The sequence below is a fragment of the Quercus suber genome, unplaced genomic scaffold (assembly GCF_002906115.3).
Source record: "Quercus suber isolate HL8 unplaced genomic scaffold, Cork oak 2.0 scaffold_340, whole genome shotgun sequence".
In the NCBI taxonomy this organism is placed as follows: Eukaryota; Viridiplantae; Streptophyta; class Magnoliopsida; order Fagales; family Fagaceae; genus Quercus; species Quercus suber.
This window is the reverse complement of record NW_027069792.1, coordinates 299,260-414,067: the sequence shown is the minus strand read 5'-3', so window position 1 is coordinate 414,067 and position 114,808 is coordinate 299,260. Positions and strand designations below refer to the sequence as shown.

Here is a 114,808-nt window from a genome sequence, read left to right as displayed (position 1 = left end):
AAAAGAAAGATGAAACATTGTTGAAGATGACTTAAACGACAGCAGCAACAGAGACAATAAGGAAGAGCAAAACGATAGTAAGAACAAAGGATGTAAATACAAAACGGCAAGGAAGAAAGAAAAGGAAAAACGCACCGTTTCATTTAAGAATTAGTTAGCAAAGTTTGTTACAGTCTTGCCACATGTCATTAGTTGATTTGTTGATTCCTTAAATAGTTAGTTAGCATTTTGGGCGCCAAGTTTAGCCCCTTCCTTTGTGTATAAATACAGAGCAAATGGTTAAAGTATAATTATGAGCTTATAAACATTTTGATAAAGAAAATTCAGAGTAATTGTTTTCTCTCAAATCAGTTCTTGTTTTCTGTTTTGCACTTTACAATTTTACATGGTATCAGAGCGATTTTCTTTCACTTTCTCACCAACCAAACAAAACTTTTCTTTCTAAATTTGATCTTTTAGTCTCTAATGGCTTCAGATTCTTCAAGCGCACCTTCTTCTTCATCTATGCCAAATGGTAGTACTGCCATGGGAGATGAATCAGCTAATAATCCATATTTCTTACCAGCGAATGAAAATCCTGGTTTGATTCTCACATCTCAGCCTCTTACTGGTCTTGAGAATTATATGACCTGGGCGAGATCTGTGTTTCTGGCTTTGAGTTCCAGAAATAAGTTTGGATTTGTCAATGGTTCGATCTCAGAACCAAATCCAACTTCACATCTATTCAATTCTTGGAATAGGTGCAACACTACGATTGTTCTTTTGTTGTGCATCTAATTGAGATGATTTGGAACCACAAACACAAGCACAGGTACAAACAGTAAAAGGTTGATTATTCACAAACTCATCCTATAAGGTTTTGAATCTAGTAAAATAAAAACTCACCGAGAGTGATCCTTGGACCAGATGAGAAATTTCCTTCTGCAACTCAAACAATCTTGGCGTATTATCTTGAGAAAACCTATTCTTGAGATCAATCCACAGATCTCTTGCAGAATTGATGTACATAACACTAGCCTTGAGGTCAGGACTGAGAGAGTTGGTCAGCCATGAAAGGATCGTAGTGTTGCACCTATTCCAAGAATTGAATAGATGTGAAGTTGGATTTGGTTCTGAGATCGAACCATTGACAAATCCAAACTTATTTCTGGAACTCAAAGCCAGAAACACAGATCTCGCCCAGGTCATATAATTCTCAAGACCAGTAAGAGGCTGAGATGTGAGAATCAAACCAGGATTTTCATTCGCTGGTAAGAAATATGGATTATTAGCTGATTCATCTCCCATGGCAGCACTACCATTTGGCATAGACGAAGAAGAAGGTGCGCTTGAAGAATCTGAAGCCATTAGAGACTAAAAGATCAAATTTAGAAAGAAAAGTTTTGTTTGGTTGGTGAGAAAGTAAAAAAAAAACGCTCTGATACCATGTAAAATTGTAAAATGCGAAACAGAAAGCAAGAACTGATTTGAGAGAAAACAATTACACTGAGTTTTCTTATCAAAATGTTTATAAGCTCTTAATTATACATTAACCGTTTGTTCTGTATTTATACACAAAAGCAGGGGCTAAGCTTGCCGCCCAAAATCCTAACTAACTATTTAAAGAATCAACGAATCAGCTAATGACATGTGGCAAGTCTGTAACAAACTTTTGCTAACTAATTCTTAAATGAAACGGTGCGTTTCTCCTTTCCTTTCTTCCTTGCCGTTTTGTATTTACATCCTTTGCTCTTGCTGTCGTTTTGCTCTTCCTTATTGTCTCTGTTGCTGCTGTCGTTTAAGTCATCTTCAACACTCCCCCTCAAGTCCAATGTCTCAGACTTTGTGGCTTGAACTGAGCTGTTTTCTTTTAGAGACTTAGGCTGGAATATATCTTTCAAACCAAGTTTACTTGAAAGTCTTGTAAATGCTGTCATTCCCAGAGCCTTAGTGAAAATGTCAGCTACTTGGGAATTGGTTGTCACATGAAATGTTTTAATCTTACCTTCCAAGATCTTGTCCCTAACCAGGTGGCAATCAACCTCTATGTGTTTGGTTCTCTCATGAAAAACCGGATTAGCAGCTATGTATAGAGCTGCCTGGTTATCACAGAATAACATAGCAGGTTTGTGGTGATCAACTTTCAAGTCTTTGAGCAGCTGCATTACCCAAGTAATCTCACAGGCTACACTAGCCATTGCTCTGTACTCGGCTTCTGCAGAAGATCTGGATACAACTCCTTGCTTCTTGGACCTCCAGGATATTAGAGAATCCCCCAAATACACTGCATATCCAGTGAGAGACCTACGAGTATCAGGGCATCCAGCCCAATCAGCATCACAAAAGGCCTTGATATGTAACTCTGTGTTGCTAGGAAAGAAGATTCCTTTTCCTGGTGCAGCCTTGATAAACTGAAGTACTCTGTGTGCTGCTAACAGATGTGGCTCTCTAGGCTGTGATACAAACTGACTCAGTCTGTGTATAGCATATGTTATGTCAGGTCTTGTTAAGGTTAAGTACAATAACCTTCCTATAAGTCTCCTATACATCCCTGGTTCATCAAGTAAAGCTCCCTCATACTTAGACAACTTAAGGTTTTGTTCCATGGGAAACTGAACTGGCTTACTCCCTATGAAACCTGTGTCTTGCAATATTTCTAAGGCATATTTTCTCTGTGTTAAACTGATACCTGCATCAGTTCTAGCTACTTCCAAGCCCAAGAAATACCTTAGTGAACCAAGATCCTTTAATCCAAATTGATCATCAAGAAATTTCTTTAAGGCAGTAACACAGGTAGGATCATTTCCAGTCAATAAAATGTCATCAACATAAACCAAAAGAACAGTAAAAGAAGTTCCTTGTGAATGTATGAACATGGAGTAATCTGATTTTGACTGCACAAATCCCATCTGTAACATGGTGTTTGAGAACTTTGCAAACCATTGTCTCGAGGCTTGTTTGAGACCATAGAGGCTTTTGTTCAACTTGCATACTAAACCCTCCCCCTTGCTGTGAAAACCAGGTGGGAGAGACATGTAAACATCTTCCACTAAGTCTCCATGCAAGAATGCATTGTTTACATCCATTTGATGCAAAGCCCACCCTTTCACAGCAGCCAATGAAAGCACAATCCTAACTGAAACAGATTTGGCAACTGGGGAAAAGGTTTCAGAGTAGTCTAAGCCAAGTTTCTGAGTGAAGCCCTTAGCAACCAGCCTAGCTTTGTACCTCTCAATAGAACCATCAGGTAAGTGTTTGATCCTATACACCCACTTGCAGCCTATGGCAGTCTTGCCAGGAGGCAAAGGAACTAAGGACCAAGTGTTGTTTACTTCCAAAGCCTCAATCTCTTTGTCCATATCAGCCCTCCACTCAGAAAATTGAACAGCCTGATGAAAGGAGACAGGCTCTGAGGGAGTAGCACTTACTGCTAGGACAAAGGATTTAAAAGTGGAACCCAAGTGAGAATAGCTCAATGAATCAGAAAGAGCATAAGGCAGACCAGACTGAGGTTTGGCACTAACAACATGAGGTCTAGTAGACCTTCTTAAAGGAATTGGAACAGGTTGAGAAATGGATGTGGTAGCTAAATCAGGATTGGAATCAAGGACAGGATTAGGAATGCAGGTATGGATGGTAGGGTCTGAAGAATTGAAATCAGAAGGAGGATTTATAGTGACAGAATCAGATTGGGAAGCAACTAGGTCAGGTTCTAAGATGGAATGGGCAGGAGTAGTGGAAGAGGAACAATCATAAGCATAAGAGGAATTTGAATTGACATGAGGAAAAACAAAGTCATTCAAGTAAGAAGTGGAAGGAGATGAATTAGAGATGTAAGGAAAAATAGACTCATAAAAAACAATATCTCTAGAAATGTGGATAGAATTAGTAGCAAGATCTAACACTTTACTTCAGTTTATCAAGGCTGCACCAGGAAAAGGAATCTTCTTTCCTAGCAACACAGAGTTACATATCAAGGCCTTTTGTGATGCTGATTGGGCTGGATGCCCTGATACTCGTAGGTCTCTCACTGGATATGCAGTGTATTTGGGGGATTCTCTAATATCCTGGAGGTCCAAGAAGCAAGGAGTTGTATCCAGATCTTCTGCAGAAGCCGAGTACAGAGCAATGGCTAGTGTAGCCTGTGAGATTACTTGGGTAATGCAGCTGCTCAAAGACTTGAAAGTTGATCACCACAAACCTGCTATGTTATTCTATGATAACCAGGCAGCTCTATACATAGCTGCTAATCCGGTTTTCCATGAAAGAACCAAACACATAGAGGTTGATTGCCACCTGGTTAGGGACAAGATCTTGGAGGGTAAGATTAAAACATTTCATGTGACAACCAATTCCCAAGTAGCTGACATTTTCACTAAGGCTCTGGGAATGACAGCATTTACAAGACTTTCAAGTAAACTTGGTTTGAAAGATATATTCCAGCCTAAGTCTCTAAAGGAAAACAGCTCAGTTCAAGCCACAAAGTCTGAGACATTGGACTTGAGGGGGAGTGTTGAAGATGACTTAAACGACAGCAGCAACAGAGACAATAAGGAAGAGCAAAATGACAGTAAGAACAAAGGATGTAAATACAAAACGGCAAGGAAGAAAGAAAAGGAGAAACGCACCGTTTCATTTAAGAATTAGTTAGCAAAGTTTGTTACAGTCTTGCCACATGTCATTAGTTGATTCGTTGATTCCTTAAATAGTTAGTTAGCATTTTGGGCGCCAAGTTTAGCCCCTTCCTTTGTGTATAAATACAGAGTAAATGGTTAAAGTATAATTATGAGCTTATAAACATTTTGATAAAGAAAATTCAGAGTAATTGTTTTCTCTCAAATCAGTTCTTGTTTCTGTTTTGCACTTTACAATTTTACAAACATCCTTTGAAATTAACAAAAGCTGTACAGTACATTTTTATCCTTGATGAAGAAGTTGATCACAAGATTGACTCGATTAATATGCAAGAGGAAGAGAGGAGCACCTAGAGATTTGTTGGAGACTTGGAGGTATGTTGGCGGGAACTCTTCGATACTTAAGTTAGCAATGGCATCTGGGATGATGCTTACTGTTAGGGAATTTAGGCCCCAATTGTGACAAATTACAAATGTAAAGTCAGGTTATTAATTAATCATTTAATCCAATTATGCTAGGGTGTTAATTGGTATGGACTTGTACCTTATCACATAGATAAAGAGAACAAAAGACACGAAGTTAAAATATATAAATCCAATATGTAGAATTGAAGTTTTACAATGAGAATAACCCTATTATAATTTGCTAATTCATGTAGTACTAGGTTATGTGACTGCACACAATCCCAAATGCACAAACTCTTTTACTAGTGACCTTTGTCACACTTACAACTTCAAGTGCCCAATTGAAGATTCACTCCAAAAACTTTGATGTATACCTGATCCAACAACTTTGTCTTGATCACTAGATCTTCAAAAAACTTGAACTTGGATCTCTAGATGATACTTCAAGAGAGCTAGGAAGAACTCGTATGCTTGTGTACACCACACGGCTCTCTAAAAGTCTCTAAAGATGTTCACTAGGGTTGCTTTTGTTAGGATTTATGCCCTAAAATCCAATTTATTGGTATTTCATAAATAATTAAATTGTTTAACTATATGAGACTATTTGTAAATGAATTAATGAGATATTATCATAGTCCTTGAGATGCATTGTATGTGATTAATGTGATTTAATTACAGAAGATATAAATCATAAGTTCTTTGTAAACTTAAAATATAGTTCATAGTCGGTGATGAAATTGAGCATTTTATCTGCAAAGATTATAACACATCAACTAAGATGGTTTATCTTGATCATAGAAGTGGAGATTTCTAGTTGATATGTTGATATGTTTTAACTATGTAAGACATATTGAATTAGACTGCTGTGATATTAATTATTCAATTAACAATTGCCACATGAATAATTAATCTCACAACTTTTAATTTCATAAACTCTCAATCTTAAGAGAATAGTGAACCCGATCATGAAATGTAGGTTACTTTGATATATTAAGAGTGAGATCTAATTTAACTGTCAAAACCTCAATATGTTGGGTAACCACATGTAGTGTTGAGGGAACATATATTCTCAAGATGAAATCCACAATCCATAATCTCTTTCTATAGAGACACAAAATATCCCATTGAGATAAGTTTAATGGGAAATGGTTATTCAGGGCCGGCCACTTTAGTAAAGAGTTACTAAAGTTTATATTTATTGAAATTAGATCTCATAAATATGAATAACTAAAAGATTAAACCAGGGACTCAAGGAATAAAATAGTTGTCTACAAAGTGATAGTTTATTTTGACTTTGTTCACGTACTATGGATATTTTATGGAAGGGTCAAATGATATTATATTAGAGTTTTGGGATATAATTTATTAATAAAGCCTAGAGTGTAATTATATTTCTATAGTGGTATTGGTTATATAATTAATGGTAACTTTGGGCTTGTCAAGAGTTGATAGATAAGTCTGAAGCCCATTGAAGCTAGAGCCTTATTAGTCCCTTTGGTCCCATCCCAAACCACACACTTGACCCCAATTGGGCTGGCCCAAAAGGCTAACCTAATTAGATAATCAGTTATTTATTTAATAAGAGTTATTAATAAAGTAACTACTAAGGGGAGTTAATATGTACGTATAATTAAAAGAAGAGAAAACAGTTTTTCTCTATAGTATCTTTAGAATACACTTCTACAAAGGAAAATCAACGTACGTAAGAACTGATTGAGAGACCACTCATCTTGGTCACCATGTGAAATTGGGATGAAGATTGAAGGTATTCTCAAGTCTTGTTTTTGAATTTTACTGCATTAAGATACGCTTTCTCTTCTTTGCTTTAGAATTCAAGGTTATATGTTATCTCTCACGAATGAAGTAAATCCTTGTGTTGCTTCCGCTGTGGGTTTTGTATGAGATGCAAAACCAGTTTTTCCAACAGTTTTTATACCTTGGCTTGAGAACCACAAAACCCTAGCTTTGCGACGACTGTTGAAACAAACCAGAAAATTAAATCAAAACAAGATTCTAACTCAATGGGTCCAAATAAATGATTCACGGCCGATCAAGATGGAGTTGAGATTCTAGAAAGTTTGGTTTTATTGATCTTGAACCTTTGATTTGAGCTTGACTTCAAAACCCACTCAAGACACATAAAGACTTACAAATTGAGTACAAATGATCACTGTTTGCCAATTTAGTCCTATGAACTCAACATTCTCCCCTTTGAGAAAATGATCGGTTACAAAATCCAATTTACAAGAAGATCCCAATACAAAGTCAGCCAAATTACATTTACATAATTTTAATACGTTACAGATTTACACTTTGTATAATTTTAATACGTTACAGATTTACACTCAAAACCGAGAAGCTACAAGACCAAGGTTGAATGCCTTGATAAGAAATTATTTATCTTTCCTGAATACTAAAGAGCACATAACACATACATGTGGAAAACAAGATAGATATATAATGTTAAAGTAATAAACGACATACAGCAAGTACCAGCAATATGAGCATATACTTTATATATACCAATTGATAAAAACTATAAAGCACACTATCGAACATAAAATAGGGTTAGTACTTAGCATAGCAAAATACAAGCAATACATAAAGAAACTTCCCGGAACAACAACAACAAAAAAAAAAAAATATATATATATATATATATAAAGTCAATAGTGATCTCTTTGACTTTTTCAAATCACACGCAGCCAAAGCTTTTAAATAAATATATATATATATATATAAAGTCAATAGTGATCTCTTTGACTTTTTCAAATCACACGCAGCCAAAGCTTTTAAATAAGTGTTTAGCTTTAGCAAATCCACTCCATTGCTTGAGCGTCAAGTTGACCTAGAGAGTTTGTCAAACTCTATCGTTCCTACGATGAGAGTCTGTCAACTCTGTCAAACTCTATCATTCCTAGACATTTGGAATAAACATTGGGATAGTTTGCTAGGTGAATTTGTTCACCTTGTGATGTCGCGAAAGTTTGAAAAAAGTACACATGACGCTCTCTTTGATAGATAGAAACTAAATTGTTAGTTTCCGATAGTAAACCTTGAATTCATAAGGGGTCTCTTGAATCCATAATGTGATAAACTAGAATCCACCAAAGAAAGAATTTGACAAAATGTCTGTATTTTTACTGATAATCATCTCATCTACTTTTGATAGCTAAAAAACATATAAATACTGAAAAAGTAAAACCCCAGAAAATTAGGAAATGTTTGAAACCCTAGAAGATTAGTGCGAATTAGGGTTTCAAACATTTCCTAATTTGCACTAATTATGAGATTAGGTGGCAAAATAACAAATTTTACCAAAAATAGTAAAATTAAGTTAAATGCAAAATCATAAACTACTAATCTTAAGGGTCGTCTCCAGTGGCGGAGCTAAAAATTATTTTCCGCCGGGGGGGTGAGAGGGGGGAGCCTCAAACTAAAATATAATCTCAAGTTTCAAACTCTTTGTGGTTTCAAACCTCACTTCTTCCACATCTATTAACAAAAAAGTTATATTTAACAATAACTTTATATAATTACTCAAACCCTTATTATCAGGTATAGATATCAAATAAACAATACATATTATAAAATAAAACCCTTGTGATGAAGATTCGAAACAAAATATAAAACAAAAGTGCAAGCTCTATAAAAAATAAATAAATAAAAAAAACAAAAAAAAAAACACATACCCAGTTACAGAACATATACACGACTTTAGTCTACAAAACAGATAGCACTGTTTAATGTTTATTTAATTAATTTTTCTGAACCAAAACAGTAGCAATAATATCAAAACGAGAAACAAAATAATATAATATAATATAATATTAGCAATGCAAACTGTAAACCACAGCATAGTCAAAAGTCAAAATATTAGCAATGCAAGCTAGAAAACACTAATTTTTTGCCTAAACCTATCCTGTTTTAGTGTTTTATGCAGTTCAGACGAACATGTTAAACTCAAACATAAAAACAGAGAGAGAGAGAGAGATGAAAAACTGATGACTGATATGGAGGGAGCAGCCAGCACCAGTCGTCTAGTGGAGGCTTGGAGTTGGAAGCGCAAGGGATTTTTTTTTTCCTAATCAGATCTGAATTATTTGTATCATTTTTTTTTAAAAAAATTCTAATATTTTAGGAGGCTGGAGGGCCAAATGAATTTTAAGAGAAGAGTTGTTAGACCAGGGGGGCCAAGAAGTGTATTTACAGGTAATTCATGATAATCTTTAGTTTTAGTAGTACAATTAGATAGAATTTTGAAAAGCTAGGGGGCCATGCACCCCCCCCCCCTCTCTCTCTCTCCCTTAGCTCTGCCATTGGTTGTCCCAAAACAAGCAGAACCTTATTCTAACTTTTGAGCAAAAAGTTATTAAGAAAACAAAAATTACTATAAATGGCAAAATCGTAGTTTTCGGGGGCTAAACGGATGAATTTGCCAAAATCAAAGGGTACCTCATGGCAAAGCAACGACTATTGCTCAAAAGACCATTTCCCTTCATCCTTCCAAATTTCTTGGGATTTCGACTCTGTTTCCCAAATAATTTCTACTAGTGTCTTTTTGCCTTGTGCGATTTCAAAAACGCTTGAGAATCTAGGAAGATCGTGGCGGTTTGTTCTACATCACCTAATATCTCGCTTGTTTGTGAGTTTTACTCCAACGTCTCCCAAGTAAGTTGATGGAGAGTTAGTTGAGGTCTTAGTTCAGGGTTTATTTTTCACCATGTCACCCAACTTCTTGTCTAAAAAGCTTGATATTCCTAGGTCTCCTAATAAAGCCAAGCCTACACCATATCCATGGACTCTGTCCTCACTTTTCTCAATGGATTGCAATCACATTGGAGTGGTTCAATTTCCAAGACTAATAAATTTTCTCTTGAGCATAAATTTTTAGTTGTATATTGATTTCCAATGTTTATCCTATCATTTTAAGTGCTCATTTGGTTCAACATTTTTGGACCAAATGCAAGATTGCGATTTTAAAAAAGATTTTTTTTTTTCATTTTTTTGCATTTGGTAAGATTTCCAAATCATGCATTTTGAAATTGCAATCAATCCAAAAGCGCATTTTGGTAATGGACCCTCTGAGATGGAATACAAAAACGCACTCTTGCTTGCATTGTTACCATTGCTAGTTATGCATATCATCCCTAAATTACCCTTAGCTTTATTTTGAATTCCCAAATTTTCCTAGTCAACAAAAAATACAATAAGGAAAGCATCTCATTGTGTGAAGTGGGGGAGTTGGAAGTGGTAGTATATTGGAGAAGATCGTTGGAGATGGAAGGTGTGATTGGAGCGGCGGTATATTACAGGAAGTTATGATTTGTGGGTTTGGTTGTGGATGGAATAGTTGAGTTTATGAGTGTGAGAGTGAAAGCTTGGTGGTGATGTTTCTTCATTTTTGAGAGAGAGAGAGAGAGAGAGAGAGAGAGAGAGAGAGAGAGAGTGAGAGAGGAACTCTGTGTGTGGAGGAAAATATCAAAAGGGAAAAGAAGAAGAGGTAGACGTTTGGATAAGAAGAAAAAAAAAAAAAAGAAAGAAGAAAGAAAAGAAAAATAGGTTTTGGGTTGGGTTACATGACAAGTGGAGTACATGCACTAAGCATGCACTAAGCAACTCTTTTCAAAGATAAATACAAAATTAATGAGTATAAATTAGTATAATAAATGAGCTGCTCTTTGGAAAATTGTGGCAGTCTTATCATTAATGAGTGCTGTGGGGCCTAATAATCTGGCAACCCCGGCCCATCTCATATTCAGCCCAAGGCCCATGCCAACGAGGAACGAGCGTCCGAGGAGGAAGTGTGAAAGTCAAGATTGCCAGGAGCCCTGCCGAGGACGACCTTGTCCTCGGCCAACCAAGACCAACACGTCAGCCATAGCAGTATGGCAGAGGAACAAGTCCAGGATAAGCTGTCACCTCCGCCCTAAATGCACTCACTTAACCCCCTGGCCGCATTAATGGAGACGTGACCTCTGGACAGGGCTGCCTTGGTAGCGGTAACTCATAGGAGTCTGATAAGGTGGTTGATGGGACGGGAGGTCAGAAGGGGGGAGGCGTGGATGATCAACAGGTGGAAGAAAGAGATTGTGAAGAAAAGGACTATAAATAAGAGGGGGAAAGAGATCAGAGGGGGACTTTTTTTGGGCCCCGGAGAGAAGTCCCTGGGAACAACACCGCCATCAAGCTCCACGAACCGGTGCCGAGGACAGACTTCGAAAGATTACCTTGGTCGGCCAGCCTTCGATCTAAGGCGAATGGAACACTGGAAGTTGCCCGCTTGTTAGGGCCTAGTTCTTGAACCCATTCTTTACAAATTTATTGTACTGGGCTAACTGGGTTTGAGTCCACTCTCTCAACAGTAGAAATGCTCAAACCAGGTCTCTACAAGTGCAATATATTCAAAATTTAAAAGATAAGTTTGTACAAAATTTATCATTAATGAGTGTAAATAATATAATAAATGAGCTGCTCTTTAGAAAATGGTGGCAGTCTTATCATTAATGAGTGTAATAAATAGAAAATTTGAAAGATAAGTTTGTACAACATTTATCATTAATGCGTGTAAATTAGTATAATAAATAAGCTGCTCTTTGGAAAATGGTGGCAAACTTATCATTAATGAGTGTAATAAATACAAAATTTAAAAGATAAGTTTGTACAAATTTTATAATTTTTTGTGTATTTACAATGTAAATTTATATTGCAAGTACATTATAAACATAGAATTTTCCATAAAAATTTATTTTGTAGAGATATACCTTACTAAATTATTGGGTTTTAAGATAATAATTGTGTATTCTATTATAAGGAAAATTGAAAGAGCCATTATAGACATGAAATCATAATCATAAAAATTATTGTTATTAAGAATGTAAAACTACAAGTAAGAATTCTCTTTAAAAAAAAGAGTAATGCTACAGACACAAATTATTTTACAACATTTTTACAAATTGTTGATATAGCAAATTCTTACTTGTTCTAATATGGGCTTGTCACTAACATTACATTTTTGCTTACAATAACTATTTAGAAAATGCTAAAGCTACATTAGCAATTTGTAAAAATGTTGTAAAATAATTTGTGTCTGTAACATTACTCTTAAAAAAAACCATGCACACAAAAGTATAAAGAATTCTCTTATATTTATTGTCCATTTTGGTAATTTATATCTCAAAATACAATTTTGATAATTGTTTACCAAACATTCAGCTTTTTCAAAAAGCATTTTTTCATAACTTTTACCAAACACTCAGCTTTTTCAAAAAGCTCACTTTCATACCTCACTTTTTAAAACCATCACTTTTCCAAAAAGCAAAATATGAAAAAGTTGAACCAAACTTTTTGTATTCTTCTTTATGGTCTACTAATCACAACTTGTCATGTTTTTTTTTTTTTTTTTGTCATTTTAAACTTTAGATTTTTGGTAAAAAAAATCAAATGAATACATGACAAGTTATAGTTAGTGGAGAATAAAGTAAAGCACAAAAAGTAGGATAGAGGATTTGTATTTCTCATGCAACAAATACAAATCATTTATTCTATTTTTTGTGTTTTATTTATTCTATCTCTACTAACTACAACTTGTCATTTGTTTGATTTTTTTTTTTTTTCCATTTTAAACTTTAATTATTTGATAAAATCAAATTAATACATAATAAGTTGTAGTTGATGGAATATAAAATGAAATAGAAATAGTGTGATAGAAGAATTGTATTCTTCGTATACCTATATAAATAGTGGTCATTGAAAGGAACATACTATCTCAAATATTTGTGGTGAGATTTGTGAGAAGCATCTAACCCCAAAAGAAAATGAATTCCAAAAGTTTTATATTCCTCTTTGCAGCTTTCCTTCTCATTTGCTCAGCTGTGATGGCAAAGATACCCAACGATGAAAGCAGATGTTAGTATATTGTCATCTTTTCTTTCCTTTATAAACATACTTCCCTTCATCTTTTTCACAATGTTAGAGAGGCTTCTTTTTCCCTCCTCTGTTGATTAGTTAAAATTCAATTTAGTACAATGAATCTTTAAAATTTAGTTTTTGTCAATTCAATCTCTTTCACTTTGCCAAAATAACTGAATTTTGGTCTTCCGTGCAAATCTGTTAGCATATGAGGCTATTCATACATTTTTTTGGGGGGTAAATTACAAAACCCTCCTTTGAATGTTATCAAAATGATACTCCCCTCAATAGTTTCATGTTAAGGATCCTTTAAAGTTTGAATAAACACGACAATTAAGTTTTAACTAATGAAATATTCATATTAAAAAAATATATATCATACAAATTCATACATACTTAACAGTTTCATTCATCTATAAACCTCAAATGATAAGAGTGTCACTTCAACCATTGTTTGGTAATAAATTAATTTTTTTTAAGTGGAGTATTTCGTTAGTAAATTCATACTTTAAGAGGTTATATGGACTTAATTTTTGCATTTTTACAAACCTCAAAAAGAATATGCCATTTATAGAATCCTTTAGGACAAGTGCTTTTTTGATAATTTCAAAAGGGGATCGAATAATTTACCATATTTCATTTAATTGTATTCTTCAAACAGTATGATATATTTTGATATATTTCAAAGAAGTTTTATGTAATATACTGTATTTCTTTTAATCGTATTAATCAAACAGCATAATCTATTTAATAATTAATGGCGGATCTCATGAAGGTTTTTCATTATTATTATTATTATTTTATTTTATTTTTTTATGTATAAACTGCGCATTCTTCATTAACAAATTTACTCAAAAGGACCAAATGGTCTCAGTTTTACAACATGAGGGACTCAATTAACCAAAATTAAAGTGTAGAGATTAATTTAACAATTAAAGTGAATTTAACTTTTCATTAATAATTTTGTTTCTTGAAAATATTAAGCATGCTTCTATAATTACTTGCATCAAATAGTATAAAAAAAAAATGGGCTCATTTCTCTGCAATGAGAATTGCAATAAACCAAGTATATGTATGATGCATTTATCATGATGATAAGTATATTACAAGGGTTATAGGTTATAATACTTGCTGTTTTTTACAGTGGAGGTGGCGACGGGAACAAACCAAGTAAATGATGCAAATTACCTTTTGCCCTGCGTTCATTGTTGCGGACATTTTCGCGATGGATCTTGCTCTCTATGCTGCAATGACGAGTCTCATAGCTTAAAAACTGAAGCCATGGCCAAAGAAGGTTAGTTATGGCATCCATTCATATAAATCCACCTTCTCTCTTTTGATTCTCAATTTCTCACTCTTTGAATTAATTTTAGGTAACTAATATCTGTGGGAAAATGCTGAAGGTACTACAATTTTTATTAAATTAAGCTTACAAACTAATTTGATAATGAATTTCAGTGGTGGGCTTTAACCACCTCGTAAATGAATATTTGAATTGCCTCTTTATGATTGGTGACATATCAGTTTGTAAGCTCAATGTAATAAAATTTGCAGTACCTGTAGCACTAATCATATATGCTATACTTTTTTAGCAAATGTTTGAGAGGAACATTTGTAGAGCTCTTATTTTGATTTGGGGGTGAAAATAGAAGGATGGAAAACCTTTGACAAAAATCTAGGTTAAAAATATCAATTTTTGTCTTGTTTGGTTAACAATGCAAAACATTGAGCAAAAAGGTGGGGCCAGGTACTTTCCGACCTAGCTCACCAAATCATTTTCTTCCCAAAGAAAACTAAGGTGAAAATGGATAGTTAAGTCAAAATAGCTTAATTGTCCTTACACACCACAAGACTTTTTTTTTTCTCTTCTATTACCTCTCCCCCGCGCCGCCCCCTACAAGTAGCCACCAATTATCATTTTTGTCTGATTCCAAAAACTTTTCAAAAAAAATCATATAAATTACATTTTTCATCCCCTTGTTTTACTTTTTAACAAAGATGAAATTTTTATATTTATATTTCATCATTTTAATTTTCCATCATCCAACCAAACACACATGATGATAAACTAAAGTATTTTCTATTTTTCTACTTTTCCATCTTTTCAATCAAAGAGAGCCTTAATAGTTTTGTATTTTAGTGATATGGTTGGATTCATTCTTTATAGAGAACATGGATTCTAATTCCATTTCCGACTTTTTAAAGTGAAAAAATGATTAAAAATTGAAAATATTCATAATACTATGTACGTAAGATCGATTTTGGATATAGAAAAGAAAAGATTGGTAGTACATGCTCACATATATCTATGCCAGATTTTGTATCACATACTTTACCTATATATTTTTTTATTTTAAAAATACTTATAACACATTTTGTTAGTATTTAACATTTACAAATAGAAAATTTACAATGAGCTCATTTTACTTGTGCAAATGAACACTTCACACAAAAGGATCAAACCAGGTAGATGACACAAAGGATGTTGGACATGGAGGAGGCCATTACGGAGGAGGGAGCAGTGGCAAGGGTGGAGGTGACAAAGGTCATGGTGGAAACTAAAGCCCAACCCTAGAACTCGAGCTCAAATATATGTTTGGCTTTTGTAATGTAATAGAATTAATAAATATTTATGCATGCAAAATTTTGGCAATCAGATTTCGATGTCGAGTGTGTGATCCTTTTGAAATGCTTGAGATTTTGTGAACTGTCTATGTGAGTGCATCCTTTATTATTTTATCGTTTTTAGGAAGTCTCTACATACCATTGGTTTTCTAAGGAGTGATTAGTCACGTATATTTAAAAATCCTTAAGATTATTGAGATAAACTAAGGACAATTTGAGGTTTACGAATTTAACTTGACTCTCCATTATCATATTCGATATGTTTGAGACTAAATGTTGTTTTGTTACACCAACAGGTGGTTGTGTTGTATTGGTAGCCATTGGCTCTGATACCATGTTTGGCTTTACGAACAAAGACTGAAATATATATATATATATATATATTATATAGAAAGGTCTAGAGGTTGAAGAAAACAGATAGAGCAGACTCGAATGAACTATTTCTATTATTATTGACTTAATGAATTCTGTACAATATTAGAGGGCTTTTATACAATTAACGTCGAGGTAGTAGATTTCAAAACAAAATTAATGTTGCAGCTTTGTTGATCTTGATCACACCTTGATCATCACCTAAATGACCAATAGAATCCTAAGAGTGTGGGCTCTCTTCCTTAATAATCAAATCCACTAGTCGTGTTTGTTAGAGAGGGTGAGAGTACTTTTTATTTTTATACAAGATAGAAAATTCTACTCTAATTTAATCTAAATGTATATGTGTATAAAGTTCCCTCCTTGAGACTTGAACCCCAATTCTTACTCCCCACACCCAACAAACACTTAAATTTGTGGAATGACAATCGCGCTAAGGGTGCGCAGTGGTCTTTCTTTTTCTTTAAACGTGCTACAGAGTAAAGACTAGGGTTTTCTCAACTAAACTAATAACTTTTATACTTGGATTAGCTAGTGGGCCATCTTACATCGGCTTTTAGAACATGACTTGAGGTGGGACCAGAGAAAAAATAAAAACACTATCTCAAATCGGCCTTGAATTTCCTTGTAACTAATGACTAGCCCAAATTTACCATTAATCATAATTTATTTTACTAAGAAATTATGGTTGCAATCTAGGTTGTTATTAAATCAAAGACTTATCCCAAGACTATTATATTAGCATTTGGCCCCTCCATAAAATCATTTATTGTGAAACAAAAAAGGTCTACAATTTAATCTTTTGATTGTTCTTATATTTATGAAATTTATATTTAGAAACTCTTAACTAAAATGGTCGGACCCAACACACTGAATAGCCAATTCTCATTAAACCTATCTCAATGGAATGTTTTGTGTCTCTAAAAACAAATTATGGGTTTCCTCTTGAGAATACGTGTTCCTAGAACACTATGAGTAATTGCCTAACAACTAATGTTTTGACCATGCAAGATCTCACTCCAGTATACATCAAAGCAAGCAAAATTCATGTTTGAATTCATCATCCACTCAGAATTGAGAGTCTATGCAAATAGTAGTCATGATATGTATATATTTGTTCATGTGACTTTAGTTAATAGAATAATAAATCTTACAGTGGTATAGTTTAATGTATCCCACACAATTTATATACACCAACATATCATTTAATCAGAATTCTCCACTTCCACGATTAAGATAAATCCTCATAATTTATATGTTGTAGTCTTTGCAGATGAAATGCCTAATTTCATCACCAACTTCAAATTATGGTTTATAAGTTTATGAGGAACTTATGATTTAGAACTTTTGTATGCTGATTTCATTCTCATACCTAAATCACATGCAATGCATGTCATAGATTAGAATATATAACTTTCAAATATTCATGCAAAAAACAATCTCAAAAGATAAAACAACTTTTATTATTAAAAAATAATGCTATTCAATTGAGTTTTAAGGCACTACTCCTAACAGTGATTATCTCAATATGATGATGTTTCTGTGTTTGGTTAACAAATTTATCAATTAAGGAAGTAATCGAGAATATGCTTTCAAATATAATAAAATGGAGAAAAAGAATACATGTGACTAGCCTTGTTCATAACTATATGTTGAGGATCCATAGCTAACCCCAAAAATTTGGGATTAAGGCTTGTTGTTGTATGATAGAGGCTTGATGAATGTGTCGATCGGGTCAAAATCATGTACAAGTTGAAAATAGTTCTTAGTAAAATAAGTTGCTATTTGAGGCCTTCTCGTAGGTATGTATTTATAGAACAACTATACCCTTTCAGTAACAAGTGTGTCTGAACATGTGACCCCCCATATCTAATTTGGATACTATCTAAGTGCGTGTTGTGTGGGTGTGTGATGAGTTCCATATCGAGCATTTACTTGGTAGATCTAAACTTTATTAACAACTACAAAAATCCGCAATTTTGACTAATCCCTTTGAGGTATAACACATATAGGTGGTAAGCAAGGACCCACCCAACCTAAAGGGTTAGTTGGATGTTTGGGCCGGGTTTGGTTCAAATGAGTGGGTCTCATTTAGGTTTCAGGTCAATATCGCGTTAAACCCAACCCACCCAATCTAATTTGCTTTTTCTTTTTTAAATTCTAAGTTAACAAAAAAAAAAAAAAAAGAGGAAGGGACCCACAAGTTAACCCGAGACCCGACTGACCTGCCCATTAAACTGAACTTTTGGGCCAATTAAAAAGTACATGTTTGAGTTTTATTGGGTTGAGGTGCATGCCTAAAATCAACCAGTTCTCAGCCCTAAACACAAATATGGCTAGCACTTTTCTTTGAATCATTGCATAATATTTTGATACTTATAAACCATTCAAAATCCATTTTGTTTGTTGGATTGTTATGCTTGTGTTTTATATACCATCTTTGTATTCTGACGTTATAAAATCAGTATCTTTCTCTAATTCTGGTTCATCCTGATTGTTAGGAATCCAAATGTGACGTACTGAAGGTTAACATGTATTGCAATATATGTTAGTACTTTTGATGTGTTGGATTAGTTAGATAAGTTGAAGCTAATGTCAGTTAGTTATGCTGATGTCAAAGTTTCAATTAGTTAGTTAGTACTCTTTAGGCAGGAAATGTTAAGAATTGGGGAGGGAGAATTGTATATAAGAGGACTAAGAATGAAGGATATCCAGAAAATTAACCGAGCTGGTTCTTTCTATTCTTCTCAAGTTCTCCCTATTGCTCAAGAGGTGGTTACCCTCGAAGTAACTCTCATTTTCATTCTTCTTTTCATCCATTTCTGAATTGCTAAGAACTTAACGCTGATCTTCATCTTCTAGATCATGGATTAGTTATTGAATCACTATTGAAGAGATTATGACTGCTCTACTGTAAATTGATGACAACAAATGTTCTAAATTTACAATTGGGTCTCCAGAAACAACAAGATTGCCAAACCAGCAGCCCAAACATCTTCGTCCAATACATGCTCTGCAGGGGAATGACTTACGCCTCCACGACACCAGACAAACAACATTCCAACCTATTCAAGTTTTTGCAAATTATTATCATTTAACATGAAATATGACCTCCTAAAAGTCGAGGATGAAGCAAAACAGGACAAACCTTTGTTAAATGAGACACGGCCATTGCATCATGTCCTGCACCACTCATTAAGGCAGGTGTTTTGTGTTGAATGTCACCGGCCATTTTCCTGAGTGCAGAGTAAAGCGCAAACTTCAGCTGAGAACTCAATTCAGAATCACAAACCACTGCGTTCGCATCATGCTGAAATGTTCGCAGCAAACCAGGTTATTGATTATGAGGGTTACAAAAGAAATGCATAATGAGATGAAGTCCCAGACCTTACGATCGATGATACATGAAACAAAACGCCTCTCACATATTTTATACATCTGATTAGATAATTCATAGATAACAGCTTCACGTCCCATGTCATCGATTGCTCGTAAATCCACAGTGAATGTCACCTTATTCCAACAAGTCCATTGTGAATTCAGACATTATCAATAAGCAACAAGATATCCCAATTTGGACTTTGTTATCAATATCAGCATAGTCATAGATAAAAGTTCTTACCTGGCTTGGAATGACATTACTTGCACTTGGCCATGTTGATATCTCTCCAACAGTACAGACTAGAGAATTGGAAAGTGATTCCAGTGATATTTCATTGGAATGACCATCATAAGATAGAAAATCTTTAGGGTTTTTACAGACACTTTCCAACAGTACTATTAATTCAGCAGCAGCAGCCATAGGATCCTGACGCATAGACATAGGAACAGTTCCGGCATTCCCCTGTGAACCTCTCACTGTAACCTGCAATTATATGTGTAACAAAAACATCAACAACCAAAGATCATATCAATTTTGATATAAGATCAGCATTTGCATATTATCATTGATTTACATTTATCTTTACATGCTCCAGGCAGAAATGTGTCGAGTTGAAAATTCCATACAAAAATTAATTTTAGCCTATCCTAGGTGTTTTGTTAAAATTCCAAAAACGAGACACTATGCTTCCTCTTCATTGTTTTCATTATATCTCAATTTGTTTGACAAACTACAGTTTGTAGTTTCGTGTATGTTCGATATAGACCTTACAAGACCAAGTTCTAGTATAAAATCCAGAGCTGGTAAAGAAAGTTTCCATCTGGCACTCCAATTCTTACATGAGCTTGGCGAAACTCATACTCAAAATAATAAAGGCACAGTAAACGTCTCACTAAAATCAAATCTGTCTGTTGTAAAGAATTGGAACAATGGTGCTGTACAACTGCAGGAAAGTTCTGAATAACAAGATTATAATGAGCCTGCAAGTGATGAATAACTATTGGTATACTCCTTCACGATTGTTATATGGGCTGTACTCAAGAAAATTCACTAAATATTGCCAAAAGGATGGAGAAACAGAAGCAAATATCACAGGAAGGTGATGGGGCAGAAAGAGGATCACTACAAGTTAATATATTAACCCAAAAAAATGGTTTTGATTTGGCATGGAATAGGACTGACATGGGAGCTAGAATAATTATAGAATAAAATTCACTTAGCTCAGACTCATGCAAGTCATCGACATGCACACTTAAATTTGTACAATCATACAACATTTTCTCCGTTTTAGATTATTGATCTTATCTAAAAAATACAACTTTTTTTTATGGGAATATCATTTAATGTATTGTTTTCTAATAAAAAGGTATAAATATCCAAAACTATGTTAAATAATTTAAACTAAAATAAAGCTAATGGGAAAAAGGGTATTGACTTTTGAATAAATGCAAGGGCAAGTTATGACTATTGACATATCAATGCAAACAATATTTTGAGACATCCCAAAATGGACTTGAAACCAATAAAATGGGATGACGGTAGTATATATGACAATCTTTCAGCAAGATTTAAAACTTTACAAACACTGAAAAGAAAATAAGCATAACAAAGCTAAGGAACTTATAAAATAATGTAATACAAAGGAGAATACAGGCAAAAAAAACCAGATAGGAGAATTGCAAACATTTTAGATGGCAATATCATGCAAAATACAAGTAAACCTCTTTTACTGTAAAAAATAAAAAATAAAAATAAACACTGGAAGAAATTTATATACTTTTAGTCTTGTCTGGCCAGCTATGCCTTTAACCACACCAAGAGGAAAACCAAGCCATTCTAGTACAGGACCCTGTTCAATGTGAACCTGCAGCATCAAGCCAATACAAGAACTGAATATGCACACCCAGAATACTAGAAGCTAAAATAACTTAATTTATTGCTGAATACAAAGAGGATATTCAGTACATCGTTGTTTACAAGATAACTGGTGTAGAATGTTATACCTCAACGTAACCCCAGACAGACCCTGGCTCATACTTGAGCTGTAACAAGTTTTCCTCTGTAATTTCTAGGGAGTTTTCCTTCAGAGCATCTTGCACTGTCACGCCACTAAAATAGGATTATGCCTGAATAAATTGATAATAAACAGAATCATGACTAGATATAAGCTCAAAGTTATTCAAGGAAACCTCTTGTCAGATATCTGTAAGGCTGTAACTGGTAAAACACCAGCTAAAGCAGCACTGCCCAAGAAAGTAGAGTGAAACCTCACTCCCTCCTCATCACTAAATGCAATCACCTGCAATAGCAGGAAATTCATTGTCATCTATAATCAGAATTGCTGCATAGCCACCACCTCCAACATATTACAAATCTAAATTTACAGCTGAATCAGATTGCAGTGCTGTAGAAACAATTCAGGACAAGACTGAGTCTACATCAATTAAAGCTATAGATGGAGAATAGAGTAAAAAATAAGAACAGATGTATTCAAGAGATCAGGTCTCACACATGTTTCAGAGTCTCAAAATATATTTCCTTTTTATTTCATCCATGTAATCTATTTGTTTCACCAATAGCAAGATTTTAAATCTCTGCACACGTTGTAACATGCTTCTCTTGCACATGAACGAGACTATACCATAATTTAAGCCAATGGAACCCAGAAGATGGAAGGCATATCCTAAATATTTTCCCTACAAGTTAAAAGGCAGATATAAAAAGGTTTTCCCAGATGTTACTGAAGAGACAAAGATTAATCTTCTTCCACTGAATATCAATCAAGACAATCAAAGTAAATATATTTCTTTTTCCCTCCATGACAGTGGACTTTTTATCATTCTATCTTTTTCTTACTTTGTTCTGGTTCTCAGGGTTGGAAAATGTTAGAATAATGGTTAAGTAATAAAATTCATCATTTCCTATTATCGGGGTTTACTGTAATTTATCATGGTACTAGAGTAGATAGTCCCGAGTTCAAATCCTACTTCCACTTTAGCTCCCATTAGGACTAGTGGTAGTTTATGACAGTGTAACATCAAAGGAAACAAGACTAATAAGTCATTATAGAATCACAAATCAAAAAATATTTCAGAAAATGATGCAATATAATGTTCCAAAGTTGTTATCTTACTGGCTTCAATCGGCCACCTTAATTTTCCCAACATCCCATTGACATTCAAAACCTTCAGAGCAGATAATGCAGAGACTATGCCTAGTGAACCATCATATATACCATCATCAACAACAGTATCCTATCATAAAGAAGGAATATCCCATATCAATATTGATGAAATATGTATTCATGGCATGTTCTGTGTGTGTGTGAAACGTGTATTTATGTATTTGTATGCAAACTAAATATTAAATTAGAAAATAGGAAAAAAGAAGCATCACCAGATGAGAACCAATCAACAGAGCCTCAGCACTTGCATTCATTCCCTCAACTCGACCATGTAAATTGCCCAACTGGTCTACCCAACTGGAAATCAACATAAACATCAGTTGAACTTCCAACACTGTTTACAACATAAAAAGGTAGAGAGCTAACGTTCTCAAACCAGCATCCTCCATCCATCCATGAATAAGGTTACCAGCCCTCAAAGAAGCTGGACTCATGAATGTTCTCTCAAGATAGCCATCTGTGTCACTTTCCTGCTTATGCAGGCAACACCATTAACGTTCACAAATAACCACACAGCCACAAGATACATATTGAGTAAAGAAAAGCCAAGGAAAATTCAATGCAACTTTTTCTTTAACTTATTGCTGTGGCCAGACTCTAGGGGTGATTACCATTTGAATGGTGATTATAGAAACATTGAAAGTTGAGCATTTTAATCTTGGTGGCAGGAGATATATGCGATGGTGTGATACAGTCTAAGTTTGATTGCAGACATATAACATATTTGTTCTGATTTATGCAAAATCATAGTTGTTTGAGGGCAAGGCAGCAAAATTTTAATAGGATTAAAAAAAAAAATTCAACATTCAACATTCAACATTCAACATTGCCCCAATTAGCTAAGAAAAATGGCATTGAAAGCCTTGAATGTTGTTGCAAAAATTGGATTCCTGTATTCCTTTCAGCATGTAATAGAAATTCAACTCGTATATCATTGAAGAAGTACATCATCAATAAATAATAATAACATACATCTTATTTAATAGAACATTAACAAGGTGGTCAAAATCCTTTTCTTTTTTTTCTTTTTTTCAAATCATGCATTTACTGACAGAAAAACCTATAGATGACAGCTAAATTAGTACTCCAAATGACACCCAAAGTTGAGGTCATAAACACTAGACTTGTGTTCTTGGAAATGGAGATTACAAGGGACCTGACATGAATTATTGAGTTGTGCTTTGTAAATTGACTTAGACCTCCACGACACCGGACAAACAGCATTCCAACCTGTTCAAGTTTTTGCAGATTATTATCATATGACATGAAATATCACCTCCTAAAAGTCGATGATGAAGCAAAACAGGACAAATCGTTGTCAAATGAGACATGGCCATTGCATCATGTCCTGCACCACTCATTAAGGTAGGTGTTTCATCTTGAATGTCACCGGCCATTTTCCTGAGTGCAGAGTAAGCTGCAGACTTCAGCTGAGAACTCAATTCAGAATCACAAACCACTGCATTCGCATCATACTGAAATGTCCACAGCAAACCAAGTTATTGATTATGAGGGTTACAAAAGAAATGCATAATGAGATGAAGTCCCAGACCCTACGATCGATGATACATGAAACAGAACGCCTCTCACATATTTTATACATCTGATTAGATAATTCATAGATAACAGCTTCACGTCCCACGTCATCAATTGCTCGTAAATCCATAGTGAATGTCACCTTCTTCCAACAAGTCCATTGTGACTTCAAACATAATCAATAAACAACAAGGTATCCTAATTTGGGCTTTGTTATTGAGATCAGCATAGTCATAGATAAAAGTTCTTACCTGGCCTGGAATGACATTACTTGCACTTGGCCATGTTGATATCTCTCCAGCAGTTCAGACTAGAGAACTGGAAAGTGATTCCAGTGATATATCATTGCAATGACCATCATAAGATAGAAAATCTTTAGGGTTTTTACAGACACTTTCCAACAATACTATTAATTCAGCAGCAGCAGCCATAGGATCCTGACGCATAGACATAGGAACAGTTCCGGCATGCTCCTGTGAACCTCTCACTGTAACCTGCAATTATATATGTGGAACAAAAACATCAACAACCAAAGATCATATCAATTTTGATATAAGATCAGCATCTGCATATTATCATTGATTTACATTTGTCTTTACATGCTCCAAGCAGAAATGTGTAGAGTTGAAAATTCCATACAAAAATTAACTTTAGCCTATCCTAGGTGTTTTGTTAAAATTCCAAAAACGAGACACTATGCTTCCTCTTCATTGCTTTCTTTACATCTCAATTTGTATAACAAACTACAGTTTGTAGTTTCGTGTATTTTGAATATAGACCTTACAAGACCAAGTTCTGGTATAAAATCCTGAGCTGGTAAAGAAAGTTTCCATCTGGCACTCCAATTCTTACATGTGCTTGGCGAAACTCATACTCAAAATAATTAAGGCACAGTAAACGTCTCACCAAAATCAAATCTGTCTGTTGTAAATAATTGGAACAATGGTGCTGTACAACTGCAGGAAAGTTCTGAATAACAAGATTATAATGAGCCTACAAGTGATGAATAACTATTGGTATACTCCTTCACGATTGTTATATGGGCTGTACTCAAGAAAATTCACTAAATATTGCCAAAAGGATGGAGAAACAGAAGCAAATATCACAAGAAGGTGATAGGGCAGAAAGAGGATCACTACAAGTTTATATATTAACCCAAAAAAAAGGTTTTGATTTGGCATGGAATAGGACTGATATGGGAGCTAGAATAATTATAGAATAAAATTCACTTGGCTCAGACTCATGCTAGTCATCGACATGATCACTTAAATTTGACCAATCATACAACATTTTCTCCTTTCCATATTATTGATCTTATCTAGAAAATACAACTTTTTTATGGGAATATCATTTAATGTATTGTCTTCTAATAAAAAGGTATAAATTTCCAAAACTATGCTACATAATTTAAACTCAAATAAAGTTAATGGAAAAAAGGGTATTGACTTTTGAATAAATGAAAGGGCAAGTTGTGTCTATTGACATATCAAAGCAAACAATATTTTGAGACATCCCAAAATGGACTTGAAACCAATAAAATGGGATGACGGTAGTATATATGACAATCTTTCAGCAAGATTTAAAACTTTACAAACACTGAAAAGAAAATAAAAATAACAAAGCTAAGGAACTTATAAAATAATGTAATACAAAGGAGAACACAGGCAAAAAAACCAGATAGGAGAATTGCAAACATTTTTGATGGCAATATCATGCAAAATACAAGTAAACCTCTTTTACTGTAAAAAATAAACACTGGAAGAATTTTATATACCTTTAGTCTTGTCTGGCCAGCTATGCCTTTAACCACACCAAGAGGAAAACCAAGCCATTCTAGTACAGGACCCTGTTCAATGTGAACCTGCAGCATCAAGCCAATACAAGAACTGAATATGCACACCCAGAATACTAGAAGCTAAAATAACTTAATTTATTGCTGAATACGAAGAGGATATTCAGTACATCCTTGTTCACAAGATAATTGGTGTAGACTGTTATACCTCGATGTAACCCCAGACAGACCCTGGGTCATACTTAAGCTGTAACAAGTTTTCCTCTGTAATTTCTAGTGAGTTTCCTTCAGAGCATCTTGCACTGTCACACCACTAAAAAAGGATTATGCATGAATAAACTGATAATAAACAGAATCATGAGTAGATATAAGCTCAAAGTTATTCAGGGAAACCTCTTGTCAGATATCTGCAAGGCTGTAACTGGTAAAACACCAGCTAAAGCAGCACTGCCCAAGAAAGTAGAGTGAAACCTCACTCCCTCCTCATCACTAAATGCAATCACCTGAAATAGTAGGAAATTCATTGACATCTATAATCAGAATTGCTGCATAGCCACCACCTCCAACATATTACAAATCTAAATTTACAGCTGAATCGGATTACAGTGCTCTAAAAACAATTCAGGACAAGATTGAGTCTGCATCAATTAAAAAATAAGAACTGATGTATTCATGAGATCAGGTCTCACATATATGTTTCAGAGTCTCAAAATATATTTCCTTTGTATTTCATCAATGTAATCTATTTGTTTCACCAATAGCAGGATTTTAAATCTCTTCCCACGTTGTAACATGCTTCTCTTGCACATGAACGAGACTATACCATAATTTAAGCCAATGGAACCCAAAAGATGGAAAGCATATCCTAAATATTTTCCCTACAAGTTAAATGGCAGATATAAAAAGGTTTTCCCAGATGTTACTGAAGAGACAAAGATTAATCTTCTTCTACTAAATATCAATCAAGACAAACAAAGTAAATATAATGTTCCAAAGTTGTTATCTTACTGACCTCAATCGGCTGCCTTAATTTTCCCATCGTCCCATTGACAAAACCTTCAGAGCAGATAATGCAGAGATTATGCCTAGCGAACCATTAAATATACCAGCATCAACAACAGTATCCTATCATAAAGAAGGAATATCCCATATCAATATTGATGAAATATGTCTTCGCGGCATGTTCTCTGTGTGTGGGTGTGTATTTATGTATTTGTATGCAAACTAAATATTAAATTAAAAAATAGGGAAAAAAAGAGAGCATCACCAGATGAGAACCAATCAACAGAGCCTCAGCACTTGCATTCATTCCCTCAACTCGACCGTGTAAATTGCCCAAGTGGTCTACCCAACTGGAAATCAACATAAACATCAGTCGAACTTCCAACACTGTTTCCAACATAAAAAGGTAGAGAGCTAACGTTCTCAAACCAGCATCCTCCATCCATCCACGAATAAGGTTACCAGCGCTCAAAGAAGCTGGACTCATGAATATTCTCTCAAGATAGCCATCTGCGTCACTTACCTGCTTATGCAGGCAACAACATTAACGTTCACAAATAACCACACAGCACAAGTTACATATTGAGTAAAGTAAAGCAGAGGAAAATTCGATGCAGCTTTTTTCTTTAGCTTATTGCAGTGGCCAGACTCAAGGGGTGATTACCATTTGAATGGTGATTATAGAAACATTGAAAGTTGAGCATTTTAATCTTAGGGGCAGGAGATATATGCGATGGTGTGATACAGACTATGTTTGATTGCAGACATATAACTTATTTGTTCTGATTTATGCAAAATCATAGCTGTTTGAGGGTAAGGCAGCAAAATTTTAAGAGGATTTATAAATTTAAAAAAAATAAAAAATCAACATTCAACATTGCCCAATTGGCTGAGAAAATAGGCATTGAAAACCTTGAATGTTGTTGCAAAAATTATAAAATAAGTTTTTAAAAAAAGTCAGAGAAGAGTGAAGAACATACCAGGGAAGCGTATGCAGTAGTTCATCTTATGTAAAGATATGGGATGTGAGAAATCTTATCCCAATCCTCTCCATTTTCCTTCTCACATCTTTGCTTAAATTCGCAAAACTGCTGATACGCAGGGTCTGTAAGGAGGAAAGGTGAAGTGACTCATCACTTCGGGAGGTATTCCCAGGTTCTGTAAATAGATGAGGGGACTCATCCCTTCGGGAAGTATTCCCAGGTTCTGTAAATAGATGTGGGGCCTCATCCCTTTGGGAAGTGACGTCAGATTGGGACAATCACCAATTCTCAGGTTCAGTAAAGAGGTGAGGTGACTCATCCCTTCCGGAAGTGACGTCAGATTGGGACACTTCCAAATATTCAGGGTCTGTAAAGAGGTGAGGTGACTCATCCCTTCGGGAAGTGACGTCAGATTGGGACACTCCCAAATCTGTAATGTCTCAAGAGAAGTTAGGTTTTTAAACCACTCCTCTGGCAGAGACTCCAACTCCTGTATGTAGCTCAAATGCAAAAACTTTAATTTGGAGAGAGGAGGGGAGAAGGAGGAGGAAGAGGAAGAGGAAGAGGAAGAGGACGGAAATGAAGAAGCCCTTCCTCCCCTATTATTCATCTCTATTGTCTCTTCCAATGCCTTCCAACTGCTATTCCCCAACCAAAGCCTTTCTTCAAGATTTGGAAATAGCGGCATGCAAGTCATCTTAGGGCAATTATTCAACCATAAATAAGAAAGACGCGGAAAGTACGGCATGTGTTGGTGATAGTGATTAGTTGATGATGATGATGATATTGTTGATGTCGTTGTTGCCTCATTCCCCTTATCCACACTCCTCCACCATCCCTTTAGATTGAGGCATCTAATGAGTTCGAGTCTCTCAAGGGATGGGAAAAATGTTGATGGTGATGCCAGTGAAGCAGATATCTCATCATTCATATCCCCCTCTGTCATGTACTCCAGACCATCCATATCCCTAATTCTTAGTTCTCGGAGAGTTGGGAGTTGATACAACGGTGGCAAATATTGGCACTTCTTACAATTGTGTATTCTTAATTCAACGAGATTTGTTAAGAATGAAAGCCAACTTGAAACTCTCACACCCATATACCCGCCCACTTCCAAAGATTTTAAACTTTCGTGTGGTTGGAGGCTATCCATGGAATTTTCATGATTATGGGAATCTATGTCATCATCACCCTCCTGATTCCATCTTAATTCCAACTCATTGAGACGTTGCTTCTCTTTCAGATTTGCAGCCTTGAATTCTGGGGTGGCATCTTTCAATCGTGCCAAATTTTTAATCTCTAATTTTCCTCTCAAGTCATTTAGCTTGTTTAATTCCGCTAGCCCACCACAATGCTTGGAAGAACCTCCAGGACCCTCACTCAAAACAAATAAGGTTAATGTTTGAAGAGAAGTCAATTGCCCTAATCCACATGGCATATGAGTCAAATTCTCACAACCTTGTAGGTCAAGGTGCTTGAGGCTAACCATTTTTTGAATATCTACCGGTAACTCTCCAAGCTTTTTACACTGATAGAGCTTTAATGTTTGCAAATTCACCAATTTTGTAATAGAACTAGGGAGAACCTCAATATCAGTAGAGGAAACATTAAGGTGCTCGAGGCTGACCATTTTTTGAATATCTACCGGTAACTCCCTAAGCTTTTTACACTCACAGAGCTTTAATGTTTGCAAATTCACCAATTTTGTAATAGAACTAGGGAGAACCTCAATATCATTAGAGGAAAGATCAAGGTACTTTAGACACATCAAAGTACCTATGGTATCTGGCAACATCTTCATATTTAAACCATGTAGGTCTAATGCACGCAAGTATCTAAAACTAGAAATAAGTTTTTTGAGAGTTGATTCTTCAATTGTTCCCTGATCATATTTCCACTCATTGTATGCCAACATAAATGTTCGTACCTTGTTTGCTTTAACCAACATGCTTAAATTCTCCTTAAAGAATGAAACATTGTAAAATGGAAACGATAGATGGCGTCCTTTTTCTTTCACATTTGTTGCACTAGCATCAACTAATATACAATCATTCTCTGATACATATTGCGCAAGATCATGAATTAAATCATGCATTTTAAACTTCATATTCATGCCTCGATCTCCTTTTGCTTCCTGGAAGAAGGATCTCCAAAGTAGATCCATGAAGTACTCATCAGCAACATCTTCTAATTTTAGGTTCTCCTCTGATGATTGGATAAAACCTTGTGATGTCCATAATTGTATCAATGTCAACTTATCAATCAAATAATCTTTGGGAAACAATGAACAATATGCAAAACAACATTTTAAATGTGATGGGAGATAATCGTAACTCAATTTTAAAATCGGCATAATACCATCTTTTAATTCAGTTACATCTGTGAGTTTAGTATTCTTGATGTATGACCATCCAGCTTCAGTTTTTTTGAAGAATAAGACTTTTCCTATCGTCCTTATAGCAAGAGGCACTCCTTGACATTTTTCTACTATGTCCATCCCAATTGCTTCGAGGTTAGAATTGATGGTCTCCTGGCCTTTTTTAAATGCCATTTTCTTTAATAATGACCAGGATTGATCCCTTGACAAGCCTTGTAGAAAATAGGATGAGGTACTAGTAATCTCCACAACCTTGTTGGATCGTGTAGTTATCACCACCTTACTTCCCTTTGCACCACCCATTAAAAAAATTTTCAAATTATACCAATTTTCACTATCCTCATTCCAGACATCATCCAATATAAGTAAGTACTTCTTTTGGCGGAGAGTTTCACGAAGTTCATTTTGCAATGGATCCATGTCTAGGTTTTTGGGCTTTCTACCAGTTGTAGATCCAATTATCATTTCAACAATTTTTTTAATGTCAAAGACATCAGAGACACACACCCATATCTTCAACTCAAAATTAGTTTGGACCTTCTCATCATTGAATACATATTGGGCCAGTGTGGTTTTCCCTAGCCCACCAATTCCCACTATTGATATGAATGAAACATTATCTTCCACATCAAAATCCAACAACAGATCTATGATGGCTTGCTTATCCTTTTCTCTCCCGATAACTTCTTCATCAGGTACAAAAGAGTGAGTTTGATCCCTCCCCCTAGTCACAACTCGTGTCTCTAAAGGACAACCTACCAACTTCAACTGAAATTGGTGTCTATCATTTGATATATCATTAAGCCTCTCCCTCATAGCTTTTATTTTGCAAGCCATGTTAAGACTAAAAATGAGTTGGTTTGAACTTGAAAAGAAAATACGTACCTTCTTTGCCATTTTATCACCACCCATCACATTTTGCCGCAACACATGAGTGGAGAACTCGCTCAACAAGTCATCAGCATCAAAAACTACATCTCTAAGCTTCATGAGCCAATCCTTGACTTGGTGGTTCTTATCCTGTTGCTCCTCTGCATCCTGAAGTATAGCTTGAATAGTGGAAACAGTGTTCTTCATTTTTCTGAGATCATCTTTGACACCCCAAAAAGATCCAATCTGTTTGAGAGTGGAGGAGCCCAACGTTTCAATGATCTTCCGTGCGATGCCATACAGGATTGCATCGGCCATTTTTTCTTGTTGGATGATAGAAAACGTAGCAAGCTGATAGAGTAGTTTGAAATATTGGAGGAGGAAGATTAAAGTGGCTGCGAAGGAAGACTTGGCTAGCTATGTAAAGGTAGGAGACTAGGAGTCCACTTAGAAATAAACAGATAAATGTGAACAACGCCTCCACCGCTCAATAATTACTACTTTAACAACAACCCCACTCCTCAATAATGGTTTCTGTGAAGACAAAAGAAAAAGGCAAGAAGGCCCCAGTACTGCTCAATAATTGAGTGGAAAGACACTATCTTTCATCCACCGACGGAAAATAAGGATTATATATTGGGACATAAAAATAAAAAAAATAAAAAAAATAAAAAAAGAAAAAAAAAGTAGAGTTTCACAAATTTTGACACCATCCTTGTATTTTTGGGTCATGATGGGTCCAGTCGAGCACTATCTTTGGTGCTAATGCTATGTCAGTGAGACCAAAAAATTTCAATGCATTTGTAAAGCCAAATACTTTTAATATGTTTGAGATGAACATTTGTAGAGGCTCTTATTTTGGTTGGGGTGAAAATAGAAGGATGGAAAACCTTTGACAGAATTATAGGTTAAAAACATCAATTTTTGTCTTGCTTGGTTAACAATGCAAAACATGGAGCATAAAGGTGGGGGCCAGGTAATTTCGGACCTAGCTCACCAAATCATTTTCTTCTCAAAGTTGGAAGAACACTAAGGTGAAAATAGATAGTTAAGTCAAAATGACTTATTTGTCATTACATACCAAGACTTTTTTTCGTCTTTTATTATCTTTTTTTTCTCTTTTATTACCTCTCTTTCCCCCCTCCCCTACAAGTAGCCACTATCATTTTTGTCCGTCTTTTCAAAAAATTCATACAAATTACATTTTTCTTCCTCTAGTTTTACTTTTTAACAAAAAGGAGGAAATTTTTATATTTATTTTTCATCATTTTAATTTTCCATCATCCAACCAAACACACATGATGATAAACTAGAGCATTTTCTATTTTTCCACTTTTCCATCTTTTCAATCAATAGAGCCTTAATAGTTTTGTATTTTATTGATATGGTTGGATTCATTTTTTATAGAGAACATGGATTTTAATTCCATTTCCCACTTTTTAAAGTGAAAAAGTGATTGAATATTGAAATTATTCATAATACTCACATGTACGTAAGATCGATTTTGGATATAGAAAATAAAACATTGGTAGTACATGCTCACATATATCTATGCTAGATTTTGTATCACATACTTTACCTAGTTATTTTTTTATTTTAAAAATACTTATAACACATTTTCCATTGTATATATTCTATTTTTACATTAATAATTATGCTGTTGTGAAAGGCTTTTGTAAATTTTTAACATTTATAAATAGAAAATTTACAATGAGCCCATTTTACTTGTGCAAATGAATGCTTCACACAAAAGGATCAAACCAGGTAGATGACACAAAGGATGTTGGACATGGAGGAGGAGGGAGCAGTGGCAAGGGTGGACGTGACAAAGGTCTTGGTGGAAACTAAAGCCCAACCCTAGAACTCGAACTCAAATATATGTTTGGCTTATGTGATGTAATAGAATTAATAAATATGCATGCAAAATTTCGGCAACCAGATTTCGATGCCTAGTGTGTGATGCTTTTGAAATGCTTGAGATTTTGTGAATTGTGTATGTGAGTGCATCTTTTATCATTTTATTGTTTTTAGGAAGTCTTCACGTACCACATTGGTTTTTTAAGGAGTGATTAGTCATGCGTATCTAAAAATCCTTAGGGTTATTAAGCTAAACTAAGGACAATTTGAGGTTTATGCATTTAACTTGACTCTCCATTATCATATTCGACATGTTTTAGACTAAAGGTTGTTTTATTACACCAACAGTTGGTTGTGTTGTATTGGTAGCCATTGGCTCTGATACTATGTATGGCTTTGCAAACAAAGACTGAAAGAAATTTTTGAAATATTATAGAAAGGTCTAGATCGAGGTTGAAGAAAACAGATAGAGAAGACTCGGATGAACTATTTCTATTATTATTGACTTAATGAATTCTATACAATAGTAGAGGGCTTTTATACAATATATTAACGTTGAGGTAGTAGATTTCAAAAAATAATTAATGTTGCAGCTTTGTTGATCTTGGTAACACCTTGATTGTCACCTAAATGACCAATAGAATCCTAAAAGTGTGGGCTCTCTTCCTTAATAATCAAACCCACTAGCCTTGTTTGTTAGAGTGTGAGAGAACTTTATTATTGTAAGGACCAACAATTCGTTTGTACAACAGCCCTCTTTAAATGATAAACTGGGTTGATGAAACTTGGCCCAAACCAATAGAATTTATAAGAGATGGGATAGCATAGCAAGTATGGAACTTCCTTAAGAACTATCTATCTCCAAGGGAGCCCTTTTTTCTATCTAGTATTGGATACTTCTCTAATTTTTTCTGTCCCCTCCCTAGTGGCCAGCTTCCTCCTTTTATAGCCTTCCCCATTGCATTTACTTCGTCCATCTCTATTGGGCACTCATCCTCCTTTCCAACACCTGTCTTCTGACGTCTCTGAATTAGGGGGCGGCGGTAGTTGAGAAAGCTGTGGTGAACACTGTTCAGGTCACCTCCTCATTTAATGTGTCTGGTAAAGCTGGAGTACTCCATTTAATGCGAATGGGACAGGCAGGCCCAATCCAAACCTACTAGCACACAAACATATTACATACATCTAAATGCATGAAAATCCCATTAGAATGCAAATGTGATACAATGAATGAGATTTTTAACACCTTTAAAAGAGAACCCATTCCAAAATTTCAAGAAAAACTCATCAATTTTGAAAAACCCCAAAATTTTTCAAAAAACCCCAAAACCTAAGATTCAAAAACATGAAATGCATGAAGAATGAAGGGAAAAGAGATCATACCAAGTGATTTGAAACAAGAAAAGGCCGAAATCAACTGGCCTCCATTGCTTTTATTCGACAGCTTGGCCCATAGCTCTCCTGCTGATGTTTAAGCTGACCTGTCTCATTCCTCGGGCGCCAAAACTCCTCGGGCTATTGCTCAACCTCGATTTGGTGTTGTGCCCCAGTTATCTCCATTACCTTTCCTACTCTTCTTCAGGCTTTAGTTCAGTGTTTCGACCCTTCCACTTCCTCCTCGGGCATCGGGTACTCACAATAGCCCCCTAAAACTTTCACTACCTGTCTAGGAGACAGGGGTGAAGTTTTAGTTTCATAAGTGAAATACACACGTGCCATATGCATTCACAGGTATCTGCGTCTTTTCATCTATCATTCGCACGCTGCTGGCACTTCGGAATTCACAAGCCCTCATTTATGGCGTTAGAAGGCTGTTTGTCTGCCCACATTCTACAGTCAGATGGGGATCGTACGACTCCTTTTTCTTCTCATTTATGGGCGGGAATTTTACCGCTCATTTTCTACTACTATAAAAGGAGGATCCTGATTTGGCTAAGGCTTATTTTTAACATTCTGGCGATTTGAGCTTTTGAAGAAGAAAAAATTCTCCCGAGGAGCGCTCTTTGCTTTCTGCAGCATAGTTCTCAGAACCGGACCGAACCGGGAGGTCGGACCGTGAAAACCGTGAACTGTGACGAAAACCGGTTTTTTAAGCATAAAGAACCGTGCATATGTGGCAATTCCGTGAACCCCTAAAACCGGGGTTGGACTGTACGAACCGGTCAAGAACCGTGCGGACCAACCCCTTAGCAATTTTTTTTTTTTTTTTTTTTTTATAAAAACAACTTAACACAATTTTATTCTACTTAATTAAATTATCCATCTCTTACAAGGAATAAAAAAAATTATAATTAAAATCCTTCAAAGATATTCAACTTTACTTCAAAAATTAATCATAAATTTTAATGTTTTCATGGTTATTATTTTATTTTATTAACTTTCTTATTTAATTATTAAATATATGCTTGAAAATCATTAAATTTCCATCACATATATAAATATATTAGTCAATTTTACTAGTTTTATAAATTTAATATTATATTTAGGCTTTAATTAATTATTAAATTAATTATGACGTCATCAGGTTCGACCCGGTTCAACCTCGGTTCGACCTCAAAAACCTTGAACCTCTCCCTTTTACGGTTCAATGAACGGTCCGAGTCTGAAAACCTTGTATGTAGGTACCACTCCCAATTCTGTAACTGGCAGATTGCATGCAAACCCTGCAATATTTGCTTGCCATAGATTATATGCGTGAATCCAAGGGCGGTTAATCATCTTGATGTTTTTCAGAAATTGTCAGAACTAGGAATACTGAGAGTTGACCTCGATCAAAACAAATCACTTTGGATGATTGATTGTTAAAGCACTACTAACAAATTTTAAAATTTTACTGTGCTGAGTTGCCAAGAGAGTATAAGACTATATTTAAAATACACAAAAATATAGAGGTAGTAACTACAAAAATAAGCAAATACCTTGGACCCAAAATACTAACATATATATACATGAGAATAACTTTATTGCAAAGAGACTACTTCATGAAAAAAAAAAAAAAAAAAAAACATGAAGTAGCCTAAAGAATTACAACTGAAAAATATTTACATATAAATTGACTCTATGAAATTTTGAATAGAAGTACTATCTATGAGACCCAAAGCAAATGACCACTCATAAAGAGAACAAATGAAAGATGTTAGCAATAGATTTGATGTGCACTCCGTATCTTCAAAACACTAATATATACTTGAAATTGCCACTATATATCTGTACACATTACAGCTTAGACCTATCACACTTGATTGAAGAAAGGTGAACATGTAGCAAGAATTTCAATAGAAAAAAAGCTCTCACTACGTAGCCTAAGGTATTTTTCAAAAATGTAGGTATACTCATGTACAATGGTCACTTCAGGCCTTGAAGCATTTGCATATGTTGAACTCATCCTAAAGAAGCACAGTGACCACAAAGGATGCTAATTTCCAACATAATAGAAACTCTCAATGCCTAGAACCACTGACCAAGGTTTTGGAATCTCAAGGCTTTTTTCTTTTCTTTTTTTCCTCTTTTGGGGTAAGTAAATCTAAGACTACAGATTTCAAAGGGCATTATTTATATTCTCTCTTATTATCACTTCATCTTCTTCCAAATGACATTTAGCACCCATCTTCCAAGACATAGATCTCATGTAAAAGGAAAGAGTGGAATTGAATTGCTCATCGGATGTAACAAATCCCAAAAATGAAAGCTAAAGGAAAATAAGGGGAATGTAGCAAGAACAATTCTAATAGCAATAGCATACCCAATGAGAAAGGGAATCAAGCCTCATAAAATTAAAAATAATTTACACTTGACAAAAAAAAAAAAAAAAAAAAAAAAAAAACCATGTAAGACTGTCAATGCAAGTCCAAGATTCCTATTCAAGATATTCCTTATGAAAGCCATAAGAGAGATCTCTAACCATGCAAACTCCAAGTTAACTCTTAATGACCAACACTAACAGGGCCCCTTTGGCATGTGTTCACCAGTATAGTGTTATCAGGACAGCTGAGCACCAGTATCTGTCAACACGTTTTGATTCTCAATGTAGCCAATGTAGTTGCAACTACCAAGCAAAGGCCAAGCTCTACTTAGACAGAATTGCTAGAATAACAACACCAAATCTAAAATACAAGAAATAACCCTCAATTGATGCCACATGACTTTTCATGTATGCTCTAGGTTTAAGGAAGCATGCGCCTCTACTGAAACCATACTAATTAGTAAGTTAATCCAGATGTAATGAGAAAACATAATAATATAAGTTGTCTACCCCCTAGGAGACATTTTAGTTTTTGGTAACCACAATTGGCCAACAAATCACTTATGCTATATTTGGAAGTTTGGAGGGAGAGGAGAGTAGAGGAGAGGAGAGTAGAGGAGAGTAGAGAGGAGGAAAGTAGTGGGGAGGAGAGTAGGGGAATGGTTATCCTCCACCTTATTTGGATTTTTTTTAAATTAAGTAAGGGGGAGAGAAATAATTAGTATTTTCATAGTTTGTAATTTTGTTAATATGGTAAGGGTAAATTTGGTAATTCATTTTGTCAAGCATTTCTATGCTCTACTCTACCTCCAAATCTCTCCAATTTGGGAGAATTAGAAATGAGGGGTTAGAGTAGTTAGAATCCCTCCAAATCTCTCTCCCTCCTCCTTTAAAAAACATTCAAACAAGGTAATTTAGTATACTCTCCCTCCCTCTACTCTACTCCCTTCTACTCTCCCTCCATCCAAACAAGCTATTAAGTTCTAACCATCTTGGCCTCTCCAACTCTCTTTTCTTTGTGACACCACACCACCAAATTTTCATCAAATCTCATAGGCAACATTTGAGCAACATGAATCAACTAAGATAATCAAATTCTTTATTGGTCTATTTGGGTCACATGGATTTAGATTTGGATTTGGATTTGAGGGGGCCCAAATCCAAATCCTTTGTTTGGGTAAGTTAAAATAAATAGATTTGGATTTGGTCCCAAATCCAACCAGAATTTGATAGGCCTAAATCCATGAATTTGAAATACCTTCCTACATGGTGGAATTTGGAAATCTCTCACTCTCACTCTCATGCACTATTTCTCGTTGGGCTCTCCGTGTCTCTCTTCCTAGCCACAACTCACAGGCTATTCTTCCCTCTCTCTCTCTCGGCAACATCCCTCTCTCTCTCTCTCAGCAACTTCAAGTTTGTTTCTCTCAACTCATATCTTCCTCTTTAACCTCTCTAATTCTCTCTTTCTACTAAATCTAAATCCACAAAGGTTGTGGGTTTTATTTGATTCTTTTGTGGGTTTGTTTGGGTTCAATTTGATTATTTGTGGATTTTTTTTTAATTTGTTTGTGCATCTTGTTTCATGGTATTTTCAATAATTTGTTTCGGGTTCTTTTTTATTTTAATTTGTGGGTTTGAAATGCAAATTATGTGTTTGATGAAATGCTTCTATGAACTGTTTATGAGTTGTGAAGTAATAAGCAAAGGTATATATATAGTTTTGGTGAATTTGGCAAGCAATAAACCTAGTCGACAAACTGAATTTGGATTAGTTAATGCTCAAAAACATGACCATGCTACTGATATTTGATGGGTGTTTTGATATAGATGAAGAGAATTAGCGTGTTGTCCATTGGGGCACAGTGAAAAATTGGTTATGGCACCACCACTACGGTGAGGGGTCCAATGAGAAAGGCCATTCTCATATGATTTGATTAAGGTCAACAAGTTTGAATTTTTGAGGGCATGAAGTTTGTTCTCAGGAAATCCAGTAACTAATGCTACTAGGACTCCAAAAGAATTGGGATTAAGTTATGGCTAAACTTGCATGAGGAAGCACCAATGGTCCCCTGTCCTCTATTGTCCTCTATTTAGACTCTTCAGGTATTGGTTTATCAGTGGGTAAGTGGTCCAGTGGTAAAGGTTTATTCGCATATGATTTGGTTTTCTTTCTTTCATACCTTTCACTAATAGTTTAATGGAAGACTTTGAGGCGTTTGCTCAGAGGGTGTCCTAAGAGTGCCTGGGTATGAATTTCTTTCATTGTATGCCAATGGACAACATTAAGTTTATTGCTGTCAAGGTAATGGATGATGAAGACGATGGTACTTTAGGCAGGCCAGTGTGGACTGTGGAGTGAATTGACTTTAAAAAAAAAAAAAAAAATTGATCTGTGAGGAATGGAGGTCGTGTTTGAGCTCCCCTTTTGTAGTTAAACAATTTGGCTTCACTGAGTGCCTTCTTTTGACAATGTGTGCCTACTCTATGTTTGTCTTGAGTTAATTTAGTTCACATTCTTTGCTGCATTTGGTGATGTATCTTTGCTTGGTCGGATTTTAGTCTAGCTTTCATAGTTAGCTTCAATCTTGTAGCCTAGATCAGTTCTGTGGCATTAGGCAGCTTTTTAGGCTAGTTTCATGATTTCGACCAATCTTATGGCAACAGAATATATTCCTCATTCTTAAGAGGTGAGGTCAATCTCATAACCTCGACTAGTACGCTTTCCTCATTCTCTCAAGTGAGATTTGTTCATGGCCTCGGTCAGTCTCACGGCTTTAAAATGTTTCTATCATTCTTTGAGGTAAGGTCAATTTCAAGTGAGAGTTTAGCTGCTTAAATGATGTCTATCTGTTTTTTTTTTTTTTTTTTTTTTTTTTTTTTTTTTTTTTGTGTGGATAAAATGCAATATATATTAATTATTTATTATTCATATTTGTAGTTGCAATTACATTGATTTGTTTGGTGTGATTTCATGGATTTTCTTTGATAACCTTTTTATTAGTTATAGATTCTTATTGTTTGTATTTTGAAAAATAAACAGAGACAAAAATGACCAACGATGGAAGAGATATATCCATTCAACGAAAACATAAAAGAGAGGAGATGGAAGTATACAGGGAAGAGGCAATGAGATTTTTGGTTTTGCTAGTGGCGTTTTTTGTTATGCTTGTTGGAATATGCTCGCATAGGAAGGACTTTGTGAGAGAACCATTAAGAAGTGAAATTGAAGAGGGGATTTATCAGAGAAGACTTTGGATGGGATCTCTAGCTCAGGAATCTAAATGCATATCAGAATTACGTGTAAACACACGTGGGTTTAACAAGTTATGTAACATTTTGTGTGATGAGGGTGGATTGGTTGTCACAAGAAATGTTATAGTTAGGGAAGTTGTAGCATTGTTTTTACATATTCTTGCCCACGACCTCAAGAATAGAACAATTAAAAATGTTTTTGCTCGTTCTGGGGAAACTATAAGTAGACAATTTCATTCTGTGTTGAAAGCTATTCTTAAGATAGGCAAAAAGTATATCAAACAAGATCATGCAGTTCGTCACAAAGGAGATAGATGGAAGTGGTTCAAGGGAGCACTTGGAGCTCTTGATGGTACTCATGTCCTATTAACTATTCCCATAGAAGATCAAGGTAGATATCGAAATAGGAAAGGTGGACTCAATACAAATGTTTTAGGAGCTTGTGATGCTAATCTGAAGTTCATATATGTATTACCTAGTTGGAAGGGATCTGTATCGGATTCTCGAATGTTGCGTGATGCTTTGAGTCGACGCTATTGCCTCGAAATACCATCAAATACGTATTATCTTGTGGATTCTGGGTACACAAATTTTCTTGGGTGTTTAGCTCCTTATAGAGGAACTCGATATCACCTAAATTTGTGAAGAGGAAATACACCAACAGATTATAAGGAGCTATTTAATCTTCGACACTCATTTGCAAGAAATACAATTGAATGGGCTTTTGGGTTATTGAAAAAAAGGTGGGCAATATTACACACAACTAGTTTTTATGAAATGAAGACTCAAATTAGGATTATTAATGCAAGTTGCATTTTTCATAATTTTATACGGGATGAAATGAATGAGGATAAGCTATTGAGAGTTGTGAATCTTGAATTAGAAGATGTTTCACTAAATGAAAATGAGATATCAGAAGAAAACATCACATTTGTTAGAGTTACTGATGAGTGGACAGCCTTTCGAGATGCTTTGGCAAAAGAAATGTTTGAGGAATATCAATCTCGGCATCGTCGTGTTATTTGAGACTTTATATTTATATTTATATATTGTATTTTTCTTATTTTGAATTTTGTATTATTTTAAAAACATAATAGAATGGGAAGAAAATACACATATTTTGGATATTTAATCTGTCTCTCCTGATATATAACTGTTTAGTTGTTATGAACCTTAGTTTGAGATTTTGAATTTTATGAAAAAAATCCATGCATTTGGGTTTTCTCTCTAGTTGATGTAAAAATTTTAGTTGTCAATAATTGGCAAGATATTTTTTTTAGTTGTTTATGACTAAAGATATTTAGTTATTATCTTGTCAATTGAATTATTAATATTACCTCATGTATTTATTAAAATGTAGAAGGATTAAGAAAAATAATAATTAAAATATATATTTTATTGATATTAAATCCAAATCCAAATCTAAATCTAAATTTAGGTATCCAAACAATGGAATTTGAAATGATGAATTTCAAATCCTTCTTTGTTTAAAAAGACCCAAACAAGGAATTTTAAAATCAAAGGATTTCAAATCAAGGCATTTTAAATCAATGGATTTCAAATCCAAATCCAAATCCAAATGTTGCCATCCAAACACAACCTATGTTCCTGGTAATTTCTCAGTGATTTAAGTACACGGTCTCCACAATTTGTCAACTAAATCACAGTAGGTTCATTTGGACTGCAGCTCTGAGAACTATTTTGACTATTGAGAATTTATGTATGAGGAAGATGTTGACATAAATAATATAATGTTTACAGTTGATAATAAATAATTGAATACCATTCCTATGAATTTTCCTTCGTAACTTTTTCCAAACCTAAACAACGAGGAAAAAAAAGGAGATTTGACCCCTAATTTATCAAATTCCTCATGGAACTCATTTTCTGTAATAATGGAAACATTAAACATTTAGAATCATGACCATTATAGAGCAAGACATATGTTAAATAATAATGATCTTATTTTCGAAATATAGAAATCTGTGTAATCAAAACTATATCCTGGCTGTGACTTGTCACTAAAATAAAATGATCCCATCCAATCAGGCGCAAAGTAGGGGAACCCAAAATCTGACATCTAGAGAAGATGAGAGCAAAATTAAAATGATGGTTTGAAACTTTCGATTTCAACTTGCCTAAATCCCAAACTAAAAGAATAAAGCCCAAATATTTTGCTTCAGTAATAAAACTGAAGGATCTAAAATCAATGATATTCAAACTCCAAAACCGATATCCTTAGGGAGTTTAGAGTTCTAAAGTCATTCAAATCCAAGGAAAAAAAAAAAACCACATATGAAAAGAAAGAAAGAAGAAAAACGTGATTCTGATCGTTGAAAATGAAAAAAAAAATAAAAAGAACCTAGAGACCTAAACACTTTTCAACCACTCTATTCTCACAACCAAATATGGAGACCTGAATCGCAAACAAACAACTAATTGTCTCAATGAAATTAAAGAAATTATTTGTAAGTATTAACATAAAAAGAACATGATTAAAGAAAGAGAAATTGGCTAAAAATACATCCATTTATCAAAATTTAATAGTTTTTATTTGGATTTCCGTACCCTTTAAAAAAATTGAAAATAATTTGAAACCATCATCAATTTTTATTTTTATCACTATGGCTCATATTGCATAAAATAGCAGTAAAACTTTTATCTGAAAAAAATTTTTTTTTTTCTTTTTTTATGAGTTCTAACACAAAACTTTTATCTGAAAAAAAAAAAAAAAAAAAAAAAAAAAAAATAGCTAACTTCATAAATAATCAATTAGAATGTTTCTTTTTCTTTAATTCCAAAACAAAATACATTTATGACTTTCCCAAACCAAAATCCCATACACCCAAAGACTCAAAACAAATTACAACTTTTACAAAATCCAAAATGTCTAACTTCAACAACAATCGTAAGTTACCGTCACTGAATAAAAAACGCAAGCTCCCTTTCTTTGTCATAGCCTACTCATACGGGTTAGAATTAAATGGTACCACAATGTTGGAGTTACATAGATGTCATTGAAAAGTTGAAAGTAAATAATATCGTTTTTTATTTTAGTGTATTTGAAATGAGATAGCATAAAGGGTTATAGACATGTGTATATAAAGGAGTAAAAGTGAAAATGGTGAATGGAAATGTAAAAAGTTTCGTGTGTGTGAGAGAGAAGAAAAGTATTAAAACATTGAATCAAATGAAACAAATAGTAGTCTTAAAATATTAAATAAAAAATATAACAAAAAGTAGTCTTCAAACATTAAACCAAAGGAAATAAAAAATTTCCATTTTTAAATTTATTCTTATCTTTAATATAATTTAAAAGTACTTCAATTCTTTTTATAAAATATGTCATATAACAAAATCTCATACTTTCCTGTATGAGAACTCTGCTTTTATATATATATTAATTAGGTAAGATGTTATTATTTTATAGGATTTAGATGATTTAGTTAAAGTCAACTTAACGCATGCACGCAAAACCATGCATTTCAAAATGCTTTTTTTAATATTATATATTATAGGAAAGTCCAAACCCGAAAACCTATCAAGTGTACAACTGTGCATGTCTCGCCGACTTTAATTTGGTATTCTTTTTATTATTATTATTATTGACATAGGCCCTCTATAATTGCTCTGGTTAATTTCTTTCTTGGATGAATACTGTACAGCTCTGCTTTCATGGCCTTAAAAATGTGTTCCGCATCATTCTCATCCATCCCATGTCCAGCAAAGAGTTACGAAGTATTTGTGAGTTACAAAAACAGAGATACTAGCGCATGCTTTGTCTGCCACTTATTTGCTGCTCTAAAGAAGAGAGGGATTTACACCTTTAGAGATGACACAAAAATGGAGAGAGGGAAAGATATATGGATAGAGCTAGAGAAGGCAATCGAGATGTCAATGATTGCAGTTATCGTATTCTCGAAAGACTATGCTGCTTCGGAGTGGTGTCTGAATGAGCTGGCGAAGATTATGGAATGCAACCGGAGCTCGCAGCGAATTGTACTGCCCATTTTCTATGATGTGGATCCATCCGAAGTGCGGAACCTGGATGAGGGGACACAGGACCTGAATGGGAGTTTTGGCGAAGTTTTTGCCCGGGGTAAGGAGCGTTTCGGGGAAGATAAGGTGCAGCACTGGAAGGCTGCTTTGAATGAGGCTGCAAACTTGGCCGGCTGGTACTTGCAAGATGTCGCAAATTGGTACGTAATATGTTCTCTTGCTTAATATTTAGATATCCATCTATATTGATCTACACCGTATATGATCATAGAAGCCTGGCAATAAATTTTGCAAAGTTCCCATTATGCCGCATCATCAATATCTTTTTCCTATTATTTTTTCATTATATAATATATATATATATATATATGTTATGTTCAAGTTACACCTGGTGTAACTCTGATATCTCGTTTAGGAGGAGAGAATGAAATGAAATGGAAATGAATAAAAAGAATAATTTTAAAATATTCTTCCCTTCCCTTATTTGTAAGTTTTAATGGAAGAAATAAAAAGACTATTTCATTGTTTAAGAGTTTAAGTATGAGAGAATGGAATGAGTAGGAGAGAATACTCATTCCTCTTTATTCCCTTAAAATCTCAAATTTTCATTCCCTCCGAAATTGAGATGAATGGGAGGGAATAGAATTAAATTTAATGAATTTTTTTACTAAAACTCCCAAAATACATCTATATATTCAACCATTTATTTTAAAATAGGGGTCTAATAGTAATATTATCATAAAATGATTCAATTCCATTCCCTCCATGTTACTCCCAAACAAAATTACTTACATTCCATTCATTTTCATTCATTTATTTTAAAACATCCAATCAAGGTTATTTAATTCCATTCATTTCCCCTTACTTAAATACATTCCATTCCATTCCATTTTATTCCATTTCCTTGTGATAATTTCATTCTATTTCATTCCCATGTGATAATTTCATTTTATTTCATTCCATTCCCCTATGAACTCCCAAACGAAACCTAAGCAATATTACACTACTCAATATTTCTTAATTGGATGTGAATTTTGACAAATCTACTGTCAGATTACATTTTTTTCATATATATATGCTTGATAACAAGATTTCTTATTTGGGTTTCATCATTTTGCGTACTAAAATATCCTCATACAAATTCTTAAATTCTCTAAAATACCATTATCTTTTAGTTATATATTTTTAAATTTAAAAACACATATTGGTTAAAAAAGTAATTTACTATTTTCAAAAAAGTTCCTAAATTTTAGGCTTTCAAACTTTTATCAATTCTCATGTAGAAAAAGATTTTAAAAATTAGGACATTATTTTTATCTCATTTTTAAACATAATTTCACTAAATCCAAAATAAATAAAAAAATTTAAAAAAAAAATCCTAATTGCACACGCAAAGTATATATATATATATATATATATTAGGGCCTGATTGGTGGGAGGATTTTTGTTTTTGTTTTCAAAATAGTATAAAAACAATTTTCAAAAAATTGAACTTAAAACTAGCTTTTAGATAATAATTTTTATATTATACATGTTTGGATCCCACTTTTATGAACAATTTTCAAAATACTAAAAACAAAAAAATAATTGTTTGGGAGATCATTTATATTTTTGAGATTTACAGAAAGTAACATGTAGAATCTGTATATTTTTGTGTAGATAATGATGATGGAATAGAGTTCATCATGTACTTTTTTTTAATGATATTTTTCAAATTTGAATAAATATGTAGAGTCCACTGTTTTTAATTTATTTGCAACTATGTCATTAAAAATATTTTCTGTATTCTGAAAACACTCCCTTAGGAGCTGTTTAGTAAGAGTATTTAAATATAGTTTTTTGTTTTGCAATCCATAAAATAGTAGGTCCCATACTTGAATTTATTGTTTGACTAATATTTTCTAAATACAATTTTCAAAAAACTGTATCCTATTTTCCTGATTTGAAACACGATTTTGAAAACATCTTAGTGTGTGTTTTCAAGATATAGAAATTTTTTTTTAATGACATAGTTGTAAATAAATTGAAAATAATGGACCTCACATATTTGTCCAAACTTTTTTATCTCTTAAATTTAGGAGTTTATCTTTATCACAAAAAAAAAAAAAAAATTCTCACACTTCAAATTTGAAACTTATCATTAACAAAAATTATATAAGATGAGCTCTATTCCCTTATCATTGTCCACACACAAAAAAAGTAATTTAAAAAGTAATCTATAGATTTTGCACATTATTTTTTGCAAATATTTTTTTTGAAATCTCAAAAATATAAATGGCCTCCCAAACAATTTTTTTTTTTTTTAGTGTTATGACAATTATTCTTAAAAGTGGGAGCCAAACATGTAAAATATAAAAATTATTATCTGAAAACTAGTTTCAAGTTCAATTTTTGGAAAATTGTTTTTATAATGTTTTGAAAACAAAAATAAAAATCCTCCTACCAATCAGGCTCTTAACTGATTTCAAAATCATGTTCTAAACTAGGAAAATAGTACACAGTTTTTTGAAAATTGTATTTAGAAAATATTAGTTAGATAAAAATTCAAGTGTGGGACCCACCATTTTATAGATTGCAAAACAAAAAACTATATTTAAATACTCTAACCAAACAGGCTAGATTTCCTAAGCAAAAGTCATACCTATTACAAAATTTACTAAAAGGGTAAGGCTTGACTCTAGTGTGTGTGTATATATATATTGCAATTTTTTACTTTTTTGTTTAACTTTTCGTCTCTTTCAATTGTTGCCATCTTAGTTCAACCTTTCAACTCTTTTAAGTTTTAACAGTTGTCATTTTTAATTTTCCATTTCATTCCCTTTAAGCATTCTTAAATTTTCTTCTTTATATCTTTTTAAACTTTGTCATTTACCTTGTTCAACATTTCATCTCCTTCAAGCCTTTATTTTTTATCTTATTTTTTATATAAATTTTATATAACTTCCTTTCCACCTCTCTCATATATTTTTTTTTCCAAGTTCTATCCACAAAAAAGTCAATACTATCTCAATTTCTTCAATTTTGTTTCTCTTTTGATAAATATATAAAAATATATATATTTATATTGTTTCTACCACTTTTTTTTTTTTAGTAATGGTTCTTTTTGTTATTGTTGATTTAATTTTCAAATCACATTTATTTTTATTTCTAACAAATTTGTTTTGGCTTATGCATTTAGGTGCTGTGGTGTTTCAATTCGCAATTACAGGTTCTTTCTCTATATGACTTTGATTTGATTTGAGTTTGGGTTGACAATTAGTTGTTTTAGATGTTTAAGTTTGAGGCTTTGTTAAGTTTTTTTTTTAATTATTTTGGATGGAAAATTTTGTAATTTTTGTGGAAAAAGTTCTCCCGATAGTTATTTTTTAAATACTCTATAATAGCATTTATTCAGAAAAAAAAAATCAATTAGTGAAATGAAATAATCTAATAAGTGATATAATTTGACTTTTGCAATTGATTTTTCATTATTGTTTTATTTTTTAAAAATTTCATAATTATGCATGAAAAAACTTAATTATGAGATTTTGCTTATAGTTGTTTAGTTGATAATATTTTTGGGTGGAAGAAAGTATTCTTAATAGGTTATCAAAAGCAAACAGTTTTTCTAATTTCTCCAATTAATCATTGTTGAGCAAAAATTCTTGATACGACATTTTTTCTTTTGTTTGTAAAGTATTTTCATATAGATAGTATATTTTGATTTAGTAGATATTTACGAATCTATAGAGATAACCAATGTATTAGTAAGAAAGATTGTGATCATGCTTTTGTATACTTTGTGTGTGTTTACGACTAGTTTATAAGTTTGATTTTTTTGTTTTTTTAGCTTTTATGGACAACTTAAAAAAAAAAAAAAAAATCACTTTTTCTCACATTTTCAAAGTACATATATAATTTAGCACATTTTCTATAAAAAGCTTTAAATAAGTTTTTCCCAAACAAATAACAATTCATACGAGATTGAATTATAATATTAGATGATAATGCATCAGTTTAAGATTAAAGAAAACTTTAAAAAAGAGGGCTACACGTTGAATTTTTTAATAGTGGGAAAAATCTAATTTATTCTTCCATTTCTACTATCATGAATAAAAAATCATAATCGGAGTAGATGAAAATCTTAAACAAAAAAGAGAGTTATATATATATATATATATATAGAGAGAGAGAGAGAGAGAGAGAGAGAGAGAGAGAGAGAGAGGACAAAAACTTTTCATTAGTTGACAAAAAAAGCAACGTAACATCATATATTTTAGTAAAACAAAAAGAGATCCTTGCCCTTGGTTTATCTCGTAAAGAGAAAGATAAAAAGGATTTTTTTTTAAATTAATAATTTAATACACCCATAATAATATATTCATATGGGAAAAATACTTTATTATAAATGGCTAATTCTAATATATGATATTGCAAATATTTCAATAAACAAATTATGCATTATATCTCATTATAACATATTTATATATTCTTGTACATTGTTGCAAACTANCAGGCTTCTCTTTATCTGCAGGTTTCTCTTCAACTACTTTGTTTATGTCATGAACTTGTTACTTGACAATTTTTATAATATTCAGAAAGGACATGATCAACCCTAAAATCTTTTCTATCGTAATATCAATTCATGTAATAGATATGTTGCATTCATTTATAAACAACATTATTAATTAGATTCATTAATGAGAAGTTTATTAATGTGTCATTACTCTATACTAACACATGGATTCATTTATCGTTCATATCCAGAGTCACTATAATGACAACACTTCTTATAGGACGCCAAGTTCCTGGCAATGACACGTTAGACTAATTTATTAAGTCAATACTCAAAGTACATGAATCTCATTATGGAAAAACTACTGAGATTACTGTGCACTAATTACCATCAAAATATTAGCCTTTTTTGTTTTTCTTAGTATGAGCAATTTTAACTTATACCTCCTTTCCATCATAGTCCAACATGTACCTATAAGAATATGCCATTATGATGGATATGGTCAAGTCAAGAACTATGATGAATACATTTATAATCTTAGTCTATTAAATCAAGTAGACACATTTCAATATACCAATATTTTACATCATAAAAATATTGCATAATTTTACAAGATATTTTGAATAATTATTTATTGATATTAGAGACATCATAAAATATCATGTTGAGCCACATTATTCTGAAAGGGTGTTCACATTCGAATTGCAGGTTCGATGATTGCCCACCGCCGTATGGCTTTAGCAAATTTCGGGTTTGTACGTTGTTTCTGTCCTGGCTATCGACGGTCTCAGCATCATTTCACATGAGCGAAACTTTGACATTCTATAATTGATAGGAATAAATTGCAATATAACAACTTTTGTGTTGTTGCACTAGGATCTTGAATTTCTTTTTTCACCAATTTGATACAGCAACTTTGAGCTGGTACCAAATAAGATAATCAATATCCTGTCCATTATTAAAGGAGACAATGTGTGGATCTCACCCGACCATAATTTTGTATTATATATGGTTCAACCAGATTAAGACTTTCAAAACTTGTCCAGATTGGTTCTAGTGTTTTGTTGTTTGTTGCGTAGCTTTAGGAGTTTCTTTACATTGTGAATATTGAGAATTAAAATCTTTTGTCTCATTTGGAGTGTTTCACTTAATCCAATAATCCACAATACCTTTCTCTGGAAGTCAGCATATTTATTTAAAGAACTCTTTATTTTCATGGAGGAAATCTTTGTGAGAAGAAAATACTTTTCTCAATAAGAAATTATTTTACTCTAGAAATGCTATCTCTGATTTTGGAGAAACATGTGTTTGTGGAAGGATACTGATGGCGGCAAAAATCTTACAAGGATGCAAACCTACATCTCACCAATGCCTCATACTTGTTTGTTTCAAGCTTTACAGTACACAACTCAAACTTAATTGACAATCACAGTAAAGCATTTGTAATTATGTTCTATGTTTTAGGATGTTGATATTGTGTGAGAATGAAACTTGTGTATTTATTTAATTAGATTTTCAAAAGATATAGTAAATTCCTTTGTATTCATGTTGTTTTGTTTTGGTTAGCACGGAGCCTGAGAGGGTAGAAGCTTGTAAATTCTTTGAAAAGTCAAAATTGTTGGGGTCACCCTTATACAAATACCTCTACTAATTTTTTTTTCAGAACTCATGCCCCCTAATGTGGCTTCATCACTGCTTCTGGTCAACTCCATTCCTGAAAAAGCAGCAGCATATTCTGTTAATACAGCTTTTAATATAATATACTCATTATATTTCTGGATTTAGGGAAAATAGTATTTTTAATTTTTCTTTGATATACTTCTATATTTTTCTATCTTCATGCTCATTGAAAGTTACTAATATCATGAGGCATGCTATTTCCAACAAAATATTGGGATTTCTGCTTATATTACCTTTGAAGATCTTTTATAAAAAGTGCATGTTGCGCCCTGGGAAGATGGGAAACAATAGATCTTATGACATGATGACATCTAATGCAAGTTGGACGAAACAAAGAAGCTCCTTTTTGTACATCTATGGTTTGTCCGAATGAAACTGCACCAACAGTGAAACTAAGAAAAACCAAAGAAAACATGGACTCTAAGCTAATCAAACCAATCTGACATAATAAATGAAATTTTCTGAAGAGTTTCAATTAATCTTTTTGTATCTAAACAACCCCAATAGGGTTAAAACAATCGGCTGAGAACCACGCTACCTGAAGCGTAAGTCATTAGTTTGAATCTACTATTCCCATCCCCTTGGAACCAAAAACACACTTAAAAATAAATAAATAAATAATCCATGAAGAGCCATCGATCTGTTGTATGTACTATGTAGTAGCCAATATTGTTGGGATAAAATTAAAGATATAGCAAAAGAGTTGTGAAAATTATAACATGATGTTCCACAGCTGCTAGGAAAGTTGAGTAATTAAAGAACCTTCTAAATGATTAAGTTGGAGAACATGCAATAATGTTTAAATCAGTATCTATGAAAATAGCTTTCCTAGAAATGTGTATAACAATATGGTGGGTGAAATGGAAATGCATAGATTATCCCTCCTTGTCACATGATTCATTGGGATGATCTATGCATTTAGGAACTGGTTCATGTTTCCCTTCAAATTAATCACAACAAACAAACCTTTTTTTTTTTTTTTACAAATTTTTAATTTGAAAAACAAACAAACCTTTTTTATTTACAAATTTTTAATTTGAAAACCATATTCTGAGAGAGAGAGAGAGAGAGAGAGAGAGAGAGAGAGAGAGAGAGAGAGAGAGAGAGAGAGAGAGAGAGAGAGAGAGAGAGAGAGAGAGAGAGAGAGAGAGTTAACAGTTGATTTGGTTGTTATAATTATTGTATCATGCACTTTGCGTGTGCAATAATACTTTTTTTTTTTTAGTGTTATAATGTTTAAAAGTTATATATAAAAAACTATTTGATATTTTTTTTTTAAGAAAGAGGTAAGATAACATGGAATAATATTTTAAAAAAATATAGAGATAGTGTCTTAAGTTTTAGGCTGAATGGAGAAAATAAAGGAAAAAGTCTAAAACTAAACAACAGTAAATTACTTTTTACCAATTTGTGTTTTTAATTTAAAATTATTTAACTAAAAGATAATTATTTTAGAGATTTAAAATTGTGTGAGGGTATTTTAGTAAACAAATATTGAAATCCAAACCGGGAATTCTGTTATTAGAAGTATAAATAGATAGATAGATGATTTACTATATCCAATTGTCCATTAAATTATAATTCTTGAAAATAAAATTTTAAATATGCAATATGGAAAATACTTTTTGTGTTATCTAGAAATGTGATTTAGATTTGAAAGAACCAAAATAAATGGTAAGATAGTGTGCATTATACCAACCAAGGCATGGGAGAATGTCTATGTGGTTGGATCTGGACCCTACACATGGAGTGGTTGTGAGCAAAGGAAGGAAAAACGTTGGCTACGAAGTTCTACCCTTAGCCCGTGCCAAAGACGTGACTGTCTTGAGAAGGAAGTAAGATATGCATCTGATATGGTACTCAAGTACTCACAAAAGGGAAATTGTGACCTTCTAAGGTCAACAACTATAGAAACACTCCTTATTGACTGAGTGCATGTTGGACCACTTCAGGGACACGTGTATCACCTACAATACTTCTAATGTCCTTTTCATTGCCCAAGAGTTGTTCCCCAAGCAGTAGCAAGGTCACCTACCCGCATGCCATAATGCTGATGTTGGCACACTCTCTCTCCTCCAGTCACCAAATAGTACCCCAACTGTGGTAAGGTCCAAAATAGGAAAATGATGAATTGACACTTGTCTTTGTACTCAGCCATATTCTTTAGATTATAAGAGGAGCATGCAGCTTTTTGGGTGAGAACTCAAGTAAATCTTTTGAGAAGAGAGTAGAAAGTTGATAAGATAGTAAGGTAGAAAACAATGTCTCTCTTTTTAAGGAAGAACACCCTCAATGCACAAGAGTGGCCTCTTATTTCCATACAATACAAAACTAAACAGAACAAGAATGTTCATTTCTTGCTCAAATCATGGTTTTTCATCCATTTTTTAGGGTTTTCTATGTACATCTTGTGTCAACTTTACATTCTTGCAATCACTTTCTTCTTCTCTAGATTTTGTGATGTCAAAGCTTGCATTTTTGTTACTTATAAGCTTTCTCATTGAGATGTCCTGTTAGATAGTTTATATAATTTTTTTTAATACTTATATATAAATATATATATATATATATATATATTAGTGCACACCAATAGATAATTAATATGTGTATTTACTCCGTTGACATATTCAATGAACTAAAAATTTGACATAAATGCAAACTTTGATGAGGTGGAAGCCTAAATAAGATAGTCTCAAGGAATTGCGCACTTTTATATACAACTAACTTGTAACCCTGTGCATATTCATGAATATATTTAGAAGATATACATTAAGATGCATAGTATAATTCCTACATTATAATTTATATATTATTAATAGTCATCCTTATATTTTTTTTAACTCTTTAAAAAGTCTTGTAAGAATATTATTAGATAGAAAATGTAAATTGTCAATTTTTTTTTTAATATTCATTAATTCTAGACTCTTTAGTTTTTGTATGCAATAACTCACTTAGATGAATATTTATGATGTGGTCCCATATTTGACTCCAAAATTAAGAAATAAAACTCTCTCTAAAAATAAATAATTTAGAACACATGGCGCAAAATTGGACCTCAATTGTAGAATCTAATTGGATTTTCTCTAAGTTTTAACTATATATATATATATATATATAGACTAGTGTGTAACCTTGTATATATGCATGAGTATAATTAAAAACAAACACAATTACACAATTCAAATTATACATTTTTTTATAGAAGAAATTCAAATTATATATAGTATTAGCTTATACCTTTTTTAAACCATAAATTTCTAAAATATATAATGGTTTCTCATTACACACACACACGATTTAAAAGTTAATTGGATTTAGTCTCTTCGGTTTTTGCATCAAATAATTCACTTGACACAAAAATTAAAAAATTAGGCGGACACATAGCGTAAAATTGGACTCTAATTGAAATTCAATTTACACTCTGTTTGTTTCGATGGAAAACTTTGTGTAAAGATAGTTTTTCAATGTTTGGTAGCATAAAAAAGATGAGTAAAAGGAAAACTATTTTTTATCAACATAAAAAGTATGGCTTATTTGTAGTTGTTTTCCATTAAATTTTTTTGGAAAACAATTCTATCTCACAATAAGCTAAATAAGGGAAGTTAGAAAATTATTTTTCAACTCATTTAAAGTTGCTACCAAACATTAAAAAATGAGATAGTTTTATAGAAAATATTTTTTGAAAAATGACTCATTTTCTTGAAAATATCGTTGTTGAAACAAGTAGAGCGTTACAATCTAACTTGACCCTCTCTCAAAAAAATTAGAATTTAATTGAATTTGAACTCTTTTATTTTTACACTCAATAATTCACTTGACACAAAAATTAAAAATTAAATAGAATACATCAAATCTAATTTGATTTTAATATATATATATATATTTATATATAATTATATATATAAGATTTTACTAACGTGTGTACTAAAGGTACACAATAGTATACCATTTTTTGAAAAAATTTTATTGGGGAATTAAAAAAAATTTGACAATTTTTTTAATTTCTAATAAAAAAATTTTAAAAATGAATTTTTTAATATATGGCCTAAGGCATACATTATCCACCAGTTATTTATATATATATATATATATATATATATGATTTGGCCCAAAGTCTGAAGTGCGAATTTATTCATTCTTGCAATCAGTCCAATACTCAACAGTGTGGCAGCCAATTTTTTTCTTCTTAGGTTGTCGGGAAGAAAGGCAAGAGTCTTTTGTCTGTGTTGTACTGAAAGGCAGAAGGGTCTTTTCCCACCCAAAAACAACACAACACAAGTCCACAAACCCATCTTTTATTTTACCTTTGAAATTTGAATGAATCCCATGAACACAACTTCAAATGGTTTCCTTTTTATTTCTTCTCCAATCCCATAGCTTTCAACACAAAACACCAATCCCCATTTCACTCTTCTTCACTCTCAGAACACTTTGTACCAATCAACAACATGACTTTTGCACCATTCCAACACAACCCAATTCACCATCACCATCTCATTCACTTGTTAGAAATCCACCAGTTATTTATATATATATATATATATATATATGATTTGGCCCAAAGTCTGAAGTGCGAATTTATTCATTCTTGCAATCAGTCCAATACTCAACAGTGTGGCAGCCAATTTTTTTCTTCTTAGGTTGTCGGGAAGAAAGGCAAGAGTCTTTTGTCTGTGTTGTACTGAAAGGCAGAAGGGTCTTTTCCCACCCAAAAACAACACAACACAAGTCCACAAACCCATCTTTTATTTTACCTTTGAAATTTGAATGAATCCCATGAACACAACTTCAAATGGTTTCCTTTTTATTTCTTCTCCAATCCCATAGCTTTCAACACAAAACACCAATCCCCATTTCACTCTTCTTCACTCTCAGAACACTTTGTACCAATCAACAACATGACTTTTGCACCATTCCAACACAACCCAATTCACCATCACCATCTCATTCACTTGTTAGAACTGTTTGTTCATTGGTCTGTGACTCGTACTACCAACAACCCCACTTCACAACCTCACCTCCAAACATTACTCTTCACCTAAATGCTGAGTCTTTAACTCATGAACATGCCATTACAGTCGTTGCTTCGCTTGCTAGCGAGGCGGGCTCGATGATAGCCTTAAGTTTCTTCTATTGGGCAATTGGGGTTCCCAAGTTTCGGCATTTTATGCGGCTTTACATAGTGTGTGCAGTGGCATTGATTGATAATGGAAATATGGTGAGAGCCCATGAAGTGATGCAGTGTATGGTGAGAAATTTTTGTGAGATTGGGAGGTTTAAGGAGGCTGTGGATATGGTTATCGAGATGCGGAATCAGGGGTTGGCGCGGAGCACTCATACTTTGAATTGTGTTATTGGAATTGGGTGTGAAATGGGTCTCGTTGAATATGTAGAGAACGTGTTCGATGAAATGTGTGTGAGAGGGGTGTCTCCTGATTGTTGTAGTTATAAGTTGATGGTTGTTGGTTATTGTAGGATTGGTAGAATTTTGGAGGCAGATAGGTGGTTGAGTAAAATGGTTGAGAGAGACTTTGTTGTGGACAACGCGACGTTGACGTTAGTTATCACTGCGTTTTGTGAGAAGGGTTTTGCGAATAGGGCGTGTTGGTATTTTGATAAGATGATTGAGATGGGCTTGACACCGAATGTGATTAATTTCACTTCTTTGATTCACGGGTTGTGCAAGAAGGGAAGCATTAAGCAAGCGTTTGAAATGTTGGAGGAAATGGTGAGGAAAGGTTGGAAACCTAATGTCTACACCCATTCAGCGTTGATTCATGGGCTTTGCAAGAAGGGATGGACTGAGAAGGCTTTTAGACTATTTCTTAAGCTTGTCCGGAGTGATACTTACAAGCCTAATGTTCACACATATACAACTATGATCGGTGGGTACTGCAAAGAGGAGAAGTTGAACCGTGCTGAGATGTTATTGAGTAGAATGAGAGAACAGGGATTGGTTCCCAATACCAACACATATACCACTCTCATTGATGGGCAATGTAAAGTGGGGAATTTTGAAAGAGCATATGAGTTGATGAACATAATGAATAATGAAGGTTTTGCTCCTAATATCTTTACATATAATGCAATTATTGATGGCCTCTGCAAAAGGGGAAGGGCTCATGAGGCTTATAAATTGCTGAAGAAGGGTTTTCGACACGGATTGCAAGCTGATAGAGTTACATATACTATCCTCATATCAGAGCATTGCAAGCAGGCAGATACAAAGCAGGCCTTGGTGTTTTTCAATAAGATGGTCAAAGCTGGCCTTCAACCCGATATACATACATATACGACATTGATTGCTGCCTTTTGTAGGCAACGAAGATTAAAAGAAAGTGAGAAGTTTTTTGAAGAAGCTATCATGCTTGGCCTGGTCCCAACAAAGGAGACTTATACATCCATGATATGTGGGTACTGTAGGGATGGGAACATTAACTTGGCTGTAAAATATTTTCATAGGATGAATGATCATGGCTGCACACCGGACAGTATTACTTATGGTGCTCTCATAAGTGGGCTTTGCAAAGGGTCTAAGTTGGATGAGGCTCACCGGATATATGACATCATGATAGACAAGGGCCTATCCCCTTGTGAAGTTACTCGGCTGACATTGGCTTATGAGTATTGCAAAATAGATAATTCTGCTGCTGCCATGATAATATTAGAAAGACTAGACAAAAAGCTGTGGAGCCGAACAGTTAATACATTGGTCAGGAAGCTTTGTAGTGAGGGGAAAGTGGGCATAGCAGCTTTGTTCTTTCATAGAATATTAGATAAGGACCGTAATGTGGATCGTGTGACTTTGGCAGCATTTATGACCGCATGTTATGAAAGCAACAACTATGCTCTTGTTTCTAGCTTGTCCGATAGGATCTCTAAAGGAATTGGTTAGCAGCCATTGTTTAATCTAGATGGGTGAATTCGTTTGTGTTGAAAAGCTGAAATGCTAAAGCAAGTTTTAATATTTTGATCCTTTTCCTACTGCTGATGGCTTAAAAGCTCTGGAGCCTTCCAGCATGATAAGCCGGTGTTTCATATTATATATTTTGTGAGCTCCGTTGCCATGTACTGTTTTAAGCCATTTCAGGATAGCAATGAAAATGTGTTCCAACTGCATGGAATAATTGGAGGGATTGGCCAGAGGTGTCTTCTTCTTAAGTGCATCCCTTTTTGAGTTCAGGTTTGAACACCAACGGATCTTCTATGCCCACAATAACTTCAGTGTGTATGACTAGGAGATCTTCATTAAGGTAAGAACCAGAAACCTTTGCAGGGCTCTTAACTGGGGCAGGAATTTTAGATTTAAAGTGCCCCATTTTTCTCCATTTTGCAATTTTGTTACCAGCTGTAAATGTTCCCCAATTCTTTGAAACCTCCATATCTTTCCAAAAATAATATAAAGTTCCCATTCAGTTTGGATCACAAAAATTTGCTATTGTTACGACCTAACAAAATGACCTTTTGCTCATTGCTTCACTTCAAAAGCTGCTTTTACACTGTTTTAGCCACACAAAAAATATATTTTTTCTAAAAATGGACTGAAATATTTTTCTAAATCATGTTTTTAACCTTTAATTTTAAATCAGATCTGAATTGTAGAAATTATAAAGTTCTAACCATCCGAAGTTGACAATAAGTGGTAAACAAATTGAATTTTCTCTCTATATAATTTAAATTTTTCTCTGTATAATTTATTTGACCAGCATTTTCTTACCTTTGACCAATGCGCGATCTCATACTTAATTAAGCTAAAACTTCACAAATGAACCATCTACGTCTATAAAATGATAAATTACCTTATATATTTCATTTGTTTACAGACATGATTGCTATAATCATGATCAATTCATATTTATTTAATATTAATGATGGAACAACCTCTAAAGTCTAAACCACTCACTATAATTTTAGAAACTCTATAATAAAAGAATATTTCCATTCAAAAGTTTTTTGATACCTTTGCTGATAAGTAAACAAAGACTCAACAATAAAATAAGCCCACTTGGCCGCTTTCTTTTATTTGATCCTATGATATCCCTTTTCCACAAACCCATCTTAGTATTTGGCACCAACAAGCAGTAGCTCATCCAGCAAGTCCCTTCCAAGGTAGAAAGCTTGCAAACTCCCGTTTATTTCATTATTTTATTTTCCCTGTCATGTTAGCTTATACTAACTTCTTGTTACTTCTGGGTGTTGTTCAACTACTCTAAATGACCAGCTGCTCTAAAAAAAAAGTGAGAAAGGAACTGTTTTCATGAAATTTTCTTAGTTGGGTTTCCTAGTACTAGAATTATAATACTTGACTCTGAGTTATTTGATTGGGTACTAATTTATGATCTGGATTCAAAATCTTGTAGCTGTAAAGGAAGTTTTTTGGTTCTGATCCATATGTTTTAATGGGAAAATATTTGGTTGAGAACTTTGACATGAATATGATTTCAGACCCATATATTTTAATGGATTTTTACAGCTGATGATGGGTAAATTTTTTTATAATGTTTGGTTTTCTGCATGAATAACATCTCACAACCATAAATGTTTCCCTTTTAGCTGTAAAAATGTAATATTTGGAATGTTTTCCAGCAAAATAAAATTTGGTTGCTGACTTAAATTCCCACATAAGAACATGGTCTGGCTCTGTTATTGCAAATAGAGAAGGATGCTGGGAGTTGTGTGGTCTGTGGTGTATATAGTCCAACTGGGAATGCTTGTTGCAAAGAAAACTACAGATAACCCGTGGGTTCTTCTTGATGCATTTGTAGTTTCATGGATTCTTATATTCACTGATTCATTGAGAATTTTAATACCTTTGTTGGCAAAACATGTAACCATTGTTTGAACATGCATGTAACAGCACATACCCTGTTGGGTTATACTTGTATAGTTTTTGTAACCGTCCAAAATTTGAAAAATGTGACTTGTCCCCCAGGATCTCAAGCAAGCAGAAAGCAAGTGATCTTATTATGTATAGTAATCCATGGTAAACAATGTTTTGGAGTAAATTTTACTTTAGATGTCAGTAATTTTATTCATATGAAAGAAATTATTTTTTTACTTGTATGGGGTTCAATAACTGTGAAGCAAACAAGTGTTGCAAACAAAGCAGAAAAATTGCTATGAGATGGCAAAATCTATCAAGCCTCTTCCTTAGGAATTAATTGTTCTGTGCAAGATTCTAACTTTGTATTTCTAGTTTTTTTTTTTTCCTATAATATAACTTTTCAGCCATCCCTATATACATAGTAATTGGTTATGATACTCTAACCATAGTTATAAGTTTCTACAATTTTGACCATATTTACTTCTGGAAGTAATGATAAACTTCTTTTTTTATGGATTCTTCAGCACTTCATTCAAATGGCTCGATCTTCACTGGATGAGATGTCAGATTCTGGTGCTTTCATGAGAACTGCATCAACATTCCGTAACATTATTTCACGAGATCCAAGCTCCCTATTTCCAGCAGAAGTTGGAAGGTATCATCTGTATATATCATATGCTTGCCCTTGGGCTTCAAGGTGTCTTTCATACTTGAAGATTAAAGGACTTGACAAAGCCATCAGTTTCACGGTCAGTAAATCTTTTAGTACTTTTCTTAGAGATGGAATCAATCTTATGACCAAATCAATATTGTCTGTTTGTTGCTCAGTCAGTTAAACCCAAGTGGGAAAGAACAAAGGAAACTGATGAGCATATGGGGTGGATTTTTCCTGCTTCGAATACAGAGGAACCAGGAGCTGAAAGTGACCCTTTGAATGGAGCAAAAAGTATTAGAGAACTTTATGAGCTTGCCAGTACAAACTACTCTGGAAAGTACACAGTTCCTGTATGTTACCACATGTCCTCCTTTCCAATTTTTCCATTTTTTAACATGAATTATCTAAGTTTGAATCTTTTATGCTATTTGATAGATTTTTTGCTCTATATTAGGTTCTATGGGATAAGAAACTCAAAACAATTGTTAATAATGAGAGTTCAGAGATTATCCGCATGTTCAACACTGAATTCAATGACATAGCAGAGAATACAGATTTAGACCTCTATCCTCCTCACTTGCAAGCCCAAATTGATGAGACTAATGAATGGATATACAATGGGATAAATAACGGTGTCTATAAATGTGGGTTTGCAAAGAAGCAAGGACCTTATGAAGAGGTATGCAATTTTTCATACCACTGTCTTAAGGCTAAATGGGGCTGGCTTGTTATGAAAGTATTCTCCCAATGACTGCTGCTTTTAAGCATCTTAATGATCCTTTCATCTGCAGGCTGTGAAACAGTTGTATGAAGCATTGGACAAATGTGAGGAGATACTTGGCAGGCAACGGTACATATGTGGGAACGTGCTGTCTGAAGCAGATATTCGGTTGTTTGTCACTCTCATAAGATTTGATGAGGTATTGATATTTATTTTATAAGCATGGACTTTTGACTGTTGGAATAAGCATGGACTATTGACTTTTCCCTGTTGCCTCTAGCACACAGCCTGTGTGCTTTTTTTTTCTTCCTTTTTTTCTCTGTATTTTCTTACATCTTTTTTCAATGAAGTTTATTACTTATGAGAAAAATATATATATTAAGAAATGTCACAGTTTTCTGGATAATTTTATAAAGTTTCAAGAGATATTATTCATCAAAATTAGTTGAATTTCAAATAATATTAGTCTTTCCGAATTCACATAGGACTAGTGGCTTTCCTAATTCTGTCTTTCAAGAAGCAAAATGGAATGTTAGTTTTTAGACTTTCTTCTTGTTGATCACTTTTAGAATGATTCATGAGAGAATTGCTTTTTAGTTTTTAAGTGAAGTACCCTTACACACAATACCTTCAAATTGTTGTCAACTTGCAGTCTTTCTGAACCCTTACACACATCTTTTCTTTTTCCTGCCTAACTATAGGCGGTTGTTACATGCAAATATTGCTTTTTCATGTAGTAAAAGACCATAAAAATATAACAATTGTTATATATTTATGGCCTTCTTTCACCAACCTTTGAATGTAAAATACCACTGGACTTATCATTTGACTATTTTGATTGGGGGGGGGGGGGGGTCCCTTTCCATGGTGTTGTCTTATTAGAAGGTGCATATGTAAAATTACCATAGCTGCCCCATATATAGCTGTTTGTGATTACCAAATTGTCTTCTTTAATTACTTACCCAAAAGGAAAAGTTATATTTAATTCCACATAGCCTTTTGCATTTTATTTAAATGGTTTGTCCAAAATACCTTAGCAACTGTCATGTTTGAAATTTTGTTTATGCCTTGATGGGAAAAGTCATGATATGAGGAAATTGGGGTAATTTTGAGAACAAGAGTAAAAGCTATTTAACTCTAAAATAAGGAACCATTGGTGATTTTCCTTTGTTATTATGCTGGGCCTAGAGAAAACTATGGCCATAGGTACAGGATCTCTTTGGCCAACCTCAGATATGTCTGGTATTGGCTTTGTTTTTTCTTTCTTGGTCTTGCATGAAATTTTGGCATTTGTCTCTCTCAGATTCTTCAAGTATCTTAAAAATTTGAGTTCGTATAATGACAGGTTTATGTTGTCCACTTCAAGTGTAACAAGAAACAGTTACGTGAGTACCCGAATCTGTTTAATTACACCAAAGAAATTTTTCAGATCCCTGGCATGAGCAGTTCAGTCAACATGGAGCACATCAAGCGACATTACTATGGAAGCCATCCTTCTATCAATCCATTTGGGATCATTCCGCTTGGCCCAGATATTGACTACTCATCTCCTCATGACAGAGAGCGGTTTTCTACATAGATTGTATATAATTTCAGATCATAAAATAAATTTTTAGTATCTTGAATTCTTATGATTTTGCTGTTATGTATGGTCTAGCCATTTCAATAAATGCCATGGTCTGTAGAGTAGTAGTTATTCAGCATAATGGATGGTGTTGGCCACCAGCAAACTTCAGTGACTAAGTTTGATCTGGCTGGAAAGGTTGTACCTGCTATTGACATGTACTTTCTTGCTACCTTACAAAGATTCTGGTAAAAAATACTTTGTACAACATCTGGGAAAGTATAGAATGCAAACTTTCTTCAGTTTTTTGGTCTCACCTAATTTGGTCTTCAAGGGCTATTCCTAGACATGGCTCCATTATAGGTTTGTCAATCCCTTTGGCATCAATTAATTTAACTTTTTGCTAACTATTTGTTTTTTGAAATGTGGGTTAAAAGTATACTTTTACTTTTAAAAATGGAAGTTTTAAAAAGATGTACATGAGCAAAATAGATTGAAAACTAAACGAAAAAAATACATGACATACGGACATAAGCAACTATTTTAATACTAGGGGCTGTACAGGAAACTTCTACATGTTTCCTCTATAGCTTGTTTGTTTACGACATGAATAAGGAACATTAGTTGCATCAAGTAGGATTAATATAATGTAAGAGGTTGGGGATAATGATTTTCTATTAATATTGGCCTTCACCTGGTAATTACTTTTTCTAGCTACAGTCAGAAGAGGTAAGTAAATGAGCTGCTGGTAGTTTGTGAATACAATACCAAGTTCAAATTAATTATTACTTCTGCAACAGCATTTTGATTCCGTAACAATCATAAGAATTTATATTAATATAGTCTTAACAGCTATTCTAATTTCTTATAATAAAAAAAAATAAAAAATAAAACAGCTGTTCTTTTTGCCCCACTTTAAGGTCGGATATAGAACATTGGTTTTATTTGAATGAGCTTATTTTTAAGTAGCGTTTTAAAGGATCACTTTTACACAATAAACAAAATAAATCAATGAAAATAAGCTCATTCAAATGCACACAAGTGGAGATGGTGCTCAACTGTTTGATGTAAATATTAATTTTAATTGTATGACAAGAAAAGATGCAATTTTTGAGAGAATTTATTTTGGTTTTTTCTATCTAAAGTCACCAACCAATGCCTAAAACATGTTAGAGACTAGATTATTCATTTTGAGGAAGGCCTTGAGACTGCGTTTGAACAACGTTCAATATTCCTATAGATTAAATGTGATATAAATGTGACACGTATCTTAAAATGATCACTTGTCAGTCTTATATCTCGTCCAATGTATAAGAGCACTAGATATAAGTTTTACCTCTTGATTCTAAACATCAATGGAAACACAGCCATAAAGTACTTTTTGTGTGGTAAAAAGCATTTTAAACCAAAAAAATAGGGTATTGAAAACCCACTAAAATAGTGGATTAAAGCTGAAATTTGGAGCTTTTAGAGAAAAGTTCTGCAATTACTATTCATGCTTAATAAATTCAAAATGTAAAACAGTATTCACTATATCTTACTTATAACTCAAATCGTTAATGAGTTCTAAATAAAATTTTATATCACAAAAGCTATACAAATAAAATTTTAAAACTCTAATTCCTATAATAATGCCAAATAGGGCACTATATGTGTTTTAGTCATTCATTTTCTTCACTTAGCACAAAATCTCATTTTAACCGTCAATTTAACATTATTCAATTGGTAAATGGATTAATAACGTGGACAAATCTAACTTGTTATAATAAAACAGTTTTCCACAAAAAATTTGAAACAAATAAAAAAAAAAATGCCAAAATAGTGAATTGATTTCATTAACTTCGATTATTTTTTCCCTTCCACGACACTAATGAATTATTATATCTTTCCATTAGTGGTAGACGCTTTCAAAAGCCCTTCAAAATGATAGTAACTGTTTGTGGTCTCTATTGCAACATGATCTTCATGAAAGAAAATGACATATTGGCTGGTTCTAATGTAGTACGTGTCAAAATAATTTGAGGTGGAGGGATTAAAAAATCTTATAGATTTCTTAGAAAAATTCTATCATCGAGTTCCTAAAATTTTATTTGTATAAACTTGGAAATTAGATAATATAGATTTTACCTGATCATTAAATTTATATAGAAAATGGCGGGTCTCATTAACAGTAGAACTTTTACAATCACACATCCTTTATCCACTTACAACCTTTTTTAAAAACAAATTGAAGAAGAGAAGATCATTTGGTAAGAGGGGAGCTCACAACTGTAACTCTCTTTGTCTCACTTTCACTCTCACTCTCTCTCTGAGTCTTTCTCCATTCCTAAAGAATGGAACTAACTTGAACTTCAAAATGCTCACTTCCACCCTGAGCGATTGTTTCTACTGGGCAAGACCCAGCTAGCTAGGTTGAACTTCAATGAAGCTTCTTCCTTCATAAATAAAATATTATTCTAGAATAATCAACCTAATAAGATCTAGACTCATTACAGATAACAAAATAATAAGGCTAAAATGCAAATTACACTCTCTAAATTTGATTGAAATTCATTTCAGTTTTTTAATTTTACTTTAATTAAATTGAGTTCTCTAAATTTCAAATTTATTCAATTTCAGTCTTCCATCCAATTTTATTAAAAATAATAATAATCAATAATTTTTTTTAATTGTTGATGATATGGTAAAATCTAATTCACTCATTATAATTGGGATTGATTGGATTTTAAAAAAACTTCACGATGGAATTATCTTAAGAAATGTCGACGGTCTTAATCTGAGGTGGGTGCATTATCATCACAAGTATCATCTTCAAAGCCGATTTGCTCATATTTTGCACTCATACTTTTGCAGGAACAATGCAATCATGGAGGCTTAATGTCTAGCCAAGTATGCCTTCAACCTCATTATCTGAACTCTAAAGCGAAGTGAATTGAACCTTATAATATACGCCCAGCTTGAGAATTGGAACTTCCACTAAACTAAAGAAAGTCAACCAATATAAACAGAGGCCCTACTGTATCATGGTTTACACTAAGGCACTAATACACCTTTCGGTTCTGTCTTGTACAGAGGAAACTATCATGCTTATCATTATTATTTTTTCCCCTTTCTCTTACTATTGAAAGAAAATCTCTTTGATTTCTACAGATTTTGCACTCACAAGGGAGTTAAAGGTTATGTTTAGTTGGAATGATGAAAAAATGAAGGTAAAAATTTTAGTAAGATAAAGACTTAAAAGAAAAGAAAATATTGTTATTCTAGTTCGCATGTGTTTGATAGAAGAGATAGAAATTTTACATAATTATTTTTGTTTGGTTGAAAAGGGGAAAAAAAAATGAAACAAATAATAATTTTGTGTTGATTACTATTATATAAAAATTCGTTTGACTATATAGTAAATTAATTTTATTAACTTTTCAACGTTGTTTTTTTTTTCTTTTTTCTTTTTTAACAATAATAGATTGTGTAGAGACACAATTTGTACCTAAGCTCAAAATAGAAAGGGAATAGGCCCAAAGAGCCCAATACAATGAATTTGTAGAGTGGATTTGAAATCTAGGTTCTAGTGAGTTTGTACATCAATTGTAGTGGGCCAAGATGACCATAGAATAAAGATGAAGCGGTTTTATATAAGGAAATTCGTCATCGGACTCAATCCGAGGAGGCTAGTTCTTCTATATATCTCACTTGATGACAGATTACAAATATTGTTCTTCAGTCTACAATCTTTTTCTCTCCTTCTTCTCCAATCCCCTTGTCCTGAGGGTCTCCTCTCCCTGTTATACCATCCTTCCTCCTCTCTCTACCCTTCACGTATGGATCAGATTGTTGGTATAGATACTTGTCTCATCAACACCTTCCTGAAGCCTTTGGAAGTAGCTATAAGGCTAAACACTACTGCTTAGGCATCACTTCCTTATTAATGTGGCCAGAGAATTAGTTACAGAGCATTCAATGCGGTGGTAGCAGCTTTCTTTTAGATATTTCATAGTCATTCTTTGTCCTGTGCTCTCACGATGTATATCCTTACCTACAGGATCTACTAGAACATTGCTTCTGGGTGGCAGACCGCACCTTCCAACCTCAGCTTTACTCAGCCGAGGAAGTATTCCTCCTCGGACCACCTTCTTGGACGATCATGATCAGACTTTACCTCTTTACTTACTAACACGGATTCTTACGAAGATATTTACCTGTTCTCGGACTACTTAATGTCCTCAGATTGGGCTCCCGGCCCAATATACACAAGGATATATATATATTGTTGGGCCTAACATCCCTACAAATTGTACTAACAAATGAGCTGCACTTGATAGAAAAAGTAAAATTGTAGGTTTATCTTCAAATTTGGTCTCTATTTTTTGTGGTTGATTCACATGTGATAAGTGAGATCCTCGCATGATGCATATAATTGCTGAATTTTACATTCCGCACGTTTAATTAGATTTAAGATTAAGGAATTGCACTCTATTTTCTTAAGATAGAATTGTACAATGTTCTTGATTTTTTTTTCCAAATTTAAGATATGCATTTAATTGTTTTTATCAAATTAAGGCCGTATGCATGGGAAATTAACAAAGAAAATGCCGTATCTGGGCCACAGGCCCACAACCTAGTTTTCTGTGAATTAATAAAATATAATAAATAGTTAAATAGATCAATCATGCACAATAACACCAAAATTTTTAATATTTCAAATTTATAACTCCTCGTAATTGCACACTCAATATCTTTTCTAAAAATTTATATAAAAAAAAATTTAAAAAAAAAAAAAAACCCAAAAGTTGTTTCTCTCTAGTCTATGTTTCTTATCTAAAAAACAACTCCTCTTGTGTAATTTTGTTTTTGCCTCTCACACACCTTGTGCACTCATATTATTTTCTCATCAAAATCACTAGTTTGAGCCTCAATTTCTCCTTGATTTGTGGTATCTCTTTCCATGCGCTACTTTCCAAGCTCTCTCTCTCTCTCTCTCTCTCTCTCTCTCTCTCTCTCTCTCTCTCTCTTCTCTCTCTCTCTCTCTCTCAATTCTATTATTAAGGAAAAACATGCTACTCGCTTGTGTTGATGCGCAAGTATGTAATAAACACTACTCTTTATAGCATGAGTTGGTACATAAGTGTGTAATAAACTCCTATTTAAAGAAACCTTACTTTCATGTACTTTTAAAGAGTTCTCTTATTTTCCTATGTGGGGAATCCTTGGACCAAACTATTCAACTTTTCAAATTAGTGATTTTTTTCTTTTAAAAAAAAAAAAATTGGAAAGCATATTAATAATTTTATATAAGGCTTCTATCTCTATTTTTGGGGACAAGAAATGCTACATTTTAATTTCTCTTGTAATAATGTACTTTTCTTCCCTCCAAAAAAATATAAATAGAACTCTGATGCAATTTTTCATATAAATTCAAGACCATGACATAGACTCTTTTTTTTTTTTTTTTTTTTTTTGCCAGTTTCAACATCACTTTCAGATTTCTAGAATATGTAAGTTTAATAACCTTCCAACTCGACTAAAAAAAGACAAAAGTCTCAACTAACACAACCAAAACTTGACAAGATTCCACAATGTATTTTGCTAGTTCCCAAAAGAGTTTGGTGCGATACTTTGTGTAATAGTATTTAAAATCCTAGTAGGTAGGCAAAATCTTTTCTTTCTTCTATTTTAATGTTAACAAGGATGGACCATATCGATTTTTATCATTCTTTTTTATAAATTCTTACTTTTACATGGTGTTAATTTGATGCATTTTTTCCCCTTAGTGTTTAATTTGATACTTATCTATTCTAAGACCTCTTGATATAATGGCAGATGGTAACTTTTTCATTAATTATACACATTGTCACATTCCAACCAGCACAAAATGTAAAATGGTATATTTGTATACCAAGTTACCAACACAAAAAAGCTATGTGAGCCAGACATGGCCCAAAAAAATGGGCTAATAAATTTTTAAAATTTCTGTCGTACTTGCTCAAACACATACTTTCATTCTAATAAAGTTTGTATCATTCTACTACTACAAAAGTCAGTTTTTTTGTAGTAGTACTTTGGTTATGTAATATATTATAAATCTATTTAAAAAACTTTATATACTATTTTTGTGTTCGTGTGTTTTAATAAGTATTATTGTTTTCTAAAATAAAAATCATAAACATTTTTATTCTAAATTATGTGTCATAAATTTTAATCTTTTGCTTACATGAAGTTAAGCAGCCCCATAGTTGGGTTAGCATATAGTTTGTCAACTAATCACCGAATATATAATTTATTAGTTCTTATCATTGTCTAGTAGGTTCCAAATAATAAAAAAATGGTGTTAGCATATAAAGAAAAGATTGATACATATAATATATATATTTATATATTTGGCCGGTGGAGAAATAGGTTTGTTTGATTTCATCATTAGCCTTGTATAGAAAGGAATAGAGAGAATTAAAAATAAATAAATAAATAAATAAATAACATAAATAGGATAAATTTTATGCTTTACAAATCGATTTCAATATGTACCGCCAAATTCGAAGAAACTACTTTGATTTGTAATATTTTATAACATTTAGTTTGAGAATACACCAAATACTAGATGTGGGGTACAGGAATTCCAATAAAGTAATTGCGCCACATGTCATACCCATTACCGAGAAGGGCCATTATCAGGCCGAGGAGGCCATGCCCTTGGACAATAAGGTCACGTCAATAGCACGTTATCAAAGGAAGTCGTACTTTAAAGAAAGAGCTTCGGGTAGGGGTCAACACTGACATGACTAAAAGGATGGTGGCTGCCACCACATTTAATGCATCCTACTAAATCTCTTGACTGCATTTATGTGGAGAAGACTCCTAAACAGTGTTTGTTTTGGTTGTCGCGACTCACAAGGGGTTGGGAAGGTGTTTGATAGTACAAACACTCAAGTAGTAACTTGGGTGATCAACAAATGGAATGTCAAGATCATCTAAGGGGAGATATATAATGTAAGGAACCCTTCGAGGGTAGTGAGAGGAAGAAAATCGGAGAAGAAAACACTGTAATAGCAAGAACTATAATAAGATCTAAGTCTAAAAGAAAGATAGGTTAGGATCATTCTCCTCAAATGTCGTCGAGGAGGGTTTTTTTTTTTTGTTTAAGAGCTTGTTCTCCTTACTTTCCTGCTATCTTTTATTCACTGCTTGTATTCTTGGATCCATTGAAGCCTAGCTTAAAAGCCCATTATTTACAAATTCATTGTATTGGACTCTTTGGGCCTTAATCCATTCATCTCTTGGGCTTGAGAACCAAAGACTGGCCCTTACACTAGAAAAACCAATAAATTAACATCCACAATTTGATAAATTGTATTAAATCAAAATTAAGTTATAGTATTCAACTGAATGTGTGAGGTTTTATTTGGATTTTCCTAAAACAAAATAAATAAATAAATAATTTTTTATGAAAATAAATAAATAACACAATAGTATATGATCACCCTTTTTTTTTAATAGTATATGATCACAGGTGCACAGGTGCACTGCGTGTGATCACTTTATTTATATAGCAAGCAAGGCTCAGTTGCACACATGACAGGGGCTGCAGAGTGGGTATACATCATTTGCAGGTATCTTATGTATCGTAGCTAGTGAAGATCAAATAAATATAAATCTCATATAAGACATTGATTTTACATAAACGATATACAAGATACTAGGTTCAAGTATCCCCAATATAATTGGGCCTATCTGTAAAATATATTGGACCTATTTGTATGAAAGCAAAATGTCAACTCAACAAAAATAAAATCATTTTATTAATGGTTTTTTTTTTTTTTTGGTAAACCCCGACTTTCATTAACTAAGCAGAAGATTGCAAATAAAGTTTCTCATAACACAAACCCAAATTGTCATAGAAAAGAAGCATACAAAGGTCCACAGCAGACTATCAAAAACAACAAAATCTTGCAATCCATGATAAGAAAAGCACAATATAAATTACTATTGTAAGCTTCAGAAACCTAGCCAAGCACTACTTCAGCATCAATATCTATTTCTAACTTCCAAGAGACAGATTTATACATGATGTCAACCCATCCCTTGTAACCCAAAGCTCTGCATCAACATTGGTGGTCACCCCAATGTTTTGGGTAAATACTTTAATCCAAATTAAGACCACTATGGTCACGGATAAGGCCCCCTCCTGGCCCATTTGGAACCTTTGACAGGATAGAAATAATATTGTGCTTAAGAACAATCCTTCAAACAGTGACTTGAGCAGAGATGTTAATTGTGTTGCCGGTGAATATTTGTTTTGTGATTCTCGATCTGTAATGATCATAGTGAATGCAGCGGGTTAATGTTAGGTAGAATAAACTTGAGATTGTCTAGTTTAAACTTAACACGGGTGGCTCATTTTTGGGCAATCCGGAGATGACTAATGGAGGGCTGTACAGGATACGAGTGAATGTTCATACTTCCCCAGGGGAAGCAACCATATTTCACAAATTTCTAGTTCAAGGAATGAAATAAATGACATTAATTTACACGATCAAGGCTACCACAAAAAGTAAAGTAATTTCAGGTATACATTATGTCAAAATTTTTATGAACTATCTCAATAACTATATATACATATAACTATCCTTGGGAAAATCAATATATATATATATATCATATACTATATAATAAAAGTTGGGCTTAGAAGCCATAGTTGCGCCAAGTAGCTGCACCAAATTGCAGAAATTTTTTTAGATTTTAAAAAAAATATATATATAATTTTTTGTTCTTATCTCTTCTTCTCCTATAATTTCTAAATTGATAAAAATCTTAATTTGATTACAATCCAAAGATTTCATCTAATCCTTTTATTATTATAATTTATAAGTTGATAAAAAATCTTAATTTGATTACAATTCAAAATCTTCATCTAATTCTTTTTTTTTTTTTAAATTACATTACTCATGTAAAAATAGTACACGTAGTAAACAAAAACAACAACAATCTTCATCGATTCTTCTTTTTTTTTTTTCTTTTAATTATATTACTTTGTGTAAAAAAAAAAAAACCAAAATCTTCCTCTTTACATACTGACTTTTTTTGGGGGGGGGGGGGGGGAAGATAATTATTGTAACATCTTATTAATTCTTATTAACTTTTCTTCCATTGGTTTATCACTTATTTGGATAAAGTTATGTTGATAACAACTTATTCTTCTTGTGTGTTTTTTTTTTAATTTTATTTTAGGTTTAATTTCTACATTAATTGATAATTAGGTTTAAGAAAAAAAAATTCTATCCTATTTCCTCACAACTATCCATCACGTTTTCTTTTATTTTTTGTTAAATTTTTTATTAATTTTTTTGTTATATTCACATAAGATTTTTTTTTTTTTTTTATAATTCAAATTGCATCAAATATTTTTAACTCAAAAATAAATAAATAAAAGTAAATAAATCCCCTTCTTTGTTCTTATTAACTTTTCTTCTATGACTATATCACTTTTTTGGATAAAGTTATGTTTCTAAAAAAAACTTCTTCTTTTTTGAATAACTTTAAACTTCTAAGCTGATTTTTTTTTTTTTTTTTTAAATCTATCCTATTTCCTTATTGCCATCATTCAGGTTTACTTACTTCTTCTTTTTTTATGTCAACATTTTTTTTTTCATTCAATTTATATGACATATTTTTTGGATAACTTCTTCTTCTTCTTTTCTCTCCCCCATTATCAATAATTTTCATTCTCTTACGATTCCTTCCTATGTTGTTTAGAAATCTAACTCTTCTTTGTTTGTTTGTTTGTTTTTTTTTTTTTTTTTCCTTATTACGTAGGCAATTTGATGTTTGTGAAATTCATAGTAGAAGTCTTTATCAAACCTACCATCCAATAGCCTAAATAGGTATGTATTTCTCTTCTTTGTTTTTGTGTGTTTTTTTTTAAAGGTTTTGCTTATGAGTCATAAATGCAATTTCAAATCCATGAAATCTATTATATAAGCCCCTATAAATATTAACGCTTAATCTATTTATTATTTAAGAATTATCAAATTCTATTTTCTCTCCTACAACAAAGGTTCCATATGTATTCGTGTTATGTTTATATATGCGTTATTAGATTAAATTAATTTTCTTAAGTAGTAAAATTTTTATTAATAAAAAGGAGAATAATTGAGCAAAAGCATGATGTTTTAAAGATTTAGATTTTAGCTTCACACCTCCACAAATTAAGAGAGTTTGAATTTAAGTTTAGTATTGATTTTTACTTTTTAATGACACTTTTATGAAGATAGTTTTCTTGAGATTAAACTCTATTAGCTAAGCTAAAGTTTTAATAGTATAAAATTCTATTTCCAATAAATCCAGAGTAAGTTTACAACTTTTGAACCATTGCTATATTAATTTTTGGATAGATACAAAAGTTTATTTGTAGGTATCAACTTTTTTCCCTCTTCCTCACTATATGAATTATCTACAATTTTTAGTTTGTCACTACACTTTTTTGTTATATTTTAATTTAAGTGTTAGTTTATATACTTTTAAAATTTTCAATCCACACACTTGAAAAAGTTTAAGTTTTACAAATTTCAGTTTTTTTCCTTGAGTTAAGAGTTTTAGTTTAGTATTTATTTTACTTTTTAATGACACTCTTATGAAGAGTTTGTTTGTCTATTTGGTTACAAAACATGTGAAGATTTCATATATAATCATCTAAAGCAACTTTACTCCACACATAAGGTTAACACTTATTCTTTCTTTGTTTACATTATGCATTATGAAAGTCAAAATAGTGCTCATAAGCCTCAAATGCCATGTTTTATATCCTCAAAATGCCCATTCCTTTTCAATTTTTTCCTTTCAAAATTAAAGTGTTTTGGTAATAGGTTATACTACTATATGCATACTATCATTAATTATTAATATAGTGACAATAGATAGTTAATGCAGATCAAACTCTTTCAACAATAATTTAAAAATCTATTTTCTAAACTATAAGAAATTTAAAATTTTACTTCATCTAAGATTCTATTAGAAAAAGTTTTCAAGTAATTTTAAAAAAATTTAATATTTATTTAAATTGTATATCATAATTTTATGTTTTAATATGTAAAATTTATATATTACACACTATGCTCATAAAAAGTGACTCCAAATATATGTATTAATTATATGTCATAACATTAATGTTTTTTATAATGTGACTAACTAATTATTAATATAGTTTTGAATCTTCTAATTTATTTACATATATCTTTTTAAGTAAACAGTGCAACGCACGGGCCTTTAACTAGTATATATATAAAAGTAGAGACCTCATGTGAGAGTGTATGAAGTCCTACCACATGGCATTCTAATATTACATTTAACTTTTTTTTACCTTTTTTTCATTAAGTTTCTTTTACTGTTACCCTATAAATCATAGTAACTTATTTTTACTATTATATAAATTTAGCATTTTTTTTACCTCTTTTTATTAAGTTTTTTTTTTTTACTATTACTCAATAGATTATAGTAATTTATTGCATTTAACCTTTTTTTACTTTTTTCCATTAAATTTTTTTACTATTACCTAATAAATCATAGTAATTTTTTTTTACTATTATATAAATTTAGCATGTTTTACCTCTTTTTATTAAGTTTTTTTTACTGTTACCCAATAGATCATAGTAACTTATTTTTACTATTATATTGATATGAGTTATTCTTAATAATTAAACCAATTAGACCAAAAATTATTCACCATAAAATTGATTACCTTTAAAAGTAGACCAAATCTTATGAAAAACTCAGGCCCAGTTCTTACCTTACATATTATGACCCAAATTTGACCATTTCTATGTGTAAATCAAAGCAAAAACTCTTACCCTCTTAAAAACTCTCTTCTTCCTCACCCACATATAGATGATACTTCTAGAAAATCTCATTCTTATGAAATATCTCTCTATTTTTCCCCAATTTCAATTCAATATGCTTTTGTCTATTAATAATATTCTATGCAATTTATGCAGACAAATTCTTTGTCATCGACCAGTGTAACAAAAATATATATAAATCTTGAGATCTCTCAGATTATTGAAATAATTGACAAGTGCATATTTCTAGAATTTATGATAACAAAAAAGTCTAATAAAGAGCATATACTATCTCACAAAATGTCATTAACTTTATATTTTATTTAAAAAAATTCAATGATAGAAATGGTAAAAAACATGATCCTATACAAGAAATACCAAAAATACATGCAAAACAATTTTCACAGGAGGATTTATCTTTAAATAATATGAAGACAATAATAAAGATAAAATGTATTGAATGAGATCTTACAAAAAATGTTTGTTAATTATTTCAAATTATATTCATCATTTATGTATAAAAATAATAATAAATCATATTATTTACATTAAAAAAAATACGTATTAATTTCAAAGTTCATTGCAAGATGTGAACTACTACGATATTGCAATAATAAATAATATTGATACAATAATGAGTTGGTATTACATTTTGTGCGTACTTTGTGAAAGGAATGTCAAATTACAAACAATATCATTTTGGTGTGCAAAATATAAAACAAAAATAAATCTTTCTATCTCAAAGTTAGAGACACTCACATTAACTACATACTCTCTAAATATTTATAATATATTTATCTCACTATAACCACTATATATATACAATTGCAAACTACTTTAGATACAAGATTCAAATTGAAGTTTTTAATGCAACTAACAAAACAAAGTTTGTGATATTTGATTGAGATGTCGAGAAAATCCTAAATAAATCTAAAAGATCAAGATCTTGCTGAAAAATAAAATAAGATACAACTTATTTATATTATTGTAAAAATATTAATATTGGAGAAGGAATCTCACGTTATTTGAAAAAAAAAAAAAAGATTTCTCTACTTCATTTGAATAAATTCAATTTAAAAGATGGTTTTGAAAATTATATAGTTGCTAAGATTTTTTATGCGCCTTCAAATGATAAAAATGTATGGAAGAAAAAAAAAAAACACAATTCAACATGCTATGTTAATTCTTTTTGTTGCACTATTCCAAAATTAACAAAAAAAAAATTACAAAAAACTATCACATCATTGAAATTTAATATAAAAATACAAATATCTATGAAAAATCTTAGCAACAAAGTCCAAACTTTGTAAGATCTAATCAAGAATCTTTTAGTGCCAATTCATTAGTAATTAACACAAATGATGCAACAAAAGGAAAAAAATGATGAAAGCCCAAAAATTGAACAAATATGGATTGACTAAATTTCAAATGTTGAAGATGGAGAAACTGATATTAACAACAAGCGTCACCATACCACAATAACAAAGCATCAAAGGAAAAAAAAAAAAATTGTAATGAAGCTTTTTATTACATCACATAATAAAAATCAATAATATAGAATGAATTAATATGCTTTTATCAACTTTTATTATACAATATTACTCCAAGTTGTTTTCATTATTACTCATTACTTGAACAAAATAATTATTATAGATATATGTGTGCAATTTATAATTGTTACTTTTTATGATGAACTCATTACTAACAAAGTTTTATAATAAATATGCTATAATATATGTATAATATTTTCTAAAAACAAATTTACATAAAATATTATAACATTATCCGTGCATCGCACGAGAAACTTACTAGTATATCATAATTTACCGCCCTCTTCTTTGTTGTCGGCCATCTTTCTACTTATATGCTATTGGGCCAGACCTAGAAACTGCAAACCTTGGTAATGGACTGGGACCTGTGCTTCCCGAAGTTGACCCTTCACCATGTTCTACTTTACGACTAGAGCTATAATCCAGTGGCCCAGACCGGCAAACATTCCAGCGTTTGTTTTCATTCCCCCGAAAGTTTCCGCTATCATTAACATAAATGTGCTCCTGACTATGTGATGATGAATATTAGAAAAAGTTTTCAAGTAATTTTAAAAAAATTTAATATTTATTTAAATTGTATATCATAATTTTATGTTTTAATATGTAAAATTTATATATTACACACTATGCTCATAAAAAGTGACTCCAAATATATGTATTAATTATATGTCATAACATTAATGTTTTTTATAATGTGACTAACTAATTATTAATATAGTTTTGAATCTTCTAATTTATTTACATATATCTTTTTAAGTAAACAGTGCAATGCACGAGTCTTTAACTAGTATATATATAAAAATAGAGACCTCATGTGAGAGTGTATGAAGTCCTACCACATGGCATTCTAATATTACATTTAACTTTTTTTTACCTTTTTTTCATTAAGTTTTTTTTACTGTTACCCTATAAATCATAGTAACTTATTTTTACTATTATATAAATTTAGCATTTTTTTACCTCTTTTTATTAAGTTTTTTTTTTTTTACTGTTACTCAATAGATTATAGTAATTTATTGCATTTAACCTTTTTTTTACTTTTTTCCATTAAATTTTTTTACTATTACTTAATAAATCATAGTAACTTATTTTTACTATTATATAAATTTAACATGTTTTACCTCTTTTTATTAAGTTTTTTTTACTGTTACCCAATAGATCATAGTAACTTATTTTTACTATTATATTGATATGAGTTGTTCTTAATAATTAGACCAATTAGACCAAAAATTATTCACCATAAAATTGATTACCTTTAAAAGTAGACCAAACCTTATGAAAAACTCAAGCCCAGTTCTTACCTTACATATTATGACCCAAATTTGATCATTTCCATGTGTAAATCAAAGCAAAAACTCTTTCCCTCTTAAAAACTCTCTTCTTCCTCACCCACGTATAGATGATACTTCTAGAAAATCTTATTCTTATGAAATATCTCTTCATTTTTCCCCAATTTCAATTCAATATGCTTTTGTCTATTAATAATATTCTATGCAATTTATGCAGACAAATTCTCTGTCATCGACCAGTGTAATAAAAATATATATAAATCTTGAGATCTCTCATATTACTGAAATAATTGACAAGTGCATATTTCTAGAATTTATGATAACAAAAAAGTCTAATAAAGAGCATATACTATCTCACAAAATGCCATTAACTTTATATTTTCTTTAAAAAAATTCAATGATAGAAATGGTAAAAAACATGATCCTATACAAAAAATACCAAAAATACATGTAAAACAATTTTCACAGGAAGATTTATCTTTAAATAATATGAAGACAATAATAAAGATAAAATGTATTGAATGAGATCTTACAAAAAAAGGTTTGTTAATTATTTCAAACTAGCTTTTTAACCCGCACTATGTGCGGAACCTTTTTATTTATATTTATTAGAAATAATTTTTTTAATAATATTTAAATACACTTTTACCACGTACCAAACACCCAACACATATCTCTATTTACAAATCTAATTACAAACACCATAGATAGATACCAAAAACTAATTCAACCCAAATCTAATACAAAATACTCAAAACAAAATTTATTTTAAACCCAATACCATAATTAAAACCAAATCTAACTCAAATATCTAAATCTAAAGCAATCCAACCAAGTGCATTTGAAGATGTTGATTCGGCAATAGCTAACTTTTTTTCCCTTTTGAATTCCAATGTGCCTCTACATTGCTTTTTGTGTGGTTATGTGCTCAATGTTATTGCTCCTTTCCAATCGACCAAATATCGTTTTCCCTTCTTATTTTCCGCCTATCATGTCCGTTTTGCGAGGAATAAATATAGACCTTTGTAAATTCCGTTCAACCCCAACATTTATATATTGCACAAAGTAAATGTATCTTAGAAACTTGATAAGAAACTATAAAATTTAAATAAATAAATAAAAAATCATAAATGCATATAAACTACAAAGTTTGATCATAATCTACAGTACAATACACCAATTGTTTTTTTTTTTTTTTTACATAGATTCATTGCATTATTGAAAGTGTATGGGGAGTTGTAACAACAGGGCAGAATATGAAATTGCAAAAAGTGTACCCATATCTCCTTGCAATTAAAATCTATTGCAAGTTGGACTACAAATTTGGTTATATAGAACAAAGTAAGTTTTCTTATACATTCACAAACTTATATGCTTCTAATTCAAGGAAAAAATTCAAGTAATTAAAACATAATTAAAAAAATATAACAATAAAGAAATGTTTGATCCAGATGGAAGTTTCCATACCAAAAAAAAAAAAAAAAACACCTTAAGTAATACATGAATATTAACAGAAGTTCGAAGCCCTATATAAGCTCAAATCTCTTAAAACAGTACACTAATATAAGAAATTTGATTGGTTTATTCTATCTAGGCATAAAGTTAAAAGTAACCTCCAACGTTTTATAACTTATCCAGACCTTCAAATGCTTTAATATGTCTATAAGTCTCTCATCAAGCTCTTTGATCCGTTCAACCTCACCCTTTGATATTTCAAAATTAATATATGCCTGTCATTAAACAAATACATGCTTTTAAAAAAATGCTAAAGTTTTATTACAATCTAGTCAAATTGTAATATTAGTAACCAAAAAAATGGTCATTGCATCTACAAAATTTTGATATATCAAGTGAAAAAATAAATCAAACAATAAGACAGCCCCTATATAGGGCACATAAATACCAAATCAGTAAAAGTCTCCAATGTAACCTTAATTGTAGGGCAAAGTTTCTGCTTTTATATATAGTATTAGATATTAGTTAGATATGATATATGAGATATATATATATATATATATATATATCAATCACCATCTAAATCTACAATAACTTCCTTTTGATAAAAAAAGCACAAAACAATCAAATGCAACATGTGCTATATTTATAAAAGAATACCAACATAAAAAGAAAAAGCAGCACCTGCTTAAACCTTTCCTTAGACTAACCAAATGCAGACATGTGCTATATTATTATTATTATTATTATTATTATTATTTTATTTTATTTATTTATTTATTAAGGAATTCCTACCAAACTACATGACAGTGTGTAAGAATTAAAGGGAATAAACTTGATGGCATCAGAAAAAGGAAATGAACATGGAACCAAAACCAAAGTTGTTATAGATTACAAATACTTGATGCTGTAGCGAAGCTGAATTGGATTTGATCATAGCTAATCAATTCTAAGCAGCACCGAATTCCATAACGGAAAAATGAAATATCACCTTGCCCGCATGGATATGACAATTTTATAGAACCCAGGGATAATGCCATCCATCACCATGTAACTAAAGCCTAGTTCACTCACACCACATGGATCCTCGGCTAAAATGTTGATGTTATTCTTAAAATGTTTCTCCCACAGTAATAGCTTACTGGCATCAGGGGCATCTATGTAGTGCGAGAATAATACAAACCCTAAAAGAAAAGCATGCTAATTGCAAACTACATTAGGTCAAAATCGAAGTTCAAAGTTGAGCACATAACTTGCAGCATGGTTAGAACTTAAAAGTAGAGTGGAGAAACATACCATCACCACCACACACATGTACACACACACACACCCCCACAAAAAAAATAAAAAATAAATAAGAAAAAAAAAAAAAAAAGGTAAAAAGTAAAAGAAACACAGAGCCAGAAACTTATAATTAGATCTAAATAACTTTTCCTAAAGATAGGGAAAAAAATCAAACATACTTCTCAGTTTAACAATGCACAATATATACACATCTATGATACATATCCTAATTCCTGCAAGACTCAATTTATTCACATATAACAAAGGAAACAGGCATAAGATGTACCCGGGCTTGATTTCTGTAATCAATCCTCTAAAATGAGTTGCCATCTTCTTCCATACTAAATCGTACACAATCACTGATATTAATTTTTAGAATTATTAATTACAGATGCACTGAATTAAGAAGCCTAGCATTGAAAAAAAAAAAGAATAAAAACATAAACATTTACATTTGCTAAAGAAATAGAAAGGTCAAACAGAATTGAATATTGCAGAGAGCAAGTCCCAAGTAATTGGAATTAATATATATATATATATAATTCAAATTTAATTTCAAAAAAGCACCTTCTCATACAAACTTAAACAAAAGAAACAGAAATATAGTGGAAAAGTTGCTAAGGTTTATAGTACCATAGACCAAAAGTCAAGGAAATAAAAGTTGCGTGCAAAATGCATATAACTTCTTCTTCTTCTTCTTTTTTAATTATAACTATTACAAATAAGTGAATAACTTGATCTTCAATCTAATATTTCTTAACACATACATAAGACACAATGGTAATCAACAGTAAACAGTTCAACAATTGATTTTTTTTTTTTTTTTTTTACACCTTCCCTCCATCCTTTCAATAGTCACTGCAACTGCCATATGATCTGCTGCTCTGACACCTCTTCTTTGCAACATTATTTTGTAAAATCTGAAAGTTTAGAGTGTATAGAAATTTATAATTTTTTCTAAGTGAAATTATGGTTTTCTGGTTTTCTGTATTGCAATCTGTTATGATTCTAGTTTCATAACATAATTGAGAGCATTAACATACCATACACAAATGATACATGTTTTTTTTATAATGATGTCCACAAAGAACACAATTGAAGGATGATTCTTTCATGGACCAATCTAATTACAATTCTAATATCATAACATGATTGAGAGACTAATGGAACATACATCAATATATATATATATATATATATTTGCAGGGATATCCAAGTGACTATAACACAATCCATAACATGAATTGTTGAAACATTTCATTAGTTAATATAAAGACATAATACATAAGCTAAGACATAGGCAGCGAGAACATTAAAAAATATAATCAAATTAATATGAAATTGAAGTATTCTAAACATAGTATACAAAGTTTGAGAAAAATGATTTGGCAATTCTTCTGTTATTTGAATCTTAGAACTTTCTCCTGTGTTAAAGCCAAAAACAGTTCTAATTATAAGATATCACATTAAGGAATCATGAAGGAAACAAAAGATACCAAGTGTCAAATTTGAAGATAACTACTATAAAAATAAAAAACAAAAAACAAAAGAGTCAGCAGTGAAGTTGGATAGAGACAATTAAACATCTTACACTTCTGAAGTGATCGAGCAGAGGAGGCATCCAATATAAAATTTCTTCGCAGATTCCCACTGGCTTTTAAAAAGTGACCATTCAGAAACAACAGACCCAAAAAAAAAAAAAAATTTAAATAAAACTTTGTTGTGGTTTTGATTATTAAAGAATTGTGTTTTGAGTGACAGAACAAATCTTCATCTTAATCTGAATGGGAAAGCAAATCCAAAATAAAAGTGACCCAAATGGGCAAAATTGATTCTAGATACTTAAAACCAATTTAAGCCAACTCAGATACCCTAAACAAAACAACTTCTAACCAAAATCCCTCAAACCCAAATGTAACCCATCTGTTTAAACTAATTAAACGAAACTACTCCTAATCGAAAACCTAGATCATAATAGCATCCCTCAAAGAGATCCACGTTAATGCTTCTAAAATACCTAGATAAGGAAAAAGCCCAATTGCCATTTTTTATTCCTACCCTGTTCGTGTGGCTTATATTTTTTTGTAGAATAATCTATTGCTCTATTTTTAACCGGCCACCATAAATAGATACACACACATCAATTTAACCAAATACCCAAAACAAAACCAATCTAACTCAAATACCTTAATAAAAAATATAACCCAGAAAGTTAAATTAAAAAAGAATCCAGCCAAATTATAAAAAACTGATCATAATTAATGCACAAACTGAAAAGTAAAGAGAAAACTAACCGATAGAGAAATTCAAAGATGTTCTCTGATTGCAAACTATGGATACATGGGCAATGGAAGTTTTTGAATTTTTTTTTTTTTTTCCTTTTAATTGGGTTGATTGGGATTGAGGCTTTACTTCCAACCGCTTGATGTTTTAAGTGGGGTTTATTCCGGCGGTATATGGGTGGAGGCTGGGCTGATGGAAAGAGAACTCAATGGTTATGGTTTTTTATTTTAAGAAAGACAGAGAGAACGGCTGAATTTGTCAAAGGAAAAGGAAAATCAAAATGGAAGAGACTGTGTGTTTGCAGTTCTGGTGGACGGAGTACGGCGATGGGACTGGCGGAGGTAGGATCGCCTCTCTCTTTCTCTGCTTCTTTCTCCGTGAACTCATCGCCTCTCAATCTCTAATTCTCTATCGTGGTGTACATCTAAGTATAACCGGTTAATTTTTTAATTTATAGTCACAGACTTTTAAACGGGGTTATAGCGTTTCTAAACCATGTAATTTATCGCTCATTAATTGTAAACGTGTCATAATTTTAGATAGCCTTTTTTCCTAACGTAAGCTTCTGCTATTATATATAATATTAGATTCATCATTTATATATAAAAATAATAATATTGATACAACAATGGGTTGGTATTACATTTTGTGCGTACTTTGTGAAAGGAATGTCAAATTACAAACAAAATCATTTTGATGTGCAAAATATAAAACAAAAATAAATCTTTCTATCTCAAAGTTGGAGACACTCACATTAACTACATACTCTCCAAATATTTATAATATATTTATCTCACTATAACCACTATATATATACAATTGCAAACTACTTTAGATACAAGATTCAAATTGAAGTTTTTAATGCAACTAACAAAACAAAGTTTATGATATTTGATTGAAATGTCAAGAAAATCCTAAATAAATCTACAAGATCAAGATCTTGCTGAAAAATAAAATAAGATACAACTTATTTATATTATTGTAAAAATATTGATATTGGAGAAAGAATCTCACGTTATTTAAAAAAAAAAAAAAAAAAAAAGATTTCTCTACTTCATTTGAATAAATTCAATCTAAAAGATGGTTTTGAAAATTATATAGTTGCTAAGATTTTTTATGCGACTTCAAATGATAAAAAGGTATGGAAGAAAAAAAAAACACAATTCAACATGCTATGTTAATTCTTTTTGTTGCACTATTCCAAAATTAACAAAAAAAAAATTACAAAAAACTGTCACATCATTGAAATTTAATATAAAAATACAAATATCTATGAAAAATCTTAGCAACAAAGTCCAAACTTTGTAAGATCTAATCAAGAATCTCATGGTGCCAATTCATTAGTAATTAACATAAATGATGCAACAAAAGGAAAAAAATGATGAAAGCCCAAAAATTGAACAAATATGGATTGACTAAATTTCAAATGTTGAAGATGGAGAAACTGATATTAACAACAAGCATCACCATACCACAATAACAAAGCATTGAAGAAAAAAAAAAATCGTAATGAAACTTTTTATTACATCACATAATAAAAATCAATAATATAAAATGAATTAATATGCTTTTATCAACTTTTATTATACAATATTACTCCAAGTTGTTTTCATTATTACTCATTACTTGAACAAAATAATTATATAGATATATGTGTACAATTTATAATTGTTACTTTTTATGATGAACTCATTACTAACAAAGTTTTATAATAAATATGCTATAATATATGTATAATATTTTCTAAAAACAAATTTACATAAAATATTATAACATTATCCATGCATCACACGGAAACTTACTAGTATATCATAATTTACCGCCCTCTTATTTGTTGTCGGCCATCTTTCTACTTATATGCTATTGGGCCAGACCTAGAAACTGCAAACCTTGGTAATGGACTGGGACCTGTGCTTCCCGAAGTTGACCCTTCACCATGTTCTACTTTACGACTTGAGCTATAATCCAGTGGCCCAGACCGGCAAACATTCCAGCGTTTGTTTTCATTCCCCCGAAAGTTTCCACTACCATTATCATAAATGTGCTCCTGACTATATGATGATGATGCTGATTTAAAATAGCCTGAATCATTAGTGAGATACTGAGGAGTTGAGTCACCACGGCCCTGCCTTATTACAGGGATGCATGTGATAGTGATACAGCAGGAGAATGGGGGGTGATACANACAGCAGGAGAATGGCGGGGTGATACACTTAGTAATGCCAGCAGTGTGGATGGATTATTCGTGTAGTACTGGCTATATATTGACCGAAGAATGGCATAAGGAATATGGAGTTCCAGATAACTTCTTGGAAGTTATGGGGAGATATCACAAAGTTGATCTAGGAAGATAACCTGTGCTACAGGATTAGATCTGTGCAGAAAAGAGGAAGACATTAACAGTTTGGACAATTTACATATTAACACAAACCACCATATCACCAATGGTTAAACTGGAGAATTAGAGACCAAGCTGTGCAGAAAAATGTAGTCCAGCAGTGTCGTCATTTTTCTTTTTAGCCTAAATTCTACAAGGGCATTTTGAAACATGCCATATCACTGTTTGAAAGGGCATTTGGACACATGCAGCAGACTATGAAATCATTCGCATACCTGTTAGTTTCGCTCCAAGAATCTAGTATAATCCCTGCAGAGAATTTTACAAAGAGTTGCAATGTGGACTTTATGCTTGCTTCAGCTGACAAACAGCTCTGTATTTCAGAATCTAGTGTCTCATCAACATGCCCATTTGAGAAAGATTGTCTCTGCTGACGCTCACGTTCTAGTCTAACAAACTCGCTTCCTGCAATCACAGCACTGATACACCTGCAGAAGAAATTTGATTGTCAAAGATAGCTAAACGTAATGAAAACCACTACAACATTTCATGTGCAGCAGACTATGGCTTAACTTTTCAGTTTAACATTCACAAAGGTATCTAGAAGAGTAGAAGGTAAAACACAGATATTTGTGCTATCAAATGTTGTAGTTCCAGAAGATCTAAGGCACATGGTGGGTTTAATTTATTTGCGTGTATGCATTTATTAACTTTGGGTTTCAAATAGTATTTAACTAATAAGCATTCAAGAGTCCTTGTCATCGGCCTTATTCCAATTTATGGAAAAATGACTTAATACCCACCTTGCCAAGCAATTGATATTGTTGTTGAAGCCCCCTGTTTCAACATTGAAGGCAGTGGTGTCCCAAACATTAGATGCCATGAAGGTGGCAAATAAATATGGTAACAGGCTCCACGAACCATCATTTGCACCCCCAACTTCTTCCAAGACTGACCTCACCCACTGGGAATCATGATCACAGACCACACCGACACTATTTGCCACTCCTTTCAATCTCCTAATTTCCTTCTTTTCAGGTATTTCATCAGGTACATGCTTAACTACCTCAGCTAGCAATGAATATATCAAGGGTGCACCTTCTTCAAGCACAGCTCCAGCAGCTTCAGCTAGAAGCCCATCAAAAGCCAGGGCCAGCCCAGCCTGAAAACAAAATTCAATCACTGTATCCAAATCAACAACCTGTTTTATAGATGCCTCTCTCTCTATTCTGCCACCAGAATGCAGGCTGCCAGCTATTGCCTCTAGCACTTCACGGTTTGAGCGCAATGAGGTGTCAATGCAATTTAAAAGAGCAGCTGTGTGTTCTTTCAGCAGATAGTCTAGCCTGTCAACTCCATAGCCACCAAAAATACGAACAAAGGCCTGTAGTTCTCTCAAATCAGCAACTGAGTCTGCAAAGTATCCACCAACAGGACTTGTGCTCTTGAAACATTTATGAATGGGAACAAACAGGATTCCAGCACCTGATACATCTTTGATTATATTTTCTATGTACCAGTTACATACAGCTTCAGCAGCTGATCCAGTAGGTTGTTCTGTCACTTTTTCAAACAAGTGCAGAGAGGAAACTGGTCCTGAGAAGGCTTCTGTGAGCAAAACTTCTCTAATAACCTGGGTTAAATCCATGCTAATTTGCTGCTCTGCAAGATGGACAATGCTGATATGTCTGCGAATCAGAGACTCCAAAATAGAAGGCCATTGAAGATCATTATCAGTTTTAAGTACTGCAAGCAATCTCCTCCTGAAGTTCCCAAGGATGCATTCTCTCATATACTGCAGTTAATGATTGGTGTGTTAGGATCAAAATATCAAATTACAAGAATCTGTTAATGGTTTTATTGGATCCCAAACATGTGCATCAACATGCATGTATTTAATTACACACCCATATGCATTTGATGTGATTTGATCACGAACTACTATTATTGTAAATATGTATGAATGAATAGATTGTGGATATTAGCTGCAAAAGAAGCATGATGCTAAGCTGTCTTACAAAACAAATTCGGTAAGGGTGAGTTTGGTTCAGCTTTTTAAAAAAGTGCATAATGAAAAAGTGGAGTTTTCAAAAAGTGTATAATGAAAATGTGTTTTTTCAAAAAGCTGAGTGTTTGGTAAAAACTGTTAAAAAGTGTTTTTTGAAAAAGCTGAGTGTTTGGCTAGCATTTATAAAAGTGGCAGTTTGAAGATAAATTACCAAAAAGGACAATGCACATATAAGAGAGTTTATTTTATACTTAAATCAATATTGTGAAATTATTTTTTTCTCACCAATATTAGCTAATAATAACCTATCACTTAAGATTTATTGTGAAAGTATTGTGAAAATATTGTAATAAAAATTGATATTGATTTTAATTTTAACGTACTATTAAAATTATTTTTTTCTCTTTCTAAAAAAATTATTTTTTTATACAAATAATAGCTAATAATAACCTACCACTTAAGATTTATTGTGAAAATATTGTAAAAATATTGTGATAAAAACTGATACTAATTTTAATTTTAACGTACTATTAAAATTATTTTTTTCTCTTTCTAAAAAAATTATTTTTTTCATACCAATATTACCTAATACTAACCTACCACTTAAAATTTATTGTGAAAAAATTGTGATAACATTTCTTTTTTTTTTTTTCCTTTCTTTTCCCTCTTTTTTTATCCTCCACACACGGCATTTCTTTTTTTTTTTTCCCCTCTTTTTTTTCCTCCACACACGTACCCTTCCTCTTTTCTTTTTTATCCTTCTTTTCTCATTTGTTTTCCCTGCCATTCCTCCAAACGCCAGAACATCCCAAGCCCTCCTTCTTCCTTTTTTTTTTTTTTTTTTCCCTGCCGTCGTTTACAACGTCGTTTACATTTCTTCGCGGTGGTGGTTGTGGAGGTGGCCGTGGCCGTGGTGGAGGAGTCGCGAGTGGTTGTTGGGATTTGGAGGGTCCCTCCGACGGCGATGGCGGGGACTGTTTCGGTGCCGGTCGCTGCGATGCTTGCGTTCTCGGCGTGTTCTAAGAGCCACCGGAACTCATGACTCTTCAACTTCTTCTCCACCGGAACTCATCCACTGCAAGATGGGTACAAAACTCCATTTGATCCTAATTTGCAATATTCTGATTTTTTTTTTTTGTTTTGCATTCTGAGGAATCCTAATTTGCAAGGGATTAATTTTATTTTTCCTTAGCTGATTTGGGAATTTGTTATAGATTTTTTGTGTTTGGATTTCGAAATTTGTTATTGAGAGGGCAAAGGATTTTTTTGTGTTAGATTCTGATTTTGAGATTTTTTCTGATCCGCCTGTGGATCTTTCCTATTCTGGAGGCTGATTGCCGTGGAAGTGTACTGATTCTGTGTTCTTTGTTTAGCTTTTATGAAATTCCTTTTTCTTCCCAAAAAAAAAAGCTGTGCGTTAGACTCTGAAGGGTAATTTGGTAATTGATGTCACCCCAACGGATATATATCAAACGCCCACACCAGCTTTTTCATTATGGACCGAAGCTCTCCCATAACTCAAACGCGCGTTTCTTCAGAAAAACAAAACGCAACTTTTTCAGAAAAGTTGCGTTTTAAACTTACCAAACGCCAATTTTGGGCTGGCTTTTTTAAAAAGCCAGCTTTTAGGCTCAAAACGCCCAAACAAACGGGCACTATATGATCACGTGAAGCAAAGTATTTTATTATATTTTATATTTAGTACTAAAATAGCATACAAAGTACAATCAACACTAACACTTATATTTTGTTTGGATACAGTAGAGGTAAGAGAAGAGAAAATAAATGAATAATAGTAAGGAATCCAGAATGATAAGAACACAATTTTTTTGTTTGGTTTGCAATAAGGAAGGAAATGAAAATAAAATATATATTTTTTATATTACTTTTATGTCTGTGAGGCCCATGGGCCTGATAGCCTCGGCCCATCATATAGCAGGCCCAAGGCCCATGCCGAGGATCGCAAGTTATTTTTGAGGGAAAGGGGAGGAGAGCTTATTTTCCTAAGTTCACGCCGAGGATACCTTGTCCTCGGCCTGACAAAGGTGATTTTGGAGAGAGGCTAACCCCAAAGTAAGCGGTCACTATCGCATTTAATGCATTCAACTAACTCCCCCTGGCCGCATTAATGGGGAGGTAACCCCTTGGCAGGATAACGTTGGTTAGAGTGAGCCACTTGAGTGCCGATAAGGCCTCTGATGGGACGGACGACCAGAAGAAAAAGCGAATAGACGATCAACAGATGGAAGCAGGAGATAGGAAGATGAAAACTATAAAAGAAAAGCTAGTAAAGCCAAAAAGAGAGGGGGGACAGAAAGAGAGAACGTTGAGGCCTCCTCGGCCACAGGCCGAGGAGCATTTCCCCATTTGTAAGGAAACACTTAGCATTTGTTTATAAGAAAAAGTTTACGCATGGTGATCGACGGCCAGTACCTAAGCCTGTCGACCCACTCTCTATAAATTTATTGTTTGGGCTTATTAGGCTAAAAACCTGTCACCCAGGGTTAACCCAAATTGGGTCCTTACAATTGGCGCCGTCTGTGGGAAAGGATTAGGGTGCTGGCCGGCACACCAGATAAGTGTTCTAAGTTCTAAGTATTCGTTTTAGAGCAAAAAAAAAAAGAGAAGAAAAAAAAAAAAGGAATATGAAANCCATCTGTTTTCACTTCTCTCCTGTTGCTCTGATGATAACAAAATTGTGTAGAAGTGTTTTACAAGTGGACCTTCACCCCCCCCCCCCCCTTTTTCCCATTGTCTTTCTTTTTTGATGATAGTTCCTTCTTTTGTTGCTTCCATCTCTCTTTTGATTAAATCAATTTTGTGCCTTACTAATTTACGATCCTTTCAATAAAATTTAGTTGCTTAGACATCATTGAATCTTTTGTGTTTGGAACGCCATCTTGTGCATTATTTGGCAGCTTTTTGCACCACTTGAAAACAAATCCCACTCTTTCTATCTTTCTTCTTCTTTCTTCCTCTTTTTTCCTTCCTGGTGTTTGATGACTAATCAAGAACGATGTTAGAACTTAGAAGTATTGGTTAAATGATTAAATTTATCATATCTCAAGAGTTAAGTTTTGGACAATCAGTAATTTAATATGGTATCAGAGTAGAAGGTCCTGAGTTTGATTTTTGTCTCCTCCACTCTACATTTAAATTGCTATATGTTAGGCCTCACCTATTAAAAGGTAGTTTCGGCTCACACGTGAGGGGGAGTGTTAAAACTTAGAAATTTAATTAAATAATTAAATTTATCATATCCAAGAGCTTGCTTTTGGGACAATTGGTAATTTAACAAACGAAAAATTTTCTCTTCAAAATATGCAGTCAATTAGTGTTAACTCTTACAATAATGTATGCTTAATTTTTCAAATGATTTATGTAAATGCATATTGTTTGACTTGTTTGCTTTTTAGCCGTTTGACTGTGGATTCTCCCTAATGGAGGCAAATGTTTTGCCTAATAGGATCTGATCCTCAGTAGTTTTAGTTCAAAATTGAACTTCATAGACAATCTACACGGATTAACTTGTAAAGATAACAGAGGTATTGAGTACCATACTTTGAATGTGAAGAAACTGTAAATGACACAAACACATTGAGAGACATTCACTCCTAGAGCAATGGATTTTATTTTTATTTAAAATTTGCTATGCAAATACGCAACACAACTTAAGAACTTAAGGTTGCCAACAGGTGCCTAGGTAGTTCATCACCTGAATTAATGAAATTATAAAATAGTTTTGGTTCTAATCTCGAGAAAGTAACTGATTTTGGGTTTGATTTTGGCTGGCTGTTTTATGGAACTCTGGATCTTGACTAAGCCAAAAACTGGTAGTTATTGGATCTTCTTAATATTAATGTTACAGCACAAGCATGAAAGAGGGAAAGAATAAGAAGATAAAATGTTTTACCTCCCTCAAGACAAAGACATGGTTTAGAACACATATAGGCTCCATGTCATTCAAAACTGAGCACAGATTGGTCAGCCTCTGCATTGCAGCTTCTAACCTGCCATCATCGAAGAATTAGACATACAAAGATGCAGACTCTTGAATTGAAAGAAAGCAAAAGAGAATTTGGCATTTGATTTAAAATAACATACATTTTTATAGAACAATCATTTTCAGGATAACTCTCATGGCCAGGCAAAGCATAGCCAGGTGATAACTTTGGGGATTTAGTTGAAGGATTTGAAACTCTTGATGCATAATTGATATAGGAAGCTGCCTGCTCTGGAAGAAGCTGAGAAATTTCTCCAAAATTAGTATCATTAAACAGAAACAAGAGATCAAGTTCAAGTATTTCTTTATGTTACAACATGACATAAATGTATCAACCTGATTCTCAAGGGCACCAAATCCTCCTTCGGAATCAAGAACATTGATTAATCCCTCCAATCCTCCCATGATTGATTCAATGAGAGATTCAACATAAAGGACCGCATCCCGACCAATTTTCATTACCTGCTTGCAGTATGGAGTAAAGTCACTTTAATTTCATTTTTTTTCATTTTTCTGTATGTGTGTTTATGAAACACCTAATGAAGGATTCAATCAGGCAGCAAGAGCAAGTAGAAGATGGAAGTGAACATGAACTTGGTATAAGCATCACCTAAAAGACAACACTCATTACCCTGGCAGTATTGCCATCAGTTAAGTCACTAATGTTTGTAATGATGGAATCACATTTCCCAATCACATTACACATTATCAAATATAAGGAAAAAAAGAATTTAAATTCCACCTTATCTTAAAATGATGATCAAAAGCATGTGGATAAACCTTGAAAGAATGAAACCTCTCGGAAGTGCAAATGATCCTGTTTTAGGCAGATTTGGCAAAACTACAACCATGGATTTAAAAACCAGACCAGACCAGGAACCTTGTACCAATCTGGTCCAGTAAAACTGCTCAAACCAGCCAAAACCGGTAAAAACCGGGAATCAGGTGCAAAAACAGTTCATTGACCGTTTGGTTTTTAAAACCATTAATACAACATATTTCTTACTGATAAAAAAACATAGTAGCCACGATCTAAAGATTAGAACCATTTAGTGATGAAATATTAAACTGTTATGATATGTGGCTATTTTTAAGATATTGTCGGCTTCTAAGAAATCCAAAAAAAGAAATTATAACCAATGTACAAAACTCTCACTTTTTCTGGGGTTTGGGAGACGTGATTGGTAGGCTGACAGACAACCTTGCCCCCCAAAATATGAAAATTAAGGATGCATGGGAGTGGGAGGGGTAGAATTTTACCTCTTCCGGAACAATGGGAGAAGCACATTCTGGAAAACTACTAGCAACACCAAGCCATGCACAGCAATGCTGAGGACGTCCTTCTGGTCCAAACATGGTGTTCCTGAAGACCTATTACAACAATTAAGATCCAGGTCAGCAATACATAGCACTTTAATAGAATTTAATAGAATAAATAAATTCCATATCAATCAGACAATGTAATTTTTTTGGTTATAGTAAGGGGAGCCTAGCAAACAAGTTAAAGAAATAGAATGCAAGAAATTACAGCTGTAAGGTGCTGGTGGTAGAAATAGAGCTTTTTAAGACTCCCATGCTTTGATAATTGAGATTCCAGTTCATCAACACATCTGCATCAAAAAGCGAAAGAGATGCACATAAGCTATTATTGTCTCTTTTGCAGAAATCCAAGTATGCATTCATTTCATCAATGCTCATCATATGTGAATTTTATCAATATAAGCTAACATGCTTCTGAACTAGTTCAACAGCATAAACAACTTATATATCACTTTGAGAATACGATGACCTAGCCCGCTAAACTTGGAAATGTCTCAAAAAAATGCACTGAAAAGTGAAAACTAAGGGGCTGTTTGGATTTTTTTTTTCATCACTCATCACTTAAAATACCTCAATTCCCTATACCCACCCGTTTGGCACACTGTTTTCATTTTCTTTCACTCAAATATTTCAACTTTTTGTGGGACCCATACCTGAGCACAAAATCAGACCCTTCTGTTATCCTACCCGCCTCACCCTAATTCCCCACCATTTTCTTCACTGCTCATTTCCCCTTCACCCCCTCACCCCTGTTCCTCTCCCAAAACATAAACACAAACCCGAACCCACATCTCTCAAAATGGTTGAAGCTTTTGTTCAATTACTCAGGCACAAATATACACAAAGAACTGTAGTAACAAAACAACATAGCATATTATCTAGTTGCCGCTCAGCAAAGTTTATCAGTCATATCAGATAAAATCTACATGAAAGAATTCATGTTATATCCAAGTGAAGCCCAGAAGACTGAGTATTCATGTTTAGTTTACTTGTCTTGCAGACTTGCACTGTTGATATGCTGCTCTGATAATAATCCTTCCTCCCGGTAGAGACTGTAGCTTTCTCCAAATGTCTTATGTTTATGTTAGACCAAGAAGATGTGACTATCATCAAAATCGTTAACCAATCCTTTTAGAAATCCTGATTAATTACCACAAATAATTATTTATCCATATTGTGCCAATAAAGAAGCCAGTACAAAAATAAGAACTATGATACTTACAAAACAATGAGGACAATTTTCAAACAAGACTAACTTCAAAGCAATTCAGCTTAGAGTGAGTTACAAAATAAGCATATCTAGAAACAACACACAAGTTGTGTGCAAGATAAAATATAAAACAGCTACAATACAAACTCTTGAGTGCAAATTACATATCTAATGTAATTTGAAGACTGTTGTGGCAATTCATTAAACACGCTACATAAGAAATCCTCTAGTCGAAAGAGTGCAAGTTTTCTCTTTTCTGTGATCTAATATGGTCAGGGAGAAAGGGAGGATTCCATAGCTGACACCAAAAGTTTGAATCTGAGACTGTGGTTGTTATGTTTCTATTGCCTTCTCACAGATATACACATCCATTTATACGTACAAGGGGCTTCGTAGTTCCCTTTGCATTTCCTGTCCAATCTTCTCTATTATCTCTCATCCTTCCAGCTGTCTTATCATGCATGATAAGAGACCACTTTTAATTATATCAATGACCTCTCTTGTATTATTATAAAACACAAAGTCTCAATAACTTAAAAGGAAAAGCTTCAAGATATACAAAAACACACACTCAAATATGAGAAACTAATTGAAATCTCCGGGGCTTTTGACATAAACAAATAACCTCAGTTAACATGTTTATTAGATCACACACATTTGTCACTGTGTTTTGTTACTAAGTAATTTATTTATATGAGACTTTTACCCAAAGGAGGTGACAAACAAAATTACAGACCCATAGCAGGTCAGTAAAGTTTCAGAAACCTCAGAAGATTTCTGATATGCAACATTTACTCAATAAAAATAGAACATGGTCTGCAGAGATAACTTACGGATAGATCACATGTGATGGCAGAAATGTTTTCACCCTGAGGTTTTGGAATGTTTTCAAGGTGTTGAACAATTTGCTGAAGAAGTCCTTTTAAGCCTGCATCTAAGTCAAGCGCCACCATTCCCGGAGTGCCCAGCAAGAAACGGATTCTACCAGCACAGGAAGAAAGATATGATAATGCATAACCTCAAATTGCTGCATAAAAGTATGAAAAAAAGTATAAAATATACTTTAAATTTATATAAGAGATCTCTGGCTGTAGTAACAAAACAACATAGCATATCATCTAGTTGCTGCTCAGCAAAGTTTATCAGTCATATCAGATAAAATCTACATGAAAGCATTCATGTTATATCCAAGTGAAGCCCGGAAGACTGAGTATTCATGTTTAGTTTACTTTTCTTGCAGACTTGCACTGTTGATATGCTGCTCTGAAGGCAGTGGATGATTAACTAAACCATCACTCTACTAAATTACTATGGACCAAAACAAAAATTAATATTTTTTTTAATGCAAAGTAGCACAGTAATGCCATCTTAAGATATATATTATGTGGTGATAATTAAAATCACAAAGCCAATCATGGAATGGGTGGCGAATTACTGTGGCTCAAAAGTGAATATAAACCTTCTGGGAAGAGGGACTAAGGTTAATTTATTTTAATTTTTGGTACTAAATTATCAGATGGTCCTCTCAATTAATTCAGACTTTTAGAAGCTTAAAAAGGTAAATCATATTTAAATCTGCATGTAAACAACAATTAAAAATCAACACGGTTATTCAACATTCTAAATTTGCTAGTGTAATGTCTGAACATCTCAATAGTAGAAAGTTATCCATCCAAACGCAATTCAAAATTTTTATTATTTGTATTTGGTACAAATTAGCCAAGGACTTGAGTCATTATAAACTATCTTAGAAGGAAACAAGTTACATACAACTTCTTGCTAGGGAGAAAAAACTATATATATATATATATATAAAACAATAAATTTAACCTGCAAATAATAAAAACTCTAACCTGCAATATACTTGCGCACTAAACAGCATAGGCGATCAATTCCATCTAATAGGAACCCAATGGTTGGATCACTTTGATCCTGAAACAAAGGTCATGGTGGTTAAAGTCAAGCACTTCATTAGCTGGTTCACAAACAAGGACTAGTGGTAACTGGTGCAACCAATAGAGGGAAGGAAAACTTCACTTACTATGTCCACTGGTACCATTCGTGCAGCCTTCAATTTTGATGATGCAATTCCTACATGTTGGAAATACAACATGACCTCAGATTGAGCAAAAGCCAAGGCAGAAAACACCATCTGTAGGAAATATTAAATCATTAGAGAATGCATCATTCAGCACTACAAAACTACTAATGAGTCAATTTTATATCTAAGTAATTGACATGTAAAAACAACTCAAACTCATTGACAAAGAGAGCATAAGGAGGAAATAAAACCAATTAGTAGACCCAAGGGCTCTAAGAAATTTAATATCAATGTCACTGTAAAGACCACTTGTCCATATCCTAACTCATCCAGAAATGTAATTGACTTAACAGTTTTACTGGAAAAAAAAGACTAAGAGTTTCAGTGTGGGATAGGATGGCAGGTGAGCCACCCAATCAGAAGTAGGGCTATGACCAAGTTGAGTCAAGCCAAGTATTTAAAGTTAATAATTTGTTTATTTAATTTATTTCGATCACGAACCAAGTTGAAGCTCACCACCAAGTTAGATTACAATTCCACATGGTTCATTTGTTTTTTGAACAAGCTCAAGCTTGTTGATGAGTGGCTGATTAACTTATTCTCTTTTTTTTTTGGGGTGGGGTAAAACCTATGTACAATTCCTATGGTGACGTGCCTTAGGTTCCCCAAAAAAATTCAAGCATATGTTTGCATTGGCAACATTGGCCAATAAGTCACATTCAAGTAATGCTATATGTCTGCATGTTTGGGCGGGTGGGTGCACTACAGTCTACAGAACTTCTGGCATGTGACACAATTTCCAATACCTCATTTAATGAAGTTTGTAACGTTTACCTGAATGTTTGGAGCTAATAACCTAGGCTGATCGGTAAAGAAAAGCACCATTCTTCCAATCTCTTGCTTCAATAATATTCTCCTCTCACGATGTATGGCATCACAAGACACAAATGCTTGCTCATGCACTTCACTGAAATGATCAACCAACATTACTATATCATATTCAATGCTTGCTGATGGAGCCATAAAAATCAATGAGGTTAGATAAACATAAATAAATAAAATCCGGTATTCTGATGGATATTTGAAACATGAGGAAAAAAATTTTACCATTCAACATCAACAGGAAAGGTTGTTTATGAGAAAATGAGAATTATGGTTGATACTTTTATAGTTGCTTCTTTATATATATATATATATATATATATGTAAGAACAAAAGAACAAAGTTATAGTTACTCTTAAATGTTATGTCACTAATAGAGCAAGTATTTCCCATGAAGTATGGACACAAATACAACTCAAACTTTATGATATGAGAATGCCAGCATAGCTGTGAAACAAACAATACATAGATACTGGTTATATCCCTTTTAATATTCCAAGGTCAATGCTGAAATAGTTATATTATGCAAATTTTGCACACAAAAAAAAAAAAAACAAAACAAAACAAAACAAAAAACAAAAAACAAAACAAAAAAAACAAATTGCCTTAGGTTTAATTAGGCGCATCTACATTATCAAGCTGTACAAGGAAACTGTAAAATCAATATTTTAATTAACCTATAACAAATGTTTTTTCTTCTTATATTTCTACTCAGCAATAACAAGTTGTTTTACCTTTAGTGCTTTGCATTTAGACTTTGGGATTGAAGAAAATAAGTTAATAAAAATTTCTGATTTTATCTTATCATTTTCTCAACCTGCTTCGCAACACTATACTCCAGACCCGCTTCTTTCTGCTTTGTACGTCCTGATTTTGCCATCTTCTTTGATTCTAATATTTGTGGCAAAACAAATAACTGATAGTCCTCATGCAAAAGTATTTACTGCATTTAATTGTTTTACAATGACAGTCAACAACTGCAAATGACTCATATCTGAAAAAGAAAAAAACTTCAGCAAATGACAAATATAATTTCAACAACAGGTGGTAGAACCCACCTCATCCCTGAATATTGTAAGAACTAAATTTTCCTTCAGTACAAACTGTAAGCCAGAACCAATTTAGAAAAGGGAAAAAAAATATTATCAGCTGAGATATATGATGAACATACCTTGCTTGCTATATAAATAAAGTGATCACATGCAGTGCACCTGTGCACATGATCAATTTTCGTCCATCACGGTTGACGCAAGTGCAATGGAATGATCAATTTCATCATTTCTCAAATTTCATGAGTCAATAACATCAAATTGATAGTACAAGGAATCTGTTTATAAACCCAAACCACAAGGGTCTATGCATTTTTACATTTTTCCCTGTTCAAATTAAAAAAAATGTGCAACACTAGAAAAACAGACCCAAACAAAATTAAGACAAGAAAATCAAAATAGCATAGGCAATTTGGAGATTGTAGGGAAAAAGGCTGTCAGTTTCATATTGAAATTGAAGAAAAAAGTTCAGATATTAAACAAAAATGCCCAAACAAATATCATTGTTCTAAATAGCCTCAGAAAAAGAAAATTCTATAAGAAAACTGTCAATCCAAAATTTATAATACCAGTACATTGAAGAAAAGGCACAAGTCTAACCTTCTATTTAGAGTTACTACTTGGCTAGTTTGAGCTCAAAAACTAGTTCCATTTCATGTGAAAATTCATGAGAAAAAGAAACTGAAAATCATCTCCCTCACAACTTGCACAAGTAGCCAAACAGAATAAATGGTGATGTGGTTTTACAATAGAGATTGCCACATTGAGTTCAAAAACTACTTCAGTTTCACGTGAAAAGAATTCACATTTTCCATTTAACTTGAATGAAAAGAATCAAGTCTCAAATTCTTTTTTTACTTTGGTCAATATAAACATAATTAAGATTAGCAATACACAGAAAAAAATAATTATTATAATTGGAATACATGCCAAAAAAACTCTTGGGTTTCTCTTAATGGGAAAGAAAAGCAAGAACAAACAATATTGAAACAACATAAATAAATAAATAAAAACCAAAGCTATAAAACCCAGTATAAATATTGAGTAATATAAGGAAAAAGAAGTTAATACAATACCCACTATTGTTCTGGATCTTTAAAAAAAAAATGAAAAGCCTCGAAAAGCAAGCTATATTTCTTTTCTTAACACATACAAAAACGAAAGAGGGCAAAGATGAAGAGGAACCCAGATCAAGAATCATAGTAGTCAATCTGTTACTAACCAATTTGTTACTAAAATTAACTAATTGCTAACCAATCCGCAACTAACTAATAGCTATTCTCTAACAGCAATCATTCTACAGATTTCTTTTGCATGTTTGAAGATAAATTCATGTAACAGAGAATTTTAAACACTAAAGGGACTCACACTAAGGGTGAGAACCAGATTGCTCCCTGCAATTAATGGGCTTAAATAAATTCCAACTTCATTTATGATTTAGGATTCTACAGTCCTGGATTCAGAAACATATTAAGATGCCTACCTAACCAACAAATTATTTGCCTCAATTTTGTCCAAAAGAACATGCCATGAACATTTTGTACCTCAAGGATTGAGTCTCTTATATGCCTACCCAATTGCAACCTACACATTAAAAAGAAATGACAACTCTGCACAAAAAAAGATTAATATTATTATATTCCAGACAGTTCTTGTTAACGGCTTTGAAGTCATGTTAAACATAAAAAACAGATATTTTACTAGTATGGAGCATATAAAGAAACTGAGGGAGGGGGTCGGGATGGTGAGCCAATGGTCACTACACATATCTTAACAAATATTTGATTGAATGTCAAAGCAAACAGACAATACATCATATGGCAATGGATGGTTCATGTCCTACTGGAGTCTCTGTCTGCAATATTCCATATGGCTTGGCAACTTTGCACTCTACATACCAAATTAAAACTGGAAAGAAAATCTCGGTGGATACGAAGAGTAGTTCAAAGTTTCAAGGACTTCACCAATAATCCCCACAAGAGCATTTTCCTTCCTTGAAATGATGAAACCGTTTGTTGTCTCTAATAATTAATTCCCTCCCAACAATCTTAGACATGATCTTGATGGCATTGTGACAGTCACCGCAGATACGAAGGTTCTTGATGATCCTAAGAGGTGTTCTCGCTGGAGTACTAATCAGACCATACGCAATTGCCAAACGCTCACTATGATAGAGCAAGGCCTGCTCCTTGGCCTCCTGATCAATGTCATGCAGAACATATCTTGTGTCCGGCACATAACCACCTTCTTTCATCCCAGCAGCCTTCAGCTTTTCATCATCCTTGTAGAGAGTTGGGTTTCTGAACTCACTGATCCTGTTCTTCCCATCAAGCATGCTGACTGCAGTATACTTTCTAGGAGGTGGGGTAGGGATCTTATTAGCAACAGCCTTCGACGGGTCAAGAGAAACCATTAACTCCTCAGCATGGTCTTCAAGATCAACATTTCCATGAATCCGAGCATAATTTCTCAATGCATCCCAAACCTCCACAGTGCGCTCAAAAGGCAGTTTCTCTATAAAATCCTCTGCTTCATTAAGATGGCCACACTTCCCAAGCACACCTAGAAGCCCCATATAATGCTCAAACCCTGGCTCAATTCCATACTCACTCTTCATTGACTCAAAGTGTAAAAATGCTTCTTCCACGGCATCTACACTAGCACAAGCCGAAAACACCGCAAGAAAAGTATCCCCAGTGGGTTTCATCCCCAGCTCCCTCATCTGCTCAAACAACTGCAACCCATCATCACCCAACCCATTATCCGCATAAGCATTAAGCATTAAAAGCCAAGTGTCCATACTCCTATTAGGCATATGATCAAACACCCTACGTGCATCAGTCATCGCCTCACAACTGCTATACATTTCAATCACCATATGGTTCAAACTAAGGTCACCCCGAAACGTGGACTGCAGAAAGAAATCATGAACCTTTTTCGCATCCTCATACGACTTGGACACCTTAACTCTTTCTAACAACTTATAGAAGCAATTCCAATCAGCTTTAACCCCTTTCTCCATCAATTCAAGAGCCTCCTTAACCTTCCCCGAATCGCAAAGCATCAGTACATCATTAACCGAAGGCGGTGGTGGAGAATCAACCGGGGCTTGAACCTCAACAGCCTGGCCTCTATTAAAGTTTTGGGGATGTGGGTATCCCTTATTTTGATTGTTCCACTGGTTTGGTGATCTGGGTTGTTGAAAACTCGGGCTCTGAGTGTTGAACTGGTCAGGGTTCAATCCACCTTGATTGGGATATCCACGGTTGGGATAGTTCTGACCACCCTGATTGGGATAACCAGGATTGGGATAGTTCTGACTGCCCTGATTGGGATATCCACGATTGGGATTGGGATAGTTCTGACCCTGATTAGGATACCCACCATGTGAATAGTTTTGGTTCTGACTCTGTGTCTGTGTTTGTGAGTTCCATCCTTGGTTTTGTGGGGCCCACTGATTACGGTTTTGTGAATTCCAACCCTGGTTTTGTGGGTTCCGTTGTTGTTGTTGTTGTTGTTGTGGTTGTGGTGGTGACTGGGGTATTTGGTTATACTCGTTTGGGATTGCTGAGGTGCTTAGGGTTTTAGTTCGGGTTTCAGTGTTGTTGTAGTTGCTGTGATTGAAAATGAAATGAGAGGGGTATAAACGCCGTACCTTGAAGAAGGAGGATGAGAAGTTTGGGGTTCGTGCGCGTCGCAATGCCATGACCGACGCCATTGTTGCTGAGCTGAACTGAGCTACCAAGTTCAAAACCCTAATCCCGCAGAGACAAACCCTGTCGAAACGGTATATGTGCGCGTGAGTAGTAACAGTGAGACTGTGATACTGAGGCAGAGTCGGTCAAGGTTTGGAAAATGAAGCAAGTGATGTTGAGGATGATGATCTTCGTCAGAGAAAGAGGCAACGAAGAGAAAAAAAAAAGTGTGAGAAAAAGCTTTACTATGAGGTGAACGTTTTTTGTGTATATGAGACACAGCTTATTGGTGAGCAGCGAAATTCAGCAAAAAAAACTCTAGAGGCTAGGGTTTTAGTGTTAATGGGTTGGTTGCTACATGGGCTTTTTTTAATTGTAAGCCCACTTGGCCACTTTCTTTTATTTAATCCCATGACAACCCTTTTCCACAAACCCATCGTAGTATAAATTTTAGGGGTGTGCAAACTATCACCAGAGCCGACAACACCGACCGGCACCGACCCTCCCGCACCGCCATTGGCACCGACCAACGGAGCCGATGCCGGTGATCGGAACGCAAACGAAGCTCCGATGCCGGTGCGGTGAGGACATCGGAGACACAAACGTCATCGTATTGGGTTATTAAAAAAAAAAAAAAACACAAAACGGCATCGTTTATGTAGGTTTTCAGACACATACCTCAGTAACCTCACTATAAATTCATCCTATTCACACACCTGGGACCCTTGACTCTCTCTCTCGCTCTCGCCCCAGTCGCCTCTCGCTCGCGGTCTCGCCGGCCTGAGTCGCGCCTCGCAGCAGCAGCAAACCACAGTAAGCCATCAGCTTAGCCCCTTTCTTTTTGTTTTAATGGAAACGGAGTGAGAGAGATTGTGTTTGACTGTTTGTAGTTGTGCGTGTGAGTGTGACTGTGTGAGTTGTTGACTTCTTGGGTTCTTGTTGTTTAATGTTCATTGTTCAGTAGAGAAGTGAGTTAGAGNACAGCAGTCATTGGGAGAATACTTTCATAACAAGCCAGCTCCATTTAGCCTTAAGACAGTGGTATGAAAAATTGCATACCTCTTCATAAGGTGCTTGCTTCTTTGCAAACCCACATTTATAGACACTGTTATTTATCCCATTGTATATCCATTCATTAATCTCATCAATTTGGGCTTGCAAGTGAGGAGGATAGAGGTCTAAATCTGTATTCTCTGCTATGCCATTGAATTCAGTGTTGAACATGCGGATAATCTCTGAACTCTCATTATTAACAATTGTTTTGAGTTTCTTATCCCATAGAACCTAATATAGAGCAAAAAATCTTTATAAAAGATTCAAACTTAGATAATTTATGTTAAAAAAAAGGAAAAATTGGAAAGGAGCACATGTGTTAACATACAGGAACTGTGTACTTTCCAGAGTAGTTTGTACTGGCAAGCTCATAAAGTTCTCTAATACTTTTTGGTCCATTCAATGGGTCACTTTCAGCTCCTGGTTCCTCTGTATTCGAAGCAGGAAAAATCCACCCCATATGCTCATCAGTTTCCTTTGTTCTTTCCCACTTGGGTTTAACTGACTGAGCAACAAACAGACAATATTGATTTGGTCATAAGATTGATTCTACCTCTAAGAAAAGTACTAAAAGATTTACTTTTACTGGCCGTGAAACTGATGGCTTTGTCAAGTCCTTTAATCTTCAACTATTAAAGACACCTTGAAGCCCAAGGGCAAGCATATGATGTATACAGATGATACCTTCCAACTTCTGCTGGAAATAGGGAGCTTGGATCTCGTGAAATAATGTTGCGGAATGCTGATGCAGTTCTGATGAAAGCACCAGAATCTGACATCTCATCCAGCGAAGATCGAGCCATTTGAATGAGTGCTGAAGAATCCATAAAAAAAAAAGTTTAAAATTTCTTCCAGAAGTAAATATGGTCAAAATTGTAGAAACTTATAACTATGGTTAGAGTATCATAACCAATTACTATGTATATAGGGATGGCTGAAAAGTTATATTATAGGAAAAAAAAAACTAGAAATACAAAGTTACAATCATGCATGGAACAATTAATTCCTAAGGAAGAGGCTTGATAGATTTTGCCATCTCATAGCAATTTTTCTGCTTTGTTTGCAACACTAGTTTGCTTCACAGTTAAACCCCATACAAGTAAAAAAATAATTTCTTTCATATGAATAAAATTAGTGACATCTAAAGTAAAATTTACTCCAAAACATTGTTTATCATGGATTACTATACATAATAAGATCATTTGCTTTCTGCTTGCTTGAGATCCTGGGGACAAGTCACATTTTTAAAATTTTGGATGGTTACAAAAACTATACAAGTATAACCCAACAGGGTATGTGCTGTTACATGCATGTTCAAACAATGGTTACATTTTGCCAACAAACTATTAAAATTCTCAATGAATCAGTGAATATGAGAATCCATGAAACTACAAATGCATCAAGAAGTTATCTGTAGTTTTCTTTGCAACAAGCATTCCCAGTTGGACTATATACACCACAAACCACACAACTCCCAGCATCCTTCTCTATTTGCAATAACAGAGCCAGACCATGTTCTTATGTGGGAATTTAAGTCAGCAACCAAATTTTATTTTGCTGGAAAACATTCCAAAGATTACATTTTTTCAGTTAAAAAGGTAACATTTATGGTTGTGAGATGTTATTCATGCAAAAAAAAACCAAACACTATAAAAAGTTACCCATCATCAGCCGAGAAAATCCATTAAAATATATGGGTCTGAAATCATATTCATGTCAAAGTTCTCAACCAAATATTTTCCCATTAAAACATATGGATCAGAACCAAAAAACTTCCTTTACAGCTACAAGATTTTGAATCCAGATCATAAATTAGTACCCAATCAAATAACTCAGAGTCAAGTATTATAGTTCTAGTACTAGGGAACCCAAGAAGAAAAATTCATGAAAACAGTTCCTTTTTTTTTTTTTTTTTTTTGAGCAGCTGGTCATTTAGAACAGTTGAACAACACCCAGAAGTAACAAGAAGTTAGTATAAGCTAACATGACAGGGAGAATAAAATAATGAAATAAACGGGAGTTTGCAAGCTTTCTAGTAGGGTGTGCGCGGTTTGGTAGGAGCGGTTTTTTTTCCAAATTTATTACCGAACCAATAGAGATCGGTTTTTTCATAATTGAAACGATCACACCGCTTAAGGTCAGTTTTCCAACCTATAGCGGTACGATTTTTGCGGTGCGGTTTAGTCGGTTTGGTCGGTTTGAAATTTAAAAAAAAAACTGTTTTTTTAATAATAAAAAAATTGGGCTTTCAAGCCCAATATCAATATATCAACCTGTTCAAGATTTCATTTGTTACTTATAAATTATTATAGTTAACACTTAACAAGACATAAATGATAGAGATAACAATTGAAAGTTGAAACTGTCTGCACCCGCCAAATAAAACCACAAATTCAGCTAATTAAGTGGGTCATTTTAATTTTTAACATTTCTTTGCTGGGTCTATTAGACACTTATTATTTTTAACACTTAATATCTACTAGACACTTAGTATTTGCTGGGTCCATTTAACTCTATTACACACGTTGGGCCAACAACGTGTTTTCTCATAAAAGTTAAAACAGTGTACAATACAAAGCTGTAGCATGTAAGTAAAATAACAAGAAACAGTGAAACACAAACCCAGGACAACAAGAAAGTAGAAACACAAACGTGACAAACCCATAAATAAATAAATAACTAAATAAAAACTCAATAAATAAATAACTACAAACAACTCACACTCACACGCATAAATAACTAAATAAATGAACTAACTGAGTCAGTCAGTCAACACACTCACATCACACGCACGCCTTTTCCAATCTCCATCTCTGACTCTAACTCACTTCTCTACTGAACAATGAACATTAAACAACAAGAACCCAAGAAGTCAACAACTCACACAGTCACACTCACACGCACAACTACAAACAGTCAAACACAATCTCTCTCACTCCGTTTCCATTAAAACAAAAAGAAAGGGGCTAAGCTGATGGCTTACTGTGGTTTGCTGCTGCTGCGAGGCGCGACTCAGGCCGGCGAGACCGCGAGCGAGAGGCGACTGGGGCGAGAGCGAGAGAGAGAGTCAAGGGTCCCAGGTGTGTGAATAGGATGAATTTATAGTGAGGTTACTGAGGTATGTGTCTGAAAACCTACATAAACTTATTCATCAAAAGTTGTTGAATTTCAAATAATATTAGTCTTTCAGATAGGACTAGTGGCTTTCCTAATTCTGTCTTTCAAGAAGCAAAATGGTATGTTAGTTTTTAGACTTTCTTCTTGTTGATCACTTTTAAAATGATTCATGAGAGAATTGCTTTTTAGTTTTTAAGTGAAGTGCCCTTGCACACAATACATTCAAATTGTTGCCAACTTGCAGTCTTTCTGAACCCTTACACACAACACACATCTTTTCTTTTTCCTGCCTAACTATAGGTGGTTATTACATGCAAATATTGCTTTTTTCATGTAGTCGGACTTCACCACCCTTTGAATGTAAAATACCACTGGACTTATCATTTGACCATTTTGATTCTTCCCCCCTTTTTCCATGGCTTTGTACCACTAGAAGCTGCATATGTAAAATTACCATAGCAGCCCCATATATAGCTGTTTGTGATTACCAAATTGTCCTCTTTAATTACTTACCCAAAAGGAAAAGTTATATTTTATTCCACATAGCCTTTTGCATTTTATTTAAATGGTTTGTCCAAAATACCTTAGCAACTGTCATGTTTGAAATTTTGTTTATGCCTAGATGGGAAAAGTCATGATATGAGGAAATTGGGGTAATTTTGAGACACGAGAGTGAAAGGTATTTAACTCTAAAATAAGGAACCATTGGTGATTTTCCTTTGCTATTATGCTGGGCCTAGAGAAAACTATGGCCATAGGTACAGGATCTCTTTGGCCATCCTCAGATATGTCTGGTGTTGGCTTTGTTTTTTCTTTCTTGGCCTTGCATGAAATTTTGGCATTTGTCTCTCTCAGATTCTTCAAGTATCTTAAAAATTTGAGTTCGTATAATGACAGGTTTACGTTGTCCACTTCAAGTGTAACAAGAAACAGTTACGCGAGTACCCGAATCTGTTTAATTACACCAAAGACATTTTTCAGATCCCTGGCATGAGCAGTTCAGTCAACATGGATCACATCAAGCGACATTACTATGGAAGCCATCCTTCTATCAATCTTCCACTTGGCCCAGATATTGACTACTCATCTCCTCATGAGAGAGAGCGATTTTCTACATAGATTGTATATAATTTCAGATCATAAAATAAATTTTTAGTGTCTTGAATTCATATGATTTTGCTGTTATGTATGGTCTAGCCATTTCAATAAATGCCATGGTCTGTAGAGTAGTAGTTATTCAGCATAATGGATGGTGTTGGCCACCAGCAAACTTTAGTGACTAAGTTTGATCTGGCTGGAAAGGTTGTACCTGCTATTGACATATACTTTCTTGCTACCTTACAAAGATTCTGGTAAAAAATCACTTTGTACAACATCTGGGAAAGTATAGAATGCAAACTTTCTTCAGTTTTTTGGTCTCACCTAATTTGGTCTTCAAGATTCAAGGGCTATTCCTAGACATGGCTCCATTATAGGTTTGTCATTTGTCAATCCCTTTGGCATTAATTTATTTGACTTTTTGCTAACTATTTGTTTGTTGAAATGTGTGTTAAAAGTATACTTTTACTTTTAAAAATGGAAGCTTTAAAAAGAGGTACATGAGCAAAATAGATTGAAAACTAAACGAAAAAAATACATGACATACGGACATAAGCAACTATATAAATGCTAGGGGCTGTACAGGAAACTTTTACATGTTTCCTATGTAGCTTGTTTGTTTACAACATGAATGAGATCAGGAACACTAGTTGCATCAAGTAGTATTGATATAATGTAAGAGGTTGAGGATAATGATTCTCTATTAATATTGGTCTTCACCTGGCAATTACTTTTTCTAGCTACAGTCAGAAGAGGTAAGTAAATGAACTGTTGGTAGTCTGTGAATACAATACCAAGTTCAAATTAATTATAACTTCTGGTACAGCATTTTGACTCTGTAACAATCATAAGGATTTATATTAATATAGTCTCAACAGCTATTCTAATTTCTTTTAAAATAAAATAAAAACAGCTGTTCTTTTTGCCCCACTTTTAGGTTGGATATAGAACATTGGTTTTATTTGAATGAGCTTATTTTTAACTAGCATTTTAAAGTATCNGAATGTGAATTTAACTATTTTCTTCTTTAAATCCTTGGATAATGGTGCTACCATGTGTGATATACTGATCTCTAATGTGGTGAAGATATTCCTTTGTGGGTATTTAATGCCACTAATGGTTTTGTTTTTTTCTTGGACCAAAGACACAAAAAAAAAAGTTCCTATAGCTGTGGTATTTGCGTATTAGAATTTAGTTGTTGGGGAGAAAATCAGTAATCATTTTTTAAGTACCGATAATCTTTTGAAACAAAACTTATTTGCCTATTAGATCGAGCTGTTTACTGTTGTTTATTGTTTACTATGGAATAGGCGAAACAAGGTGAGACCTATGCCTAATGCAAAGAAGCGACATCAAAACAGTGCTCGTTGGCACCAACCTGGAACAAAACAAATTTTGACAGGGTAACTTTTGAGGATACTAATGAGGCGAGCTTAGGGGTGGTGATTCCTAATCATCTTGGTCAGGCCATGAGGGGTTTTTTTAGAAAATAACTACAAAACCCAAACAATATTATTAGTTAGGTAACGTTTTAAACATATTGCATTTCTAGCAATTCGACTATAGAGGAGTCGATTTTACTATTCATATTACTTTTTTAAAGAAGTCGACTTCAGAGGAGTCGACTTCTACACAAAGAAGTCGACTTCAGTGGAGTCGACTTCTGTACAAAGAAGTCAACTCCACTGAAGTCGACTTCCCCAAAAACCCACCAACTCCAGGTCCACACAACTAGCTTCCAGGCGAAGAACCCAGGCGAAGCACGAAGCCAGGCGAAGCCAGGCACCGACGAACCCAGGCGAAGAACCCAGCAACACCGACGAGCAAGACCAACGAGCAAGCGAACGCAGGCGCCAACGAACCCAGGCGCCGATTTCTTCACCAGACCCGAACGAACCCAGCAACACCGACGGCAAAGCACGAAGAACACGCCGATTTCTTCACCAGACCCCGACGAAGCATGAACCTAGGTGCCGATTTCTTCACCAGCGACGAAGCACGAACCCAGGTGCCGATTTCTTCACCAGAACCCAGGCGAAGAACACGCTTGGGTACGGCGAAGCACGAAGAACACGCTTCTTTGGTTGTGAGGTTTCTTTGAATTTCTACATAGGGAAATCGACTTCAGTGAAGTCGATCTCTTTGTATAGAAGTCGACTTCAGTGGAGTCGACTTCTTTGTAAAGAAGTCGACTCCACTGAAGTCGACTTCTTTCTGTAGAAGTCGACTCCGCTAAAGTCGACTTCTTTCCAACGCCACCCAAAAAAAAGGCATTATGAACAGTAAAATCGACTACTCTGTAGTCGAATTGCTAGAAATGAAATATGTTTAAAACGTTGCCTAACTAATAATATTGTTTGGGTTTTGTTGTTATTTTAAAAAAAAACCCGGATTTTAGAAAAACTCCACAATGGAGTTCTCTTAAGAAATGTCGACGATCTTAATCCGAGGTGGGTGCATTATCATCACAAATGTCATCTTCAAAGCCGATTTGCTCCATATTTTGCACTCATACTTATATAGGAAAAATGCAATCATGGAGGCTTAATGTCTAAGCCAAGTATGTCTTCAACCTCATTATCTGAACTCTAAAGCGAAGTGAATTGAGCCTTATAATATACGCACAGCTTGAGAATTGTAACTCCCACTAAACTAAAGAAAGTCAACCAATAATATTGAAACCAAATCTAACATAAAACAGGCCCTACTGTATCATGGCTTCCACTAAATATACCTTTTGGTTCTGTCATGGACAGAGGAAACTATCATGGATTCATGCTTGTCATTATTTTTTTTCCCCTTTTTCTTTCTATTGAAAGAAAATCTCTTTGATTTCTACAGATTCTGCACTCACAGGGAGTTAAGGTTACGTTTAGTTGGAAGAAGGGGTGGCTTGATGCATTTGGGGGCCTAAAGCAAAAATTGATTATCTTGTATTAGATGCAAAATTACTACTAATTAATATGAACTACATAGAATTTTTTCTTTTTTTAGAAATTTTATAGACAGAAAAAGTTTGACAAAATTTTTCATACTTGTTGATGTGGCAGATTGATAGTGGTCGATAAAAAAGTGGTGTTAGTTGTAGACTTAGATAAGAACTACTAGAAGTTTGCTAACTCAACTCTAATTATTATTCTTTTTTTTAGAAGTACAACATACACAATATTTTTTACAACAAATTCTAGGTTTTAAGTTGCTTTTTGTTTTCTATTTGAAAGTATCACTATAATTATTTTTTTACCATCAATAACAACCTACTACTTAACATTAGTTGTAAAAGTGTTGTGAAAAATATTGTGGATATTGCACTTTTCTCTTTTTTTTTTATTTGTTTTTCATCTGATAAAAAAATATTATTTTATTTATTAATTATAAATAACCCTATTGGTTAAAATGTGAGGGCCTTCTTTTTTACTTAGGGCCTTAGGCGACCGCATTTCTTGCTTTAGCATTCAGCCGGCTCTGGTTGGAAGGATAGAAAAATGACGGTAAAAATTTTAGTAAGATAAAGACTTAAAAGAAAAGAAAATATTGTTATTCTAGTTTGTATGTGTTTGATAGAGGAGATAGAGATTGTACATAATTTTTTTTTTCTTAATTGAGAAGGAAAAAAAAAATGAAGGAAACAAATAATAGTTTTGTGTTGATTACTATATAAGAAATTAATTTTATAACTTTTCAATGTAGTTAATTTTTTTTTTTTTTTGGACAATAATAGATTGTATTAACAAATAAGCTACACTTGATAAAAAAAGTAAAGTTGTAGGTTTATCTTTGAATTCGATCTCTATTTTTTGTGGTTGATTCATGTGTGATAAGTGAGATCCTCGTATGATGCATATAATTGCTGAATTTTATATTCTGCACATTTAATCAGTTTTAAGATTAAGGAATTGCACTCTGTTTTCTTAAGATAGAATTGTGCAATGTTCTTGATTTTTTTTTTCAAATTTTAAGGTATACATTTACTTGTTTTATCAAATTAAGGCCGTATGTATGGGACATTAACAAAGAAAATGCAATATCTCGGCCACAGACCCACAACCTAGTTTTCTGTGAATTAATAAAATCTAATAAATAGTTAAATAGATCTTTTTTTTTTTTTTAACATACACATGTGGAGAGGAAAGAAAGTTTTAAAGAAACTTACAATGGTGTCAATGGTGTATAAATAGTTAGATAGATCAATCATGCACAATAACACCAAAATTTATGTAAAAAATCCTTTCAAAAGGATAAACGGTCAAATCAATTATGAACAAATTCTCTATAATAAATTAGTTACAATATTTTATAAAATGTCCAAACTTTTAGTTCATAACAAATTAAGGAAATAACAATAATGTCACCTCCTTTTAATATTACAAATTTATAACTCTTCCTAATTGCACACTCATTATATTTTCTTAGAAAAAAAAAATCCTAAAAGTTGTTTCTCTCTAGTCTATGTTTATTAACCAAAAAACAAATCCCCCGGTAATTTTGCTCTTGCCTCTCACACACCTTGTGCAATCATATTATTTTCTCATCAATCCCTAGTTTGAGCCTCAATCTCTCCTTGATTTGTGGTATCTCTTTCCATGTGTTACTCTCTCTCTCTCTCTCTCAATTTTATAGTAAGGAAAAACATGTTACATGCTTGTGCTGATGCACAAGTGTGTAATAAATACTGCCCTTTATAGTATGAGCTGGTACATAAGTATGTAATAATAATCACGGCCCTATTTTTTTTTTTTTTTTTTTGGGGGAAAGCATATCAGTAATTTTATATAAGGCTTCTATCTCTATTTTTGGAGGACAAGAAATGCTACATTTTAATTTCTCTTGTAATAATGTACTTTTCTTCCCTCCCAAAAAAAAAAATAGAACTCTGATGCAATTTTTCATATAAATTCAAGACCATGACATAGACTTTGTTTTTTTTTGGCAGTTTCAACATCACTTTCAGATTCCTAGAATATGTAAGTTTAAGAACCTTCCAACTCGACTAAAATAAGACAAAAGTCTCAACTAACACAACCAAAACTTGACAAGATTCCACAATGTATTTTGCTAGTTCCTAAAAGAGTTTGGTAGGACACTTTGTGTAAAAGTATTTAAAATCCTAGTTAGGTAGGCAAAATCTTTTCTTTCTTCTTTCTTAATGTTAACAAGGATGGACCATATCGATTTTTATCAGTCTTTTTTATAAATTCTTACTTTTACATGGTGTTAATTTGATACATTTTTTCGCCTTAGTGTTTAATTTGATACTTATCTATTCTAAGACCTCTTGATATCATGGCAGATGGTAACTTTTTCATTGATAATACACATTGTCACATTCCAACCAGCACAAAATGTACAATGGTATATTTGTATACCTAGTTACCAACACAAAAATTTCTCCAAAAAAAAGAAAAAGAAGTTACCAACACAAAAAAGTCATGTGAGTCAGACATGGCCCAAAAAATGGGCTATTAAACTTTTAAAATTTGTGTACTTGCTTAGGCAGAAAATTATTAAGTACTTCCAGAGTACCATAATACGTATTTTCCTCTTTTACATAAATAGTGGGTCTCACCATGAATTTAATTAGTGGGACCCGCTATTAATGTGAAAGAAGGAAGTACGCATTTATGGTAGTCCGAGAGTACACAATAATTTCCCTGCTTGGGCACATACTTTCATTCTAATAATGTATGTATCAATATCATAAACATTTTCATTCTAATTACGTGTCATAAATCCTTCCAAAAAAAATTTATGTGTCATAAATTTTAATCTTTTGCTTGCATGAAGTTAAGCAACCCCATATAAGGGTCTCAGCACATAGTTTGTCAACTAATCACCGTATATATAATTTATTAGTTCTTTTCACTGTGTAGTAGGTTCCAAATAATAAAAAAATGGTGTTAGCATATAAAGAAAAGATTGATACATATGATATATATATATATATATATACACTTGGCCGGTGGAGAAATAGGTTTGTTTGATTTCATCATTAGCCTTGTATAGAAAGGAATAGAGCGAATTAAAAAAAAAAAATTAAAGAACATAAATAGGATAATTTTTATGCTTTACAAATCGATTTCAATATGTACCGCCAAATTCGAAGAAACTACTTTGATTTGTAATATTTTATAACATTTAGTTTGAGAATACACCAAATACTAGAAAAACCAATAAATTAACATTCGTAATGCAAATGCAATTTGATAAATTGTATTAAATCAAAATTAAGTTATAGTATTCAACTGAATGGGTGAGGTTTTATTTGGATTTTCCTAAAACAAAATAAATAAATAAATAAATAGAGTTACCCCATAAACTTTTTTTTATTAAATATTTTACTAAATAAATAAATAAGTCAATGAATATAATATCCAAATGAACACTCACACAATAGACAAAAAATACCAAAACAAAACAAACAAACAAAAATTGATTCTTAGTTTTTTTTTTTTTTTTTTACTTTTTTTATGCTAACGAGGAGAGGTTGATTCTTAGTCATACTTTAAGAAAATGTATTTTTAAAATTATGAAATAAAAAAGACTTTTCAAATATAATATATTTTCAAATGAAAATAAATGGTATCACACAAAATAGAATGATACTTGGGTTCAACTCAACTCTTTTTTTATGAAGGGTTCAACTCAACTCAACTCAACCCAATAGTAGTCTCATCCTTTAATGAGATACATATATAATATGTGGATAATTATTCCACAAGAGAATATAAAATAAGAAAATATTTTATAGTTATAATTTTATCTTGTAATTGGCAATTTTTCAATGAAAAATACCATTTTTTTTTTTACAATTTGATAGTTACAATAACAAAGGAGAATTTAAATATTTGACATTTTTGTTAGAAATATTAGGAAATGTCAATTAAGCTACACAAACACTGTTGCAAAAACATGTTAGGGTTTGTGCCCTAAAATCCAATTTATTGGCATGTCATGAATAATTAAGTTGTTTAATTGCATGAGACCATTTATGAACTAATGGGACATTATCTTAGTCCATGAGATGCATAGTATGTGATTTATGTGAAAAGTCACAGAAAGATATAAATCACAAGTTCTTTGTAAACTCAGAATTTTAGTTCGTAGTCGGTGATGAAATTGGGCATTTCATCTGCGAAGACTATAACATATCAACTAAGATGATTTGTCTTGATCATGGAAGTAGAGACTTCTAGTTGGTATGTTGATATGTTTTAAGAGTTAAGACATATTGAACTGGACCGCTGTGAGATTTATTATTCTCCTAATGACTGTCAAATGAATAATAAAGCTTACGACTTCTATTTACATTAACTCTAAATCCTGAGAGGATAATGGACCTGATCATGAGATGTAGGTTGCTTTGATATATCAGAAGTGAGATCTATAAGTTATGGTCAAAACCTCAGTATGTTGGGCAGCCGCATTTAATGTTGATGGAACATATATTCTCAAGATGGAATTCATAATCTCTTAACGGAGATATAAAATATTCCCTTGAGATAAGTTTAATGGGTTTGGTTATTCAGAGTGTTGGGCTCAACCACTTTAGTAAAGTGTTACTAAGGTATATATTTATGGAATTGGATTTCATAAATATATAATGAATAACAAAAAGGATTAAACCGGGTACTCAATGATTAAGATGTAGTAATCTTCAAAGTGGCAGTCAATATTAATGACTTTGTATTACTACGAATATTTTAATGAAGGGGTTGAATGTATAATAAAGTCTTGGGAAATAATTTATAGATAAGGCCTAGAGTGCAATTATATTCTTATAGTGGTATTGAATATAATTAATGGTAACTTTGGACTTGTCAAGAGTTGACGGAAAAGCCCAAGGCCCATTGGAGCTAGTGTCTTATTGGTCCCTTTGGTCCCATCTCAAGCCACAAACTAAAGCCCAATTGGGTAGGCTCAAAAGGCTAACCCAATTAGGAATCAGTCATTATTTAATAAGTGTTATTAAATAAAGAAACTATGAGAATGGTTTTAACGTACGTAAGATGAAAAGAAAAAGAAATCAGTTTTTTCTCCACAAGGAGAAGGAGAAGGATTTTTCTTTTGGGAATCTATGTACAAAAGACTGATTGAGAGACCACACATCTTGGGCACCATGTGGAATTGAGATGAAGATTGAAGGTATTCTCAAGTTTGGTTTTGAAATNCCGTCCACCCCGGTCATTCCTTTGATTCTTTTCTTCTTTTTCAGGCCTTTGCGAACGTTGTAGCCCATCGAAGCCGAAGTGTTCAACCAAACTGATTATCCACTATCAGTCACCAATATTTTTTTCCCTTGCTTAGGAAAAGTCATGGACATCTTAAGTGTCCTAATCAAATTTACAATTTTCTTCTATTAACTAGTGTTGCAAGAAACTCTTTCATCCCATTAATAATGGTTCATAATATTATTTATATGTATTTAATTATATAATTTATTAAATTATTTAAATAAATCAAGTAACTATATATAAATCATGTAATCAATAAATACACGTGAATATTTGTTTGTGTTAGAAAATAGAGGGTATGAAAACTTTTCCCCAAGACCCACTTAGAGTTTTTTTTTTTTTTTTTTTTTAACCTATATTTTGTAGAATACATCAATGTAAGCAATTATGAGGAAAACCCATCTTAGCACAACTTTTTTGAGACAGGTGGGCTTTTTTGTTTATTTTTTTTTTTTAACATACCTTTCTTATTTCTAATTTTTTAGGCTCATGAGAGGCAAACTAGGAGGCACGATGTACGTATATTCATAAGCACGTAGGGATGGAACGTAATTGTGATCATATACTATTCAAAAAAAAGGGTGATCATATACTATTGTGCTATTTATTTATTATTATTTTCATAAAAAGTAAAAACGTTGTAGTATCTAAAAAAAAAAAAAAAAGAGATACTATATATATATATAAAGAAAAAAGAGTGTACATTCTTTTATTTTTTAGGAAAGAATTAAATTCAACTTGATTAAAATAAGTTTTTTTTTTGGAGAAAAATTAAAACAAGTTTAAGACAGGGAAAATTAACACTTATCTTACAATAACTATCTCTTACATAGTTACATTATTCTTTTCCTTCTTTTTAACTGGATATTAATCTTTTTTCCTTCTTAATCAAATAGGAAAAATTGACAAAAATGAGAAACACAATTTTTAAACAAACAATTCATAATCCATTTATCTTATCAAATCATTTTTTTTTTAATATCAGATCTATAGTTGAGCTAACTGAAACTCATTTATCAAATCAAATTTAAAAGCTATTTAAAATAGTAGAGTATTAATACCATGTACAAACACTAACCTAATAAATACTTACTAATTTCATCACACTTGTTTCGCGCGTCCAATAAAGCTTTTTTTTTTTTTAATAAAAAAAGCTCTGTGTTTTTATTTTATATATATAATTTTTATTTTAAGAATTTAATTTATAAATAGATAAAGAAATTTGAAAATTAACAT

General features: G+C 33.1%; 8 protein-coding genes, 1 long non-coding RNA gene and 1 pseudogene across 25 annotated transcripts; 5 read left to right on the top strand and 5 right to left on the bottom strand.

The window, feature by feature from the left end:
* Window positions 1-849: 849 nt before the first annotated feature.
* On the bottom strand, window positions 850-1,347 carry LOC136061682 (uncharacterized). Its single transcript, XM_065759761.1, has one exon. The coding sequence runs from the start codon at window positions 1,345-1,347 to the stop codon at window positions 850-852; it is 498 nt and encodes a 165-aa protein (XP_065615833.1).
* Window positions 1,348-12,805: 11,458 nt separating this feature from the next.
* On the top strand, window positions 12,806-15,613 carry LOC112023801 (uncharacterized). Its single transcript, XM_024056423.1, has 3 exons — window positions 12,806-12,926; window positions 14,074-14,223; window positions 15,385-15,613. The coding sequence occupies exons 1-3, from the start codon at window positions 12,836-12,838 to the stop codon at window positions 15,489-15,491; spliced, it is 348 nt and encodes a 115-aa protein (XP_023912191.1). The 5' UTR covers window positions 12,806-12,835; the 3' UTR covers window positions 15,492-15,613.
* A 2,969-nt stretch (window positions 15,614-18,582) lies between these two features.
* On the bottom strand, window positions 18,583-31,656 carry LOC112023819 (allantoate deiminase 1). Of its 12 annotated transcripts, none has more exons than XM_024056443.2 (10): window positions 27,803-27,916; window positions 27,242-27,345; window positions 27,088-27,172; window positions 26,214-26,323; window positions 21,312-21,417; window positions 21,086-21,172; window positions 19,549-19,791; window positions 19,314-19,439; window positions 19,075-19,236; window positions 18,583-18,991 (listed from the first exon to the last, which is right to left on the bottom strand). In XM_024056443.2, the coding sequence occupies exons 2-10, from the start codon at window positions 27,307-27,309 to the stop codon at window positions 18,869-18,871; spliced, it is 1,110 nt and encodes a 369-aa protein (XP_023912211.1). In that variant the 5' UTR covers window positions 27,310-27,345; window positions 27,803-27,916; the 3' UTR covers window positions 18,583-18,868. The 12 variants fall into 12 exon arrangements, 9 of the variants coding, with proteins under 9 accessions (XP_023912211.1, XP_023912209.1, XP_023912213.1 ...); XM_024056441.2 differs by lacking the exons at window positions 26,214-26,323; window positions 27,088-27,172 and adding exons at window positions 21,498-21,607; window positions 22,705-22,789; XM_024056445.2 differs by having other exon boundaries at window positions 27,252-27,345.
* A 6,315-nt stretch (window positions 31,657-37,971) lies between these two features.
* Window positions 37,972-41,038, top strand: LOC112023804 (uncharacterized). The gene is made up of 2 exons (XR_010623520.1): window positions 37,972-38,067; window positions 39,695-41,038. It is a non-coding gene; the product is annotated as an uncharacterized LOC112023804 (long non-coding RNA).
* A 2,555-nt stretch (window positions 41,039-43,593) lies between these two features.
* LOC112023803 (disease resistance protein RPV1-like) lies at window positions 43,594-44,130 on the top strand. The gene has a single exon (XM_024056426.2). It carries the CDS (start codon window positions 43,594-43,596, stop codon window positions 44,128-44,130), a length of 537 nt encoding a protein of 178 aa, XP_023912194.2.
* A 10,533-nt stretch (window positions 44,131-54,663) lies between these two features.
* LOC112023820 (pentatricopeptide repeat-containing protein At4g19890) lies at window positions 54,664-57,059 on the top strand. The gene has a single exon (XM_024056446.2). It carries the CDS (start codon window positions 54,873-54,875, stop codon window positions 56,973-56,975), a length of 2,103 nt encoding a protein of 700 aa, XP_023912214.1. The 5' UTR covers window positions 54,664-54,872; the 3' UTR covers window positions 56,976-57,059.
* Window positions 57,060-57,220: 161 nt separating this feature from the next.
* LOC112023821 (uncharacterized) lies at window positions 57,221-105,664 on the top strand. Of its 6 annotated transcripts, none has more exons than XM_024056448.2 (6): window positions 57,221-57,333; window positions 59,429-59,653; window positions 59,733-59,909; window positions 60,014-60,238; window positions 60,351-60,479; window positions 61,626-62,160. In XM_024056448.2, the coding sequence occupies exons 2-6, from the start codon at window positions 59,441-59,443 to the stop codon at window positions 61,857-61,859; spliced, it is 978 nt and encodes a 325-aa protein (XP_023912216.1). In that variant the 5' UTR covers window positions 57,221-57,333; window positions 59,429-59,440; the 3' UTR covers window positions 61,860-62,160. The 6 variants fall into 6 exon arrangements, with proteins under 6 accessions (XP_023912216.1, XP_023912215.1, XP_065615795.1 ...); XM_024056447.2 differs by lacking the exon at window positions 57,221-57,333 and adding an exon at window positions 58,056-58,189; XM_065759723.1 differs by lacking the exons at window positions 57,221-57,333; window positions 61,626-62,160 and adding exons at window positions 58,248-58,317; window positions 105,141-105,664.
* On the bottom strand, window positions 81,607-96,407 carry LOC112020145 (protein NAP1-like; annotated as a pseudogene).
* LOC111986838 (pentatricopeptide repeat-containing protein At2g15690, mitochondrial) lies at window positions 98,145-100,317 on the bottom strand. The gene has a single exon (XM_024018531.2). The coding sequence runs from the start codon at window positions 100,094-100,096 to the stop codon at window positions 98,339-98,341; it is 1,758 nt and encodes a 585-aa protein (XP_023874299.2). The 5' UTR covers window positions 100,097-100,317; the 3' UTR covers window positions 98,145-98,338.
* On the bottom strand, window positions 101,061-101,956 carry LOC111986839 (uncharacterized). Its single transcript, XM_065759714.1, has 3 exons — window positions 101,811-101,956; window positions 101,455-101,631; window positions 101,061-101,357 (listed from the first exon to the last, which is right to left on the bottom strand). The coding sequence occupies exons 2-3, from the start codon at window positions 101,584-101,586 to the stop codon at window positions 101,061-101,063; spliced, it is 429 nt and encodes a 142-aa protein (XP_065615786.1). The 5' UTR covers window positions 101,587-101,631; window positions 101,811-101,956.
* Window positions 105,665-114,808: the final 9,144 nt, after the last annotated feature.

Coding starts and splice junctions, on each gene's coding strand:
- LOC136061682 (XM_065759761.1), bottom strand. CDS start 1,347: ATGGCTTCAGATTCTTCAAGCGCACCTTCTTCTTCGTCTATGCCAAAT.
- LOC112023801 (XM_024056423.1), top strand. CDS start 12,836: ATGAATTCCAAAAGTTTTATATTCCTCTTTGCAGCTTTCCTTCTCATT. Junction 12,927..14,073: donor ACCCAACGATGAAAGCAGAT/GTTAGTATATTG, acceptor TGTTTTTTACAG/TGGAGGTGGCGACGGGAACA. Junction 14,224..15,384: donor TGAAGCCATGGCCAAAGAAG/GTTAGTTATGGC, acceptor TTCACACAAAAG/GATCAAACCAGGTAGATGAC.
- LOC112023819 (XM_024056443.2), bottom strand. CDS start 27,309: ATGAGTCCAGCTTCTTTGAGCGCTGGTAACCTTATTCGTGGATGGATG. Junction 27,173..27,241: donor GAGGATGCTGGTTTGAGAAC/GTTAGCTCTCTA, acceptor GTTGATTTCCAG/TTGGGTAGACCACTTGGGCA. Junction 21,173..21,311: donor CTGTCTGGGGTTACGTTGAG/GTATAACATTCT, acceptor TTGATGCTGCAG/GTTCACATTGAACAGGGTCC.
- LOC112023803 (XM_024056426.2), top strand. CDS start 43,594: ATGTGTTCCGCATCATTCTCATCCATCCCATGTCCAGCAAAGAGTTAC.
- LOC112023820 (XM_024056446.2), top strand. CDS start 54,873: ATGGTTTCCTTTTTATTTCTTCTCCAATCCCATAGCTTTCAACACAAA.
- LOC112023821 (XM_065759722.1), top strand. CDS start 58,294: ATGACCAGCTGCTCTAAAAAAAAA. Junction 59,910..60,013: donor CTGGAAAGTACACAGTTCCT/GTATGTTACCAC, acceptor GCTCTATATTAG/GTTCTATGGGATAAGAAACT. Junction 60,480..61,625: donor CTCTCATAAGATTTGATGAG/GTATTGATATTT, acceptor GTATAATGACAG/GTTTATGTTGTCCACTTCAA.
- LOC111986838 (XM_024018531.2), bottom strand. CDS start 100,096: ATGGCGTCGGTCATGGCATTGCGACGCGCACGAACCCCAAACTTCTCA.
- LOC111986839 (XM_065759714.1), bottom strand. CDS start 101,586: ATGGGGTGGATTTTTCCTGCTTCGAATACAGAGGAACCAGGAGCTGAA. Junction 101,358..101,454: donor CTGGAAAGTACACAGTTCCT/GTATGTTAACAC, acceptor GCTCTATATTAG/GTTCTATGGGATAAGAAACT.